General features: G+C 35.3%; 3 protein-coding genes across 15 annotated transcripts; 1 reads left to right on the forward strand and 2 right to left on the reverse strand.

The window, feature by feature from the left end:
- Nucleotides 1-586: 586 nt before the first annotated feature.
- Nucleotides 587-65,888, reverse strand: LOC106068302 (probable methyltransferase-like protein 24). 7 transcript variants are annotated; one of them, XM_056034512.1, is made up of 9 exons: nucleotides 65,248-65,432; nucleotides 35,358-35,524; nucleotides 21,996-22,154; nucleotides 13,655-13,794; nucleotides 12,478-12,609; nucleotides 12,011-12,082; nucleotides 8,842-8,998; nucleotides 6,641-6,799; nucleotides 587-5,579 (listed from the first exon to the last, which is right to left on the reverse strand). In XM_056034512.1, the coding sequence occupies exons 1-9, from the start codon at nucleotides 65,291-65,293 to the stop codon at nucleotides 5,277-5,279; spliced, it is 1,335 nt and encodes a 444-aa protein (XP_055890487.1). In that variant the 5' UTR covers nucleotides 65,294-65,432; the 3' UTR covers nucleotides 587-5,276. The 7 variants fall into 7 exon arrangements, with proteins under 7 accessions (XP_055890487.1, XP_055890488.1, XP_013083087.1 ...); XM_056034513.1 differs by lacking the exons at nucleotides 35,358-35,524; nucleotides 65,248-65,432 and adding an exon at nucleotides 65,766-65,888; XM_013227633.2 differs by lacking the exon at nucleotides 35,358-35,524 and having other exon boundaries at nucleotides 65,248-65,399.
- A 25,581-nt stretch (nucleotides 65,889-91,469) lies between these two features.
- Nucleotides 91,470-102,273, forward strand: LOC106067233 (probable tubulin polyglutamylase TTLL9). Of its 4 annotated transcripts, none has more exons than XM_056035770.1 (14): nucleotides 91,470-91,569; nucleotides 93,521-93,575; nucleotides 93,823-93,900; nucleotides 94,214-94,322; nucleotides 96,305-96,388; nucleotides 96,980-97,015; nucleotides 98,433-98,567; nucleotides 98,830-98,973; nucleotides 99,083-99,170; nucleotides 99,838-99,959; nucleotides 100,626-100,759; nucleotides 100,966-101,079; nucleotides 101,474-101,601; nucleotides 102,095-102,273. In XM_056035770.1, exons 1-14 carry the CDS (start codon nucleotides 91,485-91,487, stop codon nucleotides 102,166-102,168), a joined length of 1,386 nt encoding a protein of 461 aa, XP_055891745.1. In that variant the 5' UTR covers nucleotides 91,470-91,484; the 3' UTR covers nucleotides 102,169-102,273. The 4 variants fall into 4 exon arrangements, with proteins under 4 accessions (XP_055891745.1, XP_055891744.1, XP_055891747.1 ...); XM_056035769.1 differs by lacking the exon at nucleotides 94,214-94,322 and adding an exon at nucleotides 95,317-95,431; XM_056035772.1 differs by lacking the exons at nucleotides 91,470-91,569; nucleotides 94,214-94,322 and adding exons at nucleotides 91,594-91,712; nucleotides 95,317-95,431.
- Nucleotides 102,274-103,387: 1,114 nt separating this feature from the next.
- Nucleotides 103,388-134,574, reverse strand: LOC106067234 (protein broad-minded-like). Of its 4 annotated transcripts, none has more exons than XM_056035767.1 (33): nucleotides 134,529-134,574; nucleotides 132,240-132,494; nucleotides 131,462-131,614; nucleotides 129,938-130,124; nucleotides 127,413-127,487; nucleotides 125,775-125,900; nucleotides 125,595-125,670; nucleotides 125,001-125,098; nucleotides 124,411-124,608; nucleotides 123,803-123,859; nucleotides 122,051-122,153; nucleotides 121,454-121,594; nucleotides 121,231-121,314; nucleotides 118,800-118,942; nucleotides 116,894-117,018; nucleotides 116,361-116,562; nucleotides 115,545-115,606; nucleotides 114,707-114,845; nucleotides 113,194-113,281; nucleotides 112,282-112,400; nucleotides 111,595-111,714; nucleotides 110,914-111,002; nucleotides 110,693-110,803; nucleotides 109,079-109,190; nucleotides 108,563-108,662; nucleotides 107,789-107,914; nucleotides 107,592-107,675; nucleotides 107,273-107,342; nucleotides 106,693-106,814; nucleotides 105,876-106,030; nucleotides 104,925-105,062; nucleotides 104,409-104,597; nucleotides 103,388-104,260 (listed from the first exon to the last, which is right to left on the reverse strand). In XM_056035767.1, exons 2-33 carry the CDS (start codon nucleotides 132,389-132,391, stop codon nucleotides 104,147-104,149), a joined length of 3,858 nt encoding a protein of 1,285 aa, XP_055891742.1. In that variant the 5' UTR covers nucleotides 132,392-132,494; nucleotides 134,529-134,574; the 3' UTR covers nucleotides 103,388-104,146. The 4 variants fall into 4 exon arrangements, with proteins under 4 accessions (XP_055891742.1, XP_055891743.1, XP_055891740.1 ...); XM_056035768.1 differs by lacking the exon at nucleotides 134,529-134,574 and adding an exon at nucleotides 134,077-134,164 and having other exon boundaries at nucleotides 129,968-130,124; XM_056035765.1 differs by lacking the exon at nucleotides 134,529-134,574 and adding an exon at nucleotides 134,077-134,164.
- Nucleotides 134,575-139,522: the final 4,948 nt, after the last annotated feature.

Raw genomic sequence — 139,522 nt, forward strand, 5'->3', positions numbered from 1 at the left:
TGAGGTGGGCTTGACAATGAAAATTTGATATGAGATATCAGATATATTTGTAACAGATTTTTATTAAATAATATAAATTTTTACTATTTGAGCTATGAATGGTCCTTATTTTTAATAACTTAGCTGTATAACATTTACATGATTAGGTACAAAGGAGAAGTTACCATTGAGGGTTTATGGGCATGACATGGCCTAAATTGTGCCTATATGCCAAAAACCCAAAATATCAAATATTCAATAATAATAGTATGTTTTGCTGAGACGGGCTCAGACAACAAAAAGAAAATTTAGACCTGAGGTGGACAACAGCTTTGTCTGCATCAGATTTGTTAAAACATGCTGATCACAACTAGGTTTGCATGGCCACATGAAATAGATGAAATTAGAACCCCAAAACAAAACCAGAACCTTAGGTTGTGCCATTCAATGAAACATTTTTGAAGTGATCAAATCAAGCATATTTTGGTGACGTGACCTCGTGTTCTATATGGCGATGATGTAAAGGTTATCTATATCTGTAGCCAAGGATGTCGTGTGGCCCGCACAATGACCAATTTCGGGTACCCATAAGAGTTTATAGTTCAAGTGACAATGAAAACATTTTTTATTTTTGGATGAATTCATTCTTCATATCATGAGTTAGTGAATATTCATATACAGCATCAAGAATAGAACAAAACCATACTCAGTCTTGTCCAAGCTTCAACAAACACAAATAATGCCATTCTCCATATAACTTAATAATGTGAACATTAAAACACATTCAATCCATACCCATCAATAAAAATACAGTTCTCATACAGACCAATAAGTAAAATGCAAAGATCCAACTTCCAATCATAATGTGTGCAAGAAGTTAAAGGTCATCACAAGGAAACTGATGACTGAACACTATACTAGTTAGGGACCATAAGTGAAGATGTAAAATAAACCCGTTACCCTGGTTACTGGCAGACTTGGAGACATGATGAGTTGAAGAGAAGAGAGCTCATGCAACAAAAGTAGACAAAGAAATACATCAAAAGTCATACATACAAAAAAATAGTGTCATAATTATGGTGCCAACTTTGAGTACTTTTGGAACTCAAAAGTCATTTAAAACAATTATTTATGAAACACATTTCTGAAAAAAAAATGTCAGCAATTAAATTTCAAACTTTCTTTGAGTGTGAGGTGAAATTTCATTTTTAACATGAAAAGACAACATTCAAATGTGTGCCAAAGACATTTAGTCTCAGTGTGTCTAACAGACATTCAGTCTTTTTGTCCAACAGTCTCTGTGTCTAACAGACATTCAGTCTTTTTGTCCAACAGTCTCAGTGTGTCTAACAGACATTCAGTCTTTTTGTCCAACAGTCTCAGTGTGTCTAACAGACATTCAGTCTTTTTGTCCAACAGTCTCAGTGTGTCTACCAGACATTCAGTCTTTTTGTCCAACAGTCTCAGTGTGTCTAACAGACATTCAGTCTTTTTGTCCAACAGTCTCAGTGTGTCTAACAGACATTCAGTCTTTTTGTCCAATAGTCTCAGTGTGTCTAACAGACATTCAGTCTTTTTGTCCAACAGTCTCAGTGTGTCTAACAGACATTCAGTCTTTTTGTCCAACAGTCTCAGTGTGTCTAACAGACATTCAGTCTTTTTGTCCAACAGTCTCAGTGTGTCTAACAGACATTCTTTTTGTCCAACAGTCTCAGTGTGTCTAACAGACATTCAGTCTTTTTGTCCATTCAGTCTCAGTGTGTCTAACAGACATTCAGTCTTTTTGTCCAACAGTCTCAGTGTGTCTAACAGACATTCAGTCTTTTTGTCCAACAGTCTCAGTGTGTCTAACAGACATTCAGTCTTTTTGTTCAACAGTCTCAGTGTGTCTAACAGACATTCAGTCTTTTTGTCCAACAGTCTCAGTGTGTCTAACAGACAATCAGTCTTTTTGTCCAACAGTCTCAGTGTGTCTAACAGACATTCAGTCTTTTTGTCCAACAGTCTCAGTGTGTCTAACAGACATTCAGTCTTTTTGTCCAACAGTCTCAGTGTGTCTAACAGACATTCAGTCTTTTTGTCCAACAGTCTCAGTGTGTCTAACAGACATTCAGTCTTTTTGTCCAACAGTCTCAGTGTGTCTAACATTCAGTCTCAGTGTGTCTAACAGACATTCAGTCTTTTTGTCCAACAGTCTCAGTGTGTCTAACATTCAGTCTCAGTGTGTCTAACAGACATTCAGTCTTTTTGTCCAACAGTCTCAGTGTGTCTAACATTCAGTCTTTTTGTCCAACAGTCTCAGTGTGTCTAACAGACATTCAGTCTCAGTGTGTCTTACATTCAGTCTCAGTGTGTCCAACATTCAGTCTCAGTGTGTCCAACATTCAGTCTCAGTGTGTTATATCTATTTCTTTGAGTATTTTTCCAAGAGACTAATTCTTTATGGAAGTATTTCACTTTTTTAACTTTTATTTGTACCCTTCCCTTGTTATAAACACACCCAACATACAAAGTCAGCAGCTAGTTAATAAGGCCAGCAATGTCATCAAGTTAAAGCATAACATAAAACAGGAAGTAATCATTCCACATCTACAGTGCAGACATGGACATTACTATTATGCTCTTTAAGTTAATGTAGACTAATAGCTTTGCATTCATTCACAGAGGATCTCCCTTTACAAACTCTTCCAAATATGTCCTTTCATACACACTCATTAATCATTTGTGTACAATTTAAAAAGAATAACAATGAAAAAACTAGGAAGACATTGAAAATAATAAATCAAGACATGATAATCATAAGTGAAATAAGATAAGTGTTCAATCAAAGTACTATTGACTAAAATATTTAGGACTTACAAAAGAAAAGTCTACTTTGGATTCTTCAAACATACAGCTAAGTTCTTACCCTGATAGGTAGTTCTATTCAAATGAACATTTGTAACTCACTATTGAGTAAACAAGTTGTTGAATTGTTCATAGAACAAAAGTCTAACTCTAGAAGGCAACAAAAAATGTCTTCAATCCACATTACTGCAGACGACTTCAATGAAATATCAATTATTTTAATTATTTAAATTGTTTAAAAATTCTTATTATTTCATTTTTACTTGATTTATTTTCAAATCTGAATTAATAAACAAATAAAGCTACAAATAAAAGATTTTTAGTCTTAAAAAACAACAGATCCTGTTTGGGCCCCTTATTAGCAAGAAACACTGACCCAAGATCACCTGTGATCACTTACTGATTCAAATCACTTTTAGGAAAATGCTGTCCTGTATCAAGAAGCCTCTATGTGTAAATAATATATAGGTTTCTTAAAATACAGTATCAAACAAATAGATCAATCTTTTCTTTTTCATTGATCATCTGTAAATTGTATAAGAATGGAAATAATGATGTTTTTTTTTTTTATTTTTTAAAGTAAAAAAGTTATATCTTTCTGAAAAGATAATATCCAAACCATAGACTTATATATACTATATCTAGACTGGGCAGGGAGATTTTATAACACAACAAAAAATGCAGTGAAATTTTTTTAGAAAGTTGGATCAAGGCATTGTTTTGTAAAGTAATTATATGTTACATAGGTTAGGGTTGAAAAAAAACAGCAACTTTACTTCTTTTAACTACTTTACAAAACAACGCCTTGATCCAACTTTCTAAAACATTTTCACGATCGATCAATCGCGGATAAGAATTTATTTCCCGTTTCCAGTCTAGATATAATATATAAGTCTATGATCCAAACTTTTGAATCTATATATATATAATTCTCTTCTTCCCTCAAGAGTTCGGTCGAGAAGTAAGGAAAGATAACTCTCTTATTTCTGCAGATAGTCCACAAGAAAACAAGAGTAGTATTCACACTACGGTTGGCTGGCTGCGCAAGCTTGACTGTCGTTTAAAGTTATCAAACCCTGCCCGCTCCCACCCCCCTTTGTCCTGCGGGAGGTTTGGACTAGGAACTAATCTAAGTAATCTACTATGTATATATATATATATATATATATATATATATATATATATATATATATATAGCAGGGCTGGACTTAACCATTGTGAGGCCCTATGCAAAATGGATTTCGCGGGGCCAAGTTTGGGTAGGGAAGCCGATAATAAGTGAAATTTAAGATTCGCCTATGCATTTTATTAATTCTTTACTACGTACAGAATTACTTTACGAGACTAGAGTGTAGCAAAGTCATACAGTATATCATAATAATTCTGTTTCCTAAAAAGATCACGCTCAATAGTAAGAATTACCAAATGTTTCAATCTATCTTTTGAGAATTGTTTTCCATATTGAATGACACCCCAAAATGACAATTGTTGTGTATATATTTCCGTATATTTTGCGATTTCGGGAGAATTCCAGGAGCTCCTGGTAAATCGACAGGAGGGCGCGGGAAATCTGTTTTAAGTTATAAAATGGTTTAATTTAAACACCTTGAATAAGAGCGGGTCCTATGAAAGTGCGGATCCTTTGAAAGTGGGGGCCCACTGCGGTCGTATAGGTTGAAGTGGCCTAAGACCGGCCATGCAAAATAGCGGCGTATGCTACGCCGCCGGTCGACTAGTATTGTATAATAGTGACACTTTGGTGAAATTAAAACAAAATCAAATCAACTTTTAATAAAAAAAAAGTTGACTGCTTTTGAGACAAACAAGAATTTTTTAAAAATGTAAACAACAATTCAAAAAATAAAACATAAGAAGTTCAGTTCTCTAAGTATCAATGTACACTAAGTGTTACATACACACAACAAATTAATGCATCATTATATATGGTTTACACACAAAATCTATGTATCATTACATACTAAGACTTACTAACACACAACATAGAAATATTCTTTCCTATATTTGTCTAACATTACATAAAAACCAATGGGTTCTGAAAAAAAAACAGTGTATGATTAACACAGCCTAATAACAGCCTTAGTTTTCTTCATGTTTTGAGGAATAAAAATAAAAAAGTGCCAAAGAGGTAACTGCTACCAAAATATGTGTTCTCATTTAGTGAATCCCCTAAAGGTGCAGTTTTTTTTTTATACTAATAGTTTTTTTTAGAACATATGTAGAAACATTTCTTCCCCTTCTCTTTCAGTCAGAGTGCATACAACAAATAAAATGCAAACAGCAGCAAGTTGAAATGAATTTCATAAAAAGGTTTCTTGGTAATTCTTAGACAACCATGACACTTCTAAAGCCATTCAAACTTTGTACGAGTACTGGATGAAATAAGATACCTCCACAAAATATCATGAATTTTATCAGGTCCAGATGGACAGTTATCGTGGTGAGTATCTCAAACCCAAGTTTTTGTATTCCACTAACTCAGACTCAATGACTTTCATCTGTAGCTGGTGCTCCTTTTGTTTCTGAGCCTCACTAGCAAAACTGAGACTCTCAGGGCGTGTCTGGGGCTGAGACGGAGTGTTTTTAAGTTTGATATTGACTGTGTGAATTTCGTGACATTTGGTGAATTTCCTCCCTTTGTTGATCACACTCTCAAATGCACTCCACACATAGTTTCTGTGAGTTAGATATATTCGAAAGCCGTGGTCGTAAACATTTCTCAGTAGACCCAAATACTGGAAAGATAACAAAAACATTTATGAAAAAATGTTTTTTTAATGAAGACATCACAAGACATGTACTGCCCAATATCTTAGTTAAACTTTCAATGCAAAAAAAAAATGTAAACAAAATTCATGAGCTAGAGTTTAAAATAAGAAGACTTCCATTAACATTAAGTGTTTATCAATGTTAGCTATTCAAGGGGCATGATGGCTGAGAAGTAAAGCGATTAGCTTCTGAACTGAGAGGTCATGAGTTAAAGTCCCAGTGAAGAATTAGATTTTTAGAACCCTACTGAGGTCTTACCTCTCAACCTTATCTTATATAATACAGACGTTACTTGAAAAAAGAAGATGATTACGTCCTACACGTCATGCAGCAATAGAATTTAGCCATGCATATTAACCAATGACCTAAATTCTGCTAAGTCCCTGGTTTTTCTGGCTAGCCAACCTGAAATACACTGGCAAAGTTAAGATACTTGGTCATTTTGCTGGCAACAGCACATCCCAGTTAACCATCACCCAAATAGATAAATAGATGAGCTTTACATCCTTTGCCCAGATAGATGAGGTCTGAAAGGGGTACCCTAGCCTTTAAATGCTACTTAGCAGGTTTTTTTTTGGTATTTATTACTATACCAGTAAAGAGACTTCAACAATTTTGTAGCTCATAATGCACATAAAAACTCAAAATAAATGTCAATCAAATGCATCTCAAAATGTTGTCAAAAAAAAACAAAAAAAACAAGGCAGAAGTAATAGAAAGTAATAATCATAATATTACAATATTCACTATTCTAGATAATACCAATTTCAAACTTCAAAATTGTGCATGTCCCTGAAGAGTTATCCATTTTGTTAGATTTAAATACTGTGTCCGCAGTTAGACGGTTAGTAACTCATCATTAAAATTCTATTATTGTCTAATCATTAGTGGCAACAAATATTTAAAAAAAAAAAAAAAAACTTTTGTGATTCCAAAGTGTTGATCCATGTGTACTTGTATATCTTTCATTCCAGATATATATGTGTACATAAGAAAAGATGCTTGACAAATGTGTGTGTAAACCTACTTTAATGTATTCTTCTTTTGATGGGTCTGTAGCACTCCAGGTCACATGTGTTTCAAAGGCTAACTGTCGGACATCATCAAGGGAACCATCATCCAAGGCCAGCATTAAAGACTCGTGTTCATATCCTTCAACATCCATCTTGACAATATCAAGTTGTCTCTATTCAACCAAACCAGAATATATAGAAAAGTGTTATATGAAATCACAATAATCAGAAAGGGATTATAATCATACCTTAATTTTGTTTTTCTATAGCTATGTCCCTTGCCTTATGATAGAACAAGAGCAGAAGAGAAATTAACACCTGTGACAGGGGGCACAAATGTCCACAGTGAAGGAAAAAACATTGACAAAGTAATTTATAATATATTCCAGTTCAAGACAGTATAAAGAAATGCTTGAAATACTTTGAAGTTAAAGAACTTTTTCAATTTGTTAATTGGAGATTATTTGTAAGAACCCCTTTGTCTACTTTATTATCATTAAGTATTATATGAAATGTTTATCAAAAGGATGAAGCATACAATGAAACGAACCAAAATATAAATTATTATTAATTTATAAGAGCAGTTCTAAAGTCATCTTATAGTCAGTAAAACATGTATTTTCAAAGGCTTGTATATTATATGTAATGATTAGCAGATGAATTATTAGCAGAGTGGATTCTCTTTCTCCAACATAACTTCCATTTCTTTGATAAAGTGAGCAGATAAGAAAAGAAAATAAGTAATATCTTTGTCTTGGCTTCTGAATTTATCCCTTAACCTCAGCAAGTGCTGAGATCTTAAGAGTTCAACTGCAAAACAAAGACTTAAGGCTCAACTTTCGCACATTAAAACTCATCTACAGAAACAAAATACATGATGCATCATGGTGTTATGTACTTCTGCAAGATGAGAGTAATGTCCTTGAGATATCCAGACTGACAGTCAAACAGACAACTGTAACCATCTGAAATAGTCTAGTAGTGTTGTGCGTTGCACTTGGAACACTAAGGCCAGCAAATGCAACAAAAGCTCCCTTCCACCAGCCTGAAGTGGACAGCGAGTTCCTCCTTCCCGCTGTCCTGTCCGACGGGGGGATGAGACTCGGGGTTAAACTTAGAGTTTGTTTTGTGTTCACTTCCAATGGACACAGGCACTCCGAACTCGCGGACAAGAGACACAGCCAAAGGCCGCACCACTGGGACCCCCGTCGTATTTGTGTACTGTACCAGGCTAACCGTGCGGGAGATGCCATTTATGTAACGGCACCTTGAGGGACAGCGCTTGTACGTTGACAGATCGCTGCAGGAGCTTTTCTTTTACATCCCCGCACAGTGCAATGGAGATACTCTCACACCCCCTTAGGCTCTCCCGTGGGAGCCTTGTTTCGCTACCCTTTGGCCTTGTCGTCCCCTCACACGACCGTTTCCACTCAGGTGCCACTATGAGGCAGGGCAGCAAGCCTGGGACAACTGTAACCAGATCTAGCTATGGCATAAGAAGCATAAAAAAAAAACAAGGGAGAAGAATTGGAGTGCTGTGAAAGTAACCTAATCCATTCACTTTCCCTGGTCAGCAGCTATTCTTAACAGGATATCAAGAGAGAGGCTGGTCCATTCTTTAACATTGTCCACAAAGAGTGTAAAAAGTAGAGCTTGATAGGCAACTTACATCAGATGACTTCTTTGCCATTGGAAATACTACCATCTACTAGGAAGATTTCAAAACTTACATCAGATGACTTCTTTGCCATTGGAAATACTACCATCTACTAGGAAGATTTCAAAACTTACATCAGATGACTTCTTTGCCATTGGAAATACTACCATCTACTAGGAAGATTTCAAAACTTACATCAGATGACTTCTTTGCCATTGGAAATACTACCATCTACTAGGAAGATTTCAAAACTTACATCAGATGACTTCTTTGCCATTGGAAATACTACCATCTACTAGGAAGATTTCAAAACTTGAGCAGATTTGAGTGACAAATGAACGTCAAAAAAAAACAAAATGTATAAAGTAGACTAAAAATATACAAGACGCTCTCTGAAATTTAGACAGTACAGATGCAGAGAATTTTATTTTTGTGTATGTAGAGAGTACTGCCTTACCCAAAATCTAGTTTGGCACGCACACCCACTCTCTGCATTGCCTATAATAAAATGTAATTCTTTGCCTAAAGTATAATGTGCTAGATCAAACTGGGAACAACCTGGTTTGGGAGATGATGGTGTTGCTTTCGATGCTCAGCAATAGTGTACAGCTGCCACCATCCTGTGGTGGGGTTGTTCACTGTACCATTCTTTGCAGCAACACCAGTGGCATGGAAGTAAAGGTTACCCTGGTAAACATTGGGTGCAGTTTTCATGCTGGGGAACAAATGCAGCGCCATTAAGACAAAAGAAAACAAAATTTACTTCATAGGTAACAAGCTTAAAACTAAGAATATTATCTGTAACCTAAGTCTCCAGACTTATCAGTAGCCTATAATCTATGTTTGGAGCCTTAACTTAAGTCTCAGGATTTGCATGTATCATTAAGTCTCAAGTCTTATCTGTAACTAGTAACCTATGTCTCAAGTCTTATCTGTAACTAGTAATCTATGTTTCAAGTCTTATCTGTAACCAGTAACCTATGTTTCAAGTCTTATCTGTAACTAGTAACCTATGTCTCAAGTCTTATCTGTAACCAGTAACCTATGTTTCAAGTCTTATCTGTAACCAGTAATCTATGTTTCAAGTCTTATCTGTAACCAGTAACCTATGTTTCAAGTCTTATCTGTAACCAGTAATCTATGTTTCAAGTCTTATCTGTAACCAGTAATCTATGTTTCAAGTCTTATCTGTAACCAGTAATCTATGTTTCAAGTCTTATCTGTAACTAGTAACCTATGTTTCAAGTCTTATCTGTAGCTAGAAACCTATGTTTCAAGTCTTATCTGTAACCAGTAACCTATGTTTCAAGTCTTATCTGTAACCAGTAACCCATGTTTCAAGTCTTATCTGTAACCAGTAACCTATGTTTCAAGTCTTATCTGTAACCAGTAACCTATGTTTCAAGTCTTATCTGTAACCTGTAACCTATGTTTCAAGTCTTATCTGTAACCAGTAATCTATGTTTCAAGTCTTATCTGTAACCAGTAATCTATGTTTCAAGTCTTATCTGTAACCAGTAATCTATGTTTCAAGTCTTATCTGTAACTAGTAACCTATGTTTCAAGTCTTATCTGTAGCTAGAAACCTATGTTTCAAGTCTTATCTGTAAACAGTAACCTATGTTTCAAGTCTTATCTGTAACCAGTAACCCATGTTTCAAGTCTTATCTGTAACCAGTAACCTATGTTTCAAGTCTTATCTGTAACCAGTAACCTATGTTTCAAGTCTTATCTGTAACTAGTAACCTATGTCTCAAGTCTTATCTGTAACCAGTAACCTATGTTTCAAGTCCTACCTGTAACCAGTAACCTATGTTTCAAGTCTTATCTGTAACCAGTAACCTATGTTTCAAGTCTTATCTGTAACCAGTAACCTATGTTTCAAGTCTTATCTGTAACTAGTAACCTATGTTTCAAGTCTTATCTGTAACCAGTAACCTATGTTTCAAGTCTTATCTGTAACCAGTAACCTATGTTTCAAGTCTTATCTGTAACCAGTAACCTATGTTTCCAGTCTTATCTGTAACCAGTAACCTATGTTTCAAGTCTTATCTGTAACCAGTAACCTATGTTTCAAGTCTTATCTGTAACCAGTAACCTATGTTTCCAGTCTTATCTGTAACCAGTAACCTATGTTTCAAGTCCTACCTGTAACCAGTAACCTATGTTTCCAGTCTTATCTGTAACCAGTAACCTATGTTTCAAGTCCTACCTGTAACCAGTAACCTATGTTTCAAGTCCTACCTGTTAGCAGTAACCTATGTTTCAAGTCCTACCTGTAACCAGTAACCTATGTTTCAAGTCTTATCTGTAACCAGTAACCTATGTTTCAAGTCCTACCTGTAACCAGTAACCTATGTTTCAAGTCCTACCTGTAACCAGTAACCTATGTTTCAAGTCTTACCTGTAACCAGTAACCTATGTTTCAAGTCCTACCTGTAACCAGTAACCTATGTTTCAAGTCTTACCTGTAACCAGTAACCTATGTTTCAAGTCCTACCTGTAACCAGTAACCTATGTTTCAAGTCCTACCTGTAACCAGTAACCTATGTTTCAAGTCCTACCTGTAACCAGTAACCTATGTTTCAAGTCCTACCTGTAACCAGTAACCTATGTTTCAAGTCCTACCTGTAACCAGTAACCTATGTTTCAAGTCCTACCTGTAACCAGTAACCTATGTTTCAAGTCCTACCTGTAACCAGTAACCTATGTTTCAAGTCCTACCTGTAACCAGTAACCTATGTTTCAAGTCCTACCTGTAACCAGTAACCTATGTTTCAAGTCCTACCTGTAACCAGTAACCTATGTTTCAAGTCCTACCTGTAACCAGTAACCTATGTTTCAAGTCCTACCTGTAACCAGTAACCTATGTTTCAAGTCCTACCTGTAACCAGTAACCTATGTTTCAAGTCCTACCTGTAACCAGTAACCTATGTTTCAAGTCCTACCTGTAACCAGTAACCTATGTTTCAAGTCCTACCTGTAACCAGTAACCTATGTTTCAAGTCCTACCTGTAACCAGTAACCTATGTTTCAAGTCCTACCTGTAACCAGTAACCTATGTTTCAAGTCCTACCTGTAACCTATGTTTCAAGTCCTACCTGTAACCAGTAACCTATGTTTCAAGTCCTACCTGTAACCTATGTTTCAAGTCCTACCTGTAACCTTTGTTTCAAGTCCTACCTGTAACCTAAGTCTCTGCACAAATGGTAAAGGTGACAGAAAAGATATGGGGGACAATAATTTTAAAAGATTCCTAGCATACAAATTATTTTTAATGACTTTAGACACTATTCTGAACATCTTATCTTATCTTATCTTATATAATACAGATGTTACTTTAAAAAAGAAACAGTAGGCTAATGTGCAATCAATGTGGTAATGAAAGCATATTTTGAGGTTTCCGTTTTATAACTAACAAGGTGAACTATTTAACAAAACAGTAAGTTCCATTCAATGGTGAAAGTTTTTCAATGATTCTATTTGAAATTTGAGCCATTGTTATTTTCATTTATAAAATGTTCTGTACAAATATGAGAGCCATTATTAAATAAAAATCATTCTAATCAACTTCATGGAGATCAATATTTATGAATGTTCACCATTATTTCACTGTCTGAGGTCTGAAGCGATAACTTGTATATGATGATATAAATCAGTTTGGCATAATAAAAAAAAGGTTTGCATGAAAATTATAAAACTATATGATTTCATAGAAGAAGCTAACCTTGGATCAAAAGCATGAACATCACAACCATAGGAAACCATGTCCTGGTCATAGGAGAAATCAAAGTTTATACTGGAAAAAAATAAAAATTATTGTCAACATTATTTCTTGATATACTGGTATTCTTCTGCGAGTGAAACAGCTTTTGGCCAGCTTTATTTATGGACCTAAATTCACTGGCTGACATAAATCAAAATTGTTCTAAAGCCAAATCTTGACTAAATGAATAGGTTTTCTTTGTAAAACTGCAAATAATTCAGTTGCTCTGTACTGAGTACTTTTTTTTAAAATTCTGCAGAAAAACTCATTTTCTTTTATGTAGCAGCAATAAAAAAAAAAAAAAAAAAAAACAGCCAGACACCAAAGATGATGAGAGCTTGCTAAGAAATAAGTCAATTAAAACTTGTACAAATACTTCAACTAGAAACCTGGCATTCAGTAAGGAAACAAATAATCTATTCACTTACCCGTAAGAGTAGACCAAACAATCCCCCTTGATTGGTTTGTAGAGTGGATCATCACACAGCTCCCAGCCTCCATCAGTTACTTTACCCATTCGGATCACACTAGAACATGTAGCCTGTGGGCTGTTGATGTATCTGAGAGACAAAGCAAAACAAATAGTCAAGGGATCTGACAAAGCAAAACAATATATACAGTCAAGTGATCTGAAAAAGCAAAACAATTTATACAGTCCAGTGATCTCACAAAGCAAAACAATATATACAGTCCAGTGATCTGACAAAGCAAAGCAATATATAAAATACAGTCTAGTGATCTTAAAGAGTTCAACTGCAAAACAAAGACTTAAGGCTTTACTTTCGCACATTAAAATTCATCTACAAAAAAATATACATGATGCATCATGGTGTTATGTACTTCTGCAAGATGAGAGTAATGTCCTTGAGATATCCAGACTGACAGTCAAACAGACAACTGTAACCAGATTTAGCTTTTGCATAAGAAGCATACAAAAAAACAAGGGAGAAGAATTAAAGACCTTCAAACATACATCAATTCATTTAATGAAGACAAACATATAAAAGAGGAGAGCTTTTTTTGTGACAGTACGTGCCGGTGCGGCGGCGTACAGGCATCTTTTTGAATGTGGGGAAAAAATTATTACTTTTCTTGTATTTTAACTTTTATTATTAATTTATAAGTAGTTAAAAGTTAAGCAATCCATCACTGAGTACCTGCACCTATTTTTTTTTACAAAAAAAGCACTTTATAAGAGTTTGTCTGTTATTAAAGACAGGGATTGATCATAAAAAAAATTATACCGCCTCTCTTTTTTTTTTGAAAGTAAGTCTGTAAATTATAGGAATATTTTGATGATTCAATCAAGAGAGCTGTGCTACCTATGATAGAATGATTCAATCAAGAGGGCTGTGTTACCGTTACCTATGATAGAATGATTCAATCAAGAGGGCTGTGTTACCGTTACCTATGATAGAATGATTCAATCAAGAGAGCTGTGCTACCTATGATAGAATGATTCAATCAAGAGGGCTGTGTTACCGTTACCTATGATAGAATGATTCAATCAAGAGGGCTGTGTTACCGTTACCTATGATAGAATGATTCAATCAAGAGGGCTGTGTTACCTATGATAGAATGATTCAATCAAGAGGGCTGTGTTACCTATGATAGAAGTCTTGCACTTCTTTGTGAGACATTTGGTCAAGGACTTCATCACTTGGTATAGGATTGACATCAGGAAGGGGAGGAGGAGGAGCTTCTGTTCTATTGGCTCTAATCTCTTGTCGAGATATACTACCACACTGAGAAAAGAAAAAAATCATACAATTACAATTAATAGCAGCATATATAGATCTATACTACAGGAAGATTTGGTCAAAATCTGGCCAGAAACCCGGGGATTTTGCCCATCACCTTATTTTCCCTCAGTAATTCCTGTCCGAGAACTGTAGACAATACCCTATGGTACTTTATAATCTATCAGCTTACATGTCACACCATTTTGAAAGTCAGTCAAAGTTATAGACTACATTTTTTTTTCATCCTTTCAAATTTTCTATTCGGCAGCAGACATTATCCGTTGAATTATAAAGAGCAACATTATTAGTTGAATTATAAAGAGGGGTCGACTAAGAAAGATAGCAAGAGATTGAGAACTTTTGGGAACGAGTTGTGTGTGAGCCATTTATGGTGTGAACCAGTTGTCGGGTGATCAAATTGTCGTGAATGATTTGTCGGAGAACTAATTGTCTGTGAGTGATTCCTCGTGGTCCACAAAAACCCATACTTCCGATGTTCTTATGTGACCGTAATTGGACCCTCAAGAGAGTCCCGACCCACAGGTTCAAACCACTCATCTAGCACCTGAGCAAGTTAAAGAAGTGATTGAAACATTTAGATTTCTTCTTTTTTAGTTACGCAACATTCTTGTCATAAAGATCCAGATTATTTCATTTACAAGAAAATGAAATTTAGCAGAAAAAAAAAGAACTTCTTAACGAACCCAGCTACTGAAAGATTTCTGTGTACTGATGATTTCATCCTGTAAGCATGTGTGTCCCCTGTAAGTGTTTTGACATGCGTGTGATTGCATGTGTGTGTATATGTGTAGGTGTGTCTCTGTAGGCCTACTAAGTCTAGATGTGTAGACCTTGCCTCCTGTTCACTAAGCCGCATCACAGTCTACATTTAATGCGTGCCGCTCATACAAATGTGAAAGTGTCAACCAAATTAAAAGGCAGTGCCGCGTGTGTGTGTGTGTTCAGTTAAGTTCACTCTAGGAAATGGGTGAATTAAAGCAGGCAGAATGAGCACTATAGTCTTTCTAAATAAAAACCTGATAACACACACAACATAAAACAACAAAAAGACAGAGCAAACCTTAGTCTCTAGCTTCTCTGTAGCTTTCTATCAATCCCTACATTTCTTCTTCTTTCTCTCTCAGTCTATCTATCCCTACATTTCTTCTTCTTTCTCTCTCAGTCTATCTATCCCAACATTTCTTTCTTTTTCTCTCTCAGTCTATCTATCCCAACATTTCTTTCTTTTTCTCTCTCTATCTATCCCAACATTTCTTTCTTTTTCTCTCAGTCTATCTATCCCAACATTTCTTTCTTTTTCTCTCTCAGTCTATCTATCCCAACATTTCTTTCTTTTTCTCTCAGTCGATCTATCCCAACATTTCTTTCTTTCTCTCTCAGTCTATCTATCCCAACATTTCTTTCTTTCTCTCTCAGTCTATCTATCCCAACATTTCTTTCTTTCTCTCTCAGTCTATCTATCCCAACATTTCTTTCTTTTTCTCTCTCAGTCTATCTATCCCAACATTTCTTTCTTTTTCTCTCTCAGTCTATCTATCCCAACATTTCTTTCTTTTTCTCTCTCAGTCTATCAATCCCAACATTTCTTTCTTTTTCTCTCTCAGTCTATCTATCCCAACATTTCTTTCTTTTCTCTCTCACTCTATCTATCCCAACATTTCTTTCTTTCTCTCTCAGTCTATCTATCCCAACATTTCTTTCTTTCTCTCTCAGTCTATCTATCCCAACATTTCTTTCTTTTTCTCTCTCAGTCTATCTATCCCAACATTTCTTTCTTTTTCTCTCTCAGTCTATCTATCCCAACATTTCTTTCTTTCTCTCTCAGTCTATCTATCCCAACATTTCTTTTTTTCTCTCTCAGTCTATCTATCCCAACATTTCTTTCTTTTTCTCTCTCAGTCTACCTATCCCAACATTTCTTTCTTTTTCTCTCAGTCTATCTATCCCAACATTTCTTTCTTTCTCTCTCAGTCTATCTATCCCAACATTTCTTTCTTTTTCTCTCTCAGTCTATCTATCCCAACATTTCTTTCTTTTTCTCTCTCAGTCTATCTATCCAAACATTTCTTTCTTTCTCTCTCAGTCTATCTATCCAAACATTTCTTTCTTTCTCTCTCAGTCTATCTATCCCAACATTTCTTTCTTTTTCTCTCTCAGTCTATCTATCCCAACATTTCTTTCTTTCTCTCTCAGTCTATCTATCCCAATATTTCTTTCTTTCTCTCTCAGTCTATCTGTCCCAACATTTCTTCTTCTTTCTCTCTCAGTCTATCTATCCCAACATTTCTTTCTTTTTCTCTCTCAGTCTATCTATCCCAACATTTCTTTCTTTTTCTCTCAGTCTATCTATCCCAACATTTCTTTCTTTTTCTCTCAGTCTATCTATCCCAACATTTCTTTCTTTTTCTCTCTCAGTCTATCTATCCCAACATTTCTTTCTTTTTCTCTCTCTATCTATCCCAACATTTCTTTCTTTTTCTCTCAGTCTATCTATCCCAACATTTCTTTCTTTTTTCTCTCTCAGTCTATCCATCCCAACATTTCTTTCTTTTTCTCTCAGTCGATCTATCCCAACATTTCTTTCTTTCTCTCTCAGTCTATCTATCCCAACATTTCTTTCTTTCTCTCTCAGTCTATCTATCCCAACATTTCTTTCTTTTCTCTCAGTCTATCTATCCCAACATTTCTTTCTTTTTCTCTCTCAGTCTATCTATCCCAACATTTCTTTCTTTTCTCTCTCAGTCTATCTATCCCAACATTTCTTTCTTTTTCTCTCTCAGTCTATCAATCCCAACATTTCTTTCTTTTTCTCTCTCAGTCTACCTATCCCAACATTTCTTTCTTTTTCTCTCAGTCTATCTATCCCAACATTTCTTTCTTTCTCTCTCAGTCTATCTATCCCAACATTTCTTTCTTTTTCTCTCTCAGTCTATCTATCCCAACATTTCTTTCTTTTTCTCTCTCAGTCTATCTATCCAAACATTTCTTTCTTTCTCTCTCAGTCTATCTATCCAAACATTTCTTTCTTTCTCTCTCAGTCTATCTATCCCAACATTTCTTTCTTTTTCTCTCTCAGTCTATCTATCCCAACATTTCTTTCTTTCTCTCTCAGTCTATCTATCCCAACATTTCTTTCTTTCTCTCTCAGTCTATCTGTCCCAACATTTCTTCTTCTTTCTCTCTCAGTCTATCTATCCCAACATTTCTTTCTTTTTCTCTCTCAGTCTATCTATCCCAACATTTCTTTCTTTTTCTCTCAGTCTATCTATCCCAACATTTCTTTCTTTTTCTCTCAGTCTATCTATCCCAACATTTCTTTCTTTTTCTCTCTCAGTCTATCTATCCCAACATTTCTTTCTTTTTCTCTCTCTATCTATCCCAACATTTCTTTCTTTTTCTCTCAGTCTATCTATCCCAACATTTCTTTCTTTTTTCTCTCTCAGTCTATCCATCCCAACATTTCTTTCTTTTTCTCTCAGTCGATCTATCCCAACATTTCTTTCTTTCTCTCTCAGTCTATCTATCCCAACATTTCTTTCTTTCTCTCTCAGTCTATCTATCCCAACATTTCTTTCTTTCTCTCTCAGTCTATCTATCCCAACATTTCTTTCTTTTTCTCTCTCAGTCTATCAATCCCAACATTTCTTTCTTTTTCTCTCTCAGTCTATCTATCCCAACATTTCTTTCTTTTTCTCTCTCACTCTATCTATCCCAACATTTCTTTCTTTCTCTCTCAGTCTATCTATCCCAACATTTCTTTCTTTCTCTCTCAGTCTATCTATCCCAACATTTCTTTCTTTTTCTCTCTCTATCTATCCCAACATTTCTTTCTTTCTCTCTCACTCTATCTATCCCAACATTTCTTTCTTTCTCTCTCAGTCTATCTATCCCAACATTTCTTTCTTTCTCTCTCAGTCTATCTATCCCAACATTTCTTTCTTTTTCTCTCTCTATCTATCCCAACATTTCTTTCTTTTTCTCTCAGTCTATCTATCCCAACATTTCTTTCTTTCTCTCTCAGTCTATCTATCCCAACATTTCTTTTTTTCTCTCTCAGTCTATCTATCCCAACATTTCTTTCTTTTTCTCTCTCAGTCTATCTATCCCAACATTTCTTTCTTTTTCTCTCAGTCTATCTATCCCAACATTTCTTTCTTTTTCTCTCTCAGTCTATCTATCCCAACATTTCTTTCTTTTTCTCTCTCTATCTATCCCAACATTTCTTTCTTTTTCTCTCAGTCTATCTATCCCAACATTTCTTTCTTTTTCTCTCTCAGTCTATCTATCCCAACATTTCTTTCTTTCTCTCTCAGTCTATCCATCCCAACATTTCTTCTTCTTTCTCTCTCAGTCTATCTATCCCAACATTTCTTTCTTTTTCTCTCAGTCTGTCTATCCCAACATTTCTTTCTTTCTCTCTCAGTCTATATATCCCAACATTTCTTTCTTTTTCTCTCTCAGTCTATCTATCCCAACATTTCTTTCTTTTTCTCTCTCAGTCTATCTATCCCAACATTTCTTTCTTTTTCTCTCTCAGTCTATCTATCCCAACATTTCTTTCTTTTTCTCTCTCAGTCTATCTATCCCAACATTTCTTTCTTTCTCTCTCAATCTATCTATCCCAACATTTCTTTCTTTTTCTCTCTCAGTCTATCTATCCCAACATTTCTTTCTTTTTCTCTCAGTCTATCTATCCCAACATTTCTTTCTTTCTCTCTCAGTCTATCTATCCCAACATTTCTTTCTTTTTCTCTCTCAGTCTATCTATCCCAACATTTCTTTCTTTTTCTCTCTCAGTCTATCTATCCAAACATTTCTTTCTTTCTCTCTCAGTCTATCTATCCAAACATTTCTTTCTTTCTCTCTCAGTCTATCTATCCCAACATTTCTTTCTTTTTCTCTCTCAGTCTATCTATCCAAACATTTCTTTCTTTCTCTCTCAGTCTATCTATCCCAACATTTCTTTCTTTCTCTCTCAGTCTATCTGTCCCAACATTTCTTCTTCTTTCTCTCTCAGTCTATCTATCCCAACATTTCTTTCTTTTTCTCTCTCAGTCTATCTATCCCAACATTTCTTTCTTTCTCTCTCAGTCTATCTATCCCAACATTTCTTCTTCTTTCTCTCTCAGTCTATCTATCCCAACATTTCTTTCTTTTTCTCTCAGTCTATCTATCCCAACATTTCTTTCTTTCTCTCTCAGTCTATCTATCCCAACATTTCTTTCTTTTTCTCTGTCAGTCTATCTATCCAAACATTTCTTTCTTTTTCTCTCTCAGTCTATCTATCCAAACATTTCTTTCTTTTTCTCTCTCAGTCTATCTATCCAAACATTTCTTTCTTTTTCTCTCTCAGTCTATCTATCCCAACATTTCTTTCTTTTTCTCTCTCAGTCTATCTATCCCAACATTTCTTCTTCTTTCTCTCTCAGTCTATCTATCCCAACATTTCTTTCTTTTTCTCTCTCAGTCTATCTATCCCAACATTTCTTTCTTTCTCTCTCAGTCTATCTATCCCAACATTTCTTCTTCTTTCTCTCTCAGTCTATCTATCCCAACATTTCTTTCTTTTTCTCTCAGTCTATCTATCCCAACATTTCTTTCTTTCTCTCTCAGTCTGTTTTAATGCATTAAAACAGAAGAGGGAACAACAGAGTTTTTTACAATCGAGACAGGTGTGAGACAGGGGTGCATCTTATCTCCCTTCCTTTTCCTCCTAGCCATCGACTACATAATGAGGAGAGCAATGAACCAGACTGCCTTTGGTATTCCATGGCATGAACAACTCCGATTGACGGACTTGGACTTTGCTGATGATGTTGCACTACTCGGGGCTACAAATAAATGCATTCAAGAAATGACGGAGAGCCTAGACAGAGAGGCACCCAAAATTGGCCTCCGCATAAACTTGGATAAGACTAAAATTATGCGAGTGGGATATAAGGCAAAGGGTGTCCCCGTCAGACTTGGCGAGTCAAAGCTTGAAGAGCTGAACAAGTTCACGTACCTTGGCAGCATCATAACAAATGATGGAGATGCTTACCGTGATGTAGCGTGCCGAATAGGAAAGGCAGGGAGCATTTTCCAAAGGCTGCAGCCTATTTGGACTAGCCAAGCCATTGGACTCGAGACAAAAATACACCTTCTCAACACAATCGTCATTCCAACTGCTACATATGCATGTGAGACGTGGAAGTCATCTGTCAAAATTGAGAAAAGACTAAATGTGGCTCAACAGAGATGGCTGAGACGGATTTTGGGAGTCAGTTACACAGACCGGATCTCAAACAAGGAAATCCTTTGCCGAACTGGGAGTCGAACACTTAGTGAGGTTGTGACTGAGCGTCGCATGAGGTTTGCGGGACATGTTCTACGTCAAAATGAATTACGCACACCAAGAGTTGCGATAACATGGAAGCCAAAACGAGGAAAGCGCAAACAGGGACGTCCTCGTATTACGTGGCGACACACCTTCATGGAGGACCTCAGAACAGTGGACACCAGATGGGAAGAGGCTTCAGACATTGCCAGTGACAGATCATTATGGAGACAGCTTGCCGCCCAATGCGCCGAACGGCGCGGGAGGACCTAAGTCTAAGTCTCTCAGTCTATCTATCCCAACATTTCTTTCTTTTTCTCTCTCAGTCTATCTATCCCAACATTTCTTTCTTTTTCTCTCTCAGTCTATCTATCCCAACATTTCTTTCTTTCTCTCTCAGTCTATCTATCCCAACATTTCTTTCTTTTTCTCTCTCAGTCTATCTATCCCAACATTTCTTTCTTTTTCTCTCAGTCGATCTATCCCAACATTTCTTTCTTTCTCTCTCAGTCTATCTATCCCAACATTTCTTTCTTTCTCTCTCAGTCTATCTATCCCAACATTTCTTTCTTTCTCTCTCAGTCTATCTATCCCAACATTTCTTTCTTTTTCTCTCTCAGTCTATCTATCCCAACATTTCTTTCTTTTTCTCTCTCAGTCTATCTATCCCAACATTTCTTTCTTTTTCTCTCTCACTCTATCTATCCCAACATTTCTTTCTTTCTCTCTCAGTCTATCTATCCCAACATTTCTTTCTTTCTCTCTCAGTCTATCTATCCCAACATTTCTTTCTTTTTCTCTCTCAGTCTATCTATCCCAACATTTCTTTCTTTTTCTCTCAGTCTATCTATCCCAACATTTCTTTCTTTCTCTCTCAGTCTATCTATCCCAACATTTCTTTCTTTCTCTCTCAGTCTATCTATCCCAACATTTCTTTCTTTTTCTCTCTCAGTCTATCTATCCAAACATTTCTTTCTTTCTCTCTCAGTCTATCTATCCCAACATTTCTTTCTTTTTCTCTCTCAGTCTATCTATCCCAACATTTCTTTCTTTCTCTCTCAGTCTATCTATCCCAACATTTCTTTCTTTTTCTCTCTCAGTCTATCTATCCCAACATTTCTTTCTTTTTCTCTCTCAATCTATCTATCCAAACATTTCTTTCTTTCTCTCTCAGTCTATCTACCCCAAAATTTCTTTCTTTCTCTCTCAGTCTATCTTTCCCAACATTTCTTTCTTTCTCTCTCAGTCTATCTATCCCAACATTTCTTTCTTTTTCTCTCTCAGTCTATCTATCCCAACATTTCTTTCTTTTTCTCTCTCAGTCTATCTATCCCAACATTTCTTTCTTTCTCTCTCTGTCTATCTATCCCAACATTTCTTTCTTTTTCTCTCTCACTCTATCTATCCCAACATTTCTTTCTTTCTCTCTCAGTCTATCTATCCCAACATTTCTTTATTTCTCTCTCAGTCTATCTATCCCAACATTTCTTTCTTTTTCTCTCTCAGTCTATCTATCCCAACATTTCTTTCTTTTTCTCTCTCAGTCTATCTATCCCAACATTTCTTTCTTTTTCTCTCTCAGTCTATCTATCCAGACATTTCTTTCTTTCTCTCTCAGTCTATCTATCCCAACATTTCTTTCTTTCTCTCTCAGTCTATCTATCCCAACATTTCTTTCTTTTTCTCTCTCAGTCTATCTATCCCAACATTTCTTTCTTTTTCTCTCTCAGTCTATCTATCCCAACATTTCTTTCTTTTTCTCTCTCAGTCTATCTATCCCAACATTTCTTTCAGTCCATCTATCCTAAAAGTTCTCTATATCTCTTGCTATCTGAGTCAATCCCTATATTTCTCTCTCCTTACTCACTTCTTTGGCTGATCCCCTAATCCCAATGTTCAGCTCAGTCCAATTCTGCCCAGAGTATCTGGTGTAGAGGATGAAGGAGCCGATGGCCAAGCAAGGCAATAGAAGAAACAGACATTTGGGCTTTCTCATGGCTGGGATGAAGGTGACCGCCTTCTGTTCCTGTACAAACAGATGGACCAGTCAGTTAGTACGTCTACATTGCATGAAGTCAATTCTTAATAGTGAACTATTTCTGAACACTAAGAATAAACACAATGGGACACAAGGATCAGAACGATCTAAGGGGCTTGAGTTTCAATGACAGTGAAGGCTAGGAATCATGGCCTATATAATTATGTATATGTGTACAAAGAAAAAAATCGGTGGAAAAAATACTCCCCCCCCCCCAAAAAAAATTTTTTACATTCATGCCCCAAGGTAGGAATACTATTTAAGACATTTAGTATGTACACAGTCTTAAGGACAGAGGCGAGGTAGGGTTGGTGTCACCCCGGTACGAATAGTACCCAAATTATCTATATATTTATTTATTTGTAGTCAACTGGGAAAGGATTGCACTGCTTCAGATTTAAAGTCCACAAATGAAACGTTTGGAAACTGCGTAAAGCCAAAAATCACATTCTTTAAACCTCCCCTAGTAAGAAATAGTGACAAAACGCCCCCCCCCCCTTCCCCAATCGTAACATAACAAGAAAATTCGAATTATACAAAATTATACATTTTCCTCAAGTTGTACCCGCGAATTTCAAGGGATCACAGGCCTACCTGTTATTTCATTTTAATATTTTTGTTTTGTTTTTTACGTAACAAATGTAATTCAGATGGTACGAAGATTTAAAATGTGTAGATCTAGATACCACTCAAACAATCACAGGATTATTTATTTAGACGACTGCGTTATTAATGTTGAAGCAGTGTGTGTAAGTACAAGCTCTGGGCATCCAGTGTTCTCAAAGAGTGAAATGTTTCAGCAGGGATGTAAGCTTACTGTCTATGCCAATGTCTGTCATCCAAGCCGTTGAGCACCTACACAGTTGTTGGTGTTGCTTTCCTGTAACCGATGTCAGATACAGGTTTAGTAAGCGTATTGACACGACAAAATTAATTATTAACTTCCCTGCTACCCCCCCCCCTTTTTTTTTTCAAAACAAAATTAAATGCAGTGTCAAAATGAGAGTGTGTAGCACTAGCGGGTCAAGAACTTTTGAGGGGGGGGGGGGGTGTTTCCAAATCCTAACCCTATGTAAACATATGTGTGTGTGTGTGTGTGTGTGTGATTTAGAGCAGTGTTTCTCAAACTTCCGCAGAAAAAAAAAATTATGTTGGTCTGTTGGTGCATCTCCTCTTCAACGGCTAAGGGGGGGGGGTCTGAGGGAGCGGTCCCCCAGAGAAGTTCGTCTTCGAAAGATAATATTTTTAAAAGACCTTCAGATTCAAGTAATTAATTTTGTTCAAAACGTCTGCACGAATCTTCGTTTGTGTTACAGAACTATCCCTAACATAATTTCTAAACTGTCCCTCCACCCACCAAAGGCGATAGGGTCGGGGGGGGGGGGTCAGTAGAGGCAATCGTCCCCCACCCCACTGTTATGTGTGTTTATATGGTGACGGTGGGAAAAGGTTAGCGATTGGTTGGGAATGATGTAACATAGGTGGCATTGTTGTCACTTGGTCTTAGTTACTGGAAACGACTCCAGAACGTGAGACTGAAAGGTTGTGTAATTGTAATGAGTTTGTAAAGAAATATTACTAAAGTCTACTACAGTTATTTTGACTATAATATAAATAAATTTCTACAAAGTTTATTCCCGAAAGGAAGTTATTGAAGTTATTTGAAATTTTATTAGTTAAGAATAAAATACATTACGCCTACAACGGTCTACCAGCAGTTTGGTGCTACAAGTCAACGACCGGTAACAATCTATTCCACAGAATCGGCCAACATACTATATTGGGGGGGGGGGGCGACAATAAAAATTGGTTTAAATAAAAGTACTAAGTATATATTATCTTAATAATTATAGTATTATAAAAATAAATAGTTATTAATTGTGTACACAAATTGTGTGATTTCTCTAGAAATTAGGCCCTACCGTCCCCGCCAGTGGGGTAAGTAGTAATGTGAGTTATCCCCCCCTCCCCAATGTCTTTTAAAGCAGTGTCCAACACGCCAAGTGATAGTTTTGACGTGGCGGCAAGTTGGCAAACTTGGTTTAGTTTCTTGTTACTGAATTTGTTTTTGTTAAATTTAATTCTACTTTAAACAAACAAACAAACAACACCAACACAAACAAACAACACCAACACAAACAAACAAACAACGTCTTTCTTTTAGACCTACTACCAAATCGACTTACTGCAAGTCAAGAAAATTGGTCTACCAAAAATGTCAAAAAAACTAATTTTTTGTTCAAGTCAAAATACTCTCGTGACAAAAGTTAGTAAAAAAACAAAAAAAAAAAAAAAAAACTCAACATGCATTCCCAGTGTCACCAGCCTTCCCCTACACATCTGGAATTTTAGTCGGACGAAAGTGAGGTGGGATTCAAGGAGTCTCTCCCCTTCCCACATCTACATAAATGTATGAGAATCAATGTCACATTTTTCTACGACTACACCAGTAAGCCATGCCGCCAAAGCATTAGATAAAAAAAAAAACAACATTTGACAGTGTGATTTCATATTTAAAAAAAAAAAAAAAAAAAGAGACCTTGACGACAATGATGACGATGACGTGGTATCTATTTTTAGAGATGGTGGAAACTGTCGTTCTGGAATTTCATTGGTTGTTTCATGAACGCTACTGATTGGGCATTTCTCTTTTGCAAGGAAAAAATAATAATCTCAGCAATGAAAACAATCTTATCAGATGACTTTGTAAAACAAAAAGAAAGGGGGGGGGGGGAATGACTTGGTCATACTAAGTTCTCGTGTGCAGCAATGCAGAGGATGTTGTATTAAAAAAAACCAACAACTTTATTTTAATAGTATTACTTGTTGAACATTTTGGCTAATGGTCTTTCAAAAAATAATTAAGCTAAAAATATCACTCAAAATCTTCCAACAAGGGAGATAAATCAAATTCAATAGTAAGAAAATCTGGAGATGCTGAAAGGCACAGAAATCTTCCGGGAACTGAGGTTAGTTTAAGGCAGAGGCACATTAACTATAAACGACAGTGCCTTTAAATTACGCCATGACATGTGTAAATCTTTACCATTCAAATAATATGTATGATTGATTCCACAATAGCGTGACGTAGCTTTGTGCAATAATTGACATTGATCTAAATAAATTTAAAGAATTAAATCTAATTCAGGTACATTCATCTGCAACATCTTTCTCGGATAACAATTCTAGTAAAAAAAATCCAATTAAAACTAAATGAAATAAATGTATTATTGATTCACATATTGTTAAGTAGAAATAGTGCCTTAGAGTGCCAAGTTGCTTGAAGAGTGGAAAAGACAAGCCTAGCTTTATTGATCCCAATTAGTATATTATCACCCGTCTTTATTAACTCAACTTCCCATTATAAGTGAAGTGGTCCGTATCAGCATAGTGGTCAAGATTTCCTGTTGCAATAGGGGCCTACCATTACTTTGAGTAAGGTCTACTTGCATGGGCGTAGCCAGGGGGGGGGTTCTTGGGGTTCAACCCTCCCCCCCCCGAAATGAAATCCCCCCCCCCGGCGGGGGGGGGGGACGGAAATAAGTGAGTGATTTTTGCTTTGATTTTGTTTATTTAAGGTGATATTTTAATACTAAATCATCACTTACCACAGCATAGCCGAGGCAGTTTTGAGTTAAAACCCCTCTACCAGGGGGTTTTGAGTTTAAATCCCCCTACCAGGGTGTTTTGAGATTTAAAAAACCCCTATCAGGGGGTTTTGAGATACAAATCCCTCTACCAGGGGGCTTTGAGTTTAAAACCCCCTACATGGGGTTTTGAATTTTAAACCCCCTACCAGAGGTTTTTGCAGTTAAATCCCCCTCTTCTATAAAACAAAACAAAAAAAAATGCAAACAACAATCCCCAAATTCCAACAGCACAGTTGAGGAAGATTTTGATTTTAAACCCCCCTCCAAAATTTACGATAACCCCATCTTCAATATAAAAAAGCAAATTACACACTCAAAATTCTATGAGCGTAGCCAAAGGGGTTTTGAGTTTAACCCCCCTCCCCCTTCCAGTTGGGGTTTGAAGCTAAAAAGTACCTCTTCAATATAAAAAAAAAAGCAAATTACACACTATAAAAGCTATGAGCGTAGCCAAAAGGGTTTTGAGTTTAAATCCCCCTCCTCCAGCTGGCTTTTTCTTTAAAGTTTAAAACCCCTCCAGATGGTTTTGAGTTTAAAATTCCCCTACAGAGCGTTTAGAGTTGAAAACCTCTCTCTTCAATATTATTCTAAAGCAAACTACAGTCACCAAATTCTATGATCGTAGCTAAATGGGGTTTTGAATTAAAAAAAAAAAAAAAAACAGAGATTTTTTAGTTTAAAACCCCTCAACAGATGATTTGACGAAAAAACTTTCCTTTTCGATATAAAATCTAAAGCGAAATACAGGCATGTAATTCCAAGAGCGTAGTCAAGAAAGGTTACAAATTTCTACCAGTGGCTTGGGCTCCATTAATTAAGTGTGAACAGTCTTCTGCCGAAATTGAAAATCATTAAATGTGTCTCAACAAAGATGGCTAAGACAGATTTTAGGAGTCAGTCATAGAGATCGGGTCTAAATCAAAGAAATCATATGCCGAACTGGGAGTCGAATCCTTAGTAAGGTTGTGACAGAGCGTCCCACGAGGTTTTGCGGGACTTGTTTTCCGACAAAATGAATTACGCAAAATAAGAGTTGCGGAAACAGCTTGCCGGAAAATGCGCCGAACGGCGCGAGAGGGTCTAAGTCAGTAAGAATAGCACATTAGGTTTTTGAAATAAAACTTTTTAATAGCAAGATAATGCACTGTAGATACCTCAGAATATGCATTTTGTTGGCTTTCAATACCAGAAATAGTGCTCGGCGGCGGGGCGCCCTAGGGGAGCGCTGCGAGCTCCACCAGACCCCCTTGCTAGCAAGTGCGGGGAGTCTACAATAAACAATAAACGTCTTCCGAAAGGGTCAGAATGTAATAAAGATTAATTATGTACACACACACATACACATATATATATATATATATAATTTTTTTTCGCGGGGGGAAACCCTCCCCGAAAAAAATCCTGGCTACGCCCATGTCTACTTGTAGATCTAATAGCCTTTCGCGTACTCCTTTAAAAATCCTCCGCGAACTAGATCTTGTTTAGTAATAAGCCTATTTATATATATCACTGGATTAGTGATGAGGCATGGCAATGAATCGAAGAGGGGAAATGTGCAGGCAGTTAACCTAGCAAAAACAAGAAACCACAAGCAACAATCCAAACAAAACTACCAAGCAGTTTCACAAAACTCCACCAGATCTAAATGTAGGACCAACACTAGACATAAACATGGAAGGAATAACAAATGCACTCAGACAAATGAAGACAGGTCAAGCAGCTGACATGGACAAAATACAACCCGACATCCTAAAAGAAGGAGGGAGTGAAATAGTTGACCAACTGCACAAACTATTCAACAAAATTTGGTTAACAGAAACACCTCCCGGTGAGGGGAAATAGGGGCTTGCTAATAGAACTAGCAAAGAGTGGAGACCTATCACAATGTGAAAAATGACGTGGGATCACTATGCGGTCGGTATCAAGCAAGATTTCCAGCAGAATCTTGTTTAACAGAAGGAAGGGAGCACGAGGTGAACACCTAAGGGAAGAACAGGCCGGATTTAGAAAAGGGAGCGACCAAAAAGCAAGACTCAGAATAATTGTAGCATATGTGTCGAATGGCCATTTCCTCTTTACGCAACATTAGTCGACTTTGAAAATGCCTTTGATAGTAATGACAAAATGATATCCGGGCAGTAATGGGACACTAGGGACACTAAGGGATCCCAAATGAAGTAATAACAATAATCAAAAATCTATATGATGCCAAATTAAATAAATGATGGTTTCATCTGCCAAGTAGTCTACAATTGCAAACTGTCCGATAAATTTCCAGTCATAACAGGAGTCAAACAGGGATGTTTTCTTTCACCACTCCTGTTCCTTCTAGTTTTGGATTGGGTCACAAAAGAAGCTTACTCTAATTCAGGGAGAGGAATCCAATAAAGTTTCACACAAAAGCTGAAGGATCTGAATTCGCCGATGACATAGCCCTATTATCACACAGACTACAGGATAAGCAAGAAAAGGTCACAGCTTTAAGTGAAGTAGGAAAAAGAGTAGGCCTCAAAATAAACCAACTAAAACAAAAGTACTAAAAGTAAACAACAAACAAAATGGAGACATAGAACTGGATTCTCAGACCATAGACCAAGTCGATAGTTTTATGTACCTTGGGAGTGTAGTCAGTGTATCAGGTGGAACCGATAAAGACATTAAATGTATAAATCTAGCGAGTTAGATATTTAGACAGCTAAAACCAACCTGGAAATCTCTTCACATCTCTAACAAGACTAAAATAAGAATCTTTAATTCTAATGTCAAGGTGGTCCTACTGTATGGTTCTGAAACATGGAGAACAACTGAAGCAACAACAAAAAAAAGTACAGACCTTCATCAACAGATGTCTGAGAAATATCTTTAAAATACACTAAATAAAAAAACAACACCAAACTGTGGGAGATGGGTTGACAGATATATAGAGGTGCGAGAGAAAGTGGAGGTGGATTGGTCACACCCTTAGACAAGATACCAACAACAGATCAAGACAGAGCTTAAAGTGGAACCACCAGGTCACACGACTCACATGCAGACGCAGTGTACTAGATGAAGCCAAGAGGACAGAAAAGAGCTGGGATGCCATACAAAAGAAACTAGCGAGAGACCGTGGCGTGTTTCTACTGAGGCCCTATGTTTCATGAAGAACGCAAAGAAAAGAGAAAGAAGATGGGTACAAAGCACATGTGCATCTACAAGCAGCAAAACAATTTTTTTTTTTTATAAATCCATTTCTTTTGTCTTGGCTCCCTTGGGCGTATGGTATACGCTCTGGGCCGTGGTGCCAATGTTGTCGGGTTAATAAACCTGCACGACGCTAACTTCCGTTGTCCTGTGTTAGGTTTTAGCTAGGATGCAATAATCTTCAAATCTGAAGCAACACCCGATACGTGTCAAACAAACACAAATGATGAATACATCCCCACCCTCATTGGATAGGTGAAAACTTCTTTCAAGTTCAAGTTACGCAAGACACTGTAGTAGTTGTGTTAACAAAACCGGTCGACCATTGGGCAATAGATTTACAAAGTAGGCCAAGTTGTCAAGTCATAACAAAGAGTAGGAAAACAACCCAAATACTTATATACACTATATATCTTTATATAACTATTTACATACCTTTGAGTTTGTTGACATGTAGAACAGGATATGGTAGACTACAAAGCGAGTGTATGTGTGTGTGTGTGTGTGTGTGAGAGAGAGTGAGAGTGATTATAATACATGCGATAGTGTTGGCGGAGGAAATGAGTGGGGGTAGTGTCGATGCGTGCACAGCGATGAACTAAAAGCAACAGTTTGAAACCTAAGTCTTCCTAATAGTAAAGTTAATGGCATACCTCATAATTGAATCCTTCGCTTAATAGCATCGTTCATTGAAACAAAATGAAAGCTCGGCTTTCCGTTTATGCGTAGCAATGCAGTTGCTGTATATGTGATGGCTAAGTACATTAGAGCTTCCACAGCCAGTTGACAATAGTTCGGGTTCTACTTAAATAGATTGAATAAATCAGCGAGTCCTCATTAGTGACGCGTAACCCAAAAGTACCAACTATTTGAAAGGGCAAGTAACTGCATGCGCGCTCAAATAGTCTGCCCACTTCCACACACTTTGTTTGGAATACATTTCTTTTGATGCACGTATAGACCTTTTTGAAAGTCCAAGGAAATGGTTGGTAGTTCAGCGCAATTAACAGGGTAGAATGTTTAGAAACCGCTAGTCAGGTCCACTTTATAGCGTATATATAGTCAACAAATAATTACGCCTACTGGTTGGTGTAACAGATGGTTAAACCAAATGTTGTACACGGTCTTAATTGGTACGGAACACAGGTCGTATACACGTGCAGCCAAGTGGTACCATTACACGTTGTATTACAAGGCAAAGTATACAGTATACAAAACACAATTTAGACCTTACAATATAGACAGCAATATAAATACAAAAAAAGTACGGGTACACACAATACAGAACACAAGACAATGCTATTCTATACAAAACACAAGGCAATGCTACTCTATACAAAACACAAGGCAATGCTACTCTATACAAAACACAAGGCAATGCTACTCTATACAAAACACAAGGCAATGCTATTCTATACAAAACACAAGGCAATGCTATTCTATACAATGCACATCTGTACATTATAGAGTAACCACGACAGACAAAGATGACTTGTATGTTTTACAGATGCCACACTTAGATAGATCAGTGATGTCCAAGCAACGGCCTGCGTGCCATATCCGGTCCGTGTCGCGCTGCTATGAGGTCCCTCGAGACTTTTGTCCACAGTGGGCAGTGAAGCTGCCGATGTTCAGTTCCTCCAATGGACACGACAATTTGAATGCGGTGATGGGAACCGTGTTGGAAAGTTCAATGACCCTCCTCCCAATCATCTCTTTGTCGTATGAACCAGTGGCGTAGCAAGGTGCTCCACGTACCGGGTTCAAAAGAATATGTTGGTGACCCCCCCCCCCCCTTTACCCTCCTCAATAATATACATTTTGTATGTAGCATAAAAACAACCGAGTACGATGTACGTATCGATACATTATTCCGCAATCACGTGGAACGAAATGTTGGATCAACACCCCACTATCGAGCTTCTCCATAAGCCTCATTGTTAAACTATCGAAGTCATTTCTCATATGATTTACTTCATTCTAGATTTTCTCCAGTTGACTCACAGCTTTGTGTAGATCTTGCTGCTCACTTTCTTTCTAATAGTTCTGACACATCGCGCGGACAGTTTTGTTCTCGAAAATAAGCCGAACAATAAGAAGTGAATGTTTCTAGTCCCCAAGGGCTGCAACGTCCAGGCCATCTTTTTCCTTTGGGGAACACAAAGTAATTAGTGTTAGCATCGATAGTACATCAAAACTAAATGCATGTCATTGCTGTAAGGGCCCAATTATTTCAATGTACTATAAACAATGCTTTCCCTATTGGATTCAATAAGGCCAATTTTGATATGCTTTGAGCCAAAACAATAACACATTCAGAACAATGAACCAAGACTAAGCAACTATTCCATTATAAATTTAGTCATAGCTCTACCGTATAGGTTTTGTTATCAACCTCCTCCTTAAATTGGTGACTTCATTCATCGTAATAGTGCACAAAATGAAACAACTTTAACGATTCTCTATACAACACAATATGTTTGTTTCTTTTTGCTTGTTTAATATTTAATTTTAAATCTAGATCTATGCTAATATTAAAAAGAAAAAACAAGAAAAACATTTTTTAAAAAATAAACTCAGAAATTAAGTCTCCTCAAGCGAACTAATGGACTCATACCACGACATCTGTCAAGTACGATTTCTTTCCGTTGTTCGATACCAAACAAAAATAATAATTATCAATAGTTAATTAACTAATTTTTTTTTTATTGATTCTTGTACAAGAAATTATTGTGCAAAACTTTCAACTTTGTCCGAGATTGGATGTTGGAGAGATAATGTATACAAACTTTTGACCATACAGACAGAGTGAGTGGATATAAGATTTGTAACAGAATACTTTATTATTTTTGATTTAAAATAATGCTGGGGAAAAAACAACAGATTGAGCTTTACGAAAGTTAAATAGTTAGCAGCTGTGTCGAACTTTCAATTCGTACTATCAGAACTAAACTTATCGACCTAAGTGTCGACTCCTCTTTTTTTTTTTTTCTGTGCTAGACATCCATATTTCCTTAACCAAACTTTCTAACCATCCCACCCCCAACACACTCCATTAATGCTACCAATGGTTGAACAGTGCAAAAAACAAACAAACGCCACCACTAAAGCACATTGGATTAAAGCTAGCCGCCATTACAATAAACCTGATGAAAGCCGGTCCTTGTAATGCTGTTACACAGATTATAGATGAAAACATGGCTTCGCGTTTTGAAGTTAAAAGTCTAGTATAACGATTACCGGTACGACCATTTTTGTATCGATATTTACAGAGGTGTGCAATTTTGTTTCCACTTTGGTGTCATCCCAAAGGGCTCAAGTAGGCTTCAATCGGTCATGAGCCGAAGCGCAATGAACCCCTTCCCGCCATATTGCTACGCCACAGGCTGTGGCCCCCTAATGGTCGTGAGCCTGAGTTCATTGAACCCTTTCCCCCCACTGATGGCACGCCACTGGCATGAACTTACATCATAACGCGAACTTGCTTTTGTGGCTTTTCATCCTCACCTATCCCTTAATCAACTGGACCGTTGGGGCTCCACACAAGATCTGTTGACCATCTTTCTCCATTCCTCTATGTCTTTTGCTTTGGATAGAATCCCTTTCATTGGCAGACTCGTCCAATCTTAATGTTGTCTTACCATAGCTTTCTCTGTCTGCCTCCTCTCCCTTTTCATGGGATCTTTAAGATCTTTAAGAGCTCTGAGGACATTGTAATATGGCCATAGAGCTTTAGTTTACGTTTTTTGACAATAGTTACCAGGTCATTGTAGGGTCCAATCGCTGTATTAATCCTGTCTCTTTTCGTTTGTGATTTGAATGAGATAACTAGGATCTTTCTGTAGCATCTCAATTCAATTGCTAGGATCCTCCTCTCTGGTTTTGCAGTCAGCGTCCAAGATTCGCAAGCATATAAGAATGTGGCCCAGCCCCAGAGTAGAGGTATTAGGGAAGCTCTGCCCACCCAAATAACCCTGGGTAAAAGAGGTTATACTACAACTCTGTGACAAGCGACGGGGAAAAAAATGTCCGACCCTAAATAAGCCCACGAATACAAAAGTGTCAACACATAGATTCCAAAGGAAATGAAAGAAGTGAAGAAGAAATGGACAGAGAAAACAATCTCAAGAAATTGAGCAGGGACTGAACAGGAACGACAGTAAAAAAGCGTACCAACTGGTGAAGGACCTCACAACCTCAAAGTATGGAAGAACTAACACAATACAAGACAAAAACCACTAGATGTTTAACTGGGGAAAAGGATGTGATATAGATGGAATACTGTTCAGAGTTGCATAACTTTGAAATCTTTGCATATCCCGACTTACTAAATGTCCCGGCAACATCCAACATCGACGAATATCTTATTCTTCGCTCGCTCAGTGATAGCCATGAAAAAGAGAAAATCAGCCGGACAACATTCCTGGTGAACTTTGACAGGATGGGGGAGAAAACGTGATAAAAGCACTTTATACGATTTGCATCAAAATCCGGCAGTTAGGAGAATGGCCCAAACCCTGGACCCAATCACTCATTACTCTTTGCCTTCCAAAGAAAGGCAATTTACAAAACTATCAACCTCAAAAGTCAACCCTGCAAATGTCCTGTAGCTTTTCACTATGTTTAAAAAAATGTAGTTTGTATGTATATGTGCATAACTTACGATCAAAAATATCTTTAAGAGAATTAAAGTGTTGGCCGGTTAACTGGCACTGTTGTGACTGTTTTTATAAACAACCTATACAAAGGAAGGTAATTTGATAATACTAAAACGATAAAGTATAAACTTTTATCCTAGCAGTTTGCATGGATAGATAAACGATCTTTGCATCAGGGACGCTGCCACCAGTAAAAATTATAGAAAATATGTTATGTTTTGCTGACAGGGAACCTAGAAAAGAATAAGAAGAAAGATATAAAGAAGCAGAAAAAGATTTACAGGAAGAAGTAGAGAAAAGGACAAACAGGAAAAAGTAGAGAAAGAGGGACATACATGAAAAAGCAGAGAAAGAGGGACAAACAGGAAAAAGCAGAGAAAGAGGGACAGACAGAAGAAGAAGGGAAAGAGGGACAGACATGAAAACGAAGGGAAAGAGGGACAAAGAGGAAAAAGCAGAGAAAGAGAGACATAGGAAAAGGCAGAGAAAGAGAGACAGACAGGAAGAAGCAGAGAAAGAGGGACAGAGGAATAAGCAGAGAAAGAAGGACAGACAGGAATAAGCAGAGAAAGAGGGACAGACAGGAAGAAGCAGAGAAAGAGGGACAGACAGGAAGAAGGGAAAGAGGGACAGACATGAAAACGAAGGGAAAGAGGGACAAAGAGGAAAAAGCAGAGAAAGAGAGACATAGGAAAAGGCAGAGAAAGAGAGACAGACAGGAAGAAGCAGAGAAAGAGGGACAGAGGAATAAGCAGAGAAAGAAGGACAGACAGGAAGAAGCAGAGAAAGAGGGACAGACAGGAAGAAGCAGAGAAAGAGGGACAGACAGGAAGAAGGGAAAGAGGGACAGACATGAAAACGAAGGGAAAGAGGGACAAAGAGGAAAAAGCAGAGAAAGAGGGACAGACATGAAGAAGAAGGGAAAGAGGAACAGACAGGAAGAAGCAGAGAAAGAGGGACAGACAGGAAGAAGAAGGGAAAGTGGGACAGACAGGAAGAAGAAGGGAAAGAGGGACAGACAGGAAGAAGCAGAGAAAGAGGGACAGACAGGAAGAAGAAGGGAAAGTGGGACAGACAGGAAGAAGAAGGGAAAGTGGGACAGACAGGAAGAAGCAGAGAAAGAGGGACAGACAGGAAGAAGGGAAAGAGGGACAGACATGAAAACGAAGGGAAAGAGGGACAAAGAGGAAAAAGCAGAGAAAGAGGGACAGACATGAAGAAGAAGGGAAAGAGGAACAGACAGGAAGAAGCAGAGAAAGAGGGACAGACAGGAAGAAGAAGGGAAAGAGGGACAGACAGGAAGAAGCAGAGAAAGAGAGACAGACAGGAAGAAGCAGAGAAAGAGGGACAGACAGGAAGAAGAAGGGAAAGTGGGACAGACAGGAAGAAGAAGGGAAAGAGGGACAGACAGGAAGAAGCAGAGAAAGAGAGACAGACAGGAAGAAGCAGAGAAAGAGGGACAGACAGGAAGAAGAAGGGAAAGTGGGACAGACAGGAAGAAGCAGAGAAAGAGGGACAGACAGGAAGAAGAAGGGAAAGTGGGACAGACAGGAAGAAGCAGAGAAAGAGGGACAGACAGGAAGAAGAAGGGAAAACAAAAGCAACGTTTAAAGATTAGATTTGCAGCATTCTCAGCCCGCTTTCCCAGCATTCAGATCAAACAAGTCTTACAGTTAGAATGCGTCTGCTTCTTTTCTTACCATTGGTACTTTAGGACTAAAAGAAGGGGAGGAAACCAAGGAGTCATATCTAGATCTATACTTCAAGCCCTTACAACATGTTTGGAAGTGTTGCCTTGGCCTATCGATCAGAAAACGGTTCAACACCAGTCTTACACAATCGAGCACTTCATTGCCGGACAAGTCTGCTGTGTACAAGGAATAAAAAAAAAAGGATAATCGTAATAAACCGCTATAACCAGTGTAATAATTTATTGAATACTGATCTGAATTATGAGCATACGTAAATATATCACTACTAGAGTTTTAGTTGGGCCGATGGCACCAGTTTCTTTTCACTGCCGCCTTGGTTTACTTCAAGAAAAGACGGGGCGAGAGTAATGCAGGGTCGGATTGAAGTGGAGATCATGTGTTGGATTGTTTTAATTGAAGTCTATTCCCTCGTTCGAAGATTTTAAGATGCACCTTATTACTATTAATAAGTATTATGAAAATCATATTTTAAAAAAATAAAGCATCACTTTTTTGTTCGAGAATTATATTTTACATTTAAACAGGCTGTAGGATATATTGTTCAGATAGCATCAAAATGTGTTCAAGTTTACAGTGCGTCCAGGAAATATATTAATAACAATACCACAATAATAATAATAATGGGCAACATTCACCTGTTGTTTGAGCTCACTGTGTTGAAAGAATGCCCATCACATGGTAGTGGTGCAGGCTTGTTAACAGCTGTCCCATTTGCCCGAAGACATGTATCTTTCGAGCATGGCATTATCACGACATTTATGGTTGTCAATACTATCGTTTGCATGGTCAATCCTTGAAGCATTTCTTTAACTTTATGTCCGGGATTAAAACATTTCTTCAGCGTTATGTCCATGATTAAAACATTTCTTCAGCGTTATGTCCATGATTGAAACATTTCTTCAGCTTTATGTCCATGATTAAAACATTTCTTCAGCGTTATGTCCATGATTAAAACATTTCTTCAGCGTTATGTCCATGATTAAAACATTTCTTCAGCGTTATGTCCATGATTAAAACATTTCTTTAACTTTATGTCCATGATTAAAACATTTCTTCAGCGTTATGTGCATGATTAAAACATTTCTTCAGCGTTATGTCCATGATTGAAACATTTCTCCAGCTTTATATCCATGATTGAAACATTTCTTCAGCGTTATGTCCATGATTGAAACATTTCTCCAGCGTTATGCCCATGATTGAAACATCTCTCAAGCGTTATGTCCATGATTGAAACATTTCTCCAGCGTTATGCCCATGATTGAAACATCTCTCAAGCGTTATGTCCATGATTGAAACATCTCTCAAGCGGTGAGTTATGCTCCATGTTATTTGATCTTTACGACGTCCATCGAATGTAGAATGTCCGAAGAAACTGAACAGTATTTCAAAAGCTTAATGCGAGATAAGATTTCCTGCAGAAGATCTCTTACCCATCAGTCTAACAAGTTCTTTACAAACTGTAGATTTAGAACTATGAAACTACCACGGCTTCGGGGATAAGTTGTTTTCAGAAATCAGAGTATATAGCTGAAATAGTTAAGTAGTTTTCTGTATGAGATGAAGCCAATATTTCAAGAGCTAAGGGGAGAGTTCAGCCACGTTCACATTTACTTCTAAGCGGGATGGACAACCAAACTTTTCATGTTCATAGGAAGATGGACGAATGGATTCCGTTTACAATGCAGTCAACTTCTGGTGTGGCAACAAGGTCCTGATTTGAAACAGTCTTTTATTTTCACTTCATTACATTACACATTTTCTTTGTCATTTGTGACTGTTCAGTTGAGGTAAGTTACTAATCAGTACTGCCAGCAATTGTTCAGTTGAGGTAAGCTACTAATCAGTACTGCCAGCAATTGTTCAGTTGTGATAAGCTACTAATCAGTACTGCCAGCAATTGTTCAGTTGAGGTAAGTTACTAATCAGTACTGCCAGCAATTGTTCAGTTGAGGTAAGCTATTAATCAGTACTGCCAGCAATTGTTCAGTTGTGATAAGCTACTAATCAGTACTGCCAGCAATTGTTCAGTTGTGATAAGCTACTAAGTACTGCGAGCAAATAAATAAATAAATGCTTTTTTAATTGATGGATTTTTCCAATCATTTATTTAAGCGTTAGCAACACAATTGTACTGTAACTAAAAAAAAACAACGTGGTTGTGTAAATGGCATTTATTCTTATTTTTCTTCGAAACATCAGTATATATGACTTGGTATTAATTTGTGTGATTTTTGTTGGTCAATGGCACATCGACATTATCTTGCTTTCCTAGATTTAAAACAAAAGGTAATCAGGGAATGCTTGGTCATACGAGTGAATATTTGAGAGCCAAGAAAACGTCTTATGTCAAGGCCACTCGCTGATTCATTAAGACAGGTTTTGATAGATGACCACATTAAACCGGTGTGAAACGGGTTAGATGGCTAAAGGGGCATCGGGGTATATGCCCAATGGGCCTGTCGGATCGCCACCAAAGAAAGCAATGTGTGTGTGTGTGTGGTGTGTGTGTGTGTGTGCGCAAAGCAGACAACTTTTAAAAACAAAGTGACAATTAATTTTGTTTGAAATTCAATCATAAGATCAAAACTTTACACTATACACAAGAAGTTTTTTTGTTTTTTTTTTGCTATAGAGTGGCTGTCAGCGAACTTAATTTGTTGAGGAGGTCATTAATGACGGAAATTCTCGAAATAAAGATCTGGTTTCATAAAGCGATGTCATATTCAATATTTATTGAAAGTCTTTTAAATACACATTATTAAAAAAAAACCTTTATGATTCTGTATAGATTTATATTTTTAAATAATGGGTCATTGTAAATTCATAAAAAAAATTCGCGTTATTGTGGATGACTTTTTAACGGAACCCAGCACGTACAAATCAATATTAAATTTATCCTACGTAAGAAGCCATCAATACATCACATTTTATAGCTTAAACATTGGAACAAGCATGGGTGATGGTTAAAATGAAACACGAATTAACAACAAAAATAAAGAGTAACGGCACAGCAGAGACATTTAGAGTTGAACCAAACAATTACTGCTATGTATTCTCGCTTGCTCTGTTATGGCACGATTAGGAAGTCATTAATGGTTTCGGAAATAGGGGAACGTTTGGACTTAGTGACAATGACGTGACTAATAAAAACAGGAATAGGTTTTAGAGACAGAACGAAATAGAAGTCGACTTAGACAGACTACTTCCAGGACAAAGTAGAAATAAGTCACAGTTTATGAACCTCTAGAGTTAGCTGACATTCAATGGTTCCCTTCATTGCTATTAAACTTGTTCGACATTCAGTATCAGCGTCGACTAACTTCTATTGATTGTTCGGCCTTTCGCTGATGTTATTGTGGATTATGTATTCAGTTGAGTGTTACCTCCATTTGGTTTATTTGCATTAGACACCGCGGAAGCGCCTAACAGTCAAGTACTAAAGTAGGTAAGCTTGTGAAAGAAACTTTTGCACACTGAATTTAAAAAAAAAATGGCTGAGAAGCGCCATGACACAAGAACAGATGGAAGATTTTATGTTGCTGGGTGTAAATGAAAATGTTTTACAAGAAATTGATTTGGACACAGTTATAAACGATGTGGCAGGGAGAAGTACTGGTGATGGATCTTCATTTTCTTTGAATGAAGTATCCTATATGTTACTGCATACAAAAGCAAAAACTTTTCACATTAAGTATGTGCCAGCAAACACGTTGATCCAATCTCTCGTGGGAGAGGGGGTGTTTGGGAGAGGGGGTGTTTGGGAGAGGTGTTCTGTGCAGCCTTTGAGTGCTCAGCAAACACTTTCATCAATGTAGGGGAGGAGGTATCTGGGAGCGGTGTTCTAGCCCAGTTCCGGGTCGGACACTGTCCAATTGGTGCTTACCTCGGACGGTGGAAGGAGAATTACCACACACGGTGTCGCCATTGCATGGAGGACGACGAAACAATAGACCACATTCTTTACGAATGCAGAGTTCTGCACGAAGGACGATTGGGACAAGGATAAGATAGAGAGATAACTGGTTCATGGCCGACACAATAGCTGTCCTTGTACGGGGACAAGGCAACCTTAAGACTCACTGCTCGCTTCCTCTCACGTGCTCTAAGGGAGTAATTCCCAGCATGTTGTTCGTTGTCAATGGGGTTTCTGAATTGGGAGAGGTGTTATGTGCAGCCTTTGAGTGATCAGCTAACACTTTGATCAAATCTCTCTTGTAGGGGAAGGAGTATCTGGGAGAGGTGTTCTGTGCAGCCTTTGAGTGCTCAGCTAACACTTTGATCAAATCTCTCTTGTAGGGGAAGGGGTATCTGGGAGAGGTGTTCTGTGCAGCCTTTGAGTGCTCAGCTAACACTTTGATCAAATCTCTCTTGTAGGGGAGGAGGTATCTGACAGAGGTGTTTTGTGCAGCCTTTGAGTGATCAGCTAACACTTTGATCAAATCTCTCTTGTAGGGGAAGGGGTATCTGACAGAGGTGTTTTGTGCAGCCTTTGAGTGATCAGCTAACACTTTGATCAAATCTCTCTTGTAGGGGAGGAGGTATCTGACAGAGGTGTTTTGTGCAGCCTTTGAGTGATCAGCTAACACTTTGATCAAATCTCTCTTGTAGGGGAAGGGGTATCTGACAGAGGTGTTTTGTGCAGCCTTTGAGTGATCAGCTAACACTTTGATCAAATCTCTCTTGTAGGGGAGGAGGTATCTGACAGAGGTGTTTTGTGCAGCCTTTGAGTGATCAGCTAACACTTTGATCAAATCTCTCTTGTAGGGGAAGGGGTATCTGACAGAGGTGTTTTGTGCAGCCTTTGAGTGATCAGCTAACACTTTGATCAAATCTCTCTTGTAGGGGAGGAGGTATCTGACAGAGGTGTTTTGTGCAGCCTTTGAGTGCTCAGCTAACACTTTGATCAAATCTCTCTTGTAGGGGAGGAGGTATCTGACAGAGGTGTTTTGTGCAGCCTTTGAGTGATCAGCTAACACTTTGATCAAATCTCTCTTGTAGGGGAGGAGGTATCAGACAGAGGTGTTCGGTGCAGCCTTTAAGTGATCAGCAAACACTTTGATCAAATCTCTCTTGTAGGGGAGGAGGTATCTGACAGAGGTGTTTTGTGCAGCCTTTGAGTGATCAGCAAACACTTTGATCAAATTGGGATTCGAACTCGAGCCGCTTTGTTATTTGGTCAAGTCCCAAGTAGTTTTGGTCTTTTAGCCACATAGCCAACAATTTACTTAACTTAAAAGGGCGCCCCTAATGGGTACCTGACATTAGTTGAGGAAAAGTAAAGGCGGTTGGTAACAAAGCTGTCTACAGATGGAATTCTGTCTTTGAGTCTAATAAAATCCAGACTTCTCTTTTTCAAGACATCGAAGATCTACCGTTTCCGTATAATCTACAGTAGAACCCACCTTTATCGCATCATCACTGCCTTTATGATCAAGTGATTTATTTATGAAAAGACATATATATCTAGGTTTCAGTCAGGAGTTAGAGATGTCAAAAAGACAATACCAATCTAGGCGAGATCTAGGTCTAGCTAGGCCCAGCTAGGGTATAAGCTAGAAACGTGTTAACTATCTTCCTATTTAGGAAAAGAATGTAATTTATACATCATTATTATAATAGATCTAGTTGTTGTTGTTGTTTCGAAATGTAATTTAAATCTACAACCATTTGAAGTATCAGCCGGAAATTGTTTGGTTTGCTTTATTTAATACTCTTTCAAGACTTTCCGATACATCGAGCTATTTCAATGTGTAGTTGCTAATTTTATAAATGTTTCGATCGCTTAATTGAGGATTTTCTGGATTTTTTAGCGAAAATAGTTACGCTGCCTATGCAGACTTAAATTCTTCTGTGAATACGTTAATTCCTCTTCGTTACGTTATGGACATAATGGCATTGAAGACTTTTGATACTTTGCAAAACAAATACTTGTTCTGTTCCCCTTTTTTGTCAAGAAATCTGAACTCATCATGACTCGAATGGGCATGAAACATTTTATGAGAAGAAGTCTCGACTATTCACTAGTCTCAAGGGGCGGCCATAGCATTAGCTCTGAACTCCCGACTGACACAGTCATTACATCAGACGAGCTTGTCAGCCAGAGGTCAAGGCCTGCCCCAAACACCCACCAGCTAAGCTCTACACCAGTCAAGCATGTAGAGGCAGGACAAAAGGAATCAGAGACTCCGGCTGCGTTAGCCCTTTTCTGAACATCCCAAATGGGTAAAGTTACTCCAGAGGACACCACATGTAGGTGGCGGGGTACTGTTCCTTAATCACTTTACAAACGACGTCGCCTTTTTTTTAAAGCTATTTTAGAAGAGGTGTTTGAAGGAAGTTTAGCAGACGGTCTGTGTGTGAAAAGTGATGAGGTGTTTGAAGGAAGTTTAGCAGACGGTCTGTGTGTGAAACGTGATGAGGTGTTTGAAGGAAGTTTAGCAGACGGTCTGTGTGTGAAACGTGATGATGTGTTTGAAGGAAGTTTAGCAGACGGTCTGTGTGTGAAACGTGATGAATCGCGAGACATTCTTCTTGTTGAATAGCATTTACTTCATCAGTCCATCCTTTTGCTAAGTCTAATTAGTTCTAGAATGGATTATCTACAAAAACCATGAACAGAAATTAAGCACTTGTAGAATGACGCTCTTAAGAAGAGCAGACACTCATGAACTAAAATATGTAAAGATTGTTCTAGAAATTCAAAATCCAAGTCTTCACTGAGATTTGAACCCAGGAACCCGGGTTAGAAAGCCAAGCGCTTAAGCACTCAGCCACTGAGCCTCCTTAGTAGAATTAAGTATTCCAGATGAATCCGATATTTTAATAGAATAAATTATCCAAGATTAACTCGATATTTTAATAGAATAAATTATCCCAGATTAACTCGATATTTTAATAGAATAAATGATCCCAGATTAACTCGATATTTTAATAGAATAAATTATCCCAGATTAACTCGATATTTTAATAGAATAAATTATCCCAGATTAACTCGATATTTTAATAGAATAAACTGTCCACACAAAATGGCTGCAATGATAAGGGGATTTCAGGAGGTTTAGAAGACGAGTATAAACATTTCAGTCCAATAATGATTATATTGACTTAGTTCCTAGAGACATCAACAGGTCCGTGCATCATAGATAAGTAGTCTAGTAACAGGCTGATTCCTACCTGCTACACTAAATTGCTAAATAGTACACAAGAATGCTACCAACCAGACCGCTAAATAGTACACTAGACTGGTACCTGGTACTCAAAACTGCTAACAACCTCATTATGCTACTACCCACTACACTAGGCTGATACCTACAGCAAGCTCCCCGCAGTTAGCACTGTTCTCGGCCACTTATAGCGAGCGGGACCCAGGAACGGGGACGGTGCGCTGTGTACGCGGCACGGCCCGGTCTGGCCCAGTCAATCGATATGGCCGTCTACCGCTGGGAGCCCTCAGACAGGACAGGGGTGAAGAGCCCAATGTCCAGGCCTGGTGGTTGGATAAAAGCATTTCTAACCATCAACGGGATAATGGCGCCTATGGCGGCGACGCCCTACTGGACTTCACTGAAGATACCTACAACCTACAAGTCCTACACTAGACTGCTGCCTAATACATAAGACTGCTAACTACCTACTAATCTGCTAGTTTAACACTAAAACACGGCTACAAAGAAGGAAGAACTGCGCTCTACAAATTTTCTAAAAGAATATCATCCACTTTAAATTAAAAAAAAAAAAAATCGATCGTGTATCTTTCCAAAAAACATCTCCCCACATGAGAATTGTGAACCAACTTCCCACATGAGAAGTGTGAACCAAACTACTATTAATTGTTCCGTTTAATTCTTACCTAATGACTTGAATGAATCCATCAAACTGAGCTCGCAGTGTTTCAACAGTCTCTATTTGTAGAGCAATCCATACAACAATTAGCTTTAGGAATGGCGTGGACATTTAGAGCTCAACAAAACAGTTTTACTTTGATAGACATTCAGATTGACAAGTAACGAAAAACAGCTTCAAGAAATACATCAATCGCAGTTTATTTACGGATTTCCCCCCCCCCCCCCCTTTTCCATTTTTTTTCAGCTGTCGCTATTTCTTGTGCTTACTGTACTGTGATAAGATGTGATTAAAACACGAATGAAATTTTTCAGAAATGAAACCAATGTTTTCACGACTTGTCTTTTGTTTTTAACGCATGAGTAGTGTTAAGAGGAATGCTCAACAGATAGGGAAACATGGGGAAATCAAACACCCAGCGAGGGCCCTAACCCGAGCCTGCTCCTAGACGAAGCTCTTTGCTCGATATCATCGAGAATAAGCTGTCTCGGAGAAATGAAGTTGTTTACTCCACCACATTAGGAAGAAGTCTATTCTACCACGCAGTGAGGAGGTCTATTCGACCACACAGTGGTGAGGTCTATTCGACCACGCAGTGAGGAGATCTATTCGACCACGCAGTGAGGTGGTCTATTCGACCGCGCATTGAAGAGATCTATTCGATCACGCAGTGAGGAGATCTATTCGACCACGCAGTGAGGAGATCTATTCGACCAAGCAGTGAGGTGGTCTATTCGACCGCGCAGTGAGGAGATCTATTCGACCGCCCAGTGAGGAGGTCTATTCGACCACGCAGTGAGGAGATCTATTCGACCACGCAGTGAGGTGGTCTATTCGACCACGCAGTGAGGAGGTCTATTCGACCAGGCAGTGAGGTGGTCTATTCGACCGCGCAGTGAGGAGATCTATTCGACCGCCCAGTGAGGAGGTCTATTCGACCACGCAGTGAGGAGATCTATTCGACCACGCAGTGAGGTGGTCTATTCGACCACGCAGTGAGGAGGTCTATTCGACCAGGCAGTGAGGAGATCTATACGACCACGCAGTGAGGAGGTCTATTCGACATCACTGTGGAGAGATCAACTGGACATCGCTAGAAAGAGATATACACGACCACGATACAAAGAGATCCTCACACGGCTTTCTCCAGTCTTCAATCAATACTATTTTAAATGAACTTAACAATAAAACAAAATGTCGGAGACAGATGCCACAGATTACTACACCTCGCTTCACCCGCTTGGGCAAAGGAGGCGACATAGTGGACCCTTGAGTGTAGAGGGGCAAGTCAAGCAAAATTAGAATTTACGTATACAAAATGACAAATTAGGAAAAGGACCCTCGTAATACTGCATTTATCTTTCCCGTCACACAGTCCACCCCGCTCATTCCCAGGATGTTGTAAGACGCCGACACTGAGCACACCAGTCGAGTTCACACATTAATTACATCAATGGAAGGTTATCGCGAAATGAATGACAATGATGGATTTAAAAAAAAAAGGAAAAAAAAGAGGGGGGGGGGAGATTAGGTTGATAAAACAGTTATAACACGTTGCCCTTAAGTAACACTTTTTCCCCAATCAATAGAATCGTGCCGCTAATTACATGTAGATCTAGATGTTTACAGGGCTGTCAAGTAGTAACGTACGTTGAATATATTATGCATAGTGGAAAAGTAAGGGAGAGAACTCACAATACCACTATAGAAAATTAAATTGAGAAAGGAGAGAACTCACACTATCCATAAAAAAAAATTCAGATGAAGTGACTAGAGTTCCAATCCCTGCCAATGGGGTGCATGTACGTTGAAAACAAAAAAAAGCTCGGGGACAGTGAAGATTGTGGAGGAGACAACAATGAAGTTTCCTGGAGGACAATGAATATAACAATGAAGTTTCCTGAAGGACAATGAATAGGACAATGAAGTTTCCTGAAAGATAATGAATAGGACAATGAAGTTTCCTGAAGGACAATGAATAGGACAATGAAGTTTCCTGAAAGATAATGAATAGGACAATGAAGTTTCCTGAAGGACAATGAATAGGACAATGAAGTTTCCTGAAAGATAATGAATAGGACAATGAAGTTTCCTGAAGGACAATGAATAGGACTATGAAGTTTCCTGAAGGACAATGAATATAACAATGAAGTTTCCTGAAGGACAATGAAGACGACAATGAAGTTTCCTGAAGGACAATGAAGACGACAATGAAGTTTCCTGAAGGACAATGAAGACGACAATGTCCTGCACTAGGTTTGGGTTTGGACATAATAATCCTCATTGCCGAATGAACGTTCTGGAGATCTGCAGGTCTATCACTGGAGTATTATAAAGTGTAGTAGATCTATACTTTTGCTTAACCAGGATTCTTTCTCGGGGGGGGGGGGGGGGGGTTTCCATTGTTTTTTTTTAATCTAAACATTCATTACTTATTAAGAGAAAAAAAAAATCCCTCTATAATAAGTTGTACAAAAGGAGGTACCGGTATAGTCTTTTTAAAAAAGTATTTTTAATGTTTTATGTTTGTAAGTCTGGATCTATATCACCAATAATAAGAATTGTATGTACTTTGTGAGTAGATTAATACAAGGGCGTGACCAGGGTTTTCTCGGAACCGTGGGGGGGGGGGGGGAGGGGGGAGGAAATAGGTACTGGTCAATAATTTAATTTTCCTAATCATTCATTAGTAATGAAGAACAAAGTAGTCGCTCTTATAATAAGTCTTTTTTTTTCTTCAATGTTCTACTAATAGCTCAAACTTTCGTCATAGTCAAAACTAAAAGCAAAAAAAAAACAAAAAAAACTCAAAACCTTGAGTACAAATGAACAAAAATGAATCAATAATCTATTTCGAGCTGAAATGTCCTACACTATAGTATGGCTGGTTAGCTAAGTTGTCAGAGCATCGTTCTAATGTCGTGGGTTCGACAATTTTTTCTTTTTCTTTTTTTCAAGGGCAAATAAAAAGAGTCTGTAGTTTGTTTTAGTATTTGAATTTTGAACATAAAGAGGTTGTTGTTTTTTTTCTATGACTTGTTTCTAGTAGTAGCCGTAAACATTATTTCGCCTTTTTTTTTAATCAGTTACAAATAGTTGTCTTTATTACATCCTATCAGTCAAATCATGACTGCGTGCTAGTCAGATAACTTTCCTAAAAAAACCAAACTATTGCCTTAAACATGATACACAAGATGAATGCAAACTTTTAAGGTTTAAATAACAACAACACGTACGTGCAGAGAGAATTAGCAAACAGGTACCTCACCCCCCCCACACACACACACACGCATACCCACCCTTTTCCTTTAAGTGTAAGTTATGAGAGAGGGGGGGAGATGGGTGAGGAAGGAGGGGAGGGGTGGCTTGTTTACAACATAATTTCTTTGTTTAACCCAAGACACAACAGTGCAGTTGACAGGTTGTGTAGGTGTGTGTGTTGTTTTTAACAAAATAAATATCAAAATACCTTTTTTTTAGCTAATCAAAGGGGAAGAACTCTACATTTACAACTATATTTTTCAACAATGCAGAATGTGCTACCTTTTTTCGATATCAAACCAATAATTAATTGAACAATTGGTGAATTTTTAAATTCATTTATGTTTTGTTCGTTATTTTTTAATTGATTCATGTTTTTTTTTGTTTTTTAGGTGCAATAAATAAATGGAGGTGGGAGACATAACGTGTACAATTAAATAAGGAGACAAAGTCCCACATAATTAGCCATAACTCTTAATACTGATGGATTGATTCCCTTTTTGTATCAAACAAAATAATTACTGGTAATGGTTATCTATTTTTAATGATTCATGTTTTGTTAGGGTACAAGAAAAATTTGTGTAAAGTTTCAAATTGATCAGAGAATGGGTGTGGGAGAAATAACGTGTTCAAATTTGTACCAGACAGACAGAGTGAGTCGTAAGATTTGTAAAAAGTTGGTATTTTGAGTTATATTAACCAATGATTACTTTCGTGACGCACACTATCAGACAAGTCTTTTCTATCAGACAACTCTGTTACATCAGACAAGTCTGTTACAAACAGGTACAAGAAAGCCCCCCAAGATGATCAATAAACAAGTGCAGCTTATGCTGCTGAATGTCATCTTCGCACAATAACGGGCGAAAATTGATTGCCGGAGACGCACAGGTGTCTGTACCCGACTGAAATGAATTCTCAATGAGGCGACAGCTGGCACTATTGGTAGACAAGAAAACGATACATCAGCATAGATAAGCTACATCACTATGGGAGATGACGGGAATAAGTAACTAATATCAAGCGGATTGTTGGTCCTGACAAGAGAACACAATAGAACTAGAGGGACACGGCCACCCTCTGCCTTTCAGGTTGAGATCTCAGAAGCTAAAAAGAGCTATGAAAATTTCAATATACATTCACTTGTATCGAGCAGGTACAAAGCTTACTTCTGAATTCTGAAAGGTATTTGTGTATTCAATTAAATATGCTAATCGCTGTTATTTACAAACACCAATTTAAAACAGCATTTTAAAGTTATACATTTATACAATTTTTAACAGTCTTCTTAAAGTATGCACTTTAAATTAAAAAAACCAACAATGTAGACATATAACCATTTTTTCAACCAAAAAAAAAAATCATATTCAGTTTGTGTTAATACAAAAACCTTTATGTGATATTTTTATTCTCATGTGTGAGTAAAAATGACCTTCAGGAGCCGCCCACGAGTTTGTGTTTAATAAAACACATTTCGTTATGCTGTTTGAAATTAGGCTTTAATTAGTTATATATTTTTTGTTTAAACGAGTACAAGGCCTACACGTAATTTGCCAAAATATTTGCAACTGAAACAAATTGAGCCAAGAAGACTAAGCGAAAGAAATCGGTTCTGGACATGGTCTTTTATTATTGGGGGGTATTGGGGAAATACGTATCAAGTTGTTGATAGTAAACCTAATTTTTGTTCATTATATTCATATAGACGTCATGGAGTTCAAAGCGTCTTTGTCACTTTAGTCTACGTGGTCTTCCCAGACATGTCATGGACGTCATGGACTGTAAGGTCACTGTCTCCATGGACTTCAGTCATTGGTATAAAAAAAAAAAAAAAAGAAGCCGATAAAAAAAAATCATTAAATTGCTGTCACCGTTTGATTTTATATATTATGAATGTGGCTGTGGTTATCAATGTAGGCGTGGTGGTGACATTGGGTTCTTGTTACAAATCACTGAATAATGAAATGACGCTGGGTGTAGCAGACACAATAAGTTTAATATAACACCACATAGTGAATACACCATACAATTCGACCCAGGAATGGTCAGTATTAATCCAACAGTAATATACGAATATCACAACTTAGTACTTATTCTATAACCAACTACTTTAAACATCTAACTCTACTGCTTATATCTTAAGTGACTCAATACAAGTGCTTGCTACAAGATCTCTATGTGGACTGACTGCCTTTAACTCTCTGGTTCACCTAAGGTCAAAAGTGTTCACCTTAGTGCTACATGGGTTGTGAATAAGGTTCACAATATGGAATTAACATACACAATACAGAATTAGGGTTTCTACTCTATGGCACCAACTTTGAGGTGGTGACATTACCTATCACCCCCCTTTTGAAAAAAATTTTGAAGAAATTTTTTTCAGCTTGACGACATAATTATCATAAGTAGGATCAATTGGAATTCTTGGGGTCTATCAAATGTACAATTGCAGAGTTCAAATAGAACTACAAACTTCAAATAAAATATATAATATGACAGTGTTACACAAAATATTTGATGAATCAAAAAAAATTCATACAAGGGCAAAATTCTCAAATTCATCATATTCTTGTAAGGCAATTCAAATAATTCTCTGAGTCAAATACTTAACATCCCAAATAATTCTTTACATGTAGTTCTAATATATACATCAATATTCAAATGTGTTCAATATTTACAAGTCTTTTTCATAATAATATGTGTAAAGTGTGATGAAAATTTCAATGACAATCTCCTATGTCACAATGTGAAAAATTAATACAAGTTTTTTATTCACAATATCTATTTATAAAAAAAATCTTTGACACTATAGAAATGTTAGAAGTCTGGGTTTTTTTGACACCAATAGTACAATATGTACAAATCATGTAGAAAATGTTACAAGTAAGTCTCAATATGTAAGTGATAAGTATAGAAAAATTCAAAATATGTGTCAAAATTCAAGATCAAATTGATTAATGATCATTGTTACAAATTCAATGTATCTGTTTACTTCAATATGAGGTTTGACATCTCCATAAAAAATTGTTGTGCATTAATATTACACAAGTAAATATGTATAATTCAAGTATCAAAATATTGGATCAAAAGTATCAACATGAAATCAAAATAAATATCTTTCATGGTGCTTGTTGCATGCACCTTATGTTTCAATTAAGTATTTCTCCATATGACAGTTCAAATAATTTGTAGCTAGTGATGGCAAAAGTTTAATGTTACATTGTTTATCAAATAATTATTGTGTACAAAGTTCAAAAAACTCTTTTGTCAAAAGAAATTCAACTGAGAAAATGTGTCAGTTGTGATACAATCTTTGAGGTTACATTAATTTGTTCAAGCATATACATACAAGCATAACATCATAATGGTTAAGTTGTATTTATTTTAATCTGTTGTGAAAAAAAATGCAAGTCCAATTTAAAAAATAATATCAAGTGTCTCTTTCAGTACTTGAAATATCAAAAAGTGTGTTTACAAGGATCTTCTTGTTGACACCAATGATTGTTACAAAAAATATAGTCCATAAGAATAGTTTGACAAAAATGTTTTCAAAAAAATACAAGTGTATGTCAATATTTGATTACACTAATTGACATTGAATAAATAAGTTACATTATGAATCAATATCTTGTTTCAATAGTATTGGAAAATGTGACTAAGTTATATAATTGTGATAAATGACATAGTAAAAAAAATTGCAATCTTGTTTACAATAGCTGTAGAAAAAAATTTTTGTCCAAGTTGTTCTCAATACAATGAGAAAAAATAATGTTTACATTGCATGGAAAAAATTAAGCTAGGTACTGAATAAGTTGGGAAAAAAATTCAATGTTTGTTTACATTGTTGAGTACAAAAATGTTATTCTTGTTGACAAAAGAATGTGAAAAAAATGTAGGTTACAATGTAGTGATCAAATTCCAAAGTTTGTTTACAAATAGAGTTTAAAAAAAATGGTTTCTAGTTCAATGTTTACAAATAGTACTCATTGTTTACAAAACAATGTTCACAACATGACATCATGGTTGGTTGTAAAAATAATTTTTTACTTTAAGGTGTGAATCTTAAATCTTTGACATTTAGCAATACAAGTTTTGACTAACATGACATAGATCATTATCTAAGTCATTCTGATTATCTTGAATATATCTGGACATAAAATCAGCAATAACATTATCTTTCCCTTTTATTTGTTTTATTTCAAAATGGAAATCAGCTAGGATCATGGTCCATCTTGTAATTCTACTATTAGTATTTGCTTTAACATTTAGAGTGGTTAATGGTTTATGATCTGTAAATATTAGGAAAAATCTGCCTAACAGATGTCTTTTTAGTCGCAGTGTACACCACACTATGGCTAAACATTCTTTTTCTATGGTGCTGTATCTTGTTTCTGCCCTGGATAATCTTCTACTAAGATATTCTATGGGGACCAGATTATTCTTATCATCTCTCTGCATAAGACATGCTCCTATGGCAGTGTCAGATGCGTCTGTGTATAATTCAAATACTTTATCTTTACTGGGTATATGTAATCTCTTATCATCATTAAATATTTCTTTGAGTTTATCTACTGCTTCTCTACATTCTTTAGAAGCTGCAATTATTTTCTTATATGTGTCCTTGTTGCTGTTCTTTACTTTTAATAAGTCATAAAGAGGAGATATTAATTGTGTATAGTTACTAATAAATTTCTTGTAAAAATTAAATAATCCTATAATGGCTTGAATGTCTTTTTTAGTTTCTGGTGGTTTAACTTGCATTATTTTATTTAGGTTGCTTCTAGTAGGCCTTATTTGTTTGTTTCCTATTTCATAGCCTAAAAATTCTATTTTAGTTTTCCCTATATGTAGTTTATCAGGGGCTATAGTCAACTTGTTCTCCCTCAGCCTATTTAATACTTGTTTGAGAGTTTTAATGTGATTTTCCCAAGTTTTTGAAAATATGCAGATATCATCCACGTAGAAAACTACATCTTCTATTCCCTCCAGCAACTTGGCCATACATTTTTGGAATGTTGCCGTACTGTTCACCAAGCCAAATGGCATCACATTCCATTGGTACACTCCTACTAGACCTGGCAAATTGCAGCTGAACGCGGCAAACTTTTTGGATCTCTCCTCCATCTCTATTTGCCAGAACCCACGGTTCAAATCACAAGTGGTAAATATTTCTGAGCTTCCTATTTTTTCTATCAACTGTTCTGGTAGAGGTAGTGGTTCTGCATCAATCACTGTTTTGCTATTCAATTCTCTAAAATCACAGCACACACGTAGAGTGTTATCTTTCTTTTTGACTATTACTATTGGGGACACATATTCACTTTGTTCATCTACCCTTCTGATTGTTCCATCCTTCAGTAACTTATTTAATTCTTCTTTAACTTTGTCACAGTATGCTGTTGGTATTGTATAGTTTTTTTTCTTTATTGCAGAATAGTCTTTCAATCTGATTTTATGCTGAATTATGCTTGTCCTCCCTAGTTGATTTGTAATCACATCCTTGTACTCTCTCAATACATTTTCTACTTGCTCTTCATTTGCTGCTGGTGTTTCAATATGTTGTGATACAGCACAGGCATGAAGAAAAAAATTTAGTTCGCTATCTGTCTCATCTTCAAATATCTCACATTCTTCCGCATCATTGCTTTGTACTATCATAGCATGTTCTCTTCTGGGGCTACCTTTCAGTTTGTTGACATGTAATTTCCTCACTATTCCATTCATCTCAACTTCATATGTTACGTTTCCTACTTTCTTTTCAATAGTATATGGACCATCATAAAATTCTTCCTCATCTCGCATTTTTACGTAAACTGTATCTCCTTCTTCAAATTCTCTTAACACTCTATTTTTGTTTTTAATGTCTCTGTGTTTCTTTGTGCTTCTTTTAATATTCTCTTGTGCCGTTTTGACCGCATATGTTAACTGATTTTTGTTCTTCACTATAAGTGGGAAATCTTCTTCTTTAATCTCAAGCATGTTTTGTTTCCATAAATGTAATGGTCCTCTCATTTTTCTGTTATGCACTAATTCATATGGAGAGAAACCTGTTGATTCGTTCTTGGCTTCACGGTACGCAAACAATATATATGGTAGCATCTCATCCCAGTTGTTTGGGTTTTCCATACATACTTTGTCCAACATAATCTTCATAGATTTATTCCAACGTTCTACAATACTGTTCGCTTGTGCATGGTAAACTGTACTAAAGACTTGATTGACTTCTGTTAACTTTGCGAATGCGGCTGTTAGGGCCGCTTTAAACTGAGTTCCGTTATCACTGACAATGGTTCTAGGAAAGCCTATCATGGTAAATAATAGTAATAACGTCTGACATATCGTACTTGCATCAATGTGTTTTAATGGGAAAGCTTCAGGCCAGCGTGTGGCAAAATCCATGAATGATAATATGTATCTATTTCCTTTAGCTGTTACTGTTGGAAGTTCAGCTATGTCCATAGCTAGTTTTTCGAATGGTGTCTCTACTGTATCTGTTTCTTGTAGAGGTGCTTTGTGTTTCCCTGTGATTGGATTTCTTCTTATGCACTGTACACAACTCTTAGTATATGCCTTCACTTCTTGCTCCATCTTTGGCCAGAAACAGTTGTGTCTTATTTTCTCTAGTGTTCTTGTGTAAGCCATATGTCCAGCCAAGGGACTGTCATGACATGTTTCAATGATGCTTTTTCTCAATTGCTGAGGTATTACTATTTGTAGCACTTCATTTCCATTTCTTATTTTCTTATGCTTTATAGCTACTCCATTTATTTTGCTGTATGGTCCTTCAGTTCTGTTGCATAAATTCTTGCATGTGTTCGAAATTGTTGGATCATTTTGCTGCATCTCAATTAATTCATCTTTGTTGACATTCATGTTGGGAATTATGGCCATAAAAGATTTGTCTTTCTTGTCATTTTTTATTTTTGATGTGTTCTCCATTTGACACTCTATATGTACAGTATCTTTGTTTGAAATATACTGTTTGCCTTTATTTCTTTCACTGGTCACTTCACTTGTGTCTATGTTTCTGCTTTCCTTATCTAATTTAGCTTGAGCTCTTGTTGTTACTGCAGCTACTTCTATATTTTCTTGATTTACACTATTAGCCCATTTTACTAAGGCTTCTTCTGACAGTTCAACTATATTCTCTATGTTCCCTATAATTAGTTCTTCAGCTGGGTTGTTCATTACTATGGCTTTGTATTGACCAGTGAACCATGGTGATTCAATGAAAACTAATGCTGTTTCACATTCTTCCCATAAGTCTTTATTCGCATAAGTTAGTGTGACCTTGTCTTTTAGGATCTGTTCAGGTTTTACTAGTGATTTCTTTACAATGATTGAGGTGCAGCCACTGTCACGTAATGCATATACCTTAATGCCATCCACATAGGCAGGATACACTTTTAATTTGGCTACCTTTGTCTGTATATATGCTACTGTTTCATATTCTATTGGTGTTTCAGTTGCTACAGCTGCTATGTTTTGTCTGGTATGATTGTTATAGTGGTAAGTATGTTGTCTATCTTGAAATTGATCTCTTCTAGACATTCTGTTGTTTTGCCATCTTCTGTTTGTTTGATGTGATCTACTGTTAGTTGGACTGTAGCTTTGCCATGTTCTTCTGTTAAATTGTTGTTGATAGGATCTATTGTAGTTAGGACTGAAGCTCTGGAAAGTTCTGTTATCTCTTCCATATTTATGGTTTCTATTTACATATTGCTGTTTTTCTGATGCCATTCTCTTTCTGCACTCTGCTTTGGTGTGACCCAATATGCCACAGAAAAAAACATTGTATGCTCTTGGCATATTTAAATTTATTTGTAGTTCTTGGATGGTTTTCTGTCACTGTTGCAGCTACATTGTACAATTCCCTTTTGTCAATGGTGATGTTTGGGTGGGAGTCCTTGTATGTTGTTAAGTTTGATATCAATTCAGCTTCATTTTTTATTTTTCTCTCCTTCAGGAATGAGAATGCTGCATCTGTAACATTAATTAGCACATTCTCAATGAGAAAGAAATCTAATATCTGTTTGGGGTCATCTAAGTTGCAGTTTGCGAGTTGTAGCCACTTTGTCATGTTCTGGCGCATGTCATGTATTGTTCTTTTTAAATCTGCATTCTTGGCTAGTTTTATTTCCCTAAAAAGTTTTCGATAGTGCTCCTCCGTTTTGCCAAAATGTTCAATTAGTCTTTGTTTTACTGTGTTGTAGTCTTTTCTTTGCTCCATAGTTAGTGTGTCGATGATGTTTAGTGGTTCACCTCTTAGGTTAGCTAGAAGTTGTTGAGCCATTTGTGCACTATTCATATTTGCTGTTTGACAGATGTATTCAAATTGAATTATGAAATTTTCCAATGTGTCTTCTTTTGGGTCAAAGTTCCTAAATTTGCTATGATACTGATGATGAGATGAAGTTTGACTTGCTGAATTGTCTTTATTTTCTTTTGCTAGCTTTGCCATTTTTTCTTCATGTTCTTTTAATTTTATTTCATGCTGGCGTTCTTTTTCTTTCTCTAAGTTTTCTTGTTCTTTCTCTCTCAGTCTTCTTTCATGTAGCCTTTCTTCCCGTTGCTTGTCTTTTTCTACTCTAATTCTATCTATTTCAATTTTAATGAATGCAGCTCTATCATCTTCTTTTAACTTTAGTTTATCCACTATCTCTATTAGTTTCTCATACTCAGCCATTTTCAAAGATTCAAATTAGTAATATAGTTTAGTAATAGATATGTGTACTAGATATTTGTAAATGAAATATTGTACAATAAATACTTATTATTGCTCAAATAGTAATTACAGGTAATAGTAGATATATATTTTTTGCGAAACAATTGAGGTTATGAGGTATCTTAAGTTATTCTTGGTACTTTGTCTAGTTCATAATGTAATACTTTACTGATCAATTATGTGATTATGTATTTTTAGTATCTCCACTTGCAATGTAAAAATTTATTGCAACAAATAATTCACAATTATGTGAGCCTTATTAGTCTGATAAATAGTGATCAATGTATCAATAGTATCAAAATAGTTGAATGTGTTTGAAGAGTATATACAATATAAATCTTGTCAATCTCAAATAAAAGTATATCCCATAGTGTATCAAGTGTGTAGTGTGTTGATAATAATAAAAAATAGGTTGAAATAAGAAGTAAAATAAATATATATATTAATAAGTAATTAGACAAACATAAATACACTATAGATACTAAACAGTCTGCTTTAAAGAGACATTACAAGATAGTAGAAATAGTAGACAAAAGAATTACAATGAGAAATAACTATGACGCAAAAGAAAATTCAACAGATGTAAACAAGACAATATCAATACAAGAGTTTAACAATATGATAGATACTTGACGAAATACAAACTTAACTAATACAGCTATACGATCAAGTATTTACTTTATCTAAAGAGTCCCTACCAATACCTGGATGCTGACTTGAAAAAAAATATAAATGCTCAGACTCAATAGATAATTAAATTTAGTCCCTAAAGGTCAGGTGTATATATAAATACAAATGTAAACAATGAAAAAAAATTGTGGTGTAGTTCAAGAGAACTAATCAATACTGATAATACTAAGGGTAATTAAAGTTACTTCCCTTAAATATTCACTTGATGCTTGACTTGTACATAAAGTTCCGGTGATGCTCCACATAAAATATCTCCACGGTACAGTTCATATGTAATCCACTTGCTAAATCCGCAGCACAACGGTACAGTTCATAAGTAATCCACTTGTTAAATCCACAGCACAATGGTACAGTTCATAAGTAATCCACTTGCTAAATCCACAGCACAATGGTACAGTTCATAAGTAATCCACTTGCTAAATCCACAGCACAATGGTACAGTTCATAAGTAATCCACTTGTTAAATCCACAGTACAATGTTACAGTTCATAAATAATCCACTTGTTAAATCCACAGTACAATAGTAAAAGATATGGTACTTAAGTTCTTGAAAAATAGTAATCCAATAAATACTTCAGATGTTTGACAGGTAATCCAATAAATAATTCATGTGCTTGATAGGTAATCCACTGTTTCGTACAGTTGCTGAAACAAATATACATAACTAAAATGACCTTAGGTAGTGACGACAAGAGAGGTCTAAGAGTGAGAGCGCTCTCTTATTAACTGTGCTGTTAGACAGCGACAATAGGAGTGTGTCATTAGAATTATGACGAGCACTCGATGTAGATGATTCTTGAATATGTCAGCTACTTCGACTGACCATATATCAGCTGTCTTCAAACGATGACTTGAATGACTTGTAGTACTAGATTTTCACCCACACCGGTTGTAGTATCACGGTTGTCTAGTTTCACCCACACAGGTTGTAAGATCAGGGTTGTCTAGTTTCGTCCACGCAGGTTGTCTCAGCATATCATGTTAAAGTGACTTTGAACAATGCTGTCATAAATGTCGTTTTCGGCCGCTTCTGACACCATAAATGTCACCGTTTGATTTTATATATTATGAATGTGGCTGTGGTTATCAATGTAGGCGTGGTGGTGACATTGGGTTCTTGTTACAAATCACTGAATAATGAAATGACGCTGGGTGTAGCAGACACAATAAGTTTAATATAACACCACATAGTGAATACACCATACAATTCGACCCAGGAATGGTCAGTATTAATCCAACAGTAATATACGAATATCACAACTTAGTACTTATTCTATAACCAACTACTTTAAACATCTAACTCTACTGCTTATATCTTAAGTGACTCAATACAAGTGCTTGCTACAAGATCTCTATGTGGACTGACTGCCTTTAACTCTCTGGTTCACCTAAGGTCAAAAGTGTTCACCTTAGTGCTACATGGGTTGTGAATAAGGTTCACAATATGGAATTAACATACACAATACAGAATTAGGGTTTCTACTCTATGGCACCAACTTTGAGGTGGTGACAATTGCTTTAAAAATGAGTATTTGAGATTAACAAATCTTGAGCTTACATTAATTTGGTTCACAAGAAAAAGAAAAGAAAGCAGTGTCGTGTGTCGCCCCTTATCTACGCAGCCGGTCGTGCTAGCAAACAGACTTCCAACGAAGAGCATTATGGGTAACTAGAGCAGGTTCTTGTAATCAATACGTCACTATATTTTCAAGTCTCTGTTCCGCCCATATTTAACGGATCATTATCCATACATAAATTGCAGCCTTACAAACCAGAACATGTTTAGAAGTAGGCCATAATTCCTCTCACTAAACTTAAGACCTAGACATCGGTTTGTCATATTTGTGTGTTGATATTGACCATCTTTCAATATGAGCAAAAAAAAAATTCTTAAATTCGCATTACATTAAAAAAAGATAAAACTTTGCTAAAACAAAATAAATCAGGGGTTTATTTTGTGTGTAATTACTCGTACTTTTTTTTTTCTTTTGTTTCTCCGACAGTTTTGTTTGCATAGACCTTTGTCTATTGTTTACCCGCTAATAATTGTCAATCCTATTGGAGAGTCGCAACATAAATGTCAATCACAGTCGATCACAATCTTTTTTTTTTATTTTTTCTTATTATGTTTAAGATCCGAGTTCTTATAGCATTAAAATCCAATGAGCGAGAACGCGATATGAAGAAATCTGGTGCCGATAAAAACGTCAGGAAATACAAGGGAGAAGATTGGAGATTTGAAATTAATATACAAAATAAACAATGTCGCAAATGGAAATATCACTTGTTGTCAACTAAATATCCCATGAGTATCATCTGATCCTCGTATTAACAAGTTAGTAGCCCTTTTTTTAAAATAGTTTTTAATTGTGCCACTGTCCAAAAGAGAACATCGAATATTTCCACCAAATCAATATTATTTTGTGCTACGAGGGAAAGTATTTAGAAATTTGATTCCGCAAGGCTAAAAAGTGCACGCAAATAATATGTCTGTTACAATATAAAGCTAAACAACACTACATTCTGTACAGCGAATAGATTACAAATAGATCTAGCTACATTTAATTCGCCCTAAATGACATCTGTCCAAATAAAGACAAAGGAGCGGTCCATGTGTTTCAGTTTTGACAAATCTCAACTAGTAAGTCCCACCCACCCCCAGGTGGCACTTTGAAGAGAAAAGTACAGCTGATCTCGCCTTCGAAACATGACGACCTGGGCTACGTATTATCTACACCTACAAAACTACAGTCCGAAGCAAAATGTGTTTTGGTTGCTCCCCCCCCCCCCGGTGTGGTATAAATGATGAGGGGGGGGGTGACATTAGAGCACCTAAGATCTTCACAACTACCCTAGGGGCAATGTGTGACCTTGAGAGAGAACGTGCGCTAAAAAGACGCTCTAATGGGTGTTCCAAACGACCACCACTTGTAAAGGTACACGCCTACATCAATGGGAAAGAATGTTCAGTAGAACAACGACGGACTATTCCAAACTAAAATGTGAAAGCAGATCTATATCCGCCTAATGTTTTGTTACACACACAATTTTTGTTAGAGGTTTTTGTTAAAAGCAAAAACTAAAATAAAATTGTTTAAAATGTGTTTGGTTACTTGAAAAACTGAACAGAACAACCACTGAACAAGCGCAAAGCTTAGTCAGCAAAAATATGCACGCTCCTTATCCCACACACACCTTTTTTTTTTCGTTATTTAAAGCAAAGACATGTTAAAATTGGTGACATTTGGGTAAAGTAGACAGGAGACTTCACTGTGGATTGATCAATGCCCAGATAAATATCGATATGCACGAGGTAGGTTGAAAGGGGACAGCTAAGAGACCACATGTAACACCATACATAATGAAAAGAAGATAGGATGGAAAAATTATAGAGGGGAAAAAAAGACAGACAGACAGCCTGGGGAAGAGTGATATAACAAGAACAGGATAAAAATATCAATGCGTAATACAAACAATATATTTTGTTAATACGTTTGGTTATAACAAACAAATTTGTATCTGTAGATAATTCACTATTGCGACACTGACTATGGCCAATCTTGGTGTCAGAATGATCCACAGCCCAACGGAATACCAGTTCAACTGAACGCCACAAGTGCTTCGTTACATTGTCCAGACCAATCCAAACAGTTGACGTGTGACAAAAATCCTCAAGAGCCAGCACAGTGTGTTTGCAGTGGCCTACCAGACAACCTGGGATGAACCCAGTGTATAAGACTACACGCTGTATACACGCTGTATAGAGTTTTGTATTGTGTCAGACTACAAGTTTCCTATAAAACTATATGTTGTACAAGTGTACATGTTTAATGGTATTAACAAGTCAAAAAAAAAAAATGTGTTACAAGTCTATTTGTTTCCTCACTGCATCAAAAAGTACACCTTCAATTCACTCTATAGTTTATATAAACATCAATAGAGGAAGTGAATGACGTAGAACACGAGTCCCTCACTCTTATTGAATGACTCCTTTCTAACAAATGCTATATATATATATATATATATATATATATATATATATATATATATTCACTTTAGAACACTACTAATGTAACGCAAATAGAACATTATAAGGGGAAAGTAAACGTGGACACTAAAAGATATATTTGGTGATGAATGACTAATCTTTCCTTATCCCGCGACTTATTGATCTACTTTGAAAACATCTGTTTATGAAATTATGTACACTTAGATATGCTTCCCAAACGCATTCTGACGATATTAATACAGTAATAATGCAGTAACGATAAATTAAAAAGCAGTAATTAAGTAGTTTAATTCGTACATACATGTAGTACATTGTTAATGATAAAGTAGTCAAGAAGTGTCCCACTTATACTGCATCCTAATTCTATTCTAGTTTGTTTGTTTTTTAATTTCAAATGAACAGGCTTTGTTATTTTTAAACTCATTTACCAGTTAGGGTGATTTTTTTTTCTTCTTTAAAAATGGCATAAAAGTTCCGGAAATTACCGAAATTTAAAAAACAAAATTCACGATAGCGAACTCCAAGAGTATGAGGGGCCGCGAATGGCCTAGAGTTTACTAAATGGCCATATTATGTGATTCTAGGGGTTCGCAATGACCTGCCTGCAAGGAAGGGCAAAGAAGAGAGAAAATGGTGGGAAGACATCAAAGAATGGCCGGGCCTGTCATTAAAAGAGATTCTAGTCAAGGCAAAAGACAGAGGAAATGAGGGAGCCCCAACGGTGAAACAGACTAAGCGATAGGTGAAAGTGGTTCTTTAAAAACAGACTAATACCCCTTTCAGACCTTGCGATCTATAAGGACAGAGGATGTAAAAGCAAGATAGTGATTCTTTCACCCCCCCCCAAAGGCCCACAACTCTCCAATCTGCTAGCACAGTGATTCCCAAAGTGGTCTATATAGACCCCCAGGGGTCCACAAAGACTTCCAATGGGTCTACAAAAGTGGAAAAATAAATTGGGGGTCTATGAGATGTCAATGGGGGTCTATGTAAATTTCATGTTCACATCCCATTAATGTAATTATTTCATACACTAGATATATGATTTGTACCTTAGTTAATCTTTTAAACATTTATACTGCTATTCAAACAAAAATGGATGTATTTAATTTTAATACTTATTTCAGCTTAATTTTGTCTAAATGCAACTAATGTTTAACAAAAAGAAATATAGACCATACAGAGTTGCTTATTTAAAATTAGGATTTATTCCTTCCTTGATAAACAAGCGATTGCCTAAGTAATTTTGTATGGTGATATGAAACCAATTGCGCTGGAGGATGCCACCGTGATAAAAAGATTTAGTAAATGTTTGAAAAACTTTCGAATACTCAAAAATAAAGTTCAGAATAGACCCACAAAATCTTTCTTCGCCCTCGTATAGAGAAGATGATGGTTTGTTATCGTATTATTATATCTCTTTACTTATAGTGAAATTGGAAAAACCCTACACGTAAACCATTGATTTTTACCAGCTGTTCAAGTATAAAACTTACACAAACCTTCAAATGGTATCATTGAAAGAATTTCTTTAAGCAACAATACAATGCAATACAATACAAGAGCGCGACAGTGGAGTGAGCTATAACATTAAAAGCTTCTTATGCAATTCTTTGCATTCTCAGGGATCAATTGCACCACAGGCTGTGACAGGGTGTAGCGCTGTGTGCTACATTTTGCCTAAGGGTCGCCATCTTCTTATTTTCTTAGGGTTGACCCAAGAAACATTTCCCATGTTTGGGTATAGCTGCAAGGCAACGGGTTTTCCTCCTGCTAGATGGCTAGCAAGTCAAGGCTAACGAGCCCGCCTGAAGCTTACTGATTTAAACTACATAAAGAAATAAAAAGAAACTGCTCTTTGCAGAAATTTGTACAAAGATATTTAAGGCTAATTAATTAATCAATTAATATTTAATGTTTCAGGGACTATATGAAACATAATATCCATAGCAACGGAGGATAAATCTGAAGAATGGACAACACATTTCCAGTGTGTTTGGTGATTCCAATAATACTTATTAATTGTTATTTTCAGTGGTTTAAATTTGAATTTTATCAATAAAAAAAGATCTCTAAAACTTAAAAATGTAGCTTTAAATTACTTTTTCTCTCTTCCACTCACTACAGTTTGAAATTATATTTAAAAAAAAAATAATTGAGTTGAAGAATTTGCAAAAATGCAATACAAGTTAAGCAGGGTGGGTCTACCGAAAACCAGAAAACATGGCAAGGGCAGACAAAAAAGTTTGGGAACCACTGTGCTAGCAGCTAGAGAATTATGGTAGCTCCATCAGTGTCAATCCAAAATTTCCGAAATGCTGTCAAAGGTCCAATGTACATAGTCAAATTGGGAGAAAGAAAACAGCCTAAAAGAGAGAGTTTATGACAGTTGTATAGTGTTTACATACATTTTAATTTTTACGAATCGGAAAGAGGGGAGAGAGAGATAAATAGAAAAGAAAGGGGGGGGAGGAAATCAGAGAGGGGAGAGAACAAGTAAATTTAAAAAAAAAAAAAGAGAAATGCTATCAGGAAAGTTCATAGCAAGTAAAAAGCAAAAAAAAAAAACAACAAAAAAAACTATTGGAACCATTATCTCTTAAATATCCTCTCTATCTCTTCTTATCATTGTGTCGGCTCAAGACTTTCTTTAAAAAAAAAATTCAAAAGAAAAGAAACAAGACTGCGTGGCAGTAAGACACGACAGACACGTCTAGTCTGTGGTCTCATTTTTCACCGTGCTGCGACGGGGCGGGTCGAGTGGACAGAACTGTAGACGTGTACAGGGTCGTAGTAGGCGAAGCTGTACGCTTTTTTAAGTAAAAAAAAAAAAAGAAAAAGAAAAAAGGATGTTAATAATATGTACACACAGCCTTACACACTTTATTAATAGGCCTACATCCGGCGACAAGGAGGTTGAGAACTTGATGACCATTTAAACAATTTACAGAGAATGTAGAATATAGACTAGACTAAGTGTTAAGCCAACATCTTCATCGTTTCCCCTGTTGAACTGATAACCGCATACGATATCAGAAAACACAACTTCTATGTACGGGCAGACCTAGATTGGCGAACCATGTACCATTTAGGCTACCATTCCTACCATGCTGTACTGGGATATACCATGAGGGCACAGGCTTCAGCGGTCCATATCTACACCAATGAAGAATGCACGTGTAGAGGGCTTGACCTCTTTAGGGGGCCCTTGCATTTTGACATTCGACATCAAGACACGAGATAATGGCGTAATATTTAATCTAAAAACAAATTTCGGACACTCATTTGGGGGCCCAAATTCGGAACCCAATCTCAACCCTATCTACGCCACTGACTCTGGCAAGAAACTCTGATTTTCTTGGCTGACTCAGGCAACCCATTCCATGCTCGCATAGCACTAGGGAAGGAGGAGCTTTGAAGCATGTTAACAATATTTCAACATGTGTTCCACTTCCTAAATCCACATAAACATTTCTCCACTACCTACCAATACTAAAGCCACTGTCCCTATTCATCTGGTATAGATGTCACAACTGTTGTAACAGATGTTTAATTGTTATTCGTAATGATATTAACAGAAAACACATTTTTAGATGAGTTCTATTTCAATTCAATTATCTGTATTTTTCATACTGAAATATTGTGTCAAACTCTATACCGCAGTCTAGGCTAGCACATGGGTCATGCTCTAGATCTTAGTTGATTTATATTGTGCATCTAGAGAATAGGTAGATTACTATTTTATTTTTTTTTTGTCTTTACTTTATGCGATTCCTGCGTGAATAGATTTCATTACAATTTTAGTGACAGTTCTTATGGTACAATTTATTACGGTTTTTTTTTTTTTATGATCAGTCAACAGAGTCTAGCCTTTAGACTTAAGAGCCCCAGACAGTAGCGTAGAAAACATAGTGCTCGAAGGGGTTCATCGCGCCAGGCCCATGACCATTGGGGCCTACTATAAAAATAGCAATGTATTCTATTTAAATTCTTAGCAGTCATTAATGAATTTAAGCTTAATGAAAACTTTAATGTCACTAATATGTATAACAGGTAGGCTACTACCTTCAACCTGGTCCCACTAGTACCTTGCTACGCTACTTGCCATAACCCATGGACAGGAATAACATTCACTTGTCATGTACATTTAAATATAGATAGATCTGTCTAGTCTTAGATTATTCTATAGATACATCATACATGCATTTTTTTAAATTTGGTTTCCCCAACCACTCAGCGTAAACATCTAGTATCTAGATCTATTCTAGATCTAATTTGTATTTTAAAATGTCAACACCGACAGGTCCAGTCTTAAATTAATCAATACATAGAGAATACAGAACATGTCGAAGACCCATTGGTATAATTCTAGTAATCTATACAGTTCTAGATCTAAGATTTTTCCATAAATCTAGATCTAGATTAATTACATAGATCTATAAAGAATTAAAAATCCACATAGATCTATGTATATATATATATAGATCTAGAACCTAGATCTATTCTATACTATACAGATCTAGGCTTACTAACCTAATATAGATATAATTATAAATCTATAATAATATAATATGGTTTATATTATAGACCATACTGACCTTAGCAAAGACTGTACTATTCTATAGAGAGATAATACTAGACTAGTCTAGGGAACTAAACCTAGATTAGATCTAGAATTTAAATCTAATCACTAGTCTAATACTGTACTTTACTAATAGACTAGTTAGAGTCTAATTAGTAATAAAGACTTACAAGTCTAAGTTCGAGAGATCAGTATACAAGAGAATAATCTACTCTTACTCTAAGATCTAGATTAGAAATCTAGAATCTAGGACTAGATAAGATATATATCTAGATCTAGAATCTATAATGTCTATATTTACTCTAGATAGATCATAATCATAGAGATCTTTAATCTTATACTAGATTCAAGATTGACTAGATAGTAGATAGACTTTCTCATGATTCTGAATATTAGTACTCGAGATATTCTAGATACCTAGATCTAGATCTATAATCTATTTATATAATATATCTATAAGACTTGAGTATAGACTATAGATCTAAGATTAGTACAATTAGATTTAGACTATCACTATGACTAGACTCACTAGACTGACAAGACTAGATCTAGATCACAGTAGATGATACTGAATCATACTGATTCTGATAGATCTTGTCTAGTAGATCTAGTCTAGAATCAAATTCATGTGATCACATTCTAAGATTCTTGTCATCATACAGTGGGTACAGACAAGAAGCGCTACTTTGACTCGTCCACAGCCACATAGACATCCATAACAAAGACTACGATTAAATTTAAAACCATTAAAAAAAAAAAAACAACAGACCTTGAGAAGCGAGAATAAAAATATCCAGGTCCGCCTTAGCACACATCAGATGCGCACACTAAACACACTCAGAGCTTGGGCTTGCCCTGGCAGGAGGGAATGCTACTAGAACTTGATCCGGCGGTTCTCGACCCGTGTCGCAGCGCGACGAAAGGGAAAACAAAAATTGGATCAAGCTAGTTTAGAGGCCTGTGAATGTGTGCGCTCAGTGTCGGTAACTGCGACAGAGAAAAACTTGTTGCTAAGTGCTTTTAATCTTCTGAACCTTGAACTCCCAATCAAATTTTTTTGGTTGATCTCCTACTACTCCTAGTATAAACCAATATGTAAAGAAACAGTCACGTATTTGTTTACGCTATTTGTCTAGCCTATTGTTCAGAGATTCAATGAAATGCATCTAGCCTATATATAAAATATTTTAATACATAATTCAAAACAATAACAAAATAAATGTAGAAATTAAAACGAATAATTAATTTTAAAAAAAAACTGACAGAAAATGAACCTGCTGCTCTGACCTTAGTTTGTGTATATTTGTTTGTTAATCAACGTCTGAGATCTCCATCGAAAAAAATCTGTAATCCATTTGTGTGTGTGTGTGTAGACAAGTTTAACAACTGCATTGGAAGTCTTTTTTAAAGAGAGGTAGTAGAGATATTGAGACACGGAAAGCGCCCAAAACAATTTTCCGATAATGCAGACTACAAGATAATCAATGATCTTTCTTAGCCATTCAGATAGGCCTACTATCTGTATCTGTACACATTGCTTATCTGAAACTTAAGGTAGTCTTTTTGTACTTAAAAAAAAACTAATAATTAAAATAAGTAATATGATATTGTTATAAACCTGGTTGTGGCACAGATGGGGGTGGTGGTATGTGTGTAGTTAGCCGACGCAAATCGCCCCAGGCCAGCGCTAGACGAGCGGTCAACCGTGACGAGTTACGACGGTCAACATGACGGTTCGGGAAGAATCGGCGTCGTGAACAGAGCTCAAGAGCGTCACGAGGGATGTAGTCATGTGACGAAACTAGAAACGTCGAGCGATGTTCCGTCCGGTTCTAGAAGGCCAGCAGGGACCCTATAAAGAGTGGAGGTGTCGCAGTCAAGACGGTTCACGACAGGGGTTCAGAGCCCGGTTCACTACAGTCCGATCGACTACAGCGGTGTGGTTCTGTACGTAGCATTACGACGGTTCAGTGCGGAGTTGGCCTACTGTCAAGTACAGTTGAGACGACTGGCGTTTTGATCTTGGTCTGTGATCGAGTCCGACACAACGAGCCCAGTGTGTGAAGTCAGTCCTGAACTGTTGATCCCAGTGCAAGCCCGGAACGAGACGGAGAGGCCAGTGCAAGAGTTGATACGGCGGTACGATTGATACGGAGAGATATTTGTACAGCCTGTGTTACATGTTGCCAATTGTACAGTTTTGGCTCAGATTTATTCAACTATTAAAGTGTTAAGTTAACTTTGGAGCCCTGAGTTGTCAAGTTCTTTAAGTTGGTGGTGTGTGGTGCAGTTTGCAGAGAGCTGGATAGTGAGATTCGTTACAATATCTTAATCTAGTGATTCTCAAAATATGGTGTGTCCCTCCCCCAAGTAGAAAGGCGCAGAGTTAATTTATTTTTTCAAGGGATAAAAATTCTGTCATTATAATTTCGTATTTGATAATGTAGGCTAGCAAGTCTCCGCCAATGCCATTCTACCGGCCATCTTCACATAAGAACGATCATCATTTTGCCAAGCACCATACCATCTTTGTTGACACATGTTTTATGGTGGAAAAAAAAAAAGACACCTGGCAAGACATGTGTTACCAGGGCCTGCCTTATGCATAGGCAAACTAGGCAGCCGCATAGGGACTCCCAATTAGTGGGGGCCTTGCACAGGTCTAAAACAAATAGGGGGAAAAAATGTGAAACTTGGATCTCAAACAAAGTAGAGCACCATTACTGTGAATTTACTAACTCTGTCTCTACTACGGAAATTGAGGTATATGAATTCAGGTTATTAGTCGATTTAGACATAGATACATGTTTTCAATAATTTGCGTATTTTATTTTTTCGCTGTTTCTTTTTCTTTCTTTTTTTTTCCTTATATTTTCACTTTTGACCACCATATTCTCTTCGCCTAGGGCCTCCAATTATCCAAGGTAGTGTTACAATGCATTGGTGTTGGGAATATGCTTTTGTATTTTTAGAAGTTAAATCCGATGACTAAAGAAAGCCTGGGAATCTTTGTTCTCGTGAACAAATAACAGAATGCCACTAATATAAATAAAACAGTTTTATTCCTCAAGTAGAAATCACGAAAACAATGAAAACATGCAACATACAACATAATTTTATTTCAATAATAAATAAAAGTAGACTTAATATGAAGCTGGAAACGTATTGACTGGTCCTTGCTTATGCCTCTTTAAAATGAGCTTCCCCAACAGAAAAAAAAAGAATATAGATATTATTAATAGCTCCCTTGGCTACTTTTCTTGTACTTTTAGTACTATTGGAAATGTACTGTTTCTTGAAAAGTAAATATGTTGTGTATTGTTCATAACAATTAAAAAAAACCTTGACCTTGGTCTTGACACTTATTATTACGTGACAAATGTTACTTAACACAAAGATGATCGTAGGAGGATTAAGCACATCACAGATGTATGAGCTGTACATCACAGATGTATGGCTTTCCCATCACAGATCTATAAGCTGCACATCACGGATGTATGAGCTGTACATCACAGATGTATGAGCTGTACATAACAGATGTATGGCTTTCCCATCACAGATGTATGGCCCGCCCATGACATATGTATAACTTTCCCATCACAGATGTATGAGCTGCACATCACAGATGTATGAGCTGTACATAACAGATGTATGAGCTGTACATAACAGATGTATGGCTTTCCCATCACAGATCTATAAGCTGCACATCACGGATGTATGAGCTGTACATCACAGATGTATGAGCTGTACATCACAGATGTATGGCTTTCCCATCACAGATGTATGAGCTGCACATCACAGATGTATGAGCTGCACATCACAGATGTATGAGCTGCAAATCACAGATCTATAAGCTGCACATCACGGATGTATGAGCTGTACATCACAGATGTATGAGCTGTACATCACAGATGTATGGCTTTCCCATCACAGATCTATAAGCTGCACATCACGGATGTATGAGCTGTACATCACAGATGTATGAGCTGTACATCACAGATGTATGGCTTTCCCATCACAGATGTATGAGCTGCACATCACAGATGTATGAGCTGCACATCACAGATGTATGAGCTGCACATCACAGATGTATGAGCTGCACATCACAGATGTATGAGCTGCACATCACAGATCTATAAGCTGCACATCACGGATGTATGAGCTGTACATCACAGATGTATGAGCTGTACATCACAGATGTATGGCTTTCCCATCACAGATGTATGGCCTGCCCATGACATATGTATAACTTTCCCATCACAGATGTATGAGCTGCACATCACAGATGTATGAGCTGACATCACAGATGTATGAGCTGCACATCACAGATGTATGAGCTGTAGATTTCATTAGAATGCATCATTGCAACCATCATTCCAACTCTAAATGCAGAAAATAGTTTCGCAGAGTACTCCTCAGACACCGCTTGAGGAGTTTAGTGAAGTAAAGTTCCCATTTCAGACCATGCGGATCTACAGGGCAGATGATATAAAGATCATCTGTTTCTGTTGCCCACAGTTAACGAGGGTGTCATGTGGCCAGCACAACTTTTCCCCAATTAATGTCAGATACCCAATAGGGCTGGGTGGACTCAGAGGCGCCCAAAGATCACAAAGTTAAAAATACCAGACTTCACCAGGATTCGAACCCGAGACCCCCAGTTCTGAAGCCAAGCGCTTTACAGCTCAGCCACGGAATATTCCAGGCCTCAGATTGGCACTGTGTTGGAGTGGAGAATGGCTTGCTATTAACACATAGAGGCCATTCTGTAAGTGTGGGGGCTGCATGGATTGATATAAACCATGGTATTATTTCCATTCAAATGTTCAGCACAAATGAAAATATCACTGACTACTATTGTGTTAATATAAATGTGTACATGAAAGATCTGCAATCGTAGATTTTGTTTTGTTAATCAAACTGTCACCTTGTACATAAATGATTATCTTATCAGAGTCAACATTTAGCACAATAAATCTGTTAAATAAGCTATTCTCTTGTTTCTATTTTTTAAAAAAATAGGCCATGTTCCATCCAAAAAACTGCCCCACAAGTGAAGAAAAAAAAAAAAAACTTGTCAAGCAAGTGAACTCATTAGAATTGGATTAACTCTCTCAGTTTTCTCTCTTTGAAGATGTTCTGTTGTCACAGATAGATATGAACATTAACATACTGTAGACATTAATTAATAATAATAACGGAGACAGGTGTTTATCAAAATAGACATAGAAGACCACCCTTTTATTTCCGTCCAATCCTTTTGCTTTCGCACAAAACATAAACAACAACCACCCTTTTATTTCCGTCCAATCCTTTTGCTTTCGCACAAAACATAAACAACAAACAATGACGTAATATCATATACTATTATCACATCCTTCCTTTTAAAGTTATTATAACATCCTTCCTTTTATAGACTGATATCTACAAGGAACTTTAACAATTCGACCACTTCTGGTTGTCTTGACCGGCACAACAAGTTCTCTAGACGTTGGTCTATAACTGTCTGTTTCGTTTGTTCCAATCGTAAATAAAATAAATGAGAAATGGACGAGCTCTCATCCAAATCACAAGAAAGATGACGCTTACTATAAGCTATCCCGACAAGACCAACGTCTAATCTTTCGACTCAGGACCGGACACAACAGAATGCGACAACACATGTACCGGAAGCTCAAAATTGGAACCAGTGAAATCTGCCCATGTGGAGTATCACCAGAGAATGCAGACCACGTCCTCCAAAACTGCTCTCTATACCAAGAGGCACGTATAAGACATTGGTCCCAAATCACCCCAATAGAAAGGAAACTATATGGAGAGCTCCCTGATTTGGAAACCACTGCGCAGTTCATCTCATGTATTGGTCTACTTATCTGAACACTCCAACATAACAATGAGAACGAAGAAGAAGAAGAACTTTGTTCCAACAGTTTGCAGTTCATTGTCTTCGTCAGTATTGTAATAACTTAAGTGAGGCAACTCAACGAGACATAGACGTTTATTTACATAGAGACATGACAAACACAAAGGGCATCTGCCTTGAGTACAGCATCTCCATATTGGCTCTCTACTTGGGCGGAAATCGTTTGTCTCTTATGTCAACATCCGACTTGCCTAGTCACAAACAGTGCGCACCCTCTTTCTGCACTATCCTGAATGGCGGTGCGCATGGCAAAGTCATAACAGTATCATAGTACCCAGAGATGCCTTCATCGAAACTCTTATTCAAAAAAACGTTGATTTCTTCTGTATGTTTTTCCATCGTTTGTATTTATGATGTAAGATCTGGGTGATGGATGTTTCTAAATGACAACTGCTTTCTGCCATATTTGTCCTAGACGAACTCTCACTTTCTTTCCGACAGAGTAATCTTTAGGTAGTCTTGCTTTTGCATCGTATTTCACTTTGCTTTTCATCTGTCGTTCGTTGAGTAATGTCTCTGCATTTTCAGCCACCGATGGTTTCAATAGTTTGTAATCAGTTGGAATGATGTCCCTGAGTCTTCTACTTATCAGCAGTTGTGATGGTGAATACGGCAGTCCGCTTATCGGAGTATTTCTATACTCGAGCAAAGCGAGATATGGATCTTTCCCATTTTTGTATGCTTTGTTGAATATCTGCTTTATGATACCAACATACAACTCACTTTGACTATTTGATTGAGGGTACCTGGATCTTGATGTGGTTATCTTAAAACCCCACTTGCAAGCAAACTCTCTATATTGATAGCTGTTGAATGGCATATTGTCACTCACTATTACCTCTGGTATGCCATATCTAGCAAAAATACCTTTCATTGCCCTGATAACACATTCTGCTGTTTTGTTCTTCAGTCGTTTTATTTCAGGGTATTTGGAGAAATAGTCCACAACTAGCGAGAAGTCATTGTTCCGCCATTCAAACAAATCTGTTGCAACTTTTTTCCATGGTCTGTCTGGTACAGCATGAGGTAGCAATTTTTCCTTCACATTATTTCTTTTGAACGTTGCACATGTTGAGCATTTCATTATTGTCGAAAAAATATCTTTGGACAATCCTGGCCAAAACACACTCTGCCTTGCCTTCGACTTGGTTTTCTCAAGACCAAAATGACCTGTGTGCAACTTGTCGAGAATTTCATTTCTCAGACTGGAAGGAATTATAATTCTGTTCTTATAAAACAATATTCCATTCTCTTCATGAATACTTTCTTTTAATGACCAGAACAACGTTACTGCTTCATGCACTCGCGTTTTAAACTTTGGCCATTAATTGCTCAATAACTTCAGTTTAAGATCAGATTCAGTTTTGCGACGAATTTCTTTTATCTTCTGATCACTTCCCGGAAACTGTGCTGTTGCGCTATGAGTTTCCATAACTATGTCATCAACTGGCCTCAATTGCTCTTGACCATTTAATAGTTCATCATCTTCACACAACTGAGAACCTGACGTAGATGTTGCTGTTAGTTGATTTCTCTCCATCAACTCTCGTGGAACTTCATTCTGTTGGTTGACATCATGTGCTTCGACGTTTGATGTCTTCATACCTAAAACTGGGTTTATTTCTTTCTTGATCACATATAGATCTTGATCTAGATCAACTTTGACCTCCACATCGTCGACTTTAAATGTGACCGATGCAACTCCCTTCAGTTCTAATGCTTCATCCCCTAATGCTCGTACGGTAGTATTTGAATGATTTTAACGACTATCAGTTTCTAAAGTGTTCCACGTTGACTCTGATATCACATTAGCTTGTGCTCCTGTGTCAATCTTCATTTTGACTATTTTTCCCATAATATTAACATCAATCATCCAAACTTTGACATTGTTGTCATTACCAATTGCCTCAAAACACAACTCATTTACTTGGCTTGCTTGACTTTCATCTTCCAGTAAATCAACAGCCTTGAAATGTTTCGAACGACATTTTGCAGCGAAATTATTTCTCTTTTTACATTTTCGGCATGTCTGTCCAAATGCTGGGAAGTTGTATTTTCTGTGAGATCTACCACAAGATCTGCAATCTCTAATAATACTTTTTACATGATTCTTTGCCATTTTTCCCTGTAAGGTTTTTGGCTGGCTTTCTATCTTTTGTCTTCTTTAATTTATTAGCAGCATCCACATGTAGTCCTTTCATATCTATCATTTGGTTCTGGGTATGCTCGTCAGCACGAATTATGCTTGCTGCTTTCTCTAAAGTTAAGTCTACGTCTCGCAGAAGTCTGTCTCTCTCTCACTCGATCCAACTGTATGCCACTTACGAATCAATCTCTGATGAGTTCATCTCGAAGGTTGTCAAACTTGCATTCTTTTACCAAATTCTTCAACTCAGTCTAATACGTTTCACCGTCCTTCTGATTTCTTGTGAAGAATTTAAATCTGTCATACACAGTGTTGGACTTCGGCATAAACTGATTATGAAACCTTTTCAATTACTTTGTCTACAGTCTCATCTTCACATAGGCTACTTGAAAAGTATTGTAGATGTCTCGAGCGGGTTCACCGATCAGGTGTAACAATCAAGTTTTCTTCACTGGCTCGGGCTTCTAGATCTAAAACAAAATGAACTAATATAATTCACACAGATGAACTGCATCATCTTTCTGTAGTTTTTTTTAAATAACCAAACTAAGATATTGTTAGGCACTTCCGCGCTGTGTCTAAGTCAAACGGAGGTAATAATCAAATAACGAAATCCAATAACACAGTCGAAAGGCCAACACTAGAAGTTAGTCGACGCTGATAGCGAATGTCGAACAATACGTTTAATAATATCGATGGAAACCGTCGAATGTCGTCAAGCTAAATCTCTACTTCAGTTACTAAAGGTGACCTTACTCTAGGGCTGCCAAAAGTCTTTTGTGTTTACTTCCTAAATCCTAGTATTGTTGTTTGATTCGTCGCGTCATTGTCTCTATGTAAAAACTTTCCCTTTTTATAAAGAAGTCATTTTCCCCGCCATATTCCTAATCGTTCCATAACAATATATATTATTGCAAAAGGGACTTAATATTAGACTCGTCCAATTGTAATGATTTCTACAGGAGAATTTTATCATAAACTAAAAATAAACAATGTCGTCTGCAATGTAGGCCTATGTCTGCCTTTACATCTTTCGAATACATTTTTTTTCTAGCTGATATAAGTTGGTAATGATTCCTGGAAGTCGTCATATTACACTTTTGGAATCACTGAGTAAAATGAGTCATTAACACCATGTGTAATAGTGTCCACAACAGATGTAGCCTCACGTAAATTAGTATTGTGTCTGTATGGCGAGTGACCACAGTCACTTTCTTTTACCCAGAGCCTCTCATGTCTTCCCCCTATTTAACTTTGGTTTAAGGAAAGAGGGAAGTTATCTTAATTGAGTTAGGGTTAGGGCATGCCATTGCGAAATGTAGATTTCATTGTACACTCCTAAACATCTTTTTGTTCATTTATAATCTTACTTCTATCCAAATGCTTACATCATTGTTTTATCATCGCATCATCTAAAGCTAGGGATTTTGTTGCCCTAAGGTAAAATCATTAAATTTAGAGACTCTTCAGGATAGAAGACTTAAAAGTGACGCAATCTGTATATATCATTCTTTACGTCGCCCAACCATATGGGACACCGCGCACGCACGCCGACTCTCTAAAACTCGATGAAAAAGTCATGGAAAGATAACTCTTTTATCTCTTCAAGTCGCAATAGAGTTACCACTGGTAACTTTTGCGGCGTTAGAGAGCGCGGCTCAGAAAAAAAAAGAGGGGAGGGGGTTGGAGAACAAGTAATCATCTGTCTGTATATATAATTCTCTACGTCGCCCAACCATGCGGGACACCAAGCACGCACGCCGACTCTCCAGGCATGCGCACACAGTCGTGCCCAAAGCCATCACATTTTGTCAACTGTGTCTTTCATGTAGTGTTCACCCGTCACTAAATAGCGGCTTATGCTATGTCGCGGGTCGGCTAGTAATACATAAAACGTTGAAACATGATCTTCAAATACAAAAAACAAAACTTAATAAAATACTCAGAAAGACACAAAGATAAAGGCACATTCCTTGTTCCATATGCTAGGACAAATTTGTGCAAATGCTCATTCTTCCCTAGTGCTATTAGAGCATTGAATGGGTTGCCTGAGTCAGCCAGTAAAACCAACGACTTGGCAGAATTTCAGACATTGATTAACATGCATGGCACGTACGACGTAATCCTCTTTACAAAGCTTTACAACTCACTTTGTCTGTTTGTCTGTCTGGTAAAAAGATTGAACATATTTTTATCCCATTTCCAATTTTTGGATCTAGTTAAAACTTTGCACAATTATTCATTAAATCTGACAAGACATGAATCAATAAAAATATTGAACATTTAATTAATTAATTGATGGGGATTAATTATTTTGTCTGATTTTGAAATAAGGGGAATAAATGCTACTTAATGAGAGATGGGAATATATTTATGGATTTAGTCTGCTTATTACGTTCTGATACGTTTTATCTCCCACTTCCCCATTCTCGGATCAAGTTGAAATTTTGCATAATTATTCATAGTCGATAACGATACACGAATCAATCCAAAAATTAACCAAGTAGTTAATCATTTAGTAATGATTAATTAATTTTGTTTTATACTGGGAAAAGGGAGATAAACCGCGTAATTTTCTGATATACGGCAGTACTAAGCGGTTCCTTCCCTTGGATAAACTTTGTTTTTAAAAAGTATTCTTTTCCCTATTGCTTGTAACGTCTGTATTATAAAACATAAGATAAAGTGAAATTATTCATTGTACCTGACAACAAATTAATCAGTAAAAAAATTAGCCATCAATTATTGGTGATTAATTATTTAGTTTGATATAGTAATGGGGGGGGGGGGGGATAATGCTATTAATGAGAGATTCGAATGTATATATGGATTTAATCTTCGGATCAAGTTGGAATTTTGCATAATTATTCATAGTCGATGACAATAAACGAATCAATTAAAAAATTAACCAATTAGTACTTATTAACTAATTTTGTTTTATACATAAAAGGGAGATAAACCCCGTAAGTTTCTGATAAATACTAGTGACTAGCGTTTTTTTCCCTTAGATAACCTTTGTTTATAGAAAGCAATCTCTTTTCTACTGAAAGAAACCTTTAAAAAAATAATAATAATTATACGGCTTAATTACGGCTTTATAAGATGAAACGGGATAGAGAACGCGTATAATTCAACCTAGGAATTTGACTGTTAGGTTTCTCGCTATCAAGGCTCACTGCAAACTGCACCACACGACACCAGTAACTTAAAGAACTTGACAACTCAGGGCTCCAAAGTAACAGTAACAGTTTAACTTCAAATACATCACAGCCAATACTGTACAATTGGCAAAACTATAACACTGACTGTACCAATGCCTTGCCTCTGTCCCAGACCGTCTACACTCTGGATGATCACATTTGCCGTGACATGCGTGCGTAATATATACAACACAGGTTCTTCCCAAAATAGCGTGTTCTGTCACTCGTCACGGTTGACCGCTCGTTTAGCGATGGCCTGGGGCGATTTGCGTAGTCTAAAAACACACGCAAAAGCGAGAAGGCATGAACACTGACCTGCAATGTAGCAATCTATGGGCAGTGGAGAGACCAATTGCTCGTTCCTACTTCACAGGTCAGTACGACATGCCAACCAGCTATTGGTCTAAACTGCCCACAGGCTGTGACGTCGCAGGTCAGTGTTGAGGCCTACTTTAACGATTGGCCTCGCCTAAAGGCAGACCATAAATAAGATGGCTTGATGGTATAGAGTTCAAGTTGGTGGGGACGAAAAGTTCAGGAGAGATCCCTAGATAGTGAATGGAATGTCTCATGTTCGTTCCTATGTTGAGGTAAAAAAATAAAAACAAATTTAGAGGCGCCGCCTCAGGATGTTTTTGGTCACTGCATTGTAGTCTACTCCCATACGAATTTCAATCTAAAAAGTTGTCATTTTTCTTTGTGCGTGTGAGGCAAGGCAGGTTATAAATATCGAATTGAACTATTGATTTGTTTTCCTCTATCATCTCTTGATCCATAAATCATAGACAGGTGATGTTCAATCCTAGTATTTGTCGTAACATCTGTCGCTATCTATGGAGTCAATAAAGTAGAACGCTTTGGCTGAGCTGTATCAGATTAGAATTCAATCTTGAAATATAAAAAAAAAACCACTCAAATCCTCTTGTTATTGTGCGGAAGTCGAAAGCGTCAAAGCGCCTGGCTTCGTAAACGTTGGGGCGCCGGGGGAAAAAAAGGAGGGGGGGGGAGTTAATAAATGGTGAACATTTAATTAAGAGGTCATTTATTTTCCTTGAGAAATCGTTCAATACAATCTCTTAACCGATTAAATAAGAAATATTTTCTTGTCTTTGTTCTGGGTATTTTATAAATTATTTTAGGATTTGATGTGTATTTTTTTAAATGAATGTTTAATGTAATATCTTCTATTATCAGGGCCGGATTTAAGAATATGGAGGCTATTACAATTTTTCGAAAGCTTTAATAAAGAACCATCTATGAATGAAAATACCTATATCTAAAATCATACTATATTTTAGAAGAAAAAAATAGAGTTCTTGTAAATGTAATCTCACTTTCCTTTAAAAAAAATTAATAGGCATATATTTTTTTTTTGTTGAGATTGTGGAGGGTAAGGACCTTGGTAAATCTGGAGCTGTATTACTTATTCCAAGCATGCTTCAAGCGTACACTTCTCAATCACAACATTTTTGACAGACGTAAAAATGCGAAAAAAAAATGTTATAAAAAATAAAAGTTTTTGACCCGCCGAAATTCGGATATATTTATTTTTATATCTTTTTTATGGAGGCTTCATTCTTGTGGAATCCTCCAGGGCTATAGCCCAACTTGCCATCCCTCAAATCCGGCACTGACTATTCTCGTGTACTTTTAAATCCCGTGTCTTGAATTCTGTAAAGAACTAGAGATTTCGCTCATGGAGACCAAGAACCAAATGTTAACAAGCGGCTTAATAACTAACACTCAAATCTGGTCAAAGATCTAAACAAAACAAATAATGGTCATATTGGTAACTAGAGTCAATAACAAATGACAAAAATGTGTATTTAGCCGTCAATGTCGTCTACAAGAAGACCTCTATTGTCTGCAGCCTACTCGGTGCGCCACCTTTGAAATTATCCCACCGGACTTGGATGAATCAATAGTCCAGCCTGTGTTCTGCAACAATAGGCCTACTCTCTTGCAATTCTGTAAGGAGGTTTCTTGTCTGCTCATGAGATCAATGCAACTGATCATTTATTTAGATCCACACTTTTAGAGAAAGTTGAACAAATGATTTTTTTTTCAATTAAAAAAGATATTTCGCTCTGAATGTAATAAGTCTCCTGTATGTTGGGATAATTGTATTCGTAGTCCACTCTTTTCACTTGAGTTACACGCTTGACACTTTCACAAACTTGATATTTTTTATATCTATTATTGACGCTATTGCGTTAGACTGTAGCTTTCTGCTTTTCAGTGAGTGTCTATTAAGGCTCGAGCTTGCAACCAATTATAAGTATCAAGGGGAAGGATTTTGCTCAGGGGCCGGAAGAGATGGCTCCCTCTGTCAGGAGGTTCCCCATCAACTAGATGCTCATTTAATCACATCCGTTGTTGTGAGACACGGACTCCTTACGCCAAGCCTGGAGTCCCCCCACCCCCCATTCTAGCGAGGCCGGAGGTAGCGCCAATGACGGGTTCCTACGCATTCTTATAGCCTACTTGGGCTGCTCCAGACAGTCAGTCCAACTTACAAATACAAATCTTAAAGCTCGAAAACTTTTTTTTTTTTTTTTTTTTACAAATTAAGTTACAGGAAGTTGATTGATTAAAAAAAAATATTTACCATAATTTTTTTTTTTTTTAGGTTCAAGGCTAAAACTAAAACTTCTCAAGTCCTTTATTTACAGTTAGAAATTATTCCAATATCTCTTCACCTGTTGTCGAGACCTGATACCCACCCGCTAATTTCTAGGTAGGGACGAGAGAGTTCGAGGAATTCAAGTAATAAAATGGTCAAACAAGAGTTTCCAACGTGTGGTCCATTTATGTAGTTATTTTTCCTCTATTCGATAGGAAAATCGTTAGAGCCGTTTTCGAAAAACCCTTCCAGCCAAATTCCAACCTTTTAGATTTTTGAGCTCATGAAGAGAATGCAAGCTAAAGGTATTGTTAAAATTCGAAGCATGTTGATATGTAATGTAAAAAAATATTTAGAAGTTATGAACAGAAATTAGTAAATTTCTCCTCAAAAGTACACCTGCGCCATGTCTCATCCCTAGGTGCCCTCACTGGATTCACCAGGGGTATTTAAGCAGATTTTCAAAGGCCTCATATGATAGGCTTACTTAACTAGCCCGTACCCTCCCACCAAAAAAAAAGACGATTAATTAGGTTCTTTATAGCCTGTGCAATTTATCACGTTGTTTAAAATAGCCCAATGAATTTTCATATTTAAGTGTTAATATTAGTAACAGTATACTGCTATTGTTTATATGTTTTTTAAAGTTCCGGTCTTATCTTCTTATCTTATAAAATTCAGACGTTACTTCAAAAAATAACGTTCGATGTTTCCTTTATGGGATGAGAGAGAGAGAGAGAGAGAGAGAGCGAGAGAGAGAGAGAAAGAGAGAGAGATGGCAATGATGAGAAATTCCTAAGAAATCGCATCAAGTTTTGAAAATGCAAAACATTGGCAGAGATCTACGCTACAAAAACAATGGACAGGAAATTCATCTCTATGATTGACGTTCATATAAAATAAACTAATAACTTGCACAATGTTTCTTGCAAAGCAGAATTAGACATATCCAAGCCACATGGAAGATGAGTCATCACTGAAGTTTCTTGAAATAATTGAAAGGCTTTCACAATATGACCGTAATAAAAGAATATCTTATGACAGTGTTTCACAAACTGTGTTCCGAGGAACCCTACTGTTCCGCGAAGCCTGAACAGGTGTTCCACGAACTACTGGAATAATTAACTAGTAGACCACCTCGTGAATTAATCTCTGTAAAAAATCAAGAAAGTGTTTCGCTAAAATATTCAGAATGTGCGAAGTGTTCCTATGTGAAACATCTGGGAAACACTGTCTTCTGAGCTCGGCAAGAATGCACAAAAAGCCTCTTTATCATACATTGGACCAAAATGTCAGAATAAGTTTATGCCATAACTCATACAAACCTATATTTTTTTCAAAATTGTTCATTGATAATATCTTCTCTGTTGTCCAATCTCTATATAAGTGTCTATGGTTTATGCCTAGTTAATAAAACCAGGTAAATGATATAGATCTATTTATAAGAGCAAAAAGGCTACAATGTTCTTTGGTATTTTATTTGCAAGCACGTATGACAATACATTTTAAAGATCATCCTTTTAAAATAAATAACTTTTGATACATTAATCCATGAATGTAGGCAATGAGCTCATGGTTTAACAAAAGGAAGAGCAAACCAAACAAATATTTGATTAGCTGATGGAGATGCTAATCGCACTGGAGGACACACTCCCCCAACTTCGCCTCCAGGTACCTCTTCCTTAGAGTGTGTGCGTGTGTGTATAAAAGCGTCATGTGCACCTTAGTGGTAAGATGTTCAAACCGAGACATAGCATCGCCAGCCAGCTCGTTAACAAGCATCGGCAAAGAACAGAATATGTTGAGCAGGATATAGATCTATTTTTAGAAACCAATGTTTCGCTACGTGATTTCCAAGAAAGATGTAGGATGTTGAAAGGAACCTTTGATCTCAAAACAGTGAAGCCCAGCCAAAAAGATATATATATATATATATATATATATGTGAAATGTTTTAATAAAGGGGGGTGGTGGTGGTCGATGTTTGTAGTTTGCTTTAGTTGTTCTGAGCCCGTGAATGAGCGTATCTGCTACAATGAAATTTCAGGGCCCGCTCTCTGTTTCCTTTCTTCTCTCTCTCTCTTTCGCTCTCAGGAACCCCCATTTTTTTTTTACCTGCGCATCGTAGTTTCTCCCACATAGACTTTTGACTTGATTTTGATTCCATCCCCCCCCCCCCCCCCGCCCAAAAACAAAAGGTAAGGAAAGAGAGTGCGGCACGTGAAATTTCATATAGGCCCTATACATATATTCCATGTATGTTTGTGTTTATTATGTCAAGAAAAAAATCTCTCTCCCCACCACCAATTAAACCCTCCAACCAGAAAAAAAAAATCCTGGCTACGCCCATGGAAATAACTTGAGCAATATTGACATGCAGTGTGGCACTACATGGCCGACTTTACAATATCGGAACAATTCCAACCTGATTGATAGCTCACTTCTGTTTTGTGTGTAAAGGTCAAATAATTGTTATAACCTGATATCCTCATGTCTGTCGCATAGTTGATCAGCTGGCTTACTTCCCATATGATTCTATTTCCTTACGCCAATCCAATGCGTACGTTCCAAATCATCAATACAAATATTTGATCGTCCGGCAATGGGATTTATCTTTTGACACGATTTTCGCAGTCTTTTGTTTCACTGACTATCCAGTGGAGGACATTGCAATGAGCTCATTCCTAACTCCAATGAGTCCTGTTTGAATGACATTTATATTATCAATTTAATTTGAGAATCCTTAAGTAAAGCTTATGAAGTGGGGTGGATACTTGTTCAGGCCACACCGGCCACCCCGATATCCACGTGACCTTCCCCCCCCCCCTAGATGGCGTCTTGTGTACCAGCGTAAAAAGGCAAAAACAACGTGGACACTGCCCATTCTACGGCATATCTTGTCACTGTAGTATCTGTTCGTTACTGGGCCTATGTCGTCTCCACTCCCTGTTTGTGCCAGGATCTACACCACGTGTTTACGTATGGCTGCAGGTCTTTAGTGTACGATCTATAATGTACAATAAACGGATCTAAATCGGCCTACGAGTTACCTTCGTCATTTATTTAGTTTTCTGTGCCAAACCCACCACACTTATATTCAGTGTAATTGTATCAATTAGTTTGGATCAGTCAAGTAATTGTATCCATAATTCATCAGTGCGACTATAATTTGTTTGTTTGTTTAGCTTTTATCTTTCTCACTACGCTATGCCCCTAGCGCTGGACCAGTTGGGAGGGGAGAAGGGGGTGAATGTTGACCTAATCGTTTTGTTTTAAAGCATAATAAAAATGTTCATTCAGGGCACGAGTCATCAAGGGGACTAATTCAACTTATACAACCACATTTGTCAAGTATGATTTCTTTCCCTAGTTCTAGAAACTAAACAAAAACATTAATTACCAATATTTAATTAACTAATTGTTTTTTTTTTATTGATTCTTGTTTTGTTAGGTTAAAGAAATAATTATGCAAAATTTCGGCTTAGACCGATAATGGGTGTGGGAGAAATAACGTGTACAAACTTTTTACTATACAGACAGAAAGAGTTGATATAAGCTTTGTAAAAAAAAGATAATAATAATAATATGAGAAAGAATCACAGTATTAATAGCTACCTACGTGTCTTTTTTCTTTGTCATATAAACACACCACGTGTTGTTGTTTTCTTTGTCATATAAACACACCACGTGATATAAACACACCACGTGCCTTCTTTCTTGGTAATAAAAAGACATCACGTCTTTTTCCCCCAATGACTTCTGAAAATGAATGTGTCACGTTATGTTGTAGTATTAAATAACTAGCCAGATATTACCCGCGGCCGGCCCATAACAGCCTACCTTTTAAAAAAAAATAAATGCTCTTTTCTTTAAAACTAATATTAAGGTGCGTAAAACATCAACATATGACACCATAAATTGCCCATTAAGATAAGCTTCTTAGCTTTAGGATGTGCTTTTTTCCCTTCTACAGTGCATAAGTCTTACATGTATGTTTTATTTATTTTTCAGATAAGCGATTTATGCCCATAAGCCCTTTGATGTCTGCATATTATAAGTTTTTTTTTTTTTAAATATGCCAATAAATTTATTTTTCAAGAGAAAAAAATGTATTTACGTTGTAGTTATGAATTCAGTTTTGAATATTAGTGACATATTGGGACATGTGACACATTGCAATATTTACAGTAGGGAAGCATCTAAAGTTGTGTACCATTTTCTGCAAAAATATTTTTCTAGTTTACATAGAAAGATTTCCTCTGTGACACAAAAAGTTTACATAGAAAGATTTCCTCTGTGACACAAAAAGTTTACATAGAAAGATTTCTTCTGTGACACAAAAGTTTACATAGAAAGATTTCCTCTGCGACACAAAAAGTTTACATAGAAAGATTTCTTCTGTGACACAAAAAGTTTACATAGAAAGATTTCTTCTGTGACACAAAAGTTTACATAGAAAGATTTCTTCTGTGTTTCACAAACTTTGAGACAAAGCTTTTTGTTGTTTTTCTGGTATCATCCTTATCCACCTAGCTTACAAAAGATGAATGAATGTAATATATATCTCCCCTTGTCATCCTACCAGGCACACTTGGCTCACCGCCTTTGCAAGAATGCCCATTGATAACAGAGTACACCTCACAGGCTTGGTGGACAAAAATCGGTTCTCCAGCTATAGCAACAATAGCAGAATAATGATCTCTCCCCATTGTTTTTTTCTGTTAGGTAAATGGGGAAAGTTAACTTTCTTGTCCCCCCCGCCCCAACCCTGACAAAAGAGCAGTACACGAGCGTCTCAACAGAATTCAATGGGTTAACATCGAAAAGATATACATCTAAAAAGCTTCCAATATACAAGCCCAGGCACTATATCTTTTTGTAGCTCATGCCAATCACTATAGGCCTACGCGTGGAACATCTTCATCACATTGTACTTTATGAGAAGAATGCCTCTCACCAAGATCTAGTCAGTAAAGAGTATATGTCTCTTTCGTTACTTGTGCGTCGACTTACTAGTAAAAAAAAACCCTTTTTTCCAAAGAGAAACTCACAGTTTTAGGGCGCTGTAGGTAAAAACTTTCGTTGGAACAACTTTGAACATCTACCAATGTAACAGGTTGTGGGATATAAAACAAAAAACAACTTTGAACCTATACCAATGTAACAGGTTGTGGGATGTAAAACAAAAAACAACTTTGAACCTATACCAATGTAACAGGTTGTGGGATGTAAAACAAACAACAACAACTTTAAGTCGTTCACATTAACACCCAACGATTGGGTGTCGGAGAAATGACGTGTACAAACTTATTACCAACAGACAGACAGAGTAAGCTGATAACCAGCTTTGTAATACAAATTGAGTTTGTGGGCTTTAACAAATAAGTAAAAACCGTACATTTTCACACTTTTGGCCAACGTCTGTAGGAGAAATACAAAAACAAAATCTAGTAAATTTCTAAGAAAGACACAAAAATAAAGTCACATTCCTCGTTCCAAATGCTAGGACAAATTTATGCAAATGCTCCATCTTTCCTACTGCTATTACAGCATGGAATGGGTTGCCTGAGCCACTGGCGGAGCCAGTAAGGACGATCCCCCCCCCACTCTGCCGACCTCACCCCGGGACGAATTTTAGTAAAGAAATCACACAATTTGTATATGAATTTATTACTTATGTTAAAAATATATACTAATTTTGTATATTTCAACCTATTTTTAGATTATTTTGATATTCTAACCGATCTTTATATAATGTCGTTCCCCTGTTGGCCAATTCGGTGGAAGGGGGGGGGAGGCGAATAGGCCTACATCTACTGCCCTTTCCAGCTAAACCCTTTGGGTGGGGTGGGGGCGGTCCTATTTTTATGGAGAAATAATAGTCTGTGAACAAAATTAGTTAAATTACTATATAATTTTTATATTATGTCGCTCCCCTTCTGGTATCTTGGCCGTTTCGGTGGGTGTATGTGGGGGGGGGGGCGATTGCAAAATAAAAAAACTAAAACAAATTAATTCCACTTATATTTTTCATGGCAAACCAGTAACACAGACTAAAAACGCGAAATACCTAGGTGTTATAATAGATGAAAAACTGTTATGAAATCCTCATATTGATGAAACTATCAAAAACTCAAACAAAGCATTAGGGTTTATTAAAAGAAATATTTACAATCAAATAAGAACATAAAATTAAAATGTTATTTAACCTTGATATGGCCAATAATAGAATATGCATACTCTGTTTGGGACCCCTTCAATTCAAGAAAACATTAAGAAACTGGAGCAGACACAAAATTGAGCAGTGAGATTCATAACAAAGTTCTGTAACAAAACGAAATTACTAATAGGCCTATTCAATTAAACGTTTCACTTACAAATGAGCTATTTTTTAAATATTATTTTCCGAAAATATTTTTTTTTCTGCGGCAATCTCCAAAGCCTTAATCTAAATATGTGGGTATCTGATCTTTTCAAGGAACAAATTGGTTGTATTTGCAATGTAGTAAGGCCCTATAACTTCATGTTAGAATATTTTACAAGTATAACATTATTCAAAAGGTTTTTGAAAATTAGATATTTTTGAGCGTTTAACCATCGTCCTGTTGATGTCTTAAGCTGACCAAAACTGGCCTACCACAAGAGGTCTCGCTTAACATGAAGATAATATTACGGCGCTTCCCCAGACCCCTTAGCTGACAAGAGAAAAGCCACCAACATGACTCTTTTTTTTTTTTTTGGCAAAGGTTGAGAAACACTGCTTTTAAAAAAAATTCTCATATAATATATATATATATATGACCAAGTAGCGAAATTAATACATCAACATCTGGCCTTGATACAACAACTTATTACGAAAGATACGCACCCTTTCTACAAATACTAACCGCTGGAGGTCCTCGAATCAACCGATTAGCCTACCTATTATGATGGGATGGTCCTATTTTGACTGACAAGACGGTGGCCTTCAATTTACTGTTTATCAACTAAAAAGAAAAATCCTCCACCATCATTGACATGGCCGTGCCACTATCCCACAATAGAAGGAAAACTGAAATTGAAAAGCGAAGAAAATACGAAAATATAAGCGTAGAGATTATAAAATAAGTAACCATGGAAACTATCTATAGTAACAATACAACCTGCTGTTTTATCAACCGAAGGAATAATGTTAACTGACCTCGCAGAAACATTCGAAGCCCTAAGCATTCCTTCGAGGATCCTTATCAGCCTACCTGTCCAAGGGTAGCACTACTGTAGACCTGCCACATCACCAGAACATTTCTTAGTGAGTAGGCCTACTATTAAAGGGACTACAGTGAATTTTGTTTCCCTTTTAACGAAGGTCACGATTCTGGCAGTGCCAGAGAAGGAAAATTAATTAATTTCCATAATAATAATGATTGCATCTACTGAGTGGCGTTATTAGGTGAAACTCATTAGGGGGTGACACCCAAATGGGGAAAAAAATGAAAATTGGCAAAAACTAGAAAATAAAAACCCGAATGGAAAAAGTGAATTTAGGCAAAAAACGAGCAAATAAAAAAAAAAATAAAGCTCTACATATCGGAATATACCCAAATATACCTATGCCTATCTATTGTACTAATTTAGATCTATATGTTTTATTTTAGGCACTATTGTACATATTTTCACTTCTTTAGTACAAATGTCCAAAAAGTTCCGTAATAACAAGGGGAGACAAAGGCAATCTTTTATGTGTTGCATCGATTGATGTTTTCTTTTCAAGAGCAATTTTTTTCTACATTATATTCGTGTCTTTTCAGAATTAATATGACCCAAATTGTGTACCTTTAATGTCGTCTTTATTAATGTATTCCTAACACAACTGACATGGACCATTAAATACAAAGTAATAATAAATAGAGGCTCGAAACACAAAAGCCATGGACGTAGACTTTGAAAATGATCATCACGCTTTTATTTTGGAAGATGTACGTTGTGTCTGAGACATCTAACATACGCGGATTCGGAGGTGCCTACAAATTTATACAACACACCACCTGGACAAAATAAAGCAACTCAACGCTGAGTGTTTTCTTTTAAATTACTATTAAATAAATAATTCTAAGTACAAGGCACTTAATGAATTGAAATAAAACCCATTAAGGCAGTGTTTCTCAAACATTTCCGGGTGGCGACCCCCTACATGACAAAATTTCCGTTCGAGCCTCCATAAGAAGCTGGGGACTAGAGGAGCGATGTAGGTTCCCACAGTGAGATCCGTGAATCTTTCTAAGAATGTAATGAAAAGTAAAGTAAATTAGTCAAAACATGGGCGTAGCCAGGATTTTTTTTCGGGGAGGGTTTTGGGGGGGGGGGGATAAAATCCCCCCCCCGACCCCCCCCCCCCCCCCCCCCGCGGAAAAAAAAATATATGTGTGTGTGTGTGTGTGTACATAATTAATCTTTATTACATCTGACCCTTTCGGAAGACGTTTATTGTTCATTGTAGACTCCCCGCCCTTGCTAGCAAGAGGGTCTGGGGGAGTTCGCAGCGCTCCCCCAGCGCGGGGCGAAGCCCCGCCGCCGGGCACTATTTCTGGTACTGAAAGCCAACAAAATGCATATTCTGAGGTATCTACAGTGCTTTATCTTGCTATTAAAAAGTTTTATTTCAAAAACCTAATGTGCTATTCTTACTGACTTAGACCCTCTCGCGCCGTTCGGCGCATTTTCCGGCAAGCTGTTTCCGCAACTCTTATTTTGCGTAATTCATTTTGTGTGAGAACATGTCCCGCAAAACCTCATGCGACGCTCTGTCACAACCTTACTAAGGATTCGACTCCCAGTTCGGCATATGATTTCTTTGATTTAGACCCGATCTCTATGACTGACTCCTAAAATCTGTCTTAGCCATCTTTGTTGAGATGCATTTAATGATTTTCAATTTCGGCAGAAGACTATTCACACTTTATTAATGGAGCCCAAGCCACTGGTAGAAATTTGTAACCTTTCTTGACTACGCTCTTGGAATTAGGCCTACATGCCTGTATTTCGCTTTAGATTTTATATCGAAAAGGAAAGTTTTTTCGTCAAATCATCTGTTGAGGGGTTTTAAACTAAGAAATCTCTGGAGTTTTTTTTTTGTTTTGTTTTTAATTCAAAACCCCATTTAGCTACGATCATAGAATTTGGTGACTATAGTTTGCTTTAAAATAATATTAAAGAGAGAGGTTTTCAACTCTAAACGCTCTGTAGGGGAATTTTAAACTCAAAACCATCTGGAGGGGTTTTAAACTTTAAGGAAAAAGCCATCTGGAGGAGGGGGATTTACACTCAAAACCCCTTTGGCTACGCTCATAGATTTTATAGTGTGTAATTTGCTTTTTTTTTTATATTGAAGAGGTACTTTTTAGCTTCAAACCCCAACTGGAGGGGGGGGGGGGGGGTTGAAACTCAAAACCCCTTTGGCTACGCTCATAGAATTTTGAGTGTGTAATTTGCTTTTTTTATTTTGAAGATGGGGGTTATCGTAAATTTTGGAGGTGGTTTTAAAATCAAAATCTTCCTCAACTGTGCTGTTGGAATTTGGGGATTGTTGTTTCCTTTTTTTTTTGTTTTGTTTTATAGAAGAGGGGAATTTAACTGCAAAAACCTCTGGTAGGGGGTTTAAAATTCAAAACCCCCTGTAGGGGGTTTTAAACTCAAAGTTTAGAATCCAAATCTATATAATGTAATTTCACTAGAACGAGTCCCTTGTTTTTTTTTTTGTGTTGCCTACATAATTTTTAAGCGTTTTAAAAAAGTTCTTTCTGAGGATAGAATTGAACATTTGGCGGGTATTCGGTCAAGTCTGCAAGGGGTCTGATTTTGGGCAGGGCCCCGGAGCTGAGCGTATTCTGGCGTTTTCAGCTTCAGAAATTTTTCTCCTGGCGTTTTCAACGCTTTTTTTTTTCTCGTAGTCAGAAGAAAGAATATAACTAAGGCCAATATTAATGAGTTTTCTTTTAGAACGCACTATTCATCCTAGTAAAAAAAAAAGTCTATTAATAAAGAGGCATCCCTGGTCAATAGTATTATTCGAGGGACAATTTAGGTATATATATAGCTTACGGACGTCTGTAATGGGCGTGATCTTTTTTAAGATTATCTTCGTGCTAAGTAAGACGTGTCTGTCGCGGACCTTTTTTTTTCCACACAAAAATCGTCACTGTCATGAAGTGCAATAGTCGGAAGAAATTTGACCAATCTCAGATTAGAAAATCCAGAAGAATCACACTAGCGGAGACGTTTTAAATGTTTTCTTAAAAAACGTTTTAACACATATTTTTGCATACACCTCTCGTGAAAATGATCTACATTTGGCAAAGTCTTATTAGAAGATGAAACGACATCTCTTACTTAAGATATTTTAATTTGCTTTTAATAGCTTTAAACTAAATAAGAAGATCCTAGATACTTTTTACGGCGCGACTATACAAAATCTACTAACATACGGAATAACTTGTTGGCAAGGCAACGCTTCATCTAAACTGTTGCGCTGTCTAGAAAACATCATAAAAAGAGCATCAAAACTTACACTCACAACATTACCACATTTAAATAAAGATTTTGAACATAAGTATCTAAGAAAAATCGAACTAATCAGAACTACGTCAGGTCGTCGAGAAGTGGGCGCCTGCTGTCAATCAAAACAAGAACAGAGCGGTACAAAAAACTCGTTCGTACCTCACTCGGTCAGACTATATCAACGCCACTCGTTGATCACGAAACATGAAAAGGATCAAGATGCCTGTGTGTAGTCGCTGAATGAACTCTTTATGTTTTGTCTGGTCTATTTATGTGCATGTTTCTGTTGTGTTGTCTTTATATGAGAAAAGAGTCCTTGTAACAACAACAAATTTCCATAAGATCAACAAAGCAGTCTTAGTCTTAGTAAACATTGGTAAATTCAGACATGGATTAATAACTATAATGAAAATAAAACTTTTTTTTTCGCCGCCCCCACCCCTTTTGTTGTTGATCGGTCGTTGGCTTATTACTCCAAACAGCTAGTAGCCTACAACTTTATGTAGATCTACATCGATAATGACCCAAAAATATTCTATTCGTCACATTCATCAAACATAAAAGTATATATATATATATATATATGACCCCAAACTGTATTGGCATAAGCATGATCCATAAGCGACTGAAGGAGGCCATAGTTATATATATATATATATATATATATATATATATATATATATATATATATATATATATATATATATATATATATATATATATATATATATATATAGTGATATTTGCAGTATCAGGTCCATTCTAGTCCATAATAATGCATTAAATATAGGTCTATTACATTATTTCTTATGTTTCATTGTTCAAACCAATCTGTTCTCCATCAAAATTCTTAAACAAATAAAGGTTGAGAACAGAGGCACCACTGTAAGTCTTCGCATATGGCGTATTCTAACGGCCAAACAATGCACCATGTTGGCACCACTGACGCCCTGCACACATCTATTTGCATGGAGGGAAATAGCATTGTGGCTGTTGATAGTTTGTAGCTCTGTTAATCATGCGAACCATAATTGAACCTGTTTTTTTTTTACTTGTATCGCTAACCGAACAGATGTCCCAAGGGGGGACCATCTTTGACTTAGTTTGAAAACATAAACTCTCTTTGTAATAATTATCTCATATACATATATATCTAAATATGTTTTGGCGATTGATTTAAAATATGAAGCTTTTAAATTTGTTGTGATCGTAGGCCTCCATGCCAAAGGTTCTCAAACGTTTTTGACCCGGAGATCCCCTTACATAGTTGAAACTTGTCCGCAGACCCTTAAGTAAAAATGTTACGTAAATATATAGAAGGCCTAATTAAAAAATTAGTTTAAACTTTAAACATTAAAAATGTAGAAAAAAATGTTTAAGTGTTTATTAAAATTATATCTTTTAAGAAAATAAATTTTTAAAAAATTTATTGACCTGGCTGAAGTTGATAATATTTTTATTATAATATGCCTATTTATGTCGGTCTCAATATTTGCAAGTAGCTACCGCAAATCTCCACACAAAACAATTTCTAGTCAGTTTCTTTTATTTGTTGGAGGAGGCTTCAGACAGTGCCAGTGACAGATCTTTGTGGAGACAGCTTGCCGCCCAATGCGCCGAACGGCGTGGGAAGAACTTAGTCTAAGTAGGCCTAAGTATGAGGTTAGTAACGAGCTGACTCCACGTTCTACTAAATCTAAATAGGAAGACGAAAAAGCAGTCAACAATGTTTGTACAATAACCCACAATTCAGAATATAAAAGTGTAATCTGTTTGTATAACCAGTAGTTGCTCTATCCTTATTCAAATATTAATTCATGTCCGTCATTTGTTGATATTTCAACAAACATTGCATTGGTGTGGCTTCATATCTGTGTTAGAAATCTTTGTCCACGCACAAAAGAGTTCAACGCCCACTCGGAAATATCCAAGTGAAAAATATCTTCAAATCTTTAGTTTAAGTCGTCAAAAATAGTACGCAATAAACTATTGAGATATTAAACAGCAGTGAGCGAGAGATTTGATTATTATTAAAATTATTTGATTGGATAAAGTTATCGAAGAAATTATTTTAATTGTATAAAAATTTCCATATATATTTCTGCGAACCCTTTACGGTCGACTCACTCCTGGTGATCCGCAGGCCACTGAACTATGCAACATAGAGTTAATACTGTAGCCTACGTTAATTTAATAAAGAAGAACTAATTTTTGATACATTTTATTTTACATTTGAAGACATCAAATAGGTTCTTAAATATAAACTAAAATTTGAATATTTTCATTTAAATTAATCGTACCAAAACAAATGGAGTTAGCGAATTCATTTTTGCTCTAAACCTAGACCTATTTAAATTGTGCAAAGTTATGACATTTACTCTACTGACTCAGTTGCGACAAATATATTCTGCCCATAGGCTGATTCTGCCATATTCGATGCAAACAAAGCCGCTTTCCATTATGGAATTCCTGAAAACAAACAAATTAGCCGAAATGGAAATAATAAAACTTTATGATTATTACTTGATATTTCTCAATACGAGATAAATGTATTAATATCGTTTAACTGATCATAACGTCAATGTGTTCTGGCCAACTTACTAGGAGATACCATTCGAGGAGCTCATTATTAGAAAAATATTCCACACTTAAAAGACGAAGTAAAAGTAATTATCTCAAATAAAATGGCACCTTTCTTACACTTCACTTCGTTTGTTGACAGTTGACAACAAGAATTAATCTAGAAATAGATCTACGTCTAGACCTAAAATCTAGATCTAGAATATAAATTTACATTCTCGATCAGAAAGTCATTATATTATAAATTTATAGATTGTATAATAGATAGATTGTATAATAGATAGAGTATTGAGTAGCTCTAGTTTGTTTGCACACAGTCACACCAGTTCTCTTATTCAAACTTATACTTATTTATTGTTTAAAATTAATCTCATCAATCTCATCAGTCATCTGATCTGAGACTATCAGACTTCAGACTGAAACAATTCTTTGGCTTTGGACTTGGATTGGTTAAATTCTTATTATCACTAGATCTAGTCTATATACCCAGACGTACTGAAAATACTGATTATCAGACTAATATGAATCAACAACAGGGAAACACAACAGCACCAGGTCCGACCAGGGTCTACAACTAGAGTTTACTAGAGTCACTAGACTAGATCTATAAATTATAAATAGAATATATATCTATCTCTTTTTTAATTTTATTTTATTACAATGACCATACTAAATTAGCAGTACACACCCGCTACAACCTACTTTATAGCCTGGGCCTGTGAATTAGTGCCCGCTCTCTATTTCCTTTTCTGTCTCTCTCTCTTTTCAGTCTCTAGAACCCCCATTTTGTTTTCTTTTCACCTGCACATCATAATTTCTCTGACATACACTTTTGACTTGATTTGGAAACACCCTCATATGCCCCTAACACATACATGCACTCATATGACTTTTCTTTAGCTTCTCAATTCAGTCTGTATCTATATTATATTTCGATCATGACCTACCCCCTCTTTTTGGTTAGTTTTATTTTTTTTTTGTTTTTCAACCTTTAATCTTAATGCAAGCAATGTATGTTATTAGACACAGAATACATTTTTTCATACCATTAGTTGCAGGCCTAGAGAAAATTTTTTATTTTCCAAAGGCCCCAATTGAATGCCACATTCATGTTGGTTTTGTTTTTCATTTAGACTGTGTCTAAAAGGAAGTGGAAAGGATGCAAAGTACTGTATTGTTATAAATCTGGTGGTGGCACAGATGGGGGTAGTAGTATGTTTGTGGTCAGTCGATGCTAATTGCCCCAGCCCAGCGCTAGACGAGCTGTCAATGGTGACGAGTTACGATGGTCAGCCGAGAAGAGTGTCAACCTGACAATTCTGGAAGGATCGGCGTCGTGAACAGAGCTCAGGAGTGTCACGAGGGATGTAGTCATCTGACCACCCAGAAGGGTCAAGCGATGTTCTGTCCGGTTCTAGAAGGCTATTAGGGACCCTATATAAAGAGCGGAGTTGTCGCAGTCAAGACGGTTCAGAAAAGGGGTTCAGAGCCCGGTTCACTACAGTTCGGTCGACTACAGCACAGTTCAGCGGTGTGGTTCAGTAGTCTGGTTCTGTACGGAGCATTATGACAGTTCAGTGCGGAGTACTATCAAGTACAGTTGAGACGAACGGCGTCTTGATCTTGGTCTGTGATGGAGTCCAACACAATGAGCCCAGTGTGTGAAGTCAGTCCTGAACTGTTGAACCCAGTGCAAGTCCGGAACGAGACGGAGAGGCCAGTGCAAGAGTTGATACGGCGATACCGTTGATACGGAGCCTGTGTTACGTGTTGCCAATTGTTCAGTAATTGGCTGTAAGTTATTGGATATTAAACTGTTACGTTACTTTGGAGCCCTGAGTTGTCAAGTTCTTTAAGTTGGTGGTGTGTGGTGCAGTTTGCAGAGAGCCTGCATTTTTAGTTTCATTATCATTATGTGTTATGTTATCTTCTTTTAATGAGGCTACCCCTGTTATTTCCATTTTCTTAGATTAAATGTATGTACTCTTTCTGCCTTTGTTATATGTTAGAATGAAATCATGTATCTTGTAATTTTAGGAAAAATACAGTCCAGACTATCAAGAATAAGTATCTGTAAACAGAAGCCTACCAGGTTGATTTATAAGATTGTTTCACATTTGAAGTTAACAAATCCATTTTTTTAAATGATAAAAGATATAAAAACACCTTTTTCATAAATTTAGATTAATAAAATTTTTGCAAATAGAAAAAAAAAATTTACTTAAGAAAAAAATAAAATTAAAAAAAAAACAACAAAAAACATGTTAATAGGGGGCATTATATTACTAATACAAGCTAAAAATGTATTGGTTTAAATAGAAGACAAATTTTTTTTTCAGTATCCGTTTCCGATGTTCGTTGCAGAATACTATCTTGGATGTTCTTAGAGCAAGGCCTGGTTGGGTTGAAATTACAACGTAAGATAATTGGCTCATATTTTTCTTAGTACTTTTTCTTTAGGAAAATTTGTAGAGAACTTATAACCAAATACTGCTATTAGTGTGTCAAATATTGTTCAAATCATTAGTTTCTTGAGCTGCTTAACATGTTTGCTAACTTTGCTATCAGTAGTTAAGAATGAGCTATAGTTTTATATCTTATTTCATTACAGCATTATAGATAGTGTGCAGAAGCTAACTATCATGCATGAAAAGAATATCTGTTAAGGATAAAAGAATGTAGTTTAAGAAATATTTAACTAGTTCTTGCATGACTGCAAACATATTTCAGCAATGATTGGGATTTCTGTTGGTGTGACAAGGACTGGTTAAACAACCCAGATGAGTGCAATTTTTTTCCTGAAAATTCCAAAGTCAGCCATTTCCTAAATTTTTTTGAGGTTAATAAGAAGGATATATATTTCTGTGCTGGTTTTCTGTTAGAAAGCTCTTTTTGCACCTTAACAAAATATATTTGTTTTTGTTTAGCTTATGTATTAATTTACAAAACTTGTTTGTATGTGCAGTGGGCTTTCATTAAAAATGTATTAGCTTAATTGGAGTGCACTGATTTGAAAATACAAATTATTTTTTATTTTTTTCAATTTAATTAAAATTAAAAAATCTAAAAAAAAAACAAAACTTTTTATTTTGAAGAGGTTTCTTTTTCTCTAAGACAGTTATAAATCTATTTTTTTTTAAAAGTTAAAAATTTCTTTATTTAGCGCAGATTAAATTCACTTGTATATGCTTTTTGTGTCTGTGTGATTGTTAAATATTTCAGTGACAGACGACTCTTGCATTCCAGCAACAAAAAAAACAACAATAACAAAATGAAACTATCATTTTTGCTGGCCTTATTGTAACAGAAAGAAGTCAAATAATTATATTTTTTTATTTTCAGTTTTTATTGTTAGGGTAAACTATCCAAGACTTTAGTTTTAATTTGTGACCTATTCAGTACTTTTACATTATAGTCCAATATAAGTTAAACCTCATTCAAGTTAACAAAAAATTTATGTACGTATGTATAAGCTCGGTTTAGTTTGACTTCCCCAGGAGCAATAGTAAAAAAAAAAAAATATATAAATATTCTAGAGTGCTGTGGAGAAAATTCTAGAATTTTAAAATATTGGTTTAATTTCTGAAATAGGTGGCGAGTTCAAAATAAACTTTGAATGAAGTTTCTGGGAAAATCTAATCTAGAAGTGATTTTGTTGTATAGAAAGCCTTTCTAAGCTTGGTCTTACAGCTTTTATCATCACACACACATATATATATATATATATTATTGCAAAAGCAATGATCTTGAAAAGTGTATTTTGTTAAGTTGCACCAAGAGTTCTCTGTCCCTGTTACTTGATGTACCAACATGAATTGTATTTGTGCTCGTAGCGAGGGAGTTGGCTGGGACTTCTACTGGGCAGATGTTTGGTGGATGAAAGAGATCTTTGATCGGGCTTATCTTGAAGATCAAGTCAGAATTAACCATTTCCGAAATCATTATGAGGTAGCTTTATCATTTCAGTATTTTTTTCCTAATTCTTATGCCAAAGTTTAAATGTATTTTAAATTGTGAACATTTACATGTCAAATTTTGTTTCAGTAGTTCAAGATATATGATATCAAAGAAATAAGAAAAAAATAAATGTAAAAGATACAAATACAAATAGAATATGAAAATGATAAAACTCTTAGGAAAAAGAATCCTTATCATAACACAGCTTCTTTGAAACCTACAAACTATTCATAAGTTGTATTTTTGTTTGCTGTCTGTTTTTTCACTAATGATGTATTTTATTGTTCTTCGTTCAAAGAGTTTAATCAGTGTGGATTATTATTGTTAGGTGATATTTTTGTTTTTCAATGTTTTCACCATCAGATTCAACAGTCTTTTTTCATCTTTTAAAAATAAACAAAATTATTTCAGTAGCACAGTTCTCATTAGTTATATTTAATATCTTGAGATGATAATGTGATTATTTAGACTTTATGAAGATAATAACAACTATTAGATAATAACAACTATGGTAAACAAATTAGTTTTTAAAAAAAATACAATTGAGCTTTTACTTGTGTAAAACATGCAATATTTTATTTAATACATTTCTAAAATTAATTATATATAAAATAGTTCTAAATAATACATTTTAAACTATTTTATTGGAAACTATATTATATAATAATAATAATATACCAACATGTAACATGTTAGTTATACTAACATAATGATATAATATAAACTTGTTTTATTGATAAAGAATTATTTTATTTAGTAATTAAGTAGTTTTAATGCTATTTTTAAAAATAAATTTTCTAAATTTTTTTTTGTGTGCAGGGGCTTGACATATAGTTTTTTTTTTCTTTGTATTTTATGTTATAGCTGACAAGAAAAAACTTAATGGTGAAAAACTTAAAGAGACTGCGGCGTCAACTTGAACGTGATTCTGGCAAGCTGGAAGCACAAAAATATCCTTTAAAGCAGTTAACAGAACACTTTTTATGTCATTTTCTTTTGACAGCAAAGTTTTATAAAAGAACTAGATTTTACCTACCATGTATGGTGGGACACTTTTTTGATTCAGAAAAAAATCACTCATTGGTGGAAAACTGGTAAAAAGAAAAGAAAAAAAAAGAATATGACTAGACTGACTTGTATCTCTACTGATATTCGTTATTCCAACCTGAATCTAAAAAGGTTTTATAGATCTATATTTTAAGATATTTTGTTATGGAGCACTACACAAAGTTTTGATACACCATGTTACCAAAAACAAAAAATAAAGTTAATCTTTTAGTCCTGACAGTTTATGAGACAGATGACCTCACCTGTTCATGTGGCCAATACAATGCCCTTTACTTTTCCCATTTAATATCACTTACCCAGTCTAATTGGTTTGGTATGTGGACATCTTAAAACTCCAGAAGTTTAAAATCTCAGTCTTTCTGGAATTGGAACTCTCAATTTGGTAGCCAAGGGCTTTAACAGGAAAAAAAAATCATCTTTCTAAACTTAGTATATTTCTGGTTTTTTATCTCATATGTCCTTGACCTTCTTAAATGTGACTTCTATCCTGCCACTTTTGAACTTCCAGTAAGTTGAATCTGTTTTGATTTGTTATAAAAAAAATTGATTGAAATATGAATTAGGTAGTAAATGGCAACAATCCAAATTAATCTTTAAAAATTTTTTGTTTTGAATTGTAATTTTGAAAAATTGGGTTAAACTATGACATACCTTGGAAGCATCATAGACAAAGAGGGGGAAGCAGACACAGATGTCAAAACATGAATCAACAAAGCTTTCAAATACTCTATGGCTGATCTGGCTGGTCAAAAGTTCTTTTATATGGTGCAAAGACTTGGAGAGTAAAAACTAGTAATACAGACAAGCTCCAGCATTCACTAAAAAATGTTTGATGTTAAATGGCCAAGCAAAATTTCAAACAATAGTCTGTGGGGAAAAAAAACAGCAAACACGAAAAGAGCAAGAAATAAACAAAAACACAAATAGAATTGGATTGGCATTTATTGCAAAAAAAACCCTCAGAAAGCATTGCAAAACAGGCCCTAGACTGGAATACTGGTTAAGCCAATAATAGAATATGCATCCTCTGTTTGGGACCCCCCAACTCAAGAAAACATTAAGAAACTGGAACAGACACAAAATATAGTAGTGAGATTCATAACGAATGAATATTCACATTTGACTAGAGTAACACCTTTACTAAAATCATTAAATTTAGAAAGCCTTCAGGATAGAAGACTTAAAAGTAAAGTAGCAATTATACATAAAACAATGAACCAAAAACAAAATTTAATAAAATACTCAGAAAGACACAAAGATAAAGGCACATTCCTCGTTCCATATGCTAGGACAAATTTGTACAAATGCTCCTTCTTCCCTAGCACTATTAGAGAATGGAATGGGTTGCCTGAGCTAGCCAGGAAAACCATTGACTTGGCAGAATTTAGGTCATTGGTTAATATGCATGACTAAATGCGTGACGTGTAGGATGTAATCATCTTCTTTTTTGAAGTAACGTCTGTATCATATAAGATAAGATAAGAGAAAGGCCGGAAGACCAAATAAACATGGAGAATATCTTAGACCAAGAGGCATAAATATGGATATGAACCGACTTGAGGGGCGTTGCCAGATGGCAAAGTGCAGTTGCGGCCCTATGCTCCACTGGGAGTCAAAAGTCAAGTAAGACAACCCATACCTCCTACAGGATGGGGGGAAGGGAAGCAAGCAGAGATCAGACTCAAGAGCATTGTGATGACAGTCTGAAGTGCATATCACACAACTAGTCAGCTATCATATCACACAACTAGTCAGCTCTCATATCACACAAAGGTCAGCTCTCATATCATACAACTAGTCAGCTCTCATCACACAACTAGTCAGCTATCATATCACACAACTAGTCAGCTATCCTGAAGTACAAAAAAACAATTCAACTTTGGTAGTCTATTCAAATATAGCTTTTGTTCTCTTCCATCTGTAGTCTGAGTACCACATATTTGTGGATGAATTTAGACGAAATCCAGGTACAATCTGGATCATGAAGCCTATTGCCAGGTCACAAGGCAAAGGAATTTTTCTCTTCAAGCGTCTTAAAGACATTACAGATTGGAAAAGGGTAGGGTAAATGTTTTTAAAATTTGAGAATCTATGAAACATTTGAATTCTGATAGATATATCTATAACCTTTAACCTGATGGTTAATTCAATTTTATTAAACAAATATTTGTTACTCAAAATTAAAAAAAAACAAAACATTCCTGTGTTTTGACATCAATTTTTTTTTAAAGCTGTGATAGACCAGCTACACTGAAAGTCCTTAAGGATAAAAATTGTTCTGTTAAAGATTTGTTGTTTTTTTTTTCTTCACTTAATTGTAGGGTGTTGAGTATCAACCTCAACTTCAAGTTACAGATGCTTCAACAGCACCAATTGAGACATATGTTGTTCAGCGATATATTGAGAACCCTTATCTGATTGGTGGTCGCAAGTTTGATATAAGAGTATATGTTCTAGTCACATCAGTAGGTATTAGTTCAATGCTAATTGACTCAATCATTGGAACATGGACTTATGTCTTTCCTTTTATTTTTAATGTGATTGTAGTTTCAAAAATATGATTTTATATTTCAGTATAATCCATTAAAAGCCTACTTGTATAGAAGTGGCTTTGCCCGCTTTGCAAACAACAGATATTCTTTAGATACCATAGATGACAACTGTATCCTTTGATTAGTTTTAGTTAATTCATTTAGTGCATCATCATCATCAAACTCTATTTGAGTGAGGGCTTGAGAGGCTCAAATCATCTCTTGCAAAAGCCCTGGAAAAAAATCCTGCTGTTATGAATAGTACATACAGTTTGAGATTTTGTGGTTACCCAGACCTGTCGAGATGGAGATCAAGAAGTCTGGGGCATTGAAAGAGAATATGAGACACAGTTTCCTCTTCTTCTCCGCATCAAGTGGTTAAAGGAATTTCAGTTTCAACAAATGAATTTAGTCAAATCAAAATTCACAATAATATATGAGAAGACTATCTGGCCTGATAAAATCTGTTGGTGGAAATAACACTAAAATTAACAGGGTTAAATAACCCAGTTATGATTAGAGGTTTCTGTGGCCTTCTAAACCACTGGGGTTCAAATTCTGTCATCACCACTGTAGTCAGTATCTGAGCTATATATATATATATATATATCCTAAGAATGTTTACAATTTTGTTAGGTAGAGGATGAGGCAAGTTGCCCCAATGTTCACTGACAGAATCTTATGTTTGCTTTAAGGAAATGATCCTTATATATAAGCATATCATGAAATGGGATTCAGATTATAAGTAGAATAGAGACACTAGAACAGAAACATTGTTCCTTATTTTGTCATGAACAGATATCCACTTGACTAATGTTGCTATTCAGAAAACAGCTCCTGACTATGATCCTGAAAAGGGATGCAAGTGGTCAACACAGCAACTCCGTATGTACCTAACAGCCAAACATGGACAGAGCAAAGTAAGGGGGGCTACTCTTGTCTTCCCTATGATTATAATAATGTTGAAGCGAGATGTCTAAACAGGAGTAAATGTTTTGTAGATTTAGTAAATATTCTGACAATGCTCTCCAACATCCAGTCATTGCACTGAGCAGTATAGATTTGTAGGCTTTTTTTTTTTCATCTTGTAAGTGACCAAGGGAGTTTAATTTTTTTTTTACTGTCAAGCAGTTGTCTTCACTATTTCTTAACTAAAGTGTCTTAATAAGCTTTATATAGCTAAACTGCATCAACTGCTAAAGATTGGTTTGTCTTAAAGTGGTCCTTGACTGAAAAAAATTTACAATGTCACTAACACAGTAACACCAGTTCAGTGAAAGGGCTGAGCACAAGGAGTTTGGTCACTCTTGATAGAATAATGAATTAGTTTTAGTCCAAATTAGTGAAATTCTCACTAGATGTTCATGAGGCTAGTGATGTTACATTTTCTTTAAAGTCAAAGTTGTGTGGTCAAACATACATAAACCCAGAGAACTTTATGACATTCTGAAACCTTGCCTAAAATTCCCCCCATTTTCCAGTATTGGAACTTGAGACCCTGAGGTGAATTGAATTATTTTATCGCTGTACATCCACTTACTACAGTACATTGAAAGTATTCTTCTTCCTTTTTTCCCTTTCTTTAGGTGAACACACTGTTTCAACAAATGACCAACATATTTATTCTAAGTCTCCAGTCATGCCAAAGAGTCATCATCAATGATAAACATTGCTTTGAACTGTATGGCTATGACATTCTCATAGACTCTAATCTCAAGCCGTAAGTTGAACATAGATATTTATGTACTTGATGTAGCTATGTTGGCTAATTGAGCTATTAAGTTACTTGACTTAGTAACTGTTGTTTACTTGAAGTATTAAGTTACTTGACTTAGTAACTGTTGTTTACTTTAGAATATATTTCTATATCTATTTTTATTCACCTACTTGTTGACTGTATAAAAACCCTAGACTTCTCTACGCTAGGTGGCTGATAGAAATCAATGCCTCTCCTTCCCTCACTGCAAGCAATCAGGAAGATTATGACTTGAAGTTTGGTCTTCTCAATGATGTGCTCAATGTATTGGATCTAGAAAATAGGTTGGTTTTAGGACTTGCACAACTTTTGTACTATCTTTTCTGCAATAACTTTCATTTTATGGTAAAAGTGAGTCATTTATAGAGTTATTTCTCTTTTATTTTGTTTCTTATGTACAAAAAAATACTTGACAAAGAGATTTTTAAATTAAAGGGTTGCCTTGAGCTTCTACTAACAAGCTTTTTTTAGTCTGGAAGATATGGTTATGAATATCTTTAATTAGAAGTTTTTTGTTTCTTTCTGTTCATATAAACTTTAAATGTATCTACTTCATTTTTTAAATTTCTATTACAATTTGTTCTAATGGGGTCTAAAAGTAGAAATCAAACATTCCATCAGCTAATAAACTCTCAAACATTTTGTGATGATATTTATGTGACGATCAATTCATTGCAGACTTACTGGCAAGGAGAAGAAAGTGGGTTTATTTGATCTCATGTGGGATGATGGACCAGTGTTTCTAGAGGACAATGGAAATGAAGATTTAGTCAAAGCACAAACAACACTGACAAATGCTAAATTAGGTCTCTGTAACTTTTCTGTTTTATGTTTAGCATTATAATGGCAACAGATTAGTATTACTTTGAAGTGTACCTAGTGTGATAGTTGATTGAAAAAAACAACTATTATATATGAATGAATATACTTATTCCAAAGGTCTGTTATATCTCTTTGGTACCTCACTAGTCCTGGTGACCCATTGACTCACTTTTATTTTTTCTTCTTAGCCCTTGAGCTTCATCCTGTGTGATTTGTTCATTACTTGATATTGTCTCTTCATTATCTCCTATTTCCTGGTACCTAACTGAAAGACTTTTGTGTCTTAAGAATATATTGCTTAAACACCTACATTTTTGTCTTCATATAAATGTCCTGTACAAATGTTGAATAATTTAATGATTAATCATAATTTTCAAAAATTTTTAGAATTATAATTTTTATAATCACTGATTAAATGTCTTAACAAAATTGCATGTTTGCATTTCTAAAAACTTTTTCTTTGATTTCTTCTCCCAGGCTGTGTCAACGACAGATTACAAAATTTGAAAGAAATCTATCAGACAGCTGAAGTTTTCAAAAAACTGAATTGAACTGTTCTAGGTTGAAATAGAAAATTTTAATTTTTTTTTTTTAATTTCATGGAAAACCAAGTTTACTAATTCAACTGTGATAATAAAATGTGCCAGATCTATGCAGCAATGGAAGGCTTACTACATTACCTTTAAAATTGTGTATGTATGGCTTTACAAAATCAACTGTGATAATAAAGTGTGCCAGAGCAATGCTTCAATACAAATCCAAATGTGTTTGATTTTTTAAAATATATTTGTAAAAAGTTAAATTTTCAAAATGGAATGTTTCTACTTCTCCCATTGTCAAGTTTTTAATATTCAATCAAACTTTGTAGTTCTTCTTGTCAATGATGGAAAACCTTATGGAACAAAGCATTTCAAAGGCTTTCCTTAGTTGATAGCATTGCTCCATAATATAAAGGCTGAGGAAGTGCATTGACAGCCATTGACAATATGATGTAGAATGCAGCATTCACATGTGATACAATTTGTTTTTTTACTTAATTCTTCCCCTTCTATTTAGAGGTGTCATAAGAAGATATTTAAGTTGCTTTTTTTTTTTTTTTTCAAATTTTAAGGCCTGTTATTGAACCCTAAGATTTTTCTCATGTTATATTGTGTTTACTAAGCCAATCCACCTTTAGTCTGAATTTTAAATCTGAATATCCGGTTACCTGGTGTTGTGTATGCTCATTTAAAGCTGCTTGATTTCCAAAACCAGTTTATTTGTTAGCAACTAATTTTTACTTGTTATGGTACTTACCATAAACAGGTTTCATCTATTTTATTCATTTAATACAGAAATAACAAATTGTTGTAAACTTGTTCTCCTCTCCCCGACTGACCATTTTTCCCCACGTGAGAACTTTTTAAATTTTGTTCATGTTTTGGAGGCGAAACTGACCTGAGCGAGTGTGTTGAGGTAAAAAGTAACTGGAGTTATGATTGTGGATTTTTCAACGGAGGATTGTTTTTCTTAATCGGTTTTGTGAATAGTTGTATGTACATTTTGATTAGGAGGACTGTGAAATTATTTCGATTACTTGGATTATTGACTGTTCGTAGTGGATTGTGCTTCTGCAACCAGAAGGATATCGGCGACCTGACAAAGTCGTAACAATATTCATAATTACAAATAAACATGATTCAAATCAAACAGATATAATTAGCTTAGAAATGTATGGATCTTACTGTATTAAGGGATTGTAAAGAAGAGAATAACCAAAACAAATGAAAACATTGTACAAAGAAGTGATTTTATTTAATAACTTGAACAAAGAGATTTTAGAATTAATACAACAAAAACTGGTAGAAATTGAAAATCGGACAACATAAAGTTAAAAAAACTCTTCATTGATGATTTTTAGTTGTCCAAAAATGTTACACAAAAAATAGCTAACTTAATAATTATTGAAGTGAATCAACATCAATTACTATACTGTACAGTAACCCATCCGCCACCCCTTCCTAATCAGATTGAAATTGCCAAACTTGATTTTTCTCAAACAAGAACATTATCCAGAGACTTGTTGATTATTTGTTAAGTATGATGGATTTTCTCAGTAGATGCTTTTTGTTTTATTTTCTTAATTAATTGTTGTAGAAACACTTCTTGAAAATACAATTTAAATAAACTTAGATAATAAAGATAAATTAAATAATAGACTTTCAATAAAGACACAGTAAATATGGGACGGAGTCATCAACAAAGCATTAAGTGAGGTACCACAGATTTTTAAATAAAAACTTGTACAAAATTTTAACAAGAAAAACAATTATTTGATCATATGCTGCCTGGCATTCAAGTGTACATCAAAAAAAAAATCATTTGGAACAATTCATTAAATTCATTTGAACATGTGGAAATTTTACAAGAGAAATTTTGACACAAATTGTACAACAACAAAAAATGGTACATTAGAAAAAATGTTAACATTGTACTTCAATGTTTTTGTCATCAGTAGTTTGTAGCATTGATAAGTTCAGTCTGGTCTTGTTATGGTTTACTGATATTCATCATATCTGGCAAAACAATTTTCCTATATTTCTTTTCAAGCTGCTTCATGTATTTGATCTCATCAATAGGATGGAAATTTTTTATTGGTTCCTCCTATAAGAATGAAAAAGAAACAACAACAACCAATCAATATCAATGAATCTATGTAAAATAATATGTCAAAAGAATAAACAAAAGTGAAGTACCTCTATTCTTATGTCTACATAGGTTCACCATAAGAAAAAAGACTACATTTCCTTACCATTAGAAAAATGACCAAGTCTTGATCTTGCATGTGTGACAGTATATTTTCCTGTAAATGTTTTAGGATGGCCACACACAGGTAAATTTGGTAATCCACACCCAGTACCACACAGATGACCACATAGTGCATGATATCCAACCAGTCCAGGTAGTTCCAGAAACACTGAGTTAGCCAGTGCATGCAGATCTGCATACAAAATGACATTAGTTCATTATAATATGTAAAATGTGACATAACAGAGTTTGCACTGATTGGATTGGGACCTAAGATAATGTTAAGCTTGAAATGTCAGCAGCATGGATAAGGGATAGCATTCAAACTTTTTAAAAAGGCATAGTCTTATAGCTATGTATTCAGATTACTAAAGGCATAGTCTTATAGCTATGTATTCAGATTACTAAAGGCATATTCTTATAGCTATGTATTCAGATTACTAAGGGCATAGTCTTATAGTTATGTCTTCATATTACTAAAGACCTAGTCTTCTAGTGTATGTTATCCCATTAGACTCACCTGAGAGGGTGTATATCCAGACATTTTAAAGGCTGAGACAACAAGAGGCAGCTCTGTCTGAAGTAACAACTCAATATTGTGGGCAGTGCTGGAGAACAAAGGGGACATCCCACTGGACAAAATATTATTGGGGAGAAGCTGAAAATAATGATCAAGACTAATGAACTATGACCTTGTAATTGTAATCAGTATCTTAAGGTTTAAAGGATATAAAGTAGATCATTGAACATATAAAATATTGGAATAAAATAAGATAATAATTATCATTAAGTCATTTTATTATTAATTATTGTATAACTTAGCTATGACTGGAGGGTCAAAGATAGTGAATGACATTTTAAACTGGCCACAACTACAATATACAAATTTGTTTCAATCCTTATGCTTTTAAAGAGACAATGGTGAAGTTTTCCACAGTACCAGCTAGTGAGTATATTTCAGTCTGTTAGACACAAAGCCAACTAGATCTAAAACTGAAGTCAATCGAGCACTACAAGGTGCATAATTGTTAATTTCCTTCTGTGAATTTCTTTAATTGCCTGTCATTCACTGATATGCCTGCTTTTAGTTTTTGCCCATCTCAGCATGATATGCTGGTGTGTGATAATAGGAATAGTTGTCTACACAACAGAAAGTTCACTTAAAATGCTGGTGATTTGCTTTTGTATGTCTTGAGGTTTGGCCTGTGGGCCTGTGTCTATCCAAATGTTCCTAAGATAAGCTTTGTTTTTTTTTTAAAGTATTTTTTTTATTGCTGGTCTTATTGTTAAAAATATTTGGCTTTCATTTGCTTCAGTTTGCAGTCACCTTGATGGGTCAGTTCCTCCAAGCTTATTCATTTTGACATGATCAGGTTTTCCTGATTTCTCCTTAAATTTATGGAAATTTGAGTGAAAATTCATTAAAAAACGAGCAAGCAAGAAGAACAACAGAGTTAAAAAGTAAACTTACAGCAGCATGGAGCCTGGCCATCCAAATGTAACCAGAAGTGCCAAGGGCAGACAAATGGTGTAAAAAGTGCCAAGCCTTCTCTGTGTTCCCATTGTACATGAGAAATATTGTTGCTGTAAACCAATCAAATCCAGGGTAGGTTCCTTCTAGGAAACCTTGCACAAAGTTAAAGATGTCAAACCTTGGTTCTGCTTTAGACCATTAAAATGGAACACACCAATGTTTTAGAACTTGTTGGCAACAAAAAGTTTCCATTTGAAATGCACAGTATAAATATGATATAAATGGGTGAATGTCAGGTGACTCATAAGAACACTTTGACTAAATAGCTTATATTAGGTTAGATAACTAGTTGAAATGCTATCACATTATAAGTAAATGTCAAGTTCCCCTTTCAGTCCATGTGGTGTATAGGGCAGATGATGTTTAGGTCATCTGTTTCTTTGGCCAACGGTTAACAAGCAGGGTGTCATGTGGCCAGCACAACTACCAACTGCCTTTACTTTTCCCCAACTTAAGTCAGGTACCCATTAGAGTTGGGTGGACTCAAGGGTGCCTTAAAAATCCTGAAATTTAAAATCACAGTCTTAACTGAGATTCAATCCCAGGACCACTCGGAAGCCAATCGCTTAACCACTCAACCACCACACCCCTGTTTCTCAATGCACTCTGGATCAATTACTCATTTTGAGCATGGGAATAAATGAGTTAAGAGCATGATCTTTGAACGCTCTTCTTATTTGAATAGATTTTCTCTCTTTGTCAAATAATGCATTCAATGCTACATAATGGAGATCTATTAAAACTTGAAGGATACGTAGAGATGATTTCAAAGACTTCATCTGTTGTTTCAAGAAACATCCCGTCAACTTCATTAACCTGGTCAAGTTTTCTGTTGACTCTGAACTGGCGCTGATCACCTTTAAGTGGATTCCATATCTAAGAAAAGAAGTTTTAGATTATTGAAAAAAAAATGTAATGTGAAATTAGAAAAGCATTGTAAATAATGTTCTTTGCATGTAGATAGTCGAGTGATTGAAATCACAGTCCTCTGTAGTCTGAGTGAGGGAGAAGAAAATTTCATCTCTAGAAAATATGTGCTAATACCAATGAGCTATTTTGTTTCTTTTTTTTGGTAAAGATACTTTGGTGAACTGAAACTTATGCCTTGAACTAAATCTGTGTACATATAACAAAAAGCATAACATTTGATAGTTCTGCACCGCACCAATCTATGTGGGTCAGAACAAAAGCTTTCTTAGTTGTTTTTTTATTTGTACTTGATCACTTCAATGTGTGTCTTTTGAATGATTACATTTACAAGTGAACCACACAATAATCTAAATTAGCTTAAGCAATATACATTGGGTGCTTCCCCTTCTAGTGATGTCAATTACCTGATAGCCACTTTAATGCCTAAAGTTTGTAAGGGAGACAGCTTGTAGTTTTTTATTGCACTTTCAGTACCTGAATAATGAGAGCAGAAGATATTCAATCAGGAGTGTAGAACTACACCCAGTCAATTTACTTTTTATCAGAAGACACAAAAAAAAAAAACAAGAAAAAAACATCTAGACTATCTCAACAAACTGATATGACAATATATACTGGAATAGTTTTGTTGAAAATAGTTTAAACTTTTTTCAAAATCAGCAAAAAATTACTGTATGAAGTTAAATTACAGTATCTGCAGTTTAATATAGATAGTAGAATTACCAGTGAAATCAAACAAATGAAAAACAGCTTCTTCTTGCATATGGCTTTGACAATCAACCACCTGTTCCATAACATGAACCAGTGCTGTAAAAATAGTTTTTGAAAAATCAACTAGTAAGTCACCAGGTGATGATATTTAACTGACTTTATTTTTTTTAGATTGTTTAGATTTGTTAACTTCCGTTTTATTTACTTACTGTTTCCTTTAGAATGTTCAGACCCAGCAACTAAAGTTTTGACAAATAAATCTCGACATTTATCCAGCCAGACTTTAGGTTTTTTGTCTGCTTTTGGAGAACTCAGAAATTTACTGAGCTCATTGTCTGAAATAAATACATTATTTACACAAAATTCATTTACTATCAATCAAGATCATATATAAGATACACATAATTTAGGGATCTATTGAAATAATTTATGACTCTCCAATTTTTAGGATGAAATTATTAGAAAAACCACATTAGTCAAGTACTTTTTTTAAAAAAAGATTTCTATGCAACCAATCATTAGCATGGGATCTACAATTAAGACCAGAAAAAAGTGAAGACTGTAAAAAAAAAAGCTGAAAGATGTCTTGCTTTACAAAGTTTCCAATGTTGAGGGATGTAAGAGCTTAAACACAGGACAACTCAACACAACAGTCATAGTCACAAAAGTGCATATCACATGATTAGGCAGCCATCCATCCCTAATTTCAACCCAAATAAAAAGCAATGTATTGTATGCATCACAATTCATATAGACTTGATTTTAAAAATTTGCTTTCAAAGTAACTGGTAGAAAAATGACAAACTAATGAGCAAAGTACAACAATGAATGCGCTTGTCCTTGTCTAGATTTCAAGGTTTGAACCTAGAGGTAGGTGCCATGTCCTCAGTGATCAATCAAAAGGTAAGTCTAGGTATTTATTATAAACTAGATCATTGCAAAATAAATCTGTAAAATAAATAATAAATTAGATAAAATCTGACCTTGTCTTCCTGCAGCTCTTCCAGCAATATTTGGTTGATACTCTTTGGGGATGGGGTAAGAAGAAAATAGTGCTGGAGGCTTTACAATCTCTGTTCTGTCCTGTAATTTAAACAGTAAATGTGTATGTCCATAAGATGGATGTTGGTGAAGAAGGCTGAAATTGAGATTTTCTTTTTTTCAAAGTTTATAAAATATTTAATTAGTTTGGATTTGTATTTTAATTACATTGGGTAATTCTAGGCCAAGCTTAAAAAAAAATAATTTTTTATGAGTTCAGATTGTACATAATTATTAACAAAAGCATTCTTGACTCTTTTTGCACCAAGTGACTTGATTAGTCTACCAGTATAGAAAATAGAGTTTATTGGTATATTTATTTATTCATTTTTATTAATAAGTATTGATTTTTTAAAAACATGTTGAAACATTGACTTCTATTAGACTATATAAATAATCTTAAGATTCAATTTACAAAAAAAAAAAAGAAGAAAAAAAAAAGGATTTAAATGTCTTACATTTTCTAAAGACCTTAGTGGTAATGTTCTTTCTGAAGGTCCACCAATCAAAAAGGTTTTCACTAATATGTAGTTTCTTTCAAGTGATAGTACATCAACTATGATGAAGTCACTGAAAATAGTTCAAATCAAACACATCAAAAAAACATTGAGTAGACCTCTACAATTGAAACATTGAGTAGACCTGTACAGTTGAAACATTGAGTAGACCTCTACAATTGAAACATTGAGTAGACCTCTACAATTGAAACATTGAGTAGACTTGTACAATTGAAACATTGAGTAGACCTGTACAGTTGAAACATTGAGTAGACCTCTACAATTGAAACATTGAGTAGACCTCTACAATTAAAACATTGAGTAGACTTCTACAATTGAAACATTGAGTAGACCTGTACAGTTGAAACATTGAGTAGACCTCTACAATTGAAACATTGAGTAGACCTCTACAATTGAAACATTGAGTAGACCTGTACAGTTGAAACATTGAGTAGACCTCTACAATTGAAACATTGAGTAGACCTCTACAACTGAAACATTGAGTAGACCTCTACAGTTAAAACATTGAGTAGACCCCTACAGTTAAAACATTGAGTAGACCTCTACAGTTGAAACATTGAGTAGACCTCTACAGTTAAAACATTGAGTAGACCTCTACAGTTGAAACATTGAGTAGACCTCTACAACTGAAACAATGAGTAGACCTCTACAACTGAAACATTGAGTAGACCTCTACAGTTGAAACATTGAGTAGACCTCTACAGTTGAAACATTGAGTAGACCTCTACAACTGAAACATTGAGTAGACCTCTACAACTGAAACATTGAGTAGACCTCTACAGTTGAAACATTGAGTAGACCTCTACAGTTGAAACATTGAGTAGATCTCTACAATTGAAACATTGAGTAGACCTCTACAATTGAAACATTGAGTAGACCTCTACAATTGAAACATTGAATAGACCTCTACAGTTGAAACATTGAGTAGACCTCTACAATTGAAACATTGAATAGACCTCTACAGTTGAAACATTGAGTAGACCTCTACAGTTGAAACATTGAGTAGACCTCTACAATTGAAACATTGAATAGACCTCTACAGTTGAAACATTGAGTAGACCTCTACAATTGAAACATTGAGTAGACCTCTACAATTGAAACATTGAATAGACCTCTACAGTTGAAACATTGAGTAGACCTCTACAATTGAAACATTGAGTAGACCTCTACAATTGAAACATTGAGTAGACCTCTACAGTTGAAACATTGAGTAGACCTCTACAATTGAAACATTGAGTAGACCTCTACAGTTGAAACATTGAGTAGACCTCTACAGTTGAAACATTGAGTAGACCTCTACAGTTGAAACATTGAGTAGACCTCTACAGTTGAAACATTGAGTAGACCTCTACAGTTGAAACATTGAGTAGACCTCTACAGTTGAAACATTGAGTAGACCTCTACAGTTGAAACATTGAGTAGACCTCTACAGTTGAAACATTGAGTAGACCTCTACAGTTGAAACATTAACTGTACTTCCTATTAACTTCTCCTGTCATAAAATACAATTATAAAGATTTTAAAAAAAAATCAATGATGAATGTTAACAGATACCTTTCTTCTACTCTATTCATTTCTTGTTCCTGAAGTAAAAACTCTTGAAACTTGTACTGTGACTCTATGAGAAGAAATGTGTCTAGGCAGGATACCATGACAGACAGCAATCTGGTCAGACAACATTTATACATAAGTACAAATCAAAATCAAAGTTCCAACATGCCATGGAGTATTTGCCTGCCACAGAGTTTAAACAATTATTTGAACTAATGTTTTACCTCAACCCAAACGTGTGAGACTGTTCATAGTTGAACAAAGAGTGAATTTTGGCTGATGAATCTACAATAATCAGTCTATCTATCAAAGCCTGAAACATAATAATAATTAGAAATAAGCATATGAATCACTGCCTACTTACATGCTATAAATAAAAGGTTCTGACAAGCTCTAGTTTAATTAAACTAATCTACACTTGGAAAAGCAAAGGATGGTGGTCTGGTCATGTGGTATGAGCTCTAGATGGCTCCCTGGCTTCCCTCATCCGCTGCAGGAGGTTTGGGCTGGGTTGTAAAAATCTTCTATTCTGATGGAATATCCAAAACATGGAAAACAAACAAAACAAACTTCTTTCATTAAATTTTAAGTAAAATAAATGAATCAAGGACAATGGAGTTGCATTATAATGGATGAGTGGCTGTCTTAGGCTAAGCTATTAAGCTAATTAATTAGCAAAATATAAATTTCAAATTAACAAAAACAGCCAGATTAACATATGTGTATTAACTTTCTATATTTTTTTCTAATATCATCAAAAGATTATGTGATGAAAATAAATATTACAACTCTGGAAATTGAAGCAAAAAATAGCCTACACATGAACTAAATAAACAAAATATTACATATTTTTTAAAGTAGTGTCATCTTTGATAGTATTTAATTGCAATATAAATAGATCTCACCATTATGGACTCTGGAATCTCTCTCAAACTATACACTTCTTTAGATGGCAGTGGTTCCCCTTTCAATAGTTCATATACAGCTGGAAATGCAGAGAGAATGTTGACCAACCTGACAAAATGCTGAAACAAAATCAAACCTGGTTACACTAAGATCTAAACAGCTAAATGTTTCTTTCAAATTATGGAACATAAAATCATGCGTCTTTCAATAAGACAACAAAACAAATATATAAATTAAATATATTGTATATTTCATTTTTTATTTCACAAACACATTCTCTTGAATACTTAATGCAAACAATGTTACACTAGACCATGAAGCACTTAATGTAACCAGTCTTATAACAGGCCAGGAAAAACTTAATGTAACAATGATACACTAGACCAGGAAGTATTAAAAATAACCAGTGTTACACTAGACCAAGTAGTACTTCATGTCTTAGCTATCAGGGTCCTGGAAACACATTTTGGTAAAGTGTGTTTATTTGTGGGAAATAGAAGGAAAAGTTTCTAGGATGACATACTAGGAAATAAATACAACTTAAGTTATGATTTTCAGGCAAAGCATTTAATTATTTTTCTTACATTTTTTTCTACTCCAATATATCAAATATATATTTGTTAGGAATAGAGCCTTGCATAAGTAAAATTAATAAACAAAGTATTTTTTAAATTATCAGAATACACCTTCTGTGAGCTCCTATCCACTGGATCAATAGGCCAAGACTTTGGTGTAAACACAGGGACATCCTGAGGTCCACATTCTAGAGATGACCAAAGTTCCACCAACAGAGCCTTGATATAACCTGAAGTAAGAACAGAATGGACACTATGGATCATAGTGGAAATGATAAAATTAGAAGATATAGGTACATTGATAAAAATTATGATTTGAAAGATATCATAGACAGTGGTAGAAACACTAATAATACAAAAATGGTAACTTCTTCAGGTAATGTCAGTAAATCTGAGTTGTGATTTTGATCTAGTCACAAAAACAAGAGTTTAACTTAAAAAAAACAGGCATTCTAAAAATGTTGATTATGTGTAGAAAAAAAATCACTTAATACATACCACTTCCAACAGAAAATTTAATTTTTAAGAATTTTAAATCATTTCTTTGTAACATGTTATAATTATTTAGTAATATTATTGTAAATAAGATTGCTATCATATATATACGTATAACGGTTGGGCTGGTTCATTAATTTATAAGAATTATAAGAATTGTTAGAAATGATAAGAAAATTATTAATTTAACAATTATATATGTATTTATTTTTTATGTAACATTTTTTGCTTGATATTTACATTCATAAAATTTACTTTCTAATAAAAAAAATAAAAGTTGTATTCTTATTTTAATGGTTCATCAAATGTTTTAAAAATAAAGTCCTACTTATTTTTTGCAACTTAATTTATAAAATCCTTTTTTGTTTACATTGAGCTTTTGTAGGAACTTCTTAAAACCTAGATTTTAGTCTGAGAAAAGAGATTTCTGACATAATGAGCAGGCAAAAAGCAGGTAATTTAAATTCCGAATTAATAAAGTTAGATTGTATCATGTGATGGGAAATTTTAAACTGCCAATAATCTAACCTGTGCTCTGTAAAGCTTGAATGCCTGCTGCTGTGGCAGCTACTTGAGTCACCATTACACCATAGCCAAACTTTTCACACTTACTCACCTAAACAAATAGACAAGAAGTATACACAACATCTTTATAAACCATTCCAACACAAGATGTGTACACAACATCTTTATAAACCATTCCAACACAAGATGTATACACAATATCTTTATAAACCATTCCAACATAAGAAGTATACACAACATCTTTATAAACCATTCCAACACAAGATGTATACACAAACTTTTATAAACCATTCCAACACAAGATGTATACACAATATCTTTATAAACCATTCCAACATAAGAAGTATACACAACATCTTTATAAACCATTCCAACACAAGATGTATACACAACATCTTTATAAACCATTCCAACACAAGATGTATACACAACATCTTTATAAACCATTCCAACACAAGATGTATACACAACATCTTTATAAACCATTCCAACACAAGATGTATACACAACATCTTTATAAACCATTCCAACACAAGATGTATACACAACATCTTTATAAACCATTCCAACACAAGATGTATACACAAACTTTTATAAACCATTCCAACACAAGATGTATACACAACATCTTTATAAACCATTCCAACACAAGATGTATACACAATATCTTTATAAACCATTTCAACACAAGATGTATACACAATATCTTTATAAACCATTCCAACACAAGATGTATACACAATATCTTTATAAACCATTCCAACACAAGTTGTATACATAATATCTTTATAAACCATTCCAACACAAGATGTATACACAATATCTTTATAAACCATTCCAACACAAGTTGTATACATAATATCTTTATAAACCATTCCAACACAAGATGTATACACAACATCTTTATAAACCATTCCAACACAAGAAGTAGGTGCTATGTGCTATAAGGTAAAATATGAATGCAGAAGTTTTATTTGAAAACAGTAATATAAATTAAAATTTTTGCTCTTCTTATTTTAGAAATTACAGATGTTACTTCAAAAGAGAAGATAATTAGGTTCTTAATGGTATGCATATTCTTGTGCTAATCAAGTAATTCATGTTAATTAGAGACTCAAACTTGGCTTAGTTGGTTTTCCTGGCTGATTCAGGCAACCCATTTCATGCTCTAATGGCACTAAGGAAGAAGGATCACTTTTATGAATTTGTCTTAACACAAAAGAATAACAAAGGTGCCTTTATATTTGTGTTTTTGTATTTTTATTAGGTAATGTTTTTGTATTTGTAAATTATGGTTTAGTGTTTTATGTAATATTGCTACTTAACTTTTTGGTCTTTCCTGAATGTGTCTAAATTTAGTGATTTTATTCATACTGTTACTGTAGTCAAATGTGAGTATTTGTTTGTTATAAGTCATATGCCTCTCTTTTGCATCTGTTCTAGTTTCTATACATTTTCTCGAGTTGAGGAGGTTTAAAACAGGGGACACATATACTAATATTAAAAATTAACCTACTTGCAATTTTTTCTCATATCTTGAATACATATAACGAACACATTCATTAAAAGCTCCAGTCTGATGTAAGAGTAATATCCCTTTAGCTGTGCTGGCAAAGTTCAGCAAGTTGTCTTGTAAAGTTGCGCTCCATAAATCCCTGTCAGGAGAGTTGTACAGACTTTAGACTTGATAGATCATACAGTAAGGCATTTTTTAATGAACATAAAAAATAGTAGTTCAAGATAAAGGGAAGAAATCTGAATGAGTAAAGTTTTGTAATAGTGTTTCATAATCACAATCAAAATATTAGCATTAAGTATGCAAGTAAATCTGTAGATTGTTTAGGAGTTGTGAATGCACACTTAAATATTTAATCTAAATATGTTATGCTGTATAAGAAATTAATCAATCTATTTTTTTTCATCATATATTCAAAGTGTAATCTTTTTTTAACTTGATTTCTGGCGTTATATAATCGAACGTTCAATGTGTAATCTTTTCTAAACTTGTATTTTGGTGTTATGTAATCGAATATTCCCTAAGTGAATCTTTCAGTTTGAAATGAGCAATGTGAGATTAAAAAAACAACTGATAAATACAATTACTTATTTAATCAAAGTTATCAAAGAAATTCTATAAATCTGTAAATCCATTTTCATTATTTTTTCTATTTGTTTGTTTACAAAAATTATTTGAATCCTATTACTTATAATTTAGAAAAAAAAAAATTAGTGGGTGGTTCTCCAGTGAAATGTGTAAGGCTAGAGACACTAGCAGACCAAGTCTGACCAACTAACAAAGTGGTTACTTCATTAACTTGATCATATCTACAAAATGGACACACTTGAACACTTACATGTAGGTCTCTTTATCAAGTTTCCCAAAGGAACTAGCTGTGTTTTGTTTCTCCTTCTGTAACTGTTAGAATCAGACAATAAATGAAGCTTCAATAAGATGTATACTGGCTTCAATGGTAAAGCACTTGGTTTCATGGCAGAAGATTATTTTGGATAAAAACCAGAAATTTTACTTAAATATTGAACTGGCTCTTGTTAAGTATTCAACATTTTATGAGTAGGCACAAATTGGCTAAGCAGCCCAAGTACTATTGCTTTAAACCATCAGCCATGGAAACAGGTGAACTTAAGTCCATTTGAATTCTAACCCTTACAATCAAGGAGAAATTCATACTTTACTGTTAAAGTATCATGAAATAAAATTGAAATTTCTAAACATTTCTATGAAATGCTCTGTAAATAAGAATTCTTTTTTGTAATCAGCCTTAATGGCAAATTGCTAAGCATTGTTAAAAATAAATCCAGATGGTAAGGCCACATGATAAGAGGCTGTGAGACAGAAGGCGGATAAGATTAAAAAAAAACCCCACCAAACTATTCAGCTTTATGTAGCTACTACAGAGTAAAGTAAAGTAAGGTTCCCCTTTCAGACCTTGCAATCTATGGGGCAGATGATGTAAAGGTCATCTGTTTCTGTGGCCCATGGTTAAGGAGGGTGTCATGTGGCCAGCTCAATGACCAACCAATACTACTACAGAGTAGAAGTGATACAAAAATTATCATAAGTGAAAATTTAGCAAAAAGTTAAAAGAAAAATTAAGTTGATAATAAAGTTAAAATGAAATGTCAAAAATATTCAAAAGCCATCTGCTTACACTATTCCAAACATCCACTATACACTTGTGTAGCTCATACTGTGATAACAAAAAAAGGCCTTCACAGGTATTGTACAACTGCCGACAAACATAAAGATAAGCTCCAGTGACGGCATTGGAAGGAGCCAATGAAGAGTTAGAGAATTTATTGAGAAGTGCTTTCCTTGTAAACTTTGCTATCAAGTGAGCTGAAGAGGATGATCTAAGGGAGAACAAATATAACATATTCAATTACAATAATATTACTTTAATAATTCAATTAATTTTTTAAAGTTTAATACAAAAAAAAGGAGCCAAAAAAAAAAGACAATTTTGAACTGTTTGAACAGGATTGTAAACAAAAATGAAGAAATAAACTTAAGAGTGAAAATTAATTTTAAGTCTTAAAAACACAATAACATTAAATGAATGTTGTAGTCTGAATCAATAACAGAGAAAAATGATTTCTTGTAAACATAAAATCAGTGATAAAAAATTTTACAAATACAAAATTAGTGAATAGCTGACCATTTAGATTAAAACAGTAGTCTTACTTGTTTTCAGAAAGTAGTTCCTTTCCTTCCCCATAAAGAAGTTGGCGTCTGCCATTAGTGGATGTGGCTATGACACAGAGAATGTCAGCAATATGAAGCAGAGTAGTCTCACTTGGAAGTTGATCCTATGCAGGAAGGTAATGTGTGAAAACATGTGTGCATGTTTAAATGATGTTGATCATTTTTACATAGATGAGTACCAATATTATTTTTAGATAAGATAAATGGGATCTCAACAAACAATTCACTGACAACTGATTCAACATTTGATTCCCCATACAAATGATTCAATGATGACTGTTTCATCAACACTTAGCTCACCAAGTCCAAGAGTTATCCATGAACCATTTTTCAGTAAAGGAATTGTTGGGTGAACCAATTCCTTGGGAAAGAATTGTCATTGAACCAGCTGTCTTTGAACTGATTCTCACTTGTTTACCCCTGTGTTATTGTAGCTACCTAGTGTCAGCTCTATAGTTCCTATCTAGACTACATTCATAAAGAATCATGGGTTACCAATGCATTATGGGCCTACTCATAACCTTGCTGTTATAATCAGAACAAATGGCACCTACTCAGCTACTGGAGAAAAAACATAGTTGATATCATAATGCCACTCATACTTCTACAAATTAAGCTCATGAAGGCTTGGTACAAACTGTAGCACCAGTCTTTTAGATCAATTGCCTTACTAGAAGGATGAATTTTAACTGCCTACAGTTCTTTTTGTCAAGGGCCATTTATATGCTTTTATCCCCTTCACTTGTCAGTAAAATCTGTTTTGAAGGTTTTAGAGAACAATACACACATGATCTGTGAACTCTCAAATGGTGAGAACAGTGGTTGAGAGGCCAAGTATGCTTGGCTTAGCTACCTATGAATGGGACTCGAGGTTCGACACCGGACTCGAGCAGAGTTGTGATTACTGAACACCTAAAGGCAGCACAGAAAAACTTCTCCCAGACTGGTCCACAAATGAGATTGGACCATAGCGCTGTGAGCATGCTATAAGCATGAAAGTAGCGCTATATAAAGCCATAATTTATTTTATAAATTATATTAAATTATATTTTACTTTATTATATAATTTATTTATCCTCTCTGTCTTTTGTCAGGATTAGAATTTCTTTCATTGACAAGCCCATTCATTCATTGATGTCTTCCCATCTCTTCTTTTGTCTAACTCTTTTTTTTCCCTGGTACTGTTCCCTGAAGAAAGATATTTGTGAGCCTTGAGGATCTTGTGAGCTTGTGGCCATAAGTTTTAGCTTGTATTTTTATACTGGTCTTGTTTCAGAATTCAGATTGGTTTTTATATGTGACACATAGAATCCTTCTAAAACATCTAATGGCTATGATCTTCTGAGGCTAGAGTCCAGGATTAATAGTATACAGGAATGTGGCCATAATCTGATTTTTGTGTTTTTGTCTTTCCTAATTTGAAAGTGCTACTGTAGTCATTGCAATTCTGGTCAATAATTCAGATCTGTTTCCTTTAACAACATTTTAAAAACTTTTGACACTTATTCAATTCTGATCTCTATGGTAAAGCCTTGTTTGCTATTGGTCTTACTGTGTGTCTTTTTAGCATTTTTTTGCAAGCCATATGCTGCGGAAGTCATGTCTATGCTCATCACAAAGTCAACTAGCTCTGTTCCTGCCATATGTTAATCACAAAGTCAACTAGCTCTTCCTCTGTTCCTGACATATGTCAATCACAAAATGCAACTTGGTAATTTTTCTCCCACCAATGCTTACAATACCTTAACCTTTAAGAGCATCTTCCTTTATCCTTTCAAGGAAGATATTGAAAAGTGTTGGTAAAAGTAGCAGGCTTGTCTCACTTTATCCCATGTTGCTATAATATAATGTATTGAAATATATACTAAATTTTTAAAATTCTTACTGGAGCCTCATCTAAATACTGTTCCACAGGGCTGAGAAGTTCTTGCATTATTTCATCCTTACAAAAACAAATAGAGCAGATGGTTTCAGTTGAACACAGTGATTTGAGAACCTCTGTAACCAGAGATGATATCCTGTAGGCATCTAGAGCAATAGAAAAAAAAACAGAAGAAAACTCTGCATTTATGTTAAAAAAAGCTTTAGCTGTCAACTTTCAGATTCAGCATATGGAATTTTTACTATGAAAACAGTGCAGACAGGGAAATGATGGGAAGACAACATAAAAGAATGGAGAGGCCTGCCATTGAAAGAGGTTTTATCCAAGGCAAAAGACAGAGGAATGGAGAAAGACACTTTACAAATCTTTTATAGTGCCCAAACAGTCCAACATCCGGGATAGGCAAAGGTGAAACAAAGTTTGTATTTTTTGCAAGAAATCCAATTCCTCAAACCAGCAATCTGAACTTGTTTATTTTAAAAATTCAACATAAAATATCATAACTATCAATTTAAGAATAAGTTTTTAAAAACATTGTTAACTGACAAGCTAGATTCCTTTTCACTATTCCAATAATCAGAAAAATTTTAATGCAGGTAAAAAGAACTTACAAAATAAAAAAACTTGTATTGGAAAGGTTTCCTCCTTATGTCTTTATACTAATGAATTGTCGAACAATAATGTTTAGTTTCTTTTCAACACATCTAGGAATCATCACAGACACTATGAATCTAATTTTATTAGGCAACTAACCCTCTCTTCTCATTTTATCATTAGTAAAATTTAAAAAAAAATCAAATTGTGATGGAGGTTGTAACGCTAGCTCACCTCATTCAGGGCATTCTGATTTAATAGAGAATCTTATCCAGATAATGCAGAAACTATAAGCTGAAGATTTTCCTTTCTAATCAAAGAAGAGCATGAGTTTCAACTGCAAAAGCTAAATATATATAGTGAAGGGTAGACTAGACCAACATTAGATAGGTGTCCATTAAGTTTAATTAATTAATTTTTCTGTCATTTCTGTCTCTGTTACTGCCCAGGCAATGCTGTTCAGCCTCACCATGGCACTTAGATGAAAACTGTCATAAGAAGAGACAATTAGGCTATTAGGGAAATAAAAAAAGAGTCCCCTTTGCACTAGTAGGAATCGAAGAAAGCCCCAACAAACTTATAACTATCAACACATCGTTCCTCAAAGGGCCACTTTTAATGGTGGACACCTGCATGGTTGATGTGGTACATGGAAGGAACATGGGGGAGTTTCATTAGTGTGCTTAGCCTCAGGCCTCACTTCTAATCCAAGCATCCTGGGATATGAGTCATTGTTAATAGGAATGTAATAATTTACATCTGCTTTAATCTTTCCCAGACAGAAGTTTGTTTAGACAGGCAGATCGAGGCCTAGAGTTCCAAGAGTCTTAGACTCAACTCTTAGGACAATTACAAAGAAGTCTCAGTTACTCCACTTTTTTTTTTGATAATTAGAAAGTTCAATGCCAAGGGATTGACATTAGTTAATTTGTTCTATATAGAGGTGTTCATTTGACATTTTTAAGGAAACCTTTAGTGCATCTCTAGTAGTTTTGTGTTAAGCACATTGTAAGGATACTCTATTACATTGTGACCCTAATTTATTTTAGAAAAGTATTTGAAAGAATAATAAAATACATGTCTTTTGCCACATGAAAAGGTATGAGGACTTAAAGAAATCTGTTATATTCTTCTTCTTCTTCTAGCCAGCTTTATTGCTGCTGAGCTGTGAGCTCTTTTGCAGACTGTGCCAAGGAAAAAAAGTGTGCTGTTTTCTTCAGTTGTTCAGCACTGCCGTACAGGGTGTTGGTTATGTTGGGCTGTAGTGAAAGTAGGGTCTGCCTAAGGTGGATTAGGAAGGGGCATTCAAAGAGGATATGGTTTACAGTTTCATAAGGGTGGGTGCAGTGTCTGCAAAAAATCTGTTATATAAATAATGTATTCATTGCTTAAAGTAAGTGGCAAGCCTTTTTAATGTATGATTTGAAAGCTTTAGAAGTCAACTCTGCTCTAATAAATGCTAAAACTGAACCCAGCTCTAAGTAGCTGGAGTCCACCCATCTCTAAAGATAATGCAGAGACCAGCCAGTGCTAATATATAATAGTTGTTAAGAAAGGTGAACGCATTTTCAGTCCATTACAAAATAGCTTCTGTTCAATCATTTGAACTTTACATTTAGTTTGACAGTAAAGGCAACTTTACTACTGAGAAAGGGTATAGTCAGATAATTAGATCATAATATTAAATCTCTAAATGCATTATTCCGATCTTCTGAGCTTTGTATGTGACATCGTTACAAATTTAAATTTGGTATAAAAAGTTAAAATGTTCAAATTATTCATTATTTTGGTAGAAATGTCTATGCATGAAAAAATGTATCATTTATTACATTAGACTTACTAGATTTTTTGTTGGTTGCAATCTCCCCTGTCTCTCTGATTAGAGGAACAAGAGCTTTTAGCAGCTGGAAAACACTCACAGGAGCTGTGAACAAATATATACAAGTTGACCTACATAAATATTTTATGATTGTTGCTTTTTTCAAACTAAGTAATTGTTATAATTTAAAGATAAAAGGAATGCTAGGGTAAATCCTTTGAAAGTTGACACGCTATAGAGTTACCTTGTCTATCTTTGAGTTTGATTGGAAACAGTGCTCTCCCTTTTTCATACAACAAGAGACAACCAATGAAGTGCAAGGAGTGCATCAATAGGATGTACTCCAGCTCCGCCCCAGTGTAGTAGAGTCTCTTGTCTTCTTCCTCTAGTCAAACATAAGATACAATTAACTTAAGAGTCACAAAAACTGAAACATTACTTGAGGACCCAAGGAATTTAAAAAATGTATCAGAATCGCAACTGTTTTAAATGTATAATGGCATCAAGCATAAAAAGACTTATGAAACACTAAAGTGCAGGAAACCCTGCTGGACCAAAGTAAAATGAAGGACATTTGGACCACTTTTTTTTATTAGCAGCTGATGAAGGCCTTGTGATTCAAAAGGCCTTTGATTTAACTTTGGTCAAGCAGGATTTCCTTTATGTATGTTTATTGTATTTTCTATACAGTTGCTCAGCCCTGCAGCAGTAAATCTTGTCATTGTTCAGTCAAGTTAAGTCTGAAAATGAAATGTGTTAGGTAAACACATCATTAACCAACAGGATTCTGAAAATTCTACTTGATAAAAGATGTGTGCTGATAAAAAAAAAATCCACCTACTAATTGATATTTTAGAGAACTCTTCAGAAATCTGAGATAAACTTTCATGTGAGACTCTATGTGTATTTGAAAATCCCATGCAATATTTGACTGATGTTTCCACCTAAAATAGTAAACAATGAGATGACAGTGCTTTTAGTTTGCTAGACACTACTCACACACAAATCTAAAGATTCTTATAAAATATTTGAAGTTTTCCTAATGAAAGATATTAACATGTTTTATTCTTAAATGTAATACAAAATGAAAAAAAGTCTTCAAAAATTAAAACAAAATATGAATAAGTCTTTTTCTCCTGCATTGCAGCATGGACTATTTTAAATATACTACTTTTACGTTTTATACAAATAACAAAAAAACAATAGTAGAACAGTTTCGTTAGATTATGTCACTGTAATCATAGTAACAATATGAATATGACCATAAATTCAAATGTACATTTTAATGAAATGTAGGTTTTAAAATCAATTTAGCAATGGAATGAAAGAAAGCATCAATATCAGGAAAATGAAATACTTAAGAGATATTTTTTTAAAGATATATATCCAGTTTGTCAATACAAGACAAAAACAATAGATTTTTAACTGAGGTAAAGGATAAGATAAGATTTACGGAATATCATTCAGAGTTGTATAACTTTAAAATCTCATGAGATCCAGAGAATATAAATGTTCTGGCAGTATCAAACATCGAAGAATAACCTATTCTTTGGTCAGAAGTAGCATCAGCAGTGAAAACCCTGAAAAAGGGGAAATCAACTGGAGTTGACAACATTCCTGGTGAATTTCTACAGGTTGGAGGAAAAGCCATGATAAACGCACTTCCACAAGATTTCCGCAGCATACGATATGCTAATAAATGCCAAAAACTCAAATTATGACCAATAGCCAACAAGGCTTTAAAAAGGGCATCAGTATTGGAGTTGAAAAGCTGACGATTGTCAGTAGTTTTACTGGCCTGAATTGCACAATCCACAGCAGCACTTGCAAAGCTCGAAACAATATGGAATGATAAAGGCATAGCTTTCAACATCCAAATCAGACTAATGCTCTCCCTGGTAATGGCCAAAGTTTTATATGCTTGAATGTCTTGGACATTGACTGCTGAGCTAGAGTGGAGGATCTTAGCAATGGAATTAAGATGCTACAGAAGGATCCCAGGTATCTCATTTAAAGACCACATCACAAATGAAGAGGTTAGATTAGGATAGTACAGCAATGGGACCCCAGAATGACGTGCTAACTACTGTAAACGAATGCAAGCTAAAACTCACTGGCCATATTACAAGATCTTCAGGGCTCACAAAGACCTTCCTTCAGGGAACAGTACCAGGAAAAAGAAGAAGAGGTAGACAGAGAAAATGATTGGAAGACAACATAAAAAAAATGGAGGGATGTGCCATTGAAAGAAGTTCTATCCAAGGCAAAAGACAGAAAGGAATGGAGAAAGATGGTCGACAAACCTTGTGTGGTGCCCCAATTGTCCAACAGACTTAAGGATAGGTGAAGGTTAAGATCCAGTTTGAAAGTAAAAATATAAATGTGAAATCATAAAAAAAGTATTTATAACGATGAGATTATAATCTTAACCTTAAATATATTTTGTGGGTGGAAAAAAAAAGGCAATTTGTTATTTTAACACTATTGACATTCTGTTCCAAAGTTGAATCTCAGAAATCTTCTTCTGAAATAAAAATAGCTAACTTAGAATGAAAGTTAAAGGCGATGAAAAAAAAAACAAAGAAAAACTTACAATAACTTTATATTGCTTCAAATGTTTTAACAATTCACTTCTGCAGTAATTGCCATGCTGGAATGAAAACAAAGCACAGATTAAACATCAAACAGTGAAACAGATGACAAAAACAGAAAAAAAAGTATACCCCCAAAAAATATGTCTGTATAAGGAATATGTAGAAATAATGTGTTTATGTATAGTAAAAAAAAAAAAAAAAAAAGAAAAGAAAAAGAAAAGAATAATTCCATGCCAATTTGTATTTTGATAACAATCAAGTGGAAAAAATTTAATGAAATGAGTATTTATGCAAAGCTAAGTGCCTGATCCACAGAGTCAGATAAACACAAAAGCTTAGATGCAGCTCAATCTGGATAGCTACTGGCTTCCACAAGGGACAACTGGGAAGTATTTCTGTTACACCGATTCATCACTTACCTTTAGAATTCCAAAACAATTTTACTAACACGGAAGTCAAACATGTACCACCTCTCCCTAATCTAACTGGCAGGATTCTGCTGCTATTATACTTTAATTTGAATATTCAAAGATAATGTCTTTTCAGTTGAGTAATATGATTGTAAGTAAATGAAAATATCTGCATAGGAAACAAAACAAAATATTACCATCCATTTAGTAAACCAGAGAGCTTTTGGGTCCAAGACAGCAACAAAATGCAAGGGCATTAATCTACTCTGTTGTGATGGAGCTGGTTGAAGTGTTATCAAGTTAAGAGTGCTCTGAACAATTTCATCCATGTACGTCAAGGGATAACGTACCCAATAATTTGGTGCTTCCTGTTGGAACTCAACCATCAAACGAAACTGAAATGATTTGTTTAAAAATTTTAAAAAAGGAAAGTTTACAACACATAAATATTTATGTCAACATCAAAAGTATTTACAGCCTTCAAAGTTCATTTTTTTAAAATACAAAATTGAAATTGTATTTTTGTAATTGTTAATCTTAAGCTAGCAGAATATATATAAATAAATATATATATATATATATATATATATATATATATATACAGACCAATAAATTTTTTTTAGATGGTTGAGTTACTGTACTTCATTAAATATATTTTTATTAATGTAAATCACATATTTTGTGATACTTAAAGTACTGGTATATTTTTTAATTGTGAAATAAATATTAAGTGCATTACATTAAAATAAATAATGAAAAGAGGAATCATTTAAAAAAAAAATCTTACAGCCTTGAGGAGCTTGACTGTAAATTTATTAGTGAAGTCTAGCCCTTTGCTAACAAAGTTCATACTAGTTGACTTAAACTGAGTGTTTAAAAAATCAGCTGGTGAATAAAAAAACAAATGAAAGACCCTTTTTAGTTGTAGTGATTATTATAAATATACATATGAAAACCATCATGTCAGTCATATTCAATAAAGCATCGGTCATCTATAAAATTAAGTAACAATATCATATTAACACATTGCTGTTAGTAAACTAATCTATTCATTGTGCAGCAGAAATGGTTGCCTGGTCCTTAGTCATCTTAGTAGAAGAGATGTATAGCTGCCTGGTCATGCAGTATTGGCACTGGACTGTCATTCAGTCATCTCGATGGTTCCAAGTTAATACCCTGCCCACTGTGAGGTTCAGACAAGGAAGTAGATTATCTTCAACTCTAAAGGAACATCCGAAACATTTTACGAAACAAACCTTATTGTGAGCAGCAGATATTTAGTTTTGAGACTAACCTAACACTCATACAAAGCAATAAGGGTCCAGTCAGCATTTGGAAACTTAAAAGACCAAAAAGACTAAACTTGTTAGTCATAACTTACCAAGTAAAACATAAACCTGACTTGTATAGTGTGAGGCATGACTAAATGACTTGGCAATAAACTTAAAACTCAGCTCCTGAAACATATAGGGTAATATTCATGTCAATAAACAATTTAGTTTTCGGTTAGCAAAGAGTAAATCATTATTATTGAGCATTCTTCAAAACACAAACTACTTACTGAGATTTGTTCATCTGGGTCAGCAAGTATGTCCAACAGATTTTTTCTGAGCTGCACCCAGTATTTGTTGTGCACAATTTCGCCTGATATTAACTGATTCAGTTTTTGCATTGCTTCTTTTCTCACCTAAATGAAAAAATATCCCACAAAACACCCAGAGAAAATAATTATATTCACATGATAGAGAAGCATCGATTTAAAACTCTATTGTGTAAGTGAACTTTCTTTTGAAACTAAGCTATGAGCATCATCATCAAGGATGGCTGCCTGGTCGTGTGGACTGTTGTTTGGATTTATCGATGGTCCTGGGTTCAAACCCTGCCCACTCCCATCCTCCATCGTCCTGCGGGAGGTTAGGACTAGGAAGTAAACTATCATTAACTCTGAAGGAACATCCGAAACATATAAAACATTTTACAAACATTTTACAAACAACATCAAACTCTATTTGAGTGAGGGCTTGAGAGGTTCAAATCCTCTCATGCAAAAGCCCTGGACAGAAACCCTGCTGTTTTGCGTAGTGCATATATGTCACCATACAGGTCGATAATTTGTGGTTTCTAAAACCTGTTGAGGTGGAGATCAGCAAGTCTGGGGCTGTCAAAAAGAATATGAGCATCAGCTTCAAAGAAATTTATGTCAAAGACAATGTAATAAAAAAAAGAATGCCATTTAAAAAAACTTATGGTACCCCGTCTAAATAGCGTGGACAAAATAGCGCGAACAAAATAGTGCAGACAAAATAGCGCCGAGAAAATAGCGCAAACAAGATAGCGCTGACAAAATAGTGCAGAAAATAATATATTTTAGTCATTTTGAAAGAAATACTTTAGATATCATAAAATATGAATAGAGCCAATATTTTTTTTGTTTTAAAGTTATAATTTTTTAGTCATTTTGCAGGAAACACTTTAGATATCTTAAAACATAAATAAGGAAAAAACATAATAAGGTAAAACAAATAATTTCAAAATAAAGCATTTATTTACATTATTAAAGTGTACTTCGAAAACACGCAAAGATACTTGTCAAATTTACACTCATACACACACAAACTTTCACAAAGTTAAATTGTAGGAAATGTCACATAGAAATTCCATCAGTGGCTTGTTTCCCTACATTGGCAATATATGCATTTTAATCAAAGGTGAAAAAGGGGAATGATATAAAATTTAAAGTACTCTCGTTCTCTGCAAATATTAATATTGAAAAAGATGGAGACATCAACAAAAATGATGCCCAGGACATTTAATTACCAATAATCCGGTACTTTTATACAAATCATATATTATAAGTCTGCGCTATTTTGTCGGGAAATTTCGCGCTATTTTGTCGGCACTATTTTGTTCGCGCTATTTTGATGGGTCACCAAAACTAATACATTTGACTTTGTGAAAAAAAAGTGAAGCTAAGTCAGCTTGGCAAAATAAAATCAATGTTTTAAGATTTTTGAAGATAAAGTTAATTATCAACATTAGCAAGTTAAGACCAATAGTTTCACTTTTAATAATGCTAAAGAAGTTCATTTAGTCCCATTGTAAATGTATATTCATTTAGAGAAAAAATGAACATTTCAATGCAGATATTTTTTTTAAGTTGCTACGCAATTAGCAAAAAAAAAAAAAAAAGACAACTTACAGATGGGTTTTTGGTTTTGGAAAGATTTTCAGCAATGGTTTTCAAATAGTCTTGGTTAAACAGCATTACACTCCCCTGAAGAAAACAAATTTTTATATCTTTAATTATGGACAAAAGATAAAAAAAAAAAACAACAACTTTGAAACAGAGTCTAAGTGAAACTAAAATTTATTAAAAACAAAAAAAAGCATTCCAGCTAATGCCATTTTTTTTTCGCTTTAGCAATAAATTAACATTCACAAATGAAGACTAACAAAAAAAAAAAAAAAAAAGAATCCAATTATTAAGCTTTAAAATAATTTTACTCTGGTGAGCACTATGATTGGCCTCGTCTTATATTTGTTTACTAGCCTTAACCCTAACCTAAATTTACATTCTCACTTTTCAGTATAGCAAGACTACATGCTTAAATGGTTTTAAATTTCAAAATAAACAAATCATGTGACATATACACATAAAATAAGAAATAAAAGTTTTTTTAAATTGTTAAATATAATGTATATTATGAACACATAAAGCGAGCAGCTATTGTAGCAGTAAAAGAAAAAAATTTGATTTGCATACAAAGTTTGAAAAACTTTTTCTGCATTGTTTCTAAAAGTCTAAAAAGCAGATGAAAATTTCATCAATTCTGGTGCCAATATTAGTTTGGGGGTTAATGCAAAAACAAATGCATTTAGTCTCCTTGGGTAGTTTGAGCTACCTTCTAGTTTCAATTGATTAAAATATATATTTTTTTTTTAATCTTGCTTATATTAAGTGAAATTAAGTGAAATTAGATCACATTTTTTGAATCAACCATGTAATAAATCATCTAAGAGGTTTCAGTGCTGCATTTTCAAAGATATCAAAAAAACAAATGTCTACTTGAGTCGGAATTCAAACCTGAGCAACCAAGATGGGAGGCCTATGGAAGATTTAGTATATTTTCAATATAAAGCAGATTAATTAGTTATGAGTAATTGATTAATTAATTGGTTAATTTCTTTTTTATGGATTCATGTATTGTCAATGACATTGACAAATTGTGCAAAGTTTTAACTTGATGTGGGAATGGGAATAGGAAGAAATAGATTGTAAACGAATTTGATTTAGACAAGACAGATAAAGTGACTAGCTCAGTTAAAAAGAAAACAAACAAAAGAAAAAAAACAGGATTCAAACTGTCATCAAGAATTATTAGCTGAAGCCATAACTACTTGCCCCTAAACAATCCAAATTTGTATTTGACATTTCTTTTTTTTTTTTAAACAAGAAAAAAGCAAGACAATTGATTACAAATAAAAACAATTAACAAGCTAGGGCTATTTTGCAATTATATAATAGTGTGTTTTTAATAGCCAAATGATCAACTATGTAAAAAATGTCCAACTCAAACACACACACACACAAAAACAGAGTATACATTTGTTAAAAGCAATTAAGGATTTTTATTTCTTGTATTTGCTTGAAAAGCTATTTCAGAAGCAAAGTGCTAAGCAATCAATAATATTTATAGATTGACTTACAATAAGTTGAAAATATCATTTGCTAGTAAGGGTTATGCTTTATTTTATTTAAAAATGTTTATAGCATAAATCTTAACAACATCAATCTGTTTGATTAAAAAAAATAACTTTTAAGATAGAATTTTTAATAGGTTTTTTGATGTTCTTTCAGATAAGTTAATTATTACATTCTAGCTCAAACCTCCTACAGAACAGGGAGAAATGACAGAGGTTACGGTTTGAGCTCAGGAGCATCGTGATGACCAGCATGTCTTAACATAGGGATAAAATAGAGTTCACTAGATTTTAATAACATAGCTTTGAGCTGAAAGAAAAAGCCTGTCTTTAACTACCTTTCTAGAAACAAAATTAACTTTTAACTAATACTTTCTGTCCAAACATTAACTTTAAAAATCTTATATCATATATTAAAATAAGATTCACAATATTTCAAGAGTAATAGATTAGATGGGGAAAAAAAGCAAAATATTTAAAAATATGTTATTAAAGAAACAACTTATTATAATTTAAATGCAATACATAAGCCCCACGTCATACTCATCATATTCATTGGTGAATGGATTTCACTCACAAAAATGTCACAGCAAACTGCTATCATTGGATGACTTTAACACATGAGGTGATCAATTAAAATTATCTTACATAAAATAATCTAAAATCTAATTTCTGTACTTTCAATATCTAAAAAAAAATATTGATAGTTGCTTATTCTTCTGGATTATATTTTCTCTGCACAACAATGAACATACATGATTTAATCAAACATATTATTTAAGTGAATTATATATTTAAACTTTTAACTTATTGTACCTAATAAAACACACTATTTATGTGACTACATAACTACTTTCCTACCCTACAAACCTACTCAATACATTAGAAACATACTTATGATACATCTAAAGTTAATGTTTTTGTTTTACCAGCAGAAGTTCTCAGCCCATGTGTTTCATCATCCAAGTGATGTTGATGTTAAAAGAAAGGCACATCTACCGCACACTAAAAAGCTTTTCTAACCTGATCATATAAGCTATTAAATGATGATACCTCCTCATCGTCTGTGATCATTGGGGTCTTTAGTGGATCCACTCCTTCAGCATCTCCACTCAGTCTACCAATGTTAAAACTTTCATTAAAGCTGGCTAAGAGAGTTTCCACAGCATCATTCATATTTTTACCCAGTTTTAATTTGAAATCTGTGAATCTAAGAGAGAAAAAACAACAACATGTTTATCAGTCAAGTTTCTCTTAATTTAGACATTAAGGTCTAGAGAAGAGGATCACAGCAATGGAATAAAGCTGCTGCAAAGACTGCATTACAAATGAAGAGATTAGTGACAGGATTAGTACAGCAATTGGAACCCACGATGACATGCTAACTACTGTCCAAAAACGTTAACTAAAACTCTATGACCATTTACAAGGTCCTCAGGGCTCACAAAGACCTTTCTTCAGGGAATAGTACCAGGAAAAAGAAGAAAAGGCAAACAGAGAAAGAGATGGGAAAATAACATAAAAGAATGGACAGGCCTGACATTGAAAGAGATTCTATCAAAGGCAATAGACAGAGAGATATGGAGAAAGATGGTCAACAAATCTTGTGTGATGCCCCAATGGTAGGGATAGGTGAAGGTTTATATGTGGATAAGTGTAGCATATTCATAACGTTTTGTGTCCAAAATAATAACCGACTGTCATTTCCCAGCAGTCCATTTGAGCAGAACATCCTACAATCCTAAACGAAAATGCCATTCTTTACTATGGCTTGCTAGTCAAAGTCACATTTACCTAAAATTATGGTTTTAAATTTTAAAAAGTGGTGTTCCAACTAAAGGTCCATAATACAGTTGAAATGGTGATTAATGTTTTGCTAGTTGTATGACAATGGTTAATTAAAAGTCAAGCTCAAGGACCAATGGTCAAAAAGAGATATGCTAGACTAAAGGATATCAGAAAATACCATATTGTAAATGCCTCAAACCAGAAGACAATTTCTCTTTCTTTTTTTTTATTTACTGAGACATATCTAGAGCTGCAAGGAATGTAGAGATTGTATAACAGCTTAGTATTGTTTTTACTTTTAATGTGAGGGCTGGAGTAGAAACAAAACTAACTACTGTTGAACAAATAGAGAAGCAAAAGACTTTAACCATTTCTTTTCATACAGAAAAATATTGCAAAAAAATAAATGAATTCATTTAACTTGTAAAGAAACGCTCTAAAAAAAAATGTATCTCTATAAAAAAAAATAGTGTTGTCATTGATTTAATGAAGACTAATTTGTTATATGGAGAAATAAAATTTGATAGCTCCCCAGATCCACTGATCCTCATTTTATATTATGTTCACTGTTCTTAAGTTGATTAATGCCAAGAAAAAACAATCTTCTCTTCAAGAGGGAACACTTGAAACTTTTGTTTAATAAATAATATTAACTAGTAGAAATAAGAATGCAGAACTTTTGAAATTTTTTATATTTATCAATAATAATTAATGTAATAGGCTACTTTTTCAATAAATAACAATAAAAAAAAAACGTACTCCTTAGATTCAATGATACGATCAATAAAACTATTCACTTGACTTTCATGACTATCAATGTGACCTGCCATAGAATTTCTTTCAGGTTCTTCCTCTATAAGAGGACTTAGAATTTCCTCTAACTTTCTTTTCAGTGCTTTTACAAAATCATGTCTACATTTTGGAAGAAAAAAAAAGAGTATACTTATTACACATAAGATCAATTTTCTTTTTCCTAATGGTCTTTAATATATTCAAGTAGGCTTTTCAATGTGTAGATAAAGACAACAAATAAAGCTATTGAATGATGATGCTAATAATAAATCACATGTGAACTATTACTGATTATAAGTAAAGTTCCTCTTCCAGATCTAATGATCTATAGTGCAGATGATGTACGGTTAATCTGTTTTTATGGCCGGCAATGAAAGAGGGTCTCATGCGGCCAGCACAATGACCAACTACTAACTTCCCCAACTAATGTCATAATGTCAGGCTATCATTAGATTTAGGTGGACGCAGGGGCATCCTAAAAATACCAAAGTTCAAAATCTTATTCTTCTCTGAGATTCAAATCAGAGACCCTGGTTTTAAAACAAAGCACTCAGCTAATGTTTCTTCAGCATTGAAGATTATTATACAGGATGGCAGGGAATGGCTGTGGGCAGGGTTTGGGCTTGGGATGTAGATATGTGAATATATATGTGAATATTGTTTAGTATTATGCACAAATTGTAAGACAAATTTCCATATGGACAATAAAGATTATTATTATTGTGTCTAATACTGCAAAAATTACTTGTGAAAGTTTTCATCATTTTCTTCCAAATGAACAAGTCTGTCTTCAGCCTGATCAAATGATTCAGTGTCTCGAATAATAGGTTCCCAGCTAATAATGAGTTCCTTCAAGGATCGTTTGAGATCATCTCCTTCTAGTCCTCGCATTGTCATGGTAGACCAAAATCATGAAGATGAATTTTAAGAAAGATTTACACTACATCAGTGTTATATATAAAGGACCTTGTTAGTGTAGTTGCATGGTCAAGAATATGAGCTGAAAATAATATTAACATTCATTTCTAATTATATCTCATCTAAATTACTATTATATTATAAGACATAAATACGAACAGTGCCAGTCGTAGGCCGATTTTACTGATTGCTCCAAATTTACAATTTACATATAACTATAAGTCGTATTAGTGTACCATACGATTGGCGTAACATTAATTATAAAACCATTGGCACCTATTGCATTTGAGTTGCTTCTTATGCATGTTGTTGTCTAATAAATGTTGATATGATCTTATTAATAGTAATAGTTGTTATTGTATAAACAAAATTAGAATAAGGGGCTCACAAGCATCCATTAAATTGGACCCTGCAAATTGTAAGGCCGGACCTAAATATGAATATTAACTTGATAATCAAGTGCTTATACACTACAGTAAAAATTTGGTAACTTGATAATCAAGTGCTTAAACACTACAGTAAAAATTTGGTAACTTGATAATCAAGTGCTTATACACTACAGTAAAAATTTGGTAACTTGATAATCAAGTGCTTATACACTACAGTAAAAAATTAATTCTAATGTCAAGGCTGTCCTACTGTATGGTTCTGAAACATGGAGAACAACTGAAGCCACAAAAAAAAAAAAAATACAGACCTTCATCAACAGATGCCTGAGAAATATCCTAAAAATACACTGGTATGACAAAGTAGAAAACACCAAACTGTGGGAGATGAGTGGACAGAAAAATATAGAAGTGCAGATCTTAGAGAGGAAGTGGAGATGGATTGGTCACACCCTTAGAAAAGATACCAGCAACAGAGCTAGGCAGGCCATAGAGTGGAACCCCCAGGGAACAAGACGCAGAGGAAGACCAAAAAGAACATGGCGACGCAGTGTACTTGAAGAAGCAGAGAAGACCGGGAAGAGCTGGGACACCATCAAAAAGCTAGCAAGAGACCGTGGAGAGTGGCGTGTTTATGTCGAGGCCCTATGTTCCACGAGGAACTCAAAGGAATGATGATGATGATGATACACTACAGTAAAAAATTGGTAACTTGATAATCAAGTGCTTAAACACTACAGTAAAAATTTGGTAACTTGATAATCAAGTGCTTATACACTACAGTAAAAAATTGGTAACTTGATAATCAAGTGCTTAAACACTACAGTAAAAAATTGGTAACTTGATAATCAAGTGCTTAAACACTACAGTAAAAATTTGGTAACTTGATAATCAAGTGCTTATACACTACAGTAAAAAATTGGTAAGCCTAACTTTAAAATCGTGTTGAACAGAATATAGCTATGTGCATCTTATCAAATACATTTTGAATGTATGCTTAATAAGTTGATCATTCTAGTTGATAAAAAATAAATCAACTGCTTTATTTATAAAGGACATTTTTAATGTTATAAAATAAGTTTAATAAACATTACATTGACATGGCAATGATGATTCAATATCAATTACAATTCAATTCATAATTAATTGGGAATGTAAGGTGACCATGGCATATTTAATATTATTAATAATTATGTCTCATCAACGGTAGCATAGTTAAGCATTTTTATCAATGTAAAAAAAAAAAATAATTATAGGAGGCAATGAAATGAGAACAACATTATTGTCTCTGGATAAAGGTATCCGCCATTTTGACGCTGCCTGTTTCTACGCATAACTTGCCACTTTGTATGCCAGATATAACTTGGGAGAAAAAACATTTTAAAAATACAAATAGAGATCTAGATCAATATTATTGAATTAAATAAATTTAAATCAGTTAAAATTCATTATTACATATTTTAACACATCTCGTATAGTACAGACACAATTTATTACAATTTTATCACATCATTACATCTAATTGTTTTCGCTTTATTAGATCTAGATCTAGTTGATAAAAATTCGCCCTAAAAAATAAATAAAATAAAGTAAATACATAAAAAAAAAAAGGAATAGGTTTGTGGGCCCTCTTTATAGATATGTATCTATCAAAATCAAATGTCATTCTAAATCTAATGTAATATAAAATCACTAGAACTAAAATCTATAGCTAGACAGAGTCTAGATACCAGGTATCATTGACATTTATTTATTAGATGTGCCTCGTTGAACGTGGTTGAGGCGCCAGCGAATCTAGATCTAGATCTAGAATCTACACATTTTTCAGCTATTGAAATTCCATTTATTAAATTTATACAAAAAAAAAAATAGTATAAATAAGGCCTTTTAAAAAAAATAATTTCTAGATTTAAATATAACAAAGAAATCACAATAAGTATCTTCAAAGGGTTAGAAATTTTTTTTTTTTTACTGTTTATGATTTTTTTCCCCTGTGTTTTTATAAACACCAAACAGGTATATTATAAAAGTAGGTCATCTTGCGAATAGGTTAAAAGTTCAAATTAAAAAAAAAAAAAAGAATAACATGATTTTATGAATATAAGTTATTATAAGCACTGACGTGTGCCTAGACACTACCATGATCATTTTTGTTTAAGATGTTTGTAGAATGCGGTAGTATGATTTTACAATGGCTGCCTGATCGTGTGGTATATTAAATTATGCATTCGATGGTCCCGGGTTCGAACCCTGCTCGTGAGAGGTTTGGACTAATCTTCAATTTTGACGTAACATGCGCATGGAATAATATTATAATGATGACAATATTTTCGATTCCAAAGATTAAGGATAAGTGCATATTATTGCAGTGTTTGTAAACCCAGTTGCGACCTGCATATTTTCCCACACCTAATGCAGACAAAGCAGTAGTCCGCCGTGGGTCTACTTAAGTTTTCCTTACGGATCTTCTGCGACTGTCTTCTTCATTGGTTTTTCTTTGGGTCTCACATGTGCGTCTCTCGGCTTCCTTGATAACTCTCCAACTGTCTCTTTTACAGGCCATCTGCTGCCAGTTACTTAAATTTCCTTTATGCCATTGAGAGTTAAATGGCACCTCTGTTACGCCGTCATCCTTTAGGCTCGTTAAAAAAGATGCGGTCGTCCTACATACGGGATTGCAAATGCCCATTATGGAAAGCGAAAACGCCTTTGATGAAGGCGTTTGGTGAGCTTTAGATGGCTTCCATAGAGCACCAAGGTCTAGGCGGCTGCCTAGTTTGCCTAAGAACGGCCCTGCTCCCTGGTTGGAATAACGTAAAAAGACAAAGCCTCTCTTTTGAAATCCTGCTAAGAACAGCTCCTGACTGGGAAAAGTGGAGGGACGCGAACTGTCACAGCACGAACGTCAAGGGAAAGATGATGATGATGATCAGGGCCGGATTTTACGGATGGCAGGCTGGGGGACTCCACAAGAAATGGGCCCCACAATCACTAGCGGATCCAAAACTTTGGAGTGGGGGGGGGCGATTTTTTTCCAAACCCTAACCTTAACGCCCAGTAAACCCTAACCCTATGCATTTATATATATATATATATTTAAAAAAGCAGTGTTTCTCAACCTTCAGCGAGAAAAAAAACAACAGTCATGTTGAGGCCGAGTGTGTGTGTGTGTGGGGGGGTATCGCCTCTACCGCCTCCCCCCTCCCCCCCTGGATCCGCCAGTGGCCACATTAGAGAGAAAAAAAAATCCATATTTCGACGTTTTTTCTTAAACATTTTTTCATTATTGTATTAGGCCTACAGTCGGCTACACTGTCGAGGTTTAAAAAGAGTCCGTTTATAGTGACCTCGTTATATACAACAGTAAGTCTATCTTGGCATTTAGCCTACTTCATTGCGTAAACCCTAAAAATTTACATCTTTATGTTACTAAATTATTCATAGTAAATAATGATTTTTTTTTTTTAAACGAAAAAAAATATTAAAATGACTCTCTTTCTTAATATGGCGCGTGCTTTTATAGATGTTAGTATTTTTTTTTTATTAATAAGTGGAGTTTATTAATTAACGCTTTCTAAAAAGTGTATTGGCGGCAAGGGGGCTCCACATAGGGCCTACTTAAATCCGGCCCTGATGATGGCGATCAAAAACCGGCCTTTTCGCTATAGTCATAATTCTTGTTTACTTTCACAAAGTTTGAATTTGTTAGTGATCTGAAAAGAGATGACATATTAGTGAAGATAACGTAGCAAGGAATTTTACCTTCGATGACCTTATTTTTGTGGTGGCTACGGTGTTCAGAGTTTCTCAAACTTTTTCAGTTCAGGGACCCCTTTACAATTTAAGCCATGCGATGTTAGCGGAGCACTGTTTTGGAACTGCTTTGTTAAGTAACTTACATTAAGATCTCCAAACCATAAAGCGATATTGAAAATCCGATTTCACATTGACCTGCACTGTGCGCAATCTAGTTGCAAGTGCAACGCCTAATTTTGGTCTTCAGAAAGCGAACCTTCATTAAGCTAATTTCACCGGATACACCATAAAGTGTTCTTTTTATGAATTTGCTACCATTTTACAAAAATCTCCCATTGAATGATAGTGTATATTTAATACTCTCACAATGGAAAAAAACAACATTAGGCTTGAAGGGATTGGACAATGGGAGCTATTCATTGTTCCGTAACAGTTCAGTACCGTATGTTTATACTAGAGGGGAAAGTGGGGGGCGTAGTTTTTACAATTAAGACTTGGTCACGGTTGAATGCACCAAACAAAATATGTAATTATAGCCTTTATGGTACGAATTGACTTGAGTCGGTGTAGCCAACTGGGTTACCATGACAATAGAAACTACCGGTGTTGTAAGAGGAAACAGTAGCCTAATTTCTAAACCGTTGGCGAGCAACGATGGCCTCTTGTGATTTCGAACCTGCGGCAAGGCCATCGCGATTTTAAAAAAAGATACGGACTTCGTGAAGGAGGAGGTAGGTATAAACCATAAAAACTGTCAGGGATAAATATATATATATATATATATATATATATATATATATATATATATATATATATATATATACAGAGAGAGAGAGAGAGAGAGAGAGAGATTATTAAATAAATAGGAAGAACGGAAGAACACGACTGTCGTTTCTGAGTTTATAAACTAAAACAGATGTAACTCATGAGTGATTCAAGAATAAAAGTGGTGTGACTATTTGAGATAACGAAAGGTTAATTATCGTTCAGTAGTAGGCCTATATCTATGTTCGTTGACCTCTTGGCCCAAATACTAATTACATCATACAATCTTGTAATGCACCAGTTCACTGGCCTTTTCTTTTATTACACGTGTAACCGTTTTGATCAGGCCATTGAAATCCTTACAAACTGGCAATATCAGAGTCTTATCTATGTTCTACTTTGTCACTGCTGTCTTGACTTCTCCATTGTAATAACACACATAGGAATCAAGTCTCGAGACCTTACACAAGTTGTATGCGTAATATCAACCAAGGCCGAATGTTTGTGATAGAACTCATTAGAAGTTTGGCTACTATAGCACTGTGACATAATAGGCGTTTGGCTACTATAGCACTGTGACATAATAGAAGTTTGGCTACTATAGCACTGTGACATAATAGAGGTTTGACTAATAAAGCACTGTGACATAATAGAAGTTTGGCTAATATAACGCTATGACATAATAGAAGTTTGGCTACTACAGCATTGTGACATAATAGAGGTTTGACTAATAAAGCACTGTGACATAATAGAGGTTTGACTAATAAAGCACTGTGACATAATAGAGGTTTGACTAATAAAGCACTGTGACATAATAGAGGTTTGACTAATAAAGCACTGTGACATAATAGAGGTTTGACTAATAAAGCACTGTGACATAATAGAGGTTTGACTAATAAAGCACTGTGACATAATAGAGGTTTGACTAATAAAGCACTGTGACATAATAGAGGTTTGACTAATAAAGCACTGTGACATAATAGAAGTTTGGCTACTATAGCACTGTGACCAAATAGAAGTTTGGCTAATATAACACTGTGACATAATAGAAGTTTGGCTAATATAACGCTGTGACATAAGTGGAACACTCGGACAGATGTTGAAATTTTAAGCTAGAAAGAAAGGTAGGAGCTCAATCCGATTATAGGCTATATTATGTCTAGGCTACGTATTCTTTTAGACAAATCAGATTTTTTTTTACGCAGCGTTTCTCAAACTGGCACGGAGGGGGGGGGGCTTACCTTGAGAACGCGCTGACGACGGAGAATTTTTTTTTTTTAATGACAAAAAAAAATGTTGTTTTTGCATTCCCGTAGTTAAATATTGGAAATAAATTACTTTGTTTGGTATCTCGAACAAGGGAAAGCAATTGTTGTGGTGTTTGTATTAGATGTTGTAAACTGTAGAACTTAGTAATAACTCACACTCAAGGCCTTGCGGTTCACTAACACTCACAACATAGAATACATCTAGAAAATGACTTGATAAGACTTGCCAACTTGAAATATACTTTAATACATCAAGAAGGGGCACAGTCCACTGTTCCTAATACACACAACGTCTTGCCTTTGCTAAAAGAGTACATCTCCAACTGCCCTAGTCCCCTTTATAAGCTGTCGTCTGCTTCTTAGTGAACACAAACCTGAAAAAAATAGGATGAGACTATAGAAACAAAGATAACTATACAGAGTGGTTAGCGTGTTGGCTTGAGAAGCCCGAGAAGGCTTGAGCCATGAGTTCGAATTCAAGTCGTTACACTTTTTTATTTTATAAAGGATTTTTTTTTGTTAGTCTAGATTTATTACAGATTTTATTAAATGACTGATACAAACTAATTGATACAAGTAAGCTTAATATAAGCTTTGGTTTCTTTTTTTAAGTATTTCTAAAAAAAATATTTTTTGTTATATATTTTTTGTTCAACGGAGTTTTTTCATCTAGAGATTAACACAGATAGGAATGTGATAGGGGTCTACATTTTTATTTAATTTAAGAATTTTATAACAGCCTATTGGATAAAACTTGGATAGAGAATAGTGTAGACTTGTCAAATATGTCTATGTTTGGGAGAAGAAATCGAAAAGGACTAGGCTTTTGTTAAAATTTGAGATTTCTCCTTCTTGAAAGAAGATCAATAGTATCTAACTTAAAAACTGCTGAAAATCAGAAGATGACGACAAACTCGGGACCATCTCACAAAAAG

This window comes from Biomphalaria glabrata, chromosome 7 (genome assembly GCF_947242115.1).
Source record: "Biomphalaria glabrata chromosome 7, xgBioGlab47.1, whole genome shotgun sequence".
Taxonomy (NCBI): Eukaryota; Metazoa; Mollusca; class Gastropoda; family Planorbidae; genus Biomphalaria; species Biomphalaria glabrata.

Excerpts from the sequence above, each read along its gene's own strand:
- LOC106067233 (XM_056035769.1), top strand. The coding sequence starts at position 91,485 with ATGTGTTCTGGCCAACTTACTAGGAGATACCATTCGAGGAGCTCATTA. Across the intron at positions 93,576-93,822 it reads TGTAAACAGAAGCCTACCAG|TATCCGTTTCCGATGTTCGT; the intron begins GTTGATTTATAA and ends TTTTTTTTTCAG. Across the intron at positions 100,760-100,965 it reads ATAGACTCTAATCTCAAGCC|GTGGCTGATAGAAATCAATG; the intron begins GTAAGTTGAACA and ends TCTCTACGCTAG.
- LOC106067234 (XM_056035767.1), bottom strand. The coding sequence starts at position 132,391 with ATGACAATGCGAGGACTAGAAGGAGATGATCTCAAACGATCCTTGAAG. Across the intron at positions 116,563-116,893 it reads GAACTACTTTCTGAAAACAA|ATCATCCTCTTCAGCTCACT; the intron begins GTAAGACTACTG and ends GTTCTCCCTTAG. Across the intron at positions 110,804-110,913 it reads TCTCACACGTTTGGGTTGAG|ATTGCTGTCTGTCATGGTAT; the intron begins GTAAAACATTAG and ends TTGTCTGACCAG.
- LOC106068302 (XM_056034512.1), bottom strand. The coding sequence starts at position 65,293 with ATGTGTGCTAAGGCGGACCTGGATATTTTTATTCTCGCTTCTCAAG. Across the intron at positions 12,083-12,477 it reads TGTTTGGTCTACTCTTACGG|TATAAACTTTGATTTCTCCT; the intron begins GTAAGTGAATAG and ends ATTTTTTTCCAG. Across the intron at positions 5,580-6,640 it reads CAAAAGAAGAATACATTAAA|TATTTGGGTCTACTGAGAAA; the intron begins GTAGGTTTACAC and ends TTATCTTTCCAG.